This window comes from Copadichromis virginalis, linkage group LG5 (genome assembly GCF_057382275.1).
Source record: "Copadichromis virginalis isolate Kocher_CV1m ecotype Utaka linkage group LG5, C_Virginalis_male_GT1.1, whole genome shotgun sequence".
NCBI lineage: Eukaryota > Metazoa > Chordata > Actinopteri > Cichliformes > Cichlidae > Copadichromis > Copadichromis virginalis.
In genome coordinates, this window is record NC_140622.1 from 23,483,427 (window position 1) to 23,625,500 (window position 142,074).

At 40.1% G+C, this 142,074-nt stretch overlaps 11 protein-coding genes and 1 long non-coding RNA gene across 15 annotated transcripts; 6 read left to right on the forward strand and 6 right to left on the reverse strand.

Annotated features, from left to right (window-relative positions):
• Nucleotides 1-2,427: 2,427 nt before the first annotated feature.
• LOC146709747 (sodium- and chloride-dependent GABA transporter 2-like) lies at nt 2,428-15,791 on the reverse strand. Its single transcript, XM_085456858.1, has 14 exons — nt 15,544-15,791; nt 10,388-10,522; nt 10,164-10,304; nt 9,873-9,960; nt 7,894-8,026; nt 6,215-6,349; nt 6,017-6,120; nt 5,383-5,507; nt 5,054-5,166; nt 4,831-4,968; nt 4,514-4,616; nt 4,106-4,206; nt 3,842-4,012; nt 2,428-3,500 (listed from the first exon to the last, which is right to left on the reverse strand). The coding sequence occupies exons 1-14, from the start codon at nt 15,716-15,718 to the stop codon at nt 3,405-3,407; spliced, it is 1,758 nt and encodes a 585-aa protein (XP_085312984.1). The 5' UTR covers nt 15,719-15,791; the 3' UTR covers nt 2,428-3,404.
• A 9,946-nt stretch (nt 15,792-25,737) lies between these two features.
• Nucleotides 25,738-28,764, forward strand: ppil1 (peptidylprolyl isomerase (cyclophilin)-like 1). The gene is made up of 4 exons (XM_085456859.1): nt 25,738-25,965; nt 26,184-26,338; nt 28,094-28,162; nt 28,483-28,764. The coding sequence occupies exons 1-4, from the start codon at nt 25,910-25,912 to the stop codon at nt 28,701-28,703; spliced, it is 501 nt and encodes a 166-aa protein (XP_085312985.1). The 5' UTR covers nt 25,738-25,909; the 3' UTR covers nt 28,704-28,764.
• Nucleotides 28,765-29,613: 849 nt separating this feature from the next.
• Nucleotides 29,614-45,607, reverse strand: LOC146709749 (sodium- and chloride-dependent GABA transporter 2-like). The gene is made up of 14 exons (XM_085457954.1): nt 45,433-45,607; nt 40,549-40,683; nt 40,323-40,463; nt 40,014-40,101; nt 37,900-38,032; nt 36,786-36,920; nt 36,605-36,708; nt 35,804-35,928; nt 34,087-34,199; nt 33,838-33,975; nt 32,535-32,637; nt 31,381-31,481; nt 31,071-31,241; nt 29,614-30,985 (listed from the first exon to the last, which is right to left on the reverse strand). The coding sequence occupies exons 1-14, from the start codon at nt 45,605-45,607 to the stop codon at nt 30,893-30,895; spliced, it is 1,755 nt and encodes a 584-aa protein (XP_085314080.1). The 3' UTR covers nt 29,614-30,892.
• Nucleotides 45,608-46,314: 707 nt separating this feature from the next.
• LOC146709750 (uncharacterized) lies at nt 46,315-48,594 on the forward strand. The gene is made up of 2 exons (XR_014920480.1): nt 46,315-46,561; nt 47,687-48,594. It is a non-coding gene; the product is annotated as an uncharacterized LOC146709750 (long non-coding RNA).
• Nucleotides 48,243-71,778, reverse strand: LOC146709751 (sodium- and chloride-dependent GABA transporter 2-like). Its single transcript, XM_085456860.1, has 15 exons — nt 71,713-71,778; nt 71,141-71,334; nt 70,855-70,989; nt 61,848-61,988; nt 61,561-61,648; nt 59,613-59,745; nt 58,692-58,826; nt 58,434-58,537; nt 57,915-58,039; nt 57,271-57,383; nt 57,038-57,175; nt 56,755-56,857; nt 53,416-53,516; nt 52,373-52,543; nt 48,243-51,391 (listed from the first exon to the last, which is right to left on the reverse strand). The coding sequence occupies exons 1-15, from the start codon at nt 71,721-71,723 to the stop codon at nt 51,242-51,244; spliced, it is 1,842 nt and encodes a 613-aa protein (XP_085312986.1). The 5' UTR covers nt 71,724-71,778; the 3' UTR covers nt 48,243-51,241.
• Nucleotides 71,779-96,788: 25,010 nt separating this feature from the next.
• On the reverse strand, nt 96,789-103,764 carry frs3 (fibroblast growth factor receptor substrate 3). Its single transcript, XM_085456861.1, has 7 exons — nt 103,480-103,764; nt 102,089-102,214; nt 101,925-102,013; nt 101,591-101,777; nt 100,352-100,513; nt 98,837-98,958; nt 96,789-98,754 (listed from the first exon to the last, which is right to left on the reverse strand). The coding sequence occupies exons 3-7, from the start codon at nt 101,988-101,990 to the stop codon at nt 97,450-97,452; spliced, it is 1,842 nt and encodes a 613-aa protein (XP_085312987.1). The 5' UTR covers nt 101,991-102,013; nt 102,089-102,214; nt 103,480-103,764; the 3' UTR covers nt 96,789-97,449.
• Nucleotides 103,765-116,248: 12,484 nt separating this feature from the next.
• tspo (translocator protein) lies at nt 116,249-122,006 on the forward strand. Of its 3 annotated transcripts, XM_085456864.1 has the most exons (5): nt 116,348-116,362; nt 118,877-118,920; nt 120,490-120,665; nt 120,759-120,897; nt 121,034-122,006. In XM_085456864.1, exons 3-5 carry the CDS (start codon nt 120,493-120,495, stop codon nt 121,205-121,207), a joined length of 486 nt encoding a protein of 161 aa, XP_085312990.1. In that variant the 5' UTR covers nt 116,348-116,362; nt 118,877-118,920; nt 120,490-120,492; the 3' UTR covers nt 121,208-122,006. The 3 variants fall into 3 exon arrangements, with proteins under 3 accessions (XP_085312991.1, XP_085312990.1, XP_085312989.1); XM_085456865.1 differs by lacking the exons at nt 116,348-116,362; nt 118,877-118,920 and adding an exon at nt 116,249-116,313; XM_085456863.1 differs by lacking the exons at nt 116,348-116,362; nt 118,877-118,920 and adding an exon at nt 118,960-119,276.
• A 620-nt stretch (nt 122,007-122,626) lies between these two features.
• uqcc2 (ubiquinol-cytochrome c reductase complex assembly factor 2) lies at nt 122,627-125,444 on the reverse strand. The gene is made up of 4 exons (XM_085456866.1): nt 125,229-125,444; nt 123,546-123,620; nt 122,900-122,966; nt 122,627-122,792 (listed from the first exon to the last, which is right to left on the reverse strand). Exons 1-4 carry the CDS (start codon nt 125,364-125,366, stop codon nt 122,683-122,685), a joined length of 390 nt encoding a protein of 129 aa, XP_085312992.1. The 5' UTR covers nt 125,367-125,444; the 3' UTR covers nt 122,627-122,682.
• A 14-nt stretch (nt 125,445-125,458) lies between these two features.
• tomm6 (translocase of outer mitochondrial membrane 6 homolog (yeast)) lies at nt 125,459-126,875 on the forward strand. The gene is made up of 3 exons (XM_085456867.1): nt 125,459-125,628; nt 126,552-126,680; nt 126,820-126,875. Exons 1-2 carry the CDS (start codon nt 125,531-125,533, stop codon nt 126,646-126,648), a joined length of 195 nt encoding a protein of 64 aa, XP_085312993.1. The 5' UTR covers nt 125,459-125,530; the 3' UTR covers nt 126,649-126,680; nt 126,820-126,875.
• A 214-nt stretch (nt 126,876-127,089) lies between these two features.
• Nucleotides 127,090-127,973, forward strand: lg5h1orf74 (linkage group 5 C1orf74 homolog). The gene has a single exon (XM_085456862.1). The coding sequence runs from the start codon at nt 127,108-127,110 to the stop codon at nt 127,900-127,902; it is 795 nt and encodes a 264-aa protein (XP_085312988.1). The 5' UTR covers nt 127,090-127,107; the 3' UTR covers nt 127,903-127,973.
• Nucleotides 127,974-130,274: 2,301 nt separating this feature from the next.
• Nucleotides 130,275-133,297, reverse strand: sirt4 (sirtuin 4). Of its 2 annotated transcripts, none has more exons than XM_085456869.1 (4): nt 133,090-133,297; nt 132,336-132,823; nt 131,554-131,848; nt 130,275-131,461 (listed from the first exon to the last, which is right to left on the reverse strand). In XM_085456869.1, exons 2-4 carry the CDS (start codon nt 132,821-132,823, stop codon nt 131,309-131,311), a joined length of 936 nt encoding a protein of 311 aa, XP_085312995.1. In that variant the 5' UTR covers nt 133,090-133,297; the 3' UTR covers nt 130,275-131,308. The 2 variants fall into 2 exon arrangements, with proteins under 2 accessions (XP_085312995.1, XP_085312994.1); XM_085456868.1 differs by having other exon boundaries at nt 133,074-133,297.
• A 2,390-nt stretch (nt 133,298-135,687) lies between these two features.
• LOC146709758 (uncharacterized) lies at nt 135,688-140,839 on the forward strand. Its single transcript, XM_085457955.1, has 3 exons — nt 135,688-135,847; nt 139,557-139,772; nt 140,018-140,839. Exons 1-3 carry the CDS (start codon nt 135,688-135,690, stop codon nt 140,173-140,175), a joined length of 534 nt encoding a protein of 177 aa, XP_085314081.1. The 3' UTR covers nt 140,176-140,839.
• Nucleotides 140,840-142,074: the final 1,235 nt, after the last annotated feature.

Here is a 142,074-nt window from a genome sequence, read left to right on the forward strand (position 1 = left end):
GTAATGGATGCTAATTTGTGTTCTCTGCACTGTGAAGATCATATGTGATGCTGCCAACATTATCACAAATGTGGAAGCCAAGTGGCCAGGCTCTGTCCATGACTCACAAATATTCCGTGAATGTACACTGAGCACAAAATTTGGACATGGTGAGTTGAAAATACTTTAAAATATATAAAGACCAATTGCTTCAGGGACATTTGAACTGAAGTGTATCCTTCTGTCTTAGGAGAGTTCACTGGCTACTTGCTTGGTGATAGGGGGTATCCATGTTTACCCTATTTGCTTACCCCTTACCCTGACCCTGAACTGGGCCCACAGCAGCGATATAATCTGGCTAATTGCAGGACAAGAGCCAGAGTTGAAATGACTATCGGAATGCTTAAGGCCCGGTTCCAGTGCCTGCAAAGACTCAGGGTCACCCCAGAAAGGGCATGTGACATTATTGTGGCATGTGTGATTCTTCACAACATTGCCACAATTAGAGGAGAACACTGTCCTTCTGAACCAAACATCAGCAGTGATCCAAACCATGAACATCCTGACCCTCCCACGGACATACAAGATGGAAGAGCAGTCAGAGACACCATATGTCACAATCATTTCCTTTGACCCATCACCTCAACATGTTGAAAGAAGAATAAACAGATTTTTTGTTCAACTGGCTTTATTGGTCGCCTGTGTTTCCTGTACACAAAGTATTAAAAGATGTAAACCTCAAAGTGTCTCTGTTGCTTCCTCCTCTGTAACAGCTGTCAATGTTTCTTCATTATTTTCCTGTAGTAAAGGAATAAACAACATTGCTGTTCTACTGTAAACTCATATAATCTGTGGAGTATTACTCACAACTGCATGTTGGTCTGGCTCAACAGGAGGCTGCACCAGATGCAGTACACCACCACCATCAACTGTTAGAATATGAGGTTTATACAGGTCACTTATAACTTACAAGGGACCAAATGGCAATTAACAAACATACCAATCACCTTACACTTCATTGTCATTATGCTCTCAAAGACAACCAAGACTGAGGGAAGGCAAAATCAGTCGGAAAATAACTTCACTACAAAATAATCCATTATGGTAAAGAGTTTATCAAATGAATGAGTAGCACTGCAAAGGTGACGAAAGGATGTATGCACATCATGTATTATTTTGAATTTACCCCTTATGTAGGCACTTGTGTCTTGCGGGGTTATTGCCTCAGAGGATGTCCCCGCAGAGATGCCTTCGGCCACAGGGCGCCCACTGTTTTGGCTGAGGGCCAACTGCTCAGCCTCTGTGAGTGGTGGTGGTGGAGGACCCCCACCTGTTTTTCGGGCCTCCGCTTTTTTTCTGTTGGCTATAACGGGCCACATTTGAGCATACAGAGTAAGCAAATATGTACTTGTAATGTGCTCAGATAATTTCAATAAGTGCTTACAGAAAGAAAATTAATGTAGCCTCTAACTGCAATTGATTTACATGGGACAAACAGACCAAGCACTATGGCTCATAATACAATTACACCTTACCTGTTTGGACTATATTTTTATATTTCATTTTTACTTGCTGCCAGGCACGTTTGGGGCCTGTTGGGTTGCACCTGCGCTCACATCACATCACAAAATAAAATGTATAAAATAACAAATAAAATAACATATGATAAAATAACGTGTTAAATGGGTGGAAATCCCTCGATCAATGTTTAAATAAACACTCACGCATTGACTCTGTTGGCTATGTTTTGCTATGCATGCTCCCTGTCTTTTGCAGCTGTGGCTGTGTTACTTTTTTCCGCGGAATTTGCATGTTATCGGCATATGCTGCCATCAGAATTTCGGCCTCAAGCGCTGTGAAATACATTGACCGCGCCTTCTTTCCCTCCGTCTCCATGGTGACTCGCTTAATCTGTGCTCCGCTTATCAGGGCTTTATGTATCCTCGTCCGCGCGCTTCACTTGGGGTTAAAGCAACTCCGCGTTGACTGAACTAATTGTTATCAGCCTTTCTGAAACCGAATATTCCGAGTTGGACAGTTCGGGGTTACTCAACCGTGAGTGTCGTTTTTCACTCTGAGTTTTCCAAACCGGCTTCCTGAAACAGGGCCCAGTTCTCCATGTTTAAGGGTTTTTCATGTTTCATTTTAGTTCACCCAGTTCAGGTTATTATTTAGTTCACCCATGCCCTTCGTTTGTATTTATTTTGCCAGCGATAATAAACTGCTCGTTTTCTGTTAATCCACATCACATTTCACATTGTGTTTCGGTCTGCATTCAAGTCCTTTTTCACAACATATACAGTCTGCCTCAGCCAGACTGTGACAGATACAAAGTCACTGTACAGGCTATATACGCTGTGAATGGGTTTAACAAGAATGGCAGGTGGTCGTTTTTTGTAGTAATTTTTTTTCCATGCAAAATAAAAGCAAAGAAGCAAAATTACCCCCAAAATTATTTTATTATACAAATTTAAAGTCACATGTTGAATAAAAACCCTTAATCAGTACAAAAATACTTTAGAAAAAAGGAAAACTCTGAATTAAAGCGTTAAAAAAAATTGTGTTACAGATTCAAGCAAGTCCTAATACCTTTGTGGAGGATATACATATTTGGTGTATTATATTTAATAAAAATACATGAATTAGACCCTGAATAAATGTTAGCCACAGAAATTTACCTGTCATGCTGTCATGGTGCACATAGTCAGTGACCCAAACCCATTATGTTTATAGCTGTTCTAGAGTTCTTAATAGAAATGTAAATCCATGGGTAAATATAGAAGTAAAATAAAAAAGCTCTTAATACTACTTTAATCCAAGAAAATACTTACCCCTAAAAAATAACAAAGTAAAACTAGCTTATAAGATATTGTAGAATTATTGTATAAATTCAAGCAGGAAGCATCATTACACCTATGACAACTGTAAAAGAGGTACTGTATATTCATTTAAATTTATATGTAGTAAAAAAAATGCTATTTTTTCCTCCCAGTGAAAAACACAAATGAGAATTTGGAATGCTGATAATATGATGATAATCTTTATGGATAAAAGTACTGCACCACCTACATATTACACTTACAGAAAAGCCATGCCATGTAGCTCCTAGGACACAGCTTTTGTGCTGATGTTAATGCCAGAGGAACTTTGTCGTTCTGTACCACTTTGTCCTTTTAGCTTAGAGTTGAATATAGCAATGATGGCAGTGAATTTCAACACAATTTAATAAAAAAAAAAAAACAAGCTTATTTTAGATCTTTGATCTGTCAAGCTGGTCTTTTTGTGTTAAAACAATTTGCTGTACTAAAAATGACCCACCATATAAAACCATGCAGTAAACAAGCTACTCTACATATTTTTGAAATAAAAAAAATTAAAGTTGCTCTTAAAGTTTGGATTTTTTAAAAATATGGTCATTTGCTCCATTATCGTGGACATGCAGTGAAGCTCGCCCTTTCTTTTGCTGTCACCTCTGCCATCACTGGAAGATCATCTGCTGGGCGGGAGCTGGTCTTAAGACGCTGGAAAAAGGCATTAAGATTGTCAATGAATATCACCAGGGGCATAATTTCCAGGGGGGTTAAGGGGGTTATTACCCTCCAATAATCAGACCCGACCAATATAACCTCTCCAATACAATTATGAATGACCTTTCATAGATAGGCTGTTGATTTTCTTTACTCATTTCAGGTATTACCAGCAAAATAGTTGCATGTTTAATCATCTGGGAATTTACCCAGATTTATTTATTTATTTATTTAGAGAGAGATCTTGACCCCTCCAATGTTCAGAACAAAGTTACGCCGATGAACATCACAGTTAGTTATTCAAATACAAAGCTGCCACTAGTAACATCACTGACCTGCCAGAGACTCCCTCTACCTTTGGCCAGTTTGTAGATCATAGTGACTGGGATCATAGAAAGAGACGACATGGCGAGGAACCAGCCAATCCAGTAAGCCCACCAAGGATACACGTAGGTGTTGTTGAATTTCAGTGGTGTGTAACTTATCAGCAAAAACACAAGGGTTCCCTTTAAAGGAAATCATCGTCAATAATAATCAGTGAAAGATGGAAATTATACAATATCGATAAACTATTTAGTCAGACTGCTTCAGATGCTTACACTGCAAATAAGAGGAGTGGCATACAGCCAGCAGTACTTGATTAGTGACAGAGGTTTGTAACCAATCATGTCCTCAATGTTGTCACAGAAGCGTTGAGCACCTAGGACAGAAGTATTTATTTAATTATTGTAAACAAAAAAGAAGCTAGGGCTATTTTTACCTGGGTTAGCATGCTCACAGTTGCTGCTAATTTCCAATTTGCAGCAACTATAAGCGCAACAATGCGTACTCTTTCCTGCACAAGGAGCTTGCTGTTGCTGCCTCCTCCACTTACATGTCTTTCCATGTCTGCACATTGAAGGGTGTGAACCTCCGTTTCTCTTTGGTTTCCATATATATATATATATATATATATATATATATATATATATATATAAACAATTGTACCACTGACATTTATAACATACCATAGATCCATCCAATAATCACTGACTGGAAAATTGCCATCAGAACAAGAGTGGGCCCACTGCATACATAGTGATCAAAGATCTGCAGAATGTATGCGCCAGCCTAAAATGAAAGCAGCGAATACAGTGGATTTGATTTATTTAAAAAAAAGTATTACTGCAAACAACTCAAAATCCTGTTGATTTAATGGAAACAAAAACACATTTCAGGAGTGTACCTACTGTGTATTTTGTGTCATTTGACCATGCTGGAAAAAAATTTTACACAGTAAACTGATTACATTTGACCAACAATAAATGTGCTTCTGACAGCTCACCTCTGACACTAATAACAGACCAAACATATAGCAGAGCGCACAGATCAGCATCAGATAAAGCTCTCTGCGGTATCCTTTTCGTATCTGGGCTGGGTACACATCTGTTAACGAGGTCATGATGCTCTCGAGACCTGCAAACTGGAGAGTAACACAAAGACAGGTTAGTGTCAAGATAAGTTAAGCAAGAGATTTTTTACAAGACATAGGAAAGACTGAAGCTGACCTGGCCATCTATTCCCAGTAAGATGATCATGGTGAAAAAGCACACAGACCAGACCTGAGGCCATGGCAGCAGGGTCACAGCTTGTGGGTAAACTATGAAGACAAGTCCTGGACCTACAGAGTGAAACCAAGAACAAGTAAATCATGTCAGAGTGCCACAGTGTCTTCGGTTTACGGAGAAATGTTTAATGCATTTTAACATTTAGAAGGTTCCAGGCTTAATAATTGTCATGAGGAAAAAGATTATTTTTCAATTAACAATCCGTAACTTTAGAGAAAAAAAAAACACATGCCAGTCTGAAATCTAACCAAGCAGGTGTGCAGCCTCACCTGATTCAGCAACTGTAGCAATGTCCACACCCTGTTTTTGTGACATGTAGCCCAAAACTGAGAAGATCGCAAAGCCTGATACGAAGCTGGTCCCACTGTTCAACAAGCAAAGATAGAAGGAGTCTCTGCAAATCAGAAACAAAGCTTCCTGTCTTTATTTGTGAATCGGTAACGTACAACAAGGACTGACACTGTGATAACAAGAAATTACTAAAACCTCCAAAAATGTCTCTCTCTGTGTGTGTGTCTTCTGTTCTTTGCCTATCCTGATGCACACTTATGTTTGGGGTTTTTGTGTGTGTGTGTTTGGGGTGTGTGTCATATTTATGGAAGTTGTGCTGATGTGAATTTAATTCTTCTTCATGCTGTATCTCACATTTTGTGTTGTTCCTGCATTATCACAACAGTGTTGGTCAGTGCTATTAAATTCTTTTGTTTGGGTGCAGGTTAAAGTTACATTGACTCATAGTAAGGGTTCGACACTTGTAATGAAAAAATTTAATTAAGATTTTGAATCTTTTACACAAGTCTTATTAACTGATAATTCTTTAGCATTAGGAATTAGCAGCTATAGTAGGACATAATTACAAATTGTGATTTAAACCATCAAATTAGATCTTCATCAGGTAGTCACCTATAACAGTTATTGTTGTACTTGTTGTAGCTTCCAAGTGTAGTCAGGCATCCCAAACATATGGCATAAGAATAAAATATTTGTGTTCCAGCATCCATCCAGACCTGTAAACCAACAGAAGATTATTTTTCCAAAAATGCTGCTACTAAATGCTGTTATCGTGGCACAAAAATCAAAAGAAAATAGACTAAATAATACCTGTGGGTCAGCAAGCCGTGCCGGATTCGGATACAAGTAGTATTTGATCCCATGGAAAGCTCCGGGAAGGGTTATTCCTCTGACAAACAGCACAGCTAATGTGATGAGGGGGAATGTGGCTGTGAAATATGTAGCCTGTAAAAAAATAAAACGGGCAATACAAAAAGTACACCATAACTAACAATAGAGGGCATGGTAACATTTGCAAGGGGATATGTTGTGACAATGCTGTGATTTTGGCTGTGCAAACCTTTTTAAAAAATTTTCACCAATCCATCAATGTTACTTAATAAGACTATCTTTATTTATTGTTTTTACAATCTTGAATTTTCTAACTGTATCACTTCAGGAAAAAAGGCACCAGTGGATTAATTCAATTAACTCCAGTGATTTAGGAAGAAAATAAGTTACTACACGCTACAGTAGGTAATTATATGGCAGAGACAGCTGGGATCTATTGCACACGTCTCTCCCACAGAGAGATTTCCCAGTCAGCACTTCCAATTCACTTTCTCACAAATCACAAGCCTCACATGAGTCATGCCTATCCACTGAACGAGGCACACGAGAGTCTTCGCGTGTTTCATAACGTTTCGTCAAACTGTTGCTTTCTATATGAAATTAAACTCGCAACCGTATTTGACATTAGCTTGCTCGTGGCTGCTTTAAGTTTATATTTGAAAGATTCAAATTGTTCAGTTACTTTTTTTTATCAGTCTAGACAAAACAAACCTTTGGGTTATATAGACGGAATATGTTACATCACAACGTGTTTTTTTTCCCATGTATACGGGAGTTATTTTTTGTTTTTGTAGTTTATGTGAAAAAGGGGCCTGCTTTTTTCTTTACAAAGTAGTTTAACCAAACTTTTTTTTTTTAAGTATCTCAGATAAGAGATAATCCTTTATTAGTCCCATACGTGGGAAATTTGTTGATATCTTAACATCTAAATTTAACCAAACTAGAATTGTGCCTTGGGTGGCTTCAGTGCGGCTGCTTCCTATTTTAACTAATCACCAGTAATTTCTTTAATACTGAGTCCAACAATCTGATTGCATGTGGCTGCAGGTCTGACACAACCACAACTGCATGACAACACTGTTATGTGTTGGTCTGCTTTGAAAGCTAAGCACACGTAACACTGAACTATTGGCTTGGCAGCAGCCCCAAAAAAAAAAAAACTGTGGCTGTCTGGGAGTTCTGGTCTGTTATTTTCCATGCCACACCTTAGTCACTCAGCCATTCTCAGTGAGGAAAAGTTGTTGTGGGTGATTTTAGAACAGGAGGGAAAGTGTTTCAGATTATTTATGACCCCTTCATCATCAAGTAACCACTGATTATAACGTTTTGTGAACTAGACATCCTGTACCATGTCTGTCATTGAATTTAAGTGCCAAACATTATCTTCTTTGTTAAGCATGCGGTGTGTGCTAAGTGGAACAAAAGTCTCCTAAAAGGGTTTTTAGTACTCAGCTGTAAAAGGCTGATGGGGGTTTTTCATCACCCTGCCGTGTAGGCTGGTCGGTGGGGGTGGGCTAGTAGGCGGGTGGGCGGGCATTGTGGTCACCCAAGTTTCTGAATGCAATAACTCAATAATAAAGCTAAGTAGGAGCTTCAAATTGATAATAGTGGTGTATCTACTACAAATCTCGGACACACATTTGTCATTTTAGTGTTACCTTTCCTGTGGATTTAACTCCCTTCCAGACACAAAAGTAGCAGATGACCCAGGCTAGAAGAAGGCACAGAGAAAGTTCCCACTGAATGTTTCCCAAGGCCTCTATGCCAGTGGATATGTTCAACACCCGACGCCTGAAAGATGACGCAGTGTTAGTTAGATGAATGGCCTTTTAAAGCAGTATGTGTTGTTGTGTAAAACTTCATCTTTGGACTGTAGTTACTAGTTAAGATTTTAATTTTTTTTTACCATTACTGTCATTACCTACACATATGTGTGAGTTTGGAGAGGGCTACAAAAATGGGCAACATGTGAGCATTGCGTGAGTTTGCATGTTGAAAATCCAATACCCAGGAACATTTATATCAGAAAAAATATTATTAGTTACATATTTGATTGACAAGTCACTGGGGCCAACATGAAAGACCTGATGAAGTTGAAGCTCATTAAACTATTCAGAATGATATATGCTTGAATGTGCAATTAAAATCACTTCACACCTTTAGTACACAGGTGTTTTCAATTATTCTGGTTGATTGATCCCATCTCAGTGCTGAGGGGGAGCTATGCTGACAGATGCTACAGCATATGCTGTTACACGTGAACTGTCTTGCTCAGGAAATATGAGTCTCTCAGATAAGGCAGAAGATCTGAATAAAACTTCATAATAGTGCAGATTAGGTAATTTCTTTGTTTTCACGTTGTGTTTGAAGGTGTTTTCAGTTAGGAGCAATCAGACATCTGTGTGGCGCTAAGGGGACTCACCAAACTACTAGGGGTGCAACAATACACAAAATTCTCGGTTCGGTTCAGTTCGATACTTTGGTGTCACGGTTCTATATTTTTTCGATACAAAAAAAATGTTCATTCTTTTTTAATTTGTCATTTATTAAAATTATAAATATATATTTTAACTCAAAAGTACAGTTTTTAAATTTAATGTTGCTGAAACAACAAAGTAATAAAAAAAATAATCTATCTGATAGAGAAATCACTCATCTTTGGAAAAGAGAGTTTATTACAGAGAAATGGCTCTTTCCAAAATAAAAGCTATACTACACGCTTCTTCTGGGCTATATTCTCAGCAGCATATTAAACATATCAGGTCCCCATAAGGAGAATCATGTGCTAACGGCTGTCTAAATGACTCTGGTAAAGTTTGTAGCATGCATGCTTGTTGTTTTGTCTGCTTCCACTTGTCTTTGCACTAGAATGATGTCGGCGTAAATGTGCAGTCATATTCGTTGTGTTCCCACTAGTGCTGTCAGCGTTAATCTGAAATGACGTTAACGCCACAACACAGCAAATCTCCGTTAACGAGCTACCACGGATCGCCCCGTGCGTGGGGCTGGACGGTGTCAACACGTTAACGAGCTAACTGCGCTAACACACTAGTTCCCACCAATGTAATTGAGCACTGCGTGGCACATCAAACATACTGTTTTACTTTTGTCCATGACGCGCTTACCTTCAGGGTCATACTTCACATGAAGAACAAAACAGTTCCAAAAGCCAGATCTGAATGAGGGTGGGGGAGGTTCAATTTGCCATGTTGCAAGGAGCTTAGCTTCTGTCTTGCTAGCTTGTGCTGCGCTCAGTGGATCTGCGCTGGACAGTGCAGCCTAGGCGGAGTAGTCGAACGCAGATCCACTGAGCGCTCAACACAGACAGCATCGTCAGAAGAAAAGTTGATAAAATAAATTAAAAATGTTGTATTGTTCGATACATATGCATACCGAACCGAAAGCAATGTATTGAACGGTTCAATATCGATACGAGTATCGTTGCACCCTTACAAACTACATGATAAAACTGGCAAATTTATCATAGCACATGCAAAGAAACACACGAAAGCAGTGTGGAAAAACAAAGATCTGATGTGGCTGTGGCATCGACATGCAGAGCTTTTATCTTTAGTATAGTATACCTATAGCTGAGCTTTCAAATGAAGTTTTATTAAAAAAACTCATGATAACTCACTGCCAAAATTCTACAACAGAAGATGATGAATTTACAGGTAAAGTCCAGTTGAGGGTGGCATTGTAGTTGTTTATTACCACACAACGATCTGAAATAGATTAAAACACAGTTAAAGATGACAAATCTTCAAAGGCTTGAATTTTATTTATGTCAGTTAAATTGCTTAAGCGAGATGTCACATTTAGAAACACAATGAAGTGACATTAACATTATCCATACTATTTTTAAGGCCACTGATTTTTTGGTGTATGCAAAGGCAGATAAAAGTATAATAGCAACATATGTATTTACTTGTATTCCATGTGTTATTACAGGTGGCCCATGGCAACTCTCCAGAGAAGGAAGAAAATAAGTAGAGAAAAGCCCAGGCTAAAATCACAATATAGCTGATGCCTCCGTAGAAAATGATCATTTGGCTTGCATATCCCATGCCTGGAAACAACAACTGTTAGCATTGCATTCTCTTACTTCTTCTTCATTGATCTGCTTCACCACAATTCCAGTGGTTAGCTCACCTTCAAACAAGGGGCAGACCTTCCTCCAGCACATGATTCCTCCCTGACTAGTGTACTGGCCCAGTGCCGTCTCCAGCACAAATAGAGGTATGCCACAAGTGAGAAGGAATAGGACGTAAGGGATGAAGAATGCACCTGCAGGTGACAACAAACTACATTAGCACATGACTGGTATACTATATTGCAAAAATATTCATGTTCATCTTTCAAGACAATAAGTACTTACTTGGGCAATGCTAGGATATACTTTTGAATCATGAGAGAAAAATGCAGCTACAGAAACATGTCATATCTGTTATTTTCCATGCCACACCTTAGTCACTCAGCCATTCTCAGTGAGGAAAAGTTGTTGTGGGTGATTTTAGAACAGGAGGGAAAGTGTTTCAGATTATTTATGACCCCTTCATCATCAAGTAACCACTGATTATAACGTTTTGTGAACTAGACATCCTGTACCATGTCTGTCATTGAATTTAAGTGCCAAACATTATCTTCTTTGTTAAGCATGCGGTGTGTGCTAAGTGGAACAAAAGTCTCCTAAAAGGGTTTTTAGTACTCAGCTGTAAAAGGCTGATGGGGGTTTTTCATCACCCTGCCGTGTAGGCTGGTCGGTGGGGGTGGGCTAGTAGGCGGGTGGGCGGGCATTGTGGTCACCCAAGTTTCTGAATGCATGAGAGAAAAATGCAGCTACAGAAACATGTCATATCTGTAGTTAGTAGACTATAAAGGTATTATGAGTGAACTGAAAAGAACTGGGCCCATGAGGGAACCTTGGGGTACACCACAAATGGTTTGTTTTTTGTTAATGGAAGTAGACTTTTCTGATTGGCTAGAATGGATGTCTCACTTGTATCCGCAGTGACACACAGTTACACACAGTTAGTTCAGTTCAGTTCAGTTCAGTTCAGTTCATTTTTATTTCAAACATTTCAAACATGTGCCTTCACAATCATTACAAAATATCATTCCATTATTTGTTTGACTGGACCAGCTCTTTATCCTCTCAAGGATACTTGAGGGTGCATGGGAGTTTGCCCAACCAGTCTACATGTGTTTTGTGGACTTGGAGAAGGCATTCGACCGTGTCCCTCGGGGTGTCCTGTGGGAGGTGTTGCGGGAGTATGGGGTGTCTGGCCCATTGCTACGGGCCATTCGATCCCTATACAACAGTTGCAAGAGCTTGGTTCGCATTGCCGGCAATAAGTCGGACTCGTTCCCTGTGGGTGATGGGCTCTGCCAGGGCTGCCCTTTGTCTCCGGTGCTGTTCATAATTTTTATGGACAGGATTTCTAGGCGCAGCCAAGTGGCGGAGGGCTTTCGCTTTGGTGGCCTCAGAATCTCATCTCTGATTTTTGCAGATGATGTGGTTCTGTTGGCTTCATCGGGTGAGGGCCTCCAGCTCGCACTGGAACGGTTCGCAGCCGAGTGTGAAGCAGCGGGAATGAGGATCAGCACCTCCAAATCTGAGGCCATGGTTCTCAGCCGGAAAAGGGTGGAGTGCCCACTCCGGGTCGGGGATGAGTTCCTGCCCCAAGTGGAGGAGTTCAAGTATCTCGGGGTCTTGTTCGCGAGTGATGGGAGAAGGGAGCCGGAGATCGACAGACGGATTGGGGCTGCAGCTGCAGTAATGCGGACGCTGCACCGGTCCGTCGTGGTGAAGAGGGAGCTGAGTGTAAAAGCGAAGCTCTCAATTTACCGGTAGATCTACGTCCCTACCCTCACCTATGGCCACGAGCTGTGGGTAGTGACCGAAAGAACGAGATCGCGGATACAAGCGGCAGAAATGAGCTTCCTCCGAAGGGTGGCTGGCCTCTCCCTTAGAGATAGGGTGAGAAGTTCGGCCATCCGGGAGGGGCTCAGAGTAGAGCAGCTGCTGCTCCACATCGAAAGGAGCCAGCTGAGGTGGTTCGAGCATCTGACAAGGATGCCCCCTGGGCGCCTCCTGGGTGAGGTGTTCCAGGCATGTCCCACCGGGAGGAGGCCCCGGGGCAGACCCAGGACATGCTTGAGAGATTATATCTCTCGGCTGGCCTGGGAACGCCTTGGTATTCCCCCGGATAAGCTGGAGGAGGTGGCTGGGGAGAGGGAGGTCTGGGCCTCTTTGCTTAGGCTGCTGCCCCCGCGACCCGGCCTCGGATAAAGCGGATGAAGATGGATGGATGGATGGATTATTTGTTTGAAAAGGAGTAGGCTGAAGTATTTACTTATTTGTCCCTACCCCCTCAAGTTTTACCTCTCATTCATTTAAATTTTTTTTGTCTTAAATTAAACAAACAACATATGAAACATATGAAACATATGAAGTAAAGCAAAACAAAACATACATAAATCAACAAAAGAAATTAGCAAGCCCCACCACAGTATAGTTTCTTTCATATGAAAAATACAGAATGTGTATATTTGCAGATACACAAGTTATGGAAAAACAAACAAACCAAAACAAAAAAACAAAAAAAGAACCGCAACACCATTACCAGCAACATTACCGTCCTGGGTTAACCCCGTTTTCTTCATTCTTATACTTATTTAAAATTAGGTTTTTATATTTTACTTTAAACTGTTTTATGTTTTTACTGTCTTTTATTTCTTCTGTTAGACTGTTCCATAATTTAACTCCTGCAATTGAGATTGACATAGTTCTTAAAGTTGTTCTAGCACTTTGTATTTTTAAATTCCATTTCCCTCTTAAGTTATACCCACCTTCTCTTTCTATGAACAATTTACAGATTTCTTTGGGAAGCAATTTATTTCTTACTTTATACATTATTAGCGCTGTTTTAAGCTTCACCAAGTCTTGGAATTTAATAGCTTGCATTTTGACAAAGAGTGCATTTGTATGGTCCCTGTACCCTACATTATTTATTAATCTAATGGCCCTTTTCTGTATTATAGTTATTGTTTGTGTGTTACTTTTGTATGTGTTTCCCCAGACCTCTACACAGTAGCTCATATATGGCAGTAGTAAAGCACAGTATAAAATGTGCAGTGCTTTCTGATCCAACATATGCTTTGCTTTCCCCAGGACGGCAATGCCCCGTGCCAATTTCCCCCGAACATAAGTAATGTGTGGCTTCCAACAGAGCTTGTGGTCAATGATCACCCCAAGAAATTTTATTTCATTTACTCTTTCTAAATATACATTGTCAACACATATTTCTACTTCGATGTTTTTCTTTTGGTTTCCAAACAACATAAATTTGGTTTTATCTAGATTCAATGATAATTTATTTATATCAAACCACTTCTTTAATATCGTTAATTCCTGTGTGATCATCCCCAAAACCTGTGGCAATTCCACACCACACAGTTACACACAAGTGAATATTACTGTAACTATCTCTGACTGAATTTTCACACAGAGGACACAGTTGAAGGCAATTTGTCTGAATATAAATATATTTTATAGTCTATGTACTTTAGGAAAGGTTCAAAGCCTAAGGTGTAAAATACGGTGGTGCAGCAGCCCAGCTTTAAGCCGGACCTGCTGCCCTTTGCTTCATGTCTTCCCTTTCTCTCTCCTCATTTTGTTATCTATCTTAATTGTTTTATTTAGTAAAGTCCAAAAGGCCCCAAAAACAATCTTTTTAAAAAAAAGAAATTTGCATCTAGTTCATTAAAACACCTAGAGGACCTATCTTGAGATATCTTTTTGCAATGCACTTTTAATGAGATGACTATAAATTATAAGTTTTTTTCTGCACAATCTGACGTCATTTTGTGTTGATTTTATGCAAAGTATTTAAATTTCCAATCTTCTTACATTGAACAATGTTACAGTAAACAATATGACTAAATCAGTAGGGGTGCTTAACTTAACTATCAAAAGCTATACCCAGCCACTTACAGTGTCCTGTCCATGACACATCAAGATAAAGGAACTATTCATGTGGATTAGGAACACTGACAAACGACTGAAGCCAGCAGAATGTAAAAAATTATACACGGTTACAGAATCTGCTGCAGCATCAGTCTTTACATTATTATTTCTGAGATTCAGATTTTTTATAACTGCAGGGAGATGTTTATAAGTACAACAGTAGAAACCAGGTCAGGTTTCAGGATGATGCTGTTATAGTATGTAATAGTGTGTGGTCTAAAATAGGATGATTTAGAAAAAGACAGACACCTTTGAGATATCTCTGTTAGCTGATAGCTTAGATACACTCATATTTACATAATTCAATTGTTCAGCTATTTTTTATGAGGTAAGCTAATAAAGCCACAAGTATTTTTTATTGCTGTTGCCAAGCAGGATGCAGGATGATTCTTTCTGGTGCAGTTCACTTTCTTCCATTGTCAAATAAGTGTTACCTTGAACGACTATGTGTGATTCTTCTGTGACATAGGGCTTTTCTCAGTAAGAAAAAAAAAAGGATGGGAAATAAGAACCCTGAATTTATCACTTGTTATGGGGACACTTAATCAAATTGGAACAACGGCTGATAATGTCTATGAGCAGATTGTCAATTTCTCAAGGATAAAAGCTAGAACATTTAAATAATATCATCATTTTGCTATGGCTGAAAATAGTCGTTAGGCCTGAAGTTTATTTGTTTGAAATGCCTCTGACATATCTGTCCTCATTTAAGGTCAAAGAAGGGGCAAATCACCAACTTTCAAATGAACATTTCCATCCCTAAGAGGTAAGTCAATAATATTTCATCTGTCTTTTGTTCGTTTGATTTCATTCGTTCATTTTTGGAACGTTATCATCAAAATCTGCCACGTGAAATGTTTACGATGTCCAGTTTGTTTCCAGTTTAGCACCATCACAGCTAGATATTTTTCATTCAAGTGGAGCAATGCTGAACTTAAAGGGCTTCAGCAAAGAATCTGATTGTGATTTTTGGCATGGACACAGACTGTTATTTTTATAGCCTTTTGTAACCTGTCAAATCCTTAATCAACAGGCAGACAGAGACACAGATGGATAGCAGATACACTTCACATTGGACAGTTTTAATCATTTGCAGCTTTTAACAAAACTTTGAATGAACGTATTTGGCAGTGAAAATAAATATCTAATTAAAGCCCATAATTGTGCTTTGGTGAATAATAAAAACATATCTTCTTAATTCCTTAAGAAAAAAAACCCACTATGATCAACCATAATACTACACTTTTATTAATTAAGAATAATGAATAGAAATACTTACCTCCACCATTCTTGTAGCAAAGATATGGAAATCTCCACACATTGCCTAGTCCAATAATAGCACCGGCCACAGACAGGATGAACTCCTTTTTGCTGCCCCACTTGCCACGCTCTTCAACAGTTTTTGAAGTGCTCTTTGTGGGGAGATGAAACAGCCTGCACAGAGAGTCTGCCATACTGCTGAGCAAGTGGTCTAATGGTAGTACTGGCAAAGACTCTTGAGTGTCTGGATTGACTGGCTGGGGACTGTCTTATGTAGATTTGTATTGGGTTACCTAATGCTTATCTAATTGATGACCTGCACGGCCACAAGGGGGACCTCTAGATTTATACCCAAAAGTAATTTCCCAGCATATAGCCGACAAACAGGAGAGAGAAGCACGTGTGACTAATCTCCTTTTGAGCATGGTATTGAAGGCTTAGAAAGCAGGGTTCACTGTCTCAAACCACCTATAAATGACTAACAACTACAGTAATAGTGATAGTTTAACCAAGTTAAAAACAGAGATTAGCCTCCTCTCAGTCTTCTTGCATTCATGTATATTGTTATACATTATTACAGTTTTGTGTAATAAAACAAGTATCATGCAGGGAATTTCCAATACTTAATACTGAAGCCCCCAAGAGAGTCTTTGCCAGGAGGCCAAGAATTTCTAAAGCCTCATTAGATGCCGTTTTCTGTGTGCTGTGCTGTGTACATTTCGTTCCATCAGCTAAATGCCTAAGCACCATGTTGTCTTCTTAATAATGAAGACTTATAGATATTTTATTTTTAGAGGGAAATTTGGGACTCTTCTACTGTGAAGCTATACTGTAGTGTACACACTGCAGCATGCGGTTTAGCATTGTCTTAAAGAAATATGCAAGGCCTACTTCAAAAAAGATCGTTGAGGGGAGCATAAGTTGCTCTAAATAATGTATAGACCTTTCAGCTCTGTGCCTTTCCAGATGTGCAGTTTGTAATTAATTAGCATCTTATTTCCTGTGCAAGCAGTAAAGACACACTCACTTTTTCACAGGGCTACATAAAGTCTGGTGAAAACTTTATTTTCACGTGACCATATGTGACAAAAGCTTCCTTGCAAGTGGGTAGAAGCAACCTTAGTGGGATTCAGCTTCACACTGGTCAGTAAGCATGTCATGTAAAATATATATTTTTAAAGCAGGCCTCAGGTTTTGCCCACTAAATGACCCACAATGCCCTTTAAGATGACATTTCTATAGTCTTAGTGTAGTCTTTCTTATCTGAATCTGGAGAGAGTTGCTTTAGCCTCATCTGGATAGATGAGCTGACATAGAAACAGAAATATGTCCAGTAAGAAAATTAACTTCAAAACTAGGTAGCAGAGCATCTTTACACAGTCATTCAGAGTTGTTCTCAGGGTTCTCCTGGCTGCCTGAAACATTTCTGCTCATTCTTGATAAAGTGAACCTTGAGCTCACATTATTTATAAACACTCTAAACATCACTCTCACATCAGAATATGTGCCCATAATTATGTGCTAGAAAAGTTTCCAGTGCACAGTTGAATCCAAATGGTACACAGGCGTGTAGAAAGTTGTGAGGAACATAAGTTCTTGTTCTATGTAGAGAAATCAATCTTTAGTAAGGATTTGTAGAAGTAATATTTCACTTGGGGATAAATTTTCTTTCTACATGTGAGTGTCTGTATAAGCTCACTCACTCAGGTAGGTTGGTGAACTTTAATGGTGTAGCTGTTATTCCTCACAGTGTGTTTGTGCTCAGGATGCACAGCACTTTTTGCATTTGGCTCTATTTTGATGATGTCCTTTTGCAGTTTCTGCAACAGGTAGCAGACCTGGTGCAATAAACTTTAGTGATGTGGTATCTTTAACAGGACTGGTTTTCTCAATTTCAGATTAATTGATGGATATGTATTCTATTGTGATAATAAAGTTAAACTCAACCATTTGTCACCATATCTGCAGGAGTTGATTTTGATGAGGTTAATGTTAAAAGGTTCCTGTTCTTCTTACTGTGACACATGCTGAGCAAACACAACAAAAATAAAAAACTTTTTATTTACTTTTAACTTTTTGGATAAACTAAATTGTCTATGTTTAGGAAACGAAATATATGACTTTGATTTTTCAGCTGTTAATGTTTTCTATTTCATGTATCACTTTATATCTATGTTTTCTTCTACTTCCCTCCTAACTTGTCCTAGTATTATGTTGCCTCCAAGTATCTAGTAACTAAATTACTCGTATTCATTTCCATCATTTCTTCTCATCAAGGACTATTTATGAGCATCTCACTATTTCAAAGTCACAGCAGGGGGCACCTCAGGATCTTTGATACCTCTCTCTGAGTGGAGACTGATACTTTCCTCCTTCGCTGCCAGTGTTGGCTCTTCAGCTTTCCCACAAGTGCTTTGCTCCTTTTGGCAAATTCTCTTTGATTAAGCAGTGAAACAAGTATTCAGAAAATAAAATAAAGTTTTGATACCACAAAGTTAAAATATTCCTTTACAAATAAAAATCCTGCATGCATAATTTAAATTCAGTTCAATTGTATTTATATAGCGCTAAATGAAAACAACAGTCACCTCAAGGTGACTGTTGTATCGATTTTGTCACGGCTGGCGGAGGGAGCCGTGTGGTGTGGAGGAAAAGGAGGACCCAAGATGCAGCAAACTGATGATACGAGTGATGTTTTATTTACAAAGGTGGTGGTGACAAAAACAGGCAACGAGGTATGAGTACTTTACAAATGGAAACCTAAACTGGGAGAAACTAAATAGCAAACCTGAGACCGTACAAAGGGGGTGCGGGGCAGAGGGACGCAGAGACAGGACACCATGGAATGCAGAGATACGCAGAAATACACGGATGAGTGCAGACGAGCCGACAACAGGCAGGAGAACACACAGGGCTTAAATACACACCAGTAATCAGGGGATGAGGGACAGGAGGGCAACACAGCTGGGAGAAATCAGAACTGACGGGACAGGGGAAATGTAAACTGAACACACTCACATCAGACAGACCTTCACAATAAAACAGGAAACTCAGACACGGGGAACCAAACAAGACACAGATCTAAACAGACAGCTTCACAAACAGATGGGGTGACACCATAGACAGACAGATCCAGACGCAGACTCAGAGGCAGACCGAATATAACACAGAACTAAAACAATCATCATCATGAAAATGATAACAAACTAAAAGCGCTGGGTCACCGACCCAGGACCATGACAGTACCCCCCCCGCAAGGGCTGGCCCCAGACAGCCCAAAACAAAAACAGACGACCAACCCAGGGCGGGCGGCGGGGGACCAGGACGGAGGGACCAACACCAAACAAAAAAAACTCCAGTGACCCAAAAGAATTGACCAAAACACAACACACACTGGAGTCCCCGAACAGGGTCCCAAAATATAGTTCAGGAGGCCGGCCCGGAGGCTGACAACTCAGGAGCCTAGAATAGTTCATCTCCGGGGGCCGACCATGCGGAAGGCAGTGGCGGCGACGGGGAAACCGTTCAGGCGGCCGACCGTGCGGACAGCAACGGCGGCGACGGGGAAACCGTTCAGGCGGCCGACTGTGCGGACGGCAACGGCGGCGCAAATGCAGTTCAGGGGGCCGACCGTGCGGACGGCAACGGCGGCGTGTAGGAGGTCGTCCACGCAGCAGGCGGGGGTGGCAACAGAAGTCCGGAGGGCGGCCACGGTGGTGATGATGCCCAACAAGCGGCCTGGCAGATGACCGACGATGGTAGTAGGGGACCCGAAGGCTGCGTGGCCCCTGCAGCCCCAGGCGAAGCGGAGGTTGGACCAGACGAGGCTGAAGCCGATGCGGAGGCTGGTCCAGGCGAGGCTGAAGCCGATGCGGAGGCTGGTCCAGGCGACGGCGTAGGTGAAGCAGTAGCTGGACCAGGTGATGCTGATGAGGATGCTGATGCTGGACCAGGCGATGCTGATGCTGGACCAGGCGATGCTGATGCTGGACCAGGCGATGCTGATGCTGGACCAGGCGAGACTGAGGTTGAAGCGGAGGCCGGACCAGACGAGACTGAGGTGGAGGCTGGACCAGGCGAGGATGAAGACACGGAGGCCGGACCAGGCGTGGATGACGGCAGCGGGACGGCTGCAAAACCTGACGGCAGCGATGCTGCAGGAGGTGATGTGGAGATGTGCTGGCTGGGTCCTCCAGGACCGTCAGCAGGTGTGAGGATGTGCTGGCTGGGTCCTCCAGGACCGTCAGCTAACGAGGCGTGGTGCTGGGTGGGCTCCTCGGGCCCTCCAGCAGACGGCACTTGAGGCTGGCTGGGTTCTCCTAAACCCCCAGCAGAAGACACTTGAGGCTGGCTGGGTTCTCCAGAACCCCCAGCAGACGAAACTTGAGGCTGGACGGGCTCCTCGGGCCCCCCAGCTGACGAGGAAGCGGAAGGAGGCTGGACGGGCTCCTCGGGCCCCCCAGCTGACGAGGAAGCGGAAGGAGGCTGGACGGGCTCCTCGGGCCCCCCAGCTGACGAGGAAGCGGAAGGAGGCTGGACGGGCTCCTCGGGCCCTCCAGCTGACGAGGCGGGAGGCTGGACGGGCTCCTCGGGCCCTCCAGCGAGAACAGTCTCAGGACCAGTGGGCACAGGGGCCCCTGGAACACACGGGACAAAACCAGCAGGCGCACGGGCCTCTGGCAGGCACAGGACAGAACCAGCAGGCACACGGGCCTCTGGCAGGAACGCAACAGAACCAGCAGGCGCACGGGCCTCTGGCAGGAACAGGTCAGAACCAGCAGGCGCACGGGCCTCTGGCAGGAACAGGTCAGAACCAGCAGGTGCACGGGCCTCTGGCAGGAACAAGACAGAACCAGCAGGCACGGGGACCTCTGGCAGAGACAGAGCAGAACCAGCAGGCGCACGGGCCTCTGGCGAACACAAAGCGGACTGCGGCTGCACAGAGCAGTGACTCAGCTCAGGCAGCGACAGCCGGATGCAGTCCTCAGCTGGCTTCTTGACCTCCAGGGGTCCAGAGTCGGCTGGGGGCTGGAACCCAGCCTCTGGGGAGGCCCTGGAGTGCGTCACAGTCTCTGTACTGGCCAGCTGTTGGGGACTGATTACTGCGTTATGTGGCGTGTCTCTCTGCTGGACATGAACAGGTGAAAAACAGTGCTTTTTGGGTTGGATGGACTCTACCAACTGAGCTATTGACTGGGCTATGGACTGTAACATAGTGTCTAATGGGCAGCTAACTGAGCTACCGGCGGGGCAGCTGACTCAAAAAACACAGCCCCGGAACAAACAGTCACACAGTCCAAAACAGAAAAAGGGTCCTTCTCACTCACCACAGCCGGCAGTTCCGAAGTCCTAATCTCCGGCTGTGGGGTGACGCGCCGACGGCGCGATCGTCGCTTCCTCCCGGGCAAAACCTCCGGCGGGCCGGGCAAAACCTCCGGCGGGCCGGGCAAAACCTCCGGCGGGCCGGGCAAAACCTTCACCGCCGGGCTGGGTTGGGAAGCGGTAGCGGCTGGAGGGCGAAGGTGCAGCTCATGAAGGAGGAAGTCTTGTGCTAGCGGGTGAAGCGAGTCCAGCAGCCAGGAGTGGGCAGAGATTAGCTGCTGTATCCTGGCTTCTACCGCGCGGTGAAACCCTTCCCCCTCGTGCTCGAGCCACAAGTTGACCAACCTTGAAACAGTGTCAATTAATTCCTCCCGAAACTCCTGGGACGGTGCGGATGCTGCTGGGTCCATGTTGGTCGGCTCGTACTGTCACGGCTGGCGGAGGGAGCCGTGTGGTGTGGAGGAAAAGGAGGACCCAAGATGCAGCAAACTGATGATACGAGTGATGTTTTATTTACAAAGGTGGTGGTGACAAAAACAGGCAACGAGGTATGAGTACTTTACAAATGGAAACCTAAACTGGGAGAAACTAAATAGCAAACCTGAGACCGTACAAAGGGGGTGCGGGGCAGAGGGACGCAGAGACAGGACACCATGGAATGCAGAGATACGCAGAAATACACGGATGAGTGCAGACGAGCCGACAACAGGCAGGAGAACACACAGGGCTTAAATACACACCAGTAATCAGGGGATGAGGGACAGGAGGGCAACACAGCTGGGAGAAATCAGAACTGACGGGACAGGGGAAATGTAAACTGAACACACTCACATCAGACAGACCTTCACAATAAAACAGGAAACTCAGACACGGGGAACCAAACAAGACACAGATCTAAACAGACAGCTTCACAAACAGATGGGGTGACACCATAGACAGACAGATCCAGACGCAGACTCAGAGGCAGACCGAATATAACACAGAACTAAAACAATCATCATCATGAAAATGATAACAAACTAAAAGCGCTGGGTCACCGACCCAGGACCATGACAGATTTGATGCGTAGTTAATGCTTAGTTAACAAAAAGAACAATTAGAACTCTTAATATTAACAATATCAAATAGAAATCAAAAACATAGTATGTATCATATGAAAAACAAGTACAGTGTGGTGCAAAAGTCTTGAGCTGCTCGTCATCTCTTTATGTTTTGCTAGGGCATTGGTAATAGGTGTAGCAGTTAATTAAAACATGCGAACATGTGAGGCAAAAACAGGGTTTGAGCTTGAAAATCAATATTTTCAGCTTTATTCTTCAACACGGTCTGAATTCTCTTAGGCAGACCTTCTTATAATTTCTTTAAGTAGTCTTTAGGAATAGTTCTCCAGGCTTCTTGAAAGACATTCAAAGCTCTTCTTTGAATGTTGGCTGCCTTTTGTTCTGTTATCTGTCAACATGATCCCACGCTGCTTCAATATTGTTGAAGTCCAGGCTCTGGGGTGGTCAACTGCCAGATGGAGACGTGTGATTCGTCACTCCAGAGACCACATCTCCACTGCTCTAGAGTGCAGAGACATTCCCTCTTGTCCCACTTTGTTATAATACCACTAACAGCTGATTGTAGAATATTTAGTAATGAGGAAATTTCACGACTGGACTTGTTGAATTTTGCTTTCTACCAGAAAATCTTGAAAGAGAATGTCTATCAATTCATCCCCTGAAGCTCAAGTGCAGTTTGGCTATGCAAGCCCACATGTGAATGCCTTAAAAAAATGAATATTTTGGAGTGTCTTAGTCAAATTCTTTACTTAAATCAGGGTGAGATGCATCGTCTGGACCTTAAACGGGACTGTTCATGCTCAAAAGGAGAAGAGTGGGTCAATATTCCTTCGCAGTCATGTAAAAGCTTGATTGGAGTTCTTGCTGCCAAACCTTTAAAAAAAATCTTTTCTGTACATATTTGTGAACATATCTGTTCACAAATATGATATGTTCACAAATATGATATGTTCACATATCTGGGTCGATTCCAAAAGTTAATCTTTCTGATTAATTGAAACTCAGGTAAAATTTTTAATACAAATTGGTCCATAACTTTTTTCAGCAATCCTTTGTAACTAACAAACCAAGAAACAAGCAAGCAGACAAAGTGAACCAATCACATGACTACTTCAGTGGAGGTAATAAGTTTGAGAGCTAATAGATATTTGTGACCACTGACGAAAACTGGCATAACTTGAAGGAGCCAATAGCATTAACACTGAAGGATGTTGTGGGTCCAAAGACGTCCAGTTGTGAGAACTGTTTCTTTGGAGAGACTTTAAAGATGGGAAGGAGAAGACACACAGGGAACAATGGCCAGACATGAGAAGCAAACACAAGATGCACTGAGAGTATTTTTAAGTAAAGTGGGCCAGTTGACTGGAGGAAGTAAAGCAGTGGAGCTTACTCCTTTATAAGGGTTTCACTCACTCCAAGGTGATGTTTGACAGTGTGCACAGGCCTTGACTTGGTCAGTAAAGGCCTTTTACTACTGAAAAAAAGCTATGTGAAGGGTGTACTGAAGTGCCAGGATAACACCCTATAATATACTTGACATATTCATACCAGCAATAATTGTTTCTGAACTGGAGATAAATGTTTTCCTGTATTGGATATCGGTACATTGATAATAAGTTTACCTCTTTCCATCAGTCCCACATTAGATACCACTTTCCTTTGCCCCATTTTCTTTACTTCCCTCAAGTCAGTATATCCTACCTGTCACCATTTACTTCTGGAGAGGTTTTATAGCTCTGGCGACCTCTAAAGCAGGAGACACAGAGAATGTGCTGTGGATGTTTCACAGGTAAAGGGAATATCTTTGAATGACACTGTTGTAGAGCGGTTAGATATGTAAACCAGACTGGACATGTTCTCTGATTCACAAGAAGCACATCGAGATAAAGGGTAAGTCACATGGAAAGCAAAGCTAGCTACACTAGAGAGCCTGAACAATACTCCAATTGACAAAAGATCTGATGGAGAGCGAGTAAAAGAGTTCACCCTTAAATAGTCCAAGTGAGTGAACAGTGAGTTACAATCAGATGTGCCAGCCAGGGAACCAGGGGAAACCTGCAGGTAGTGACACCTCTAGGGAACACAGGAAATTAATGAGAGATAGAGGAGGCAGAGAGAGAGAGAGCCATGGAAGGGGGGAAACAGATGGAAAAGATGGGCAAGCAGATACCAGGACAACTTCTCTCACAGCCACATTCGAAGTATTTGAACTCTTGCTCTTTAGCACTGCTTTTATGGTGCCAGTAAATACCAGTCATCACAGAGAGACTTGGGTGGAAGAACTGGGCAGTCCAGTATCAAATGAACGGTGGGAAGAAGGCCAATGAAGCTTGTTTGAAACCCAACCACAATTCATGAATTATGGTGCTATGTTGACATTTCTCTGTGCAAGTAGTAACTTTTCTCCCTTTGTTTGTGTTCGTGACCTTCCTGGTGGAGCAGGCAGCCTAACTTTTATGATTATTTTGTATTTTCTCCTGTTGAGGAGCAGTTTTAGACAGGGTCAACAAGGGGTGCTAGAATCACCCAGTGACCATCATCAACAAGCCTGGGATGAATGGGAGAGTAAACTCAAAGCTGGTTAAGGAAGACCTTCAATTCAAATCCTGCTTTGACATCATGAACCAGAACATGTATTACAATGCTTTTAAGAATACTTCCAGAAATAAAAATGCACCGAAGGACATAAGATGTTGATTCAGAGGCAGAGATTTCTTCAGAAAAGAGGCAGGACAGACTGTCCACACGTCTGTCCATGTGTCTGTCCTCTCACCTCCATAAAGCTTAAAAAGCTTAAACGGGAGAGATGATGGGATCAAATCTGAGTTTAAAAGACAACATTTTATTAAAGTGAAACAAGTGATAACTACAAATGCAGAGTAATGTCAGTATAATTTTTGGACAATGATGTAATTTGGTAATTTTTATCTATCAAGACATTTAAGTTAAATTAATATGACATATACGACAAATAAAATCTTTTCAGCTTCAACCGAAGTCATTAAACAAAAATCTGGGATTCATATGTAAGCAGCTTGTGCTGTAGCTGAACAGTGTAGACTTGCTGTAGGCATGCTGTGCTAGACAGACGTGACGTCTGTCTAGCACCTGCAGCTCACTTCTCATGTTGCCAGTACATTTTCCAGCTGCTTATTTAGCATTAGGAGCTGTAAGCTGCAAACTAGGAGAGTGGGTCCAGCAGATTCCAGGCGCAACATCAGAGGTCTCTGTCCAGTTAAGATACTACGTAGCAATACACACACACACACACACACACACACACACACACACACATACCCTCTCCCCCAGTTTTTAAATGATGTCTTTGTTCTTTTCCCTTTTCAGGCTCGGTTGGCTCAGCACCCCTTGAGGCTGGCTCTGCGTCTCTTCTTACAATCTTACCAGGGATCCTTCAGTTGCATAAGATACATGTGTTACTGCACCTTGGAAGCACTTTATTAGTAATGACATAAACTACTGCTGCTATTATTACTACTACAGGGGATGATAATGATATGAATTTCTTTTGTTAAATGTATTTACTATATCATACATATTTAGAAATCTCTTTAACTACATTATCAAGACAAAATGTATTTCCAGATAACCAAACTTTAAGACAGGGTCCTTTTTCTTTCTTACAAAGTAAAGCGTAAATGACAGTGAAATGTGGTTTGTAATGTAGTTTTTCAGTTTATTCTTAGTAACAACACTGTTAAAAAGTCGTCTGTTAATCTGAACTTCTGAGAAGCTGATGCTGGTAAAGAATGCTAAACGTAAGCAACACAATAAAAAAAGGGGTGGTATCATTTAGTTCGTCCAGCAGATGGCAGCCTTTCTCTAACATTCAAAGGAAATGCTCGGCAAACCACAGAAGAAGAAACTCCTTTTGAAATGTGTTGAATGAATTCACTGGGCTAAGAAATTCCTGGCTACTTATTAGAACTTAAGTTTAACGAAACATTTTTTCACAACTGTTGTAGCTTACGGTTTGAGGTGATAATGTCGGGGATTCCTCCGGACACATGGCAGCCTCCCACAGTGGCTTTGGAGACGACGTAAGTCCCCAATGAAACACTGGATGCTAACTCAGCTAGCTTTGAGGAACCTGAAGTGTTGGTGTCTGTTGCGTTAATAAATTTTGCATATTTTATTTTTTCACAATCTTTTTAACAAACCGCATGAAGCATAGCACGTTTCCGCTAAAAACTAGTTTAAGAGACAGCCTTTGTTATTCAGAGCCGCTAAAGACATGCTAACTGGCCGTGCGTTGCAGGATGGGGACTGTTGTGGTGGAGCTGTACTGGAACCATGCACCAAAGACCTGCAAGAACTTCGCAGAGCTGTCCAGAAGAGGCTACTACAACAACACCAAGTTTCACCGGATCATCAAAGACTTCATGGTGCAGGGAGGAGATCCCACAGGAACAGGTGGGTTCGTCACAGATAAGTGTTTGAATACCACTGTCCACATGTTAGGGTAACAGGTTCATGATTTGAGTAGGCTAAATGCTACTTAAGGGTGTCTAGATTACTAAACATGTCAGTCACTTTAACATGAAGCTAAGTAAATGTAGATGTCTTTCGTATTGTTCCAATTTACAATGTGTTGTTTTTTTCCCCTCCCCTAATACACTGACATGACTGTTTTATGACTGTGCACAAAGCAAACTCCATAAATGAAGTTTTGGTGTTGATGCTGCCCAATATTACATTCCCGCTCATTTGGCTGTAAACCAGCCAGGTTCCAAAATTCTTATATGGAATCATGAGGGCTGTTGAAGCAGCATATTAATGCTCGTAGTTTTATAATCAGTCAGAACTCTTAATATAGATCCAGTGTTCAGGTGATTAACATGACTTTTAACCAGATGCTTTGTTTGTTAATACAGAACTTCATTAAACGGTGTGTTTGCATATGCAAATAATATTTACAGATGCTTATAATACTGTATATTTTACAGTTGTTCTTTTTCTTTGCCATCAAAAGCATGTCTGTATTTTTCCAAGAAAAATATGTAATTTTCTTAATATTGAATCCTCTTTTATACATACTAATCAGCCACTTTATTAGGCACACCTTGCTAATACTTGGTTGGAGCCCCTTTTGCCTAAAGAACTGCCTTAATTCTTCATGGCACACGTTGAACAAGATGTTGGAAACATTCAGCTTTGTCCGCTGGACATCTACTATTGAAGCTCAACTTTCATCAATGATGCTGTATTTCAGGGGTCTCAAACTTGAATGAGCTGTGGGCCACTGCAGGCACGGTCATCTCATGTGAGGGCCACTTTAGTGTTGAAGTAGTACAAAAAAACAAACAAACAAGAAAAACCCACAAGTATTTCTGAAACTATAGTGTGTGTGTGTGTGGGGGGGGGGGGTTTGTTTTGTTAATTTCAAATATTGTATAACAAGGTGCTGTATTTGAGCACAGTGATCTCGTTGTAATGTAAATCAAGCCAATTTCAGGCTATCTGAGTTTTGTGATAAGGTGCATTATCCTACTGGAAGCAGCCATCAGAATATGGGTAACACTGTGGCTATAAAGCGATGGGCATGGTCAGCAATAATAGTCAGGCAGGCTTTGACTGTTGAAAGATGTTCACCTGGTACTAAGGGGCCCAACGTGTGCCAACAAAATATCTCCCACACCATTAACACCAGCTGTGTGAATTGTAGCCTCAGTTTCATGTTTTTAACTAACAGGAGTGGCACGCAGTGTGATCTGCTGTATCCCGTCTGCTTCACGCTTCAATACGCTGTGTTCTGCATACCTTGGTTGTTGTTATTTGAATTACTGTTGGCTTCATATCACTTAAAGAGGTCTGTCCGTTCTTATCTGACCTCTGGCATCAACGAGGCATTTTTGCCCAGAGAATTTTCTCTTTTACAGACTGTAAACCCTGGAGATGGTTGCGTGATCAGCAATTTTGAAGTACTCCTGCTAAGTTCAAAGTCACTTAAATCACCTTTCTTCTGCATTCTGATGCTCAGTTTAAACTTTATTGTCGTCTTGAACACGTCTACAGTTACTGCTATGTGATTAGGTTTTTAGATTAATGAGTAGTTATATGTATACCTAATAAAGTGGCCCTGTCACTACTGTCTGATTAATTTCACATGTTCATGGTCTTCAGAAAACTCATCCAATGCGCCACTTGTAATGTTTGTTTTCCAAACAGGTCGAGGTGGTGCCTCCATTTTTGGCAAACAGTTTGAGGATGAACTACGCCCAGAACTAAAATTCACAGGTAATGCACGTAGAAGAAGCTTTTATAGGCTTATAAAGACAGGCTCTGGAGCAAATCCTTCAAATCATTTGTGTGTGTCAGTACTGATGTCTTAATCTGGTATTTGTATGCACATGTTCACATATGGACGCTTTATTTTTAGATTCAAATCTTCAGTAGAGTTCATGTATACCAATAACTTGTAAAGGTTTCTGGTGTTTTTGAAACATTTCTTTAGTTCACAGCTGAATAAACTGAGTCCAGTGATCCCAATAAATACCTGTGTGATAACTGATAGTGAGGACATTTATAATTTCTCATTTTGTCTCTGTGCCTGTTAGGTGCTGGTATTCTAGCGATGGCCAACGCGGGGCCGGACACCAATGGCAGTCAGTTCTTCCTCACCCTCGCACCCACTCAGTGGTTAGATGGAAAGCACAGTATTTTTGGAAGAGTGTGTCAGGGAATGGGAGTGCTGAACCGGATTGGGATGGTGGAGACGAACAGCCAAGATCGTCCAGCTGATGATATCAAAATTCTCAGAGCAAATGTATCCAGTTAAATGAAACTTTTGTTTGTTTGGTTGCTTTTTTTAAATAAATATCTTTTTAATGTAAGTAAAATGTGTTTTCTTCAGCTGTGCAAATAACCTGTAGACAATATTAATCCACCAAACTATTAGACATTCCTACTTAGTTATCACTATCAAAACAAATTCCGTTTTAAAGCCAAATTGATTATTACAATGTGTATTGGTTATAAGTTTTAACTCCGCAAGGAACAAGAATAAAACCACGAGAGCAATTAAATGACGAGCAGCATCAATCAAATATTGATTACTGCATATCTGTAAAATGAAAGCTCCGGAGAGACACAACGAGTGTCTACAAACATCTGTAAAGCATGTTGGAGGAGCTGAATTTCAGCCAGTTGTTTGGGATTTTTTCAAATTAATGTAATTATGAACACAGAAAGGTGCCATCAGATTGTCATCCACCATGCAATGCCATCTAGAAAGCATGTGATTGGCAACAGTTTTATTTTCTAGCATGACAACAAGCCCAAACGATCTGTCAATGCTCCAAAGACACAATGGAAACTGATCAGTCATGGATTGGCCTGCACCATAGAGTCTGTATCTGTCACACTCTCTCAACACATTCACTTAAATTACAGAAAAGCTTTCACAGTGAAAGCTAAATTATTCCCCAAAGTATTTTATTATACAAATTCAAGGTCAAATATCAAGACACATTTAAAAAGTCTTGTAACCAATACAATAATCCAAGAAAATACAATGCACCTTAAAGTAAAAGTAGGAGTTCAGTTATAAATGTAAGGAGCAAACATTAACCACTTTTTGACAGACTTGAAGAGCAATATTTATTTGGTTTATTATACATGTTGATAAAAAAAAGAATATCATGAAATATACTCTGAATGCTTAAAATACATACGGATCGTTAGGCCTAGTGTTTCCTGATATGTGTGTGTAGCACAAGCAACATGAAACACATACCAGAAAACGTCAAGGAGAAATCTTTCCAAAGGACACAATTTCATAGTTACTCCTCAGTTCCAGGTAATTAAAAAAGGAGGGGGCACTAAAGGAGTCTGAAGTAAAAAACAAAAACAAAACTGACCTCTGTTGCTTACATTCAGTGTATTTCAGCCAAAAAACTATAGGAATATAAACATAAAAAAGGTTCAGAACACTGAAAACTTGATGTGCGATCCTTGGCATTACTTAGCATGTCAGCATGTAGCAATGTTGACCTTTGTTCTATGAAATGTAAGTTTTTATTTTTCATGCGTATGTTATAAAGCATTTTGTAGCTTGTATGTTGTAGCTGTAACCAAAATAAAGCTACAAGCTTAGTGAAGCTAATCTTTTTCATTTTAAATGTTATGAAGGTGTTTCTACGCAGGTCCCCATGTTATTTAAGTATTTAGAACTTAATGCCAGAATGATGATAGATATAGTTTTTAAAACAGGTTCTGACTGAGAGAGGAACAGAAAAACAGCCTTTTACTTTTCAATTTGTATGAATATATAAAAACGTTGTGTTAAAATAACCCAGATTTCCATGAAACATCACAAAAACACAACAGAAGTAGCAGTTGATGTAGGAAATCATTAAAAAAGTGATCATCATAAAAACGTGTTAAACTGTGAATATGTGTTTTCAGCTCAATACTTTTAAACACTAAAAGACCTTGCTTTTATGTTTCTAAAAAAGAAAAAAAAACTTGTCACGGTGCGAGGGGCTGCACGGCGCGTTGTCACCATGGCGATCCGCGTTAACGGAAATTTGCTGCGTTAATGCGGTTATGGTGTTAACGTCATTCTAACAAGATTTAACGCCGACAGCACTAGTTTTAAAATCTCTATTCACTGTGTTGGTCTATAAATAATAATTGTAAGTTTCTTTTCAATCTCAACGTCTGTGTGTTCGTAGTGAGTTTAAAGTAAAAAGTCAAGTAAAAATGTTATTGTTAGGGTTTGAGGTATTTGAAATGCAAATTAAAGTCATATCAGAGGCTCCATATCAGTGTAGTATTTTATACATTCAGCCTCTAACAGATATTCAGACATTTCGTGCTTCAGATAGACCCTTTCACCTTATAAAAAATATTAATACCAGCCACCATATATGTGCATAATAGAGGACCCACACCTTAAGTATTATTTAAAACGCAAATTAAAAGGTACATTTAAAGATTTGCATTTCAGTGAATAAGGCTGAACAGTTATTTTGGGGCACGTAGTGAATCATGGACATTTATCATTTCCTTTTCCATTCCTCGAAGATCACTTGCAGGCTGGGAGCTGGTCTTCAGACGCTTGGTAAAGGAATTAATATTGTCAGTTATTATCAGGTATTATCAGTTATTATCACTAACAGCCGACACTAACAACATCACTGACCTGCCAGAGACTCCCTCTTCCTTTGGCCAGTTTGTAGATCATAGTGACTGGGACCATAGAAAGTGACGACAGCGCGAGGAACCAGCCAATGCAGTAAGCCCACCAAGGATACATGTATGTGTTGTTGAACTTCAGAGGGGTGTACCTCAGGAGCAAAAATATAAGTGTTCCCTTCAAAAGAAAACATATAAATAATAAACATTATGGGATGAATTTCCCATATGTGGGACTAATAAAGCTTATCTCATCTTATCTTATGAGAATAGAGCATACTGATAAACTGTTTACAGAAGCTGCTTTAGAAACTTACACTGCAAATGAGAGGGGTGGCATAGAGCCAGCAGTACTTGATCAGTGACAGAGGTCTGTATCCAATCATGTCCTCAATGTTGGTGTAGAAGCGATCGGCACCTAGAACAGAGACAGTTTACTAGAAAGAAACTTGTGTTTAACTTTTAATATTTCCCCACAACAAAATTATATTTTTAAGGTTTTTACAATGACCGCTTTTTCAAATGAGTTATACAGTGAATATGGGCTGTAAACTCTCAGCTTCCTTTAAGGAGGAGGTCTTTGTCAATTGTTCAGGTTCCTCAAATTATTTTAAGGACACACTGCATACCATGCTAATATATGCCAGGTTTTCAGCTAATAGGTCTTTGAGAATCACCTTGTTGGTACAAAAATACTACTTTATGCTATTTTGTCATAAAATCAACCAAAGAAAAGGGAATAAATTATGTTTTTGCCTGAAGATACAATATAAAATCAGTTATTTGCTTGTATTTTATTTGTAGACACAACACTAGTTCATCCCTTGAGTTATGTGTTTAACAAACAAAATAAAACATTCCTCTGAAAATGGGCCGGTACAAGAACTGGACTGACAATAAGTGAAAACAGCCAACGTCCAAAGAAAAACCTTGAAATACCTTCAGAAAGCCTGGAGTATTATTCAAGACAACTTAAAAAATATAATAAGATAATCTGACTCCTTGAAAGATAAATATAAGAAAAAAAGATACAGGGCTGGGTGTGGGGGGCTTGGGGACTCACACCATTCAGCTATCCACTCGTGCTGATTATGCAAATAATAACATGTCGCAAATATCTTCCAAAAAACACTGCATCAGGTATGAAAACAGACCTGCTTTTGTCTGCATTAAATTCAGTACATTTCAAGATTTCTGCAGATACGATAAGATGCAATAAGTTCAATAGCAAAAAAACCTGCATCCCCATCTTTCAGTTGATACTGTGCCTCTTTAGCAGGTCCTGACAGTTGCTTTTAAATTACCAAAAATGCTTTGTGCTGTAAATCCAGCCCTACATGTGTATGTATATACAGCATGTATAGAGATTTACAAGATATATTTTGGTAATAATAGTGGACAGCTATTAGGACGTCACTATAAAAAGACATACAAACCAAAGACTTTTATAACAATAATAATTTTGTCTTACCATAAATCCATCCAATCGTAACTGACTGGAAAATTGCCATCAGCAGCAGAGTAGGACCGCTGCAAACATAGTGATCGAAGATCTGCAGAATGTATGCACCAGCCTAAAATTAAAACATTCATCATGTTAATCTTGAAGCTATTCACACTTATTATCTAGTATATCAACAACTTTGATATCCTACAAACTTAGAAAGCAAAGTGAACTCTATATTATACTAAAAGAAGCATTAGGACAAAATCTCATCAACAAATTTCATAAATCTCCAGACAGGGGCATGTTTACCAATAAATTAGGTTAATTAGGTTAATATGCTCTTTGTGAACTGAAGAAACCATTTGCTGCAGTTTTGAAAGACAGCCGCTTCTCCACTCAGGTCTGGGTTGATGAGATTCCCACACCCCCATCACTCTGTTGTGTCCTGCCTGGGCCATCCTTCCTAACCCTTCTAAAAACACCTTGCCTACAAATTGACCAAACTGCTCTGTAACTGTAAGCCTAAGTCCCAGATGCCCTTCAACGTACATCCATTTTTGCTAATTATTTCCAATCTTGTCCTTTTGACCACAACCCATAGCTCGTGGTTATAAGTGAGGCTATGAACATCCCTGTCACTGTTCCTACCACTCTCCCCACTCAAGACCCTGAGGTACTTGAACTTTTCTACATGTGGCAGCAATGCCAACCAACTTGGAACAGGCATTCCAATCCAATCAGACTTCAAGGTGGTAATTCTCATCATTGCTGCTCCCCATTTGCCAGCAAACTGCCACTTGATGAAGCCTGAAGGATCACATCATACACAAAAAGCAAGGTTGTGATCATGAGTCCATTATGTCTCACACAAATGTATTAATAAGAATTTTGAACAGAATCAGAAACAAAGGGAATTCAACACCCACCAAACCTGACATTGCTATTAATTCAAAGCGTGGTTTCACTATTGTTGTGAAGGAACTAAAAGTCCACAGCAACGGGCCCAGTACCACATACACCTGAAGTGTCCTCGCAGGACACCCAGACTCCCCTGAGCACATGCAGACATGTGATTTTTGTGCTTCCCTTGTTTTGATTTCCATTTTGTTATACCCGTGATACCAAGCCCACCAAGCCTGGGGCATTTACAAAAACACTGAACAAGATCCATATAAAAGCAGATGCCATTAAATATTCAGATTTACACAACCATCATTTTTTTGTAGCACTACATTTTTCCAGTCTTGCATTGCCACTGTTCCAACTTTTATGAAATGAATTTCAGGCATGAAAGTTATAATAATTATGCTGTTTTTAAACATCTCACCTGTGACATCAATAACAGGCCAAACAGATAGCAAAGCGCACAGATCAGCATCAGATAAAGCTCTCTGTGATATCCTTTCCTTAAATGGGAGGGGAAGACATCTGTCAAAGAGGTCATGATGCTTTCAAGACCTGCAAACTTGAGAATTACACAAAGACAGGTTAGTGTCGAGGTAAGTTAACCAGAAGAAAAAAAAAAACAATACTGCATTACATTTTCTTAGGAGATATAAAAAAAACTGCAACTCACCTGACCATCTATTCCTAACAAGATGATCATGGCAAAGAAGCACACAGACCAGACCTGAGGCCAAGGCAGCAGGGTCACAGCTTGTGGGTAGACTATGAAAACAAGGCCTGGACCTACAAAGTGAAACAGATGCCAAAGTGTCTCTAAATGACAACTTTATGATCATTACGGAGTTGTACAATTGTTAAGGAAATGCAGATTGGATCAAATAAATCTGAAACATGTTAAATGGTAGGAATAGAAAATGAATTACCAGTAAGGTGCTGATTTCTTATATACATTTAAATAGGCCTAAATTCAAGCTGAAATTAAGAAGTCAGAAATGCTGTGTGGCTACCTTAAGAGAGCTGCGAATAAATGAATGTCCGTAAACCTCAGTGAAGAGAAGCTATGTTTTAAGAAGCAGGGAGCGCTACGATTCCTCCAGAATGATGCGAGAAACCGATAAAGTAATGCAGAAAACAACTGCTTCAGTTATTCCTGCTAAAGATGGTTCCACAAGCTAATAAAACATTCAGTCCACTTAGTTTTTCATACACTGCTTCTGCCTTTTTTAAATTTACTGAAATGTAAAACCTTGAAAGACGGTGTACTTTATGTAGATAGAAAAGGCATGCATAGTCCCTTGAGGGATGCAATATGCCTCCAGAAAGCAGGTTGTAGTTAATGGAAAACAACATTTTCCATAATAGTAGTGTTTTTTTGTACATAGTAGTTCAAAACAACAGCCGGGAAAGATAGATGCATTAGGTTTATGTTTCCAACAGTGTCCTTAAGGCACTTAATATTTTAAAGTAAAGACTCAACAATAATACAGAGAAAAAAGGAAAAAAACTACAACGATCATTTGACCCTCTATGAGCAAGCGCTTTGGCAACAGTGGGAAGGAAAAACGTCCTTTTTATGATAAGAAACTTTCGGCAGAAGCAGACTCAGGGGAGGGGCGGCTATCTGCTGTGACCAGTTGGGTGTGAGGGAAGAAATATTAACAATAACTAATTATTGCTACTGCTAAATAGAACAGCCTGATGGCCAAAAATACAAATATTGCTCTATGATATTGACTGACAGACCATCTGATAATAAAATGTGTGCTGCATTCATGTGTTGGGGTTGTTATTGACTACAGAAACCCTGGGTGGCATTCTTACTCAATTTTGGTTGGCAGTAGTTGAGCACACACTACACAGCATGGAGTACAGACATTTCAGCATTACAAGCACAAGCTGCTCCAAGTCTTGGGAAATAAGGGACAATCATTCCATGCTTGTGAAAATTCCCCAGCATCATGCCTTATATTGTCAAAGTCAGTAGTGCCAGAGCTGATCCTGTATGCTTGTGGATAATTTTAAAATTTAAGTCTAAAAATCCTAACTATAAAAATGAAAAATAAGAGCTCATACACCTCGACCAAGGCTGAAAACTGCTTCCATGAACTGAGCTGCTGGATCCAGCTGAGTTCATGATATTATCTTGAGAACATTTAGATGACATTTTCCTCTTTTTTCAATTTGATGCATGTGTTGTGTGAAAGAACTAATCTGCTTGCAGTGTTAAAGAAGCTCTTTTAAAAATTATTGTGTCCAGAGTTGTACTTGGATCAACTTTGAAACTAAATCACAAGCTTTCATGTTAATCTGTCTTTATTTTTTGCATAATGGATGAGGTAAAAAAAAAAAAAGCCAGACTCAAATACTTTTCAGACTGACATCCGTACCTGACTCAGCGACTGTAGCAATGTCGACACCCTGCTTTTGCGACATGTAACCCAGAACTGAGAAAATGGCAAAGCCTGACAGGAAGCTGGTCGCGCTGTTCAACAAACAAAGATAAAAGGAGTCTCTGCAAATCAGAAAGAAAGCATAATGTCACTATTTTCTTTAAGACAACAAAAAGATAATGGGCTGTGGGAAACACTTTCATTGTTACCCACTGGTTAATATTCTGTTTGCGGTAGTGCTTGAGGTGCTAATTCAGTTAACAAGGTGCTTCTCAGCACAGATTGCTTTTCTTTGCAGCCTTAGTGAGTTCAGTGCAGATGTTTATAAACCAGTTCTACAGCTGCTACAGATTCTCAGGGATCTCCTTGAGAGCAAAAAACAAGGACTGCGGTTGCCAGTAATCCAGTATGGTTTTACTGGAGTCTGCCCATAGAATACATAAATAATAAAGTGCATGGAATAAAGCACTACATGAATGTGTGATTAAAATGTGATCTGTAGTCTAAAGTGCTTTAAGAGGTTAGTAAGATAGAAAAGTGCTTTGTACGGTGACTGAATGTCTACCTGTGCTTAAAGGTTAATAAAAATAGAAGGGGTAATGGATGCACATATTACAAGGGCTGTAATCAAAATCATTTTCAAGTATGTGTTTTCTTGATGTGTTATTTACTTAGACCAGTGCTAAAGCCTTTCAGAAAGTAAGAAAGCTGCTGTAAACACATTTAGTGGCAAAGTATTTGGAGACAGCCACTGACATACAAACTAAAATGTTTGTCACATCTTCGTGAGGAGCTCACCTGTAACAGTTATTGTTGTACTTGTTGTAGCTCCCAAGTGTAGTTAGGCATCCCAAACATATGGCATAAGAATAAAATATTTGTGTTCCAGCATCCATCCAGACCTGTAAACCAAGTTATTAGTTCATAAACACCGCTGCAGAAATGTCTGACACGATTAAGAAATGAGGCTGAATCATACCAGTGGGTCAGCGAGCCGTTCAGGATTGGGATACAAGTAGTACTTGATACCATGGAAGGCTCCAGGAAGGGTCATTCCTCTGACAAACAGCATGATTAACAGGACAAAGGGGAACGTGGCTGTGAAATATGTTGCCTGTATATATATAAAAAATAAATTAGGTTTTAAATTAAGGATTACTTGTTTATGACCACACGCTATGATGAGGCCATGCTGTTAATGTCAGCATCAAGATATTATTCAACAAGTCACACAACTGTGAACAATATTCACAGTTGTGTGAATATTTGCATTTGGTCTTTGGAGGTAACACCAAATGCATAATACCATTCTTATTTAACTGCGACTTCCATGACCAGAATTTAAATCATGTGCGACACATTGGACCAAGAAATAACATAAAGAAGTACAAGAATATAATATTGCTATATTTTCCTTTGTTTATTAAAAGGAGGCTGTATTGTCCATAACAGTTGCAAAACTTGCTTTCATAACCCTCTTTTGTGCCAACTTCGGCTGTTATGTGTTGTGGTGTGGTTCGAATATACTGTATGATAGCCAGGCATGTGCAAATGTGAGACTGAACGACTGCCATGGCGGCAGCCTGAAGGGGGGAAAAAAGCAGTGGACGTCTGGGAGTTCTGATCATTTCATTTTTCTTCACACCACACCTTAATCACTCTGAGAACAAGTAGTAGCAAGTAAGTAATTTGAGCTCAGTACCGAAACAATTTGGGATTTTTATAACAGCAGCCACTGATCATCTCACCTCACTACACAACAACTTAACTGCATTTTATGTCAGTAGGTGATGTAATTTCATGCTTACACAACTAACGGATATACAAAGGTCGTGAAGGGAAATTGAGGAAACAGGTGTGCCTAAAAGTTTACAAATCCAGATTAGAAAGTATGCAAAACATCTGTCTATCTCTAGAAAACTCCAAATAAATGAAAATTAGATTTTCACAATAAAATTGGCAACAGCTACAAAGACACTGTGCAACATGAAATGAATCTGAATGATTCCCTGAAGAACCTGAAAGCCAGTGACAACTGCTGAAAACTGCTGAGGGTATAAAATGCGACTCAACATTTTTCCTTTTAGTGTTACCTTTCCCGTGGATCTTACTCCCTTCCAAACACAAAAGTAGCAGATGACCCAGGCTAGAAGATGGCACAGAGAAAGGTCCCACTGTATGGTTCCCAAGTTCTCTATGCCGCTGGATATATTCAACACCCGACGCCTGAAAGAAGACGTACTATCAGTGTATGGAAAGGTCTTTTAAACCAATGTATGTAGTCGGGTAAAACCTACTCTTTTGTAAAAATTTGAATCTAGTTAATTCACAAAGACTTTAAAAATGAAGATTCAGTGAGTGTGGCTAGAAAACTGATGTCAGCATACTTACACAGTGGACTACTTAAGTACTTACATATAGATTGACAAGTCACTGGGTTCGGCATGAAAGGTCTGTTGAAGTTAAAGCTCATGAAACTATTTAGAATGACACAAGCTTCAACATGCAATTAAAAGCCCTTCACACCTTCAGTACATGGGTGTTTTCAGTTATTATGGCCAAATTAAGTGTTTAATGCCAGGGGCAACTACGTTCCACCCTAACAGAGCAACATCAAAAAAGTGACTGAGACATCAGTTTAACAGTTTGTAGATCTCTACACACTGACAGCAAAATGTCAAAAGAAGTAACAGACCCTACTACTTGTATCTAAAGCATCTTCACACTAAACATTTATCAAAATGTGGGATATTTCTGTAAGATTTTTAATTTAGTTTTGGTGTTCTACACATTCTAAATGTGTCATAACAGTTTAACCCTGCTTAACAGACACATGACATTTCATACTACTCCTAACCTATAATTTCCTCTAGATTTGTACTTCTCATTTTAAAAAGTCAAGTAAAATTCTTTAAAAACTATACTGGTGTTATAAAGTATATGTCAGTATACACAGAATACTATAATGAGTATCAAATGATACTTATTATAGTACTCATCAAATAGTAGCAAATAAGTGTTTTGCAAAAAAGATCTGTTATCATAGTCCCTTATCATAGCAATTAAAGCCAGAGAAAAACAATAATTAATGACACTTACTCTCATTGGCCACTTTATTAGGTACAACTGTATTAATGTAAATATCTAATCAGCCAGCAGGATAGCAGCAAGTCGGTGCATTCATGCACTTAGATGTGGTCAAAACAACCTGCTGAACTTTAAAGTGATCATCAACAAGAGAAAGAAGTGCGAATTACATGACTCTGAACATGATTACAGATAAGCCAGTTGTAGCTCGAGTATTTTAGAAACCGCTAATCTACTGGGATTATGCCACCATCCACAGTTTATAGCTAATGGTCAAAGAAAACCATTAGCTTGCTGATGCCAGAGGTCATCAACAAGGCCAATACCCCAATACCGCTAATTGGTAACCCTAATTACTAGTTGTTATAACCAAGGCGTGCAGAAGACCATATCTGAATACAAAATGCATCAAACATGAAAGCAGATGGAGAGCAGCAGAAGACCATACTGGGTGCCACTCCAAACACCTACAAACAGGAAACTGAGGCTATAGTTCCAGTAAGTTCACCAGAGTCGGTCAACTGAAGACTAGAAAAGTTTTGCCTGATTTGATGAGCTTTGATTTTTGCTCACACATTCAGATGGTAAACAACATGAACTGACGTAAACAACATGAATTGAGCGATGTTCAAATACTGCAGCCTGTCTGACTTTTGTTGCTAATCATGTCCATCCCTTTATGATCGCAATGTGCCCGTTTTCTGATGGCTGCTTCCAGCAGGATAATGCACCATGTCACAAAGCTCTAATTACCTCAAAATAGTTTCTTGAATATGACATTGAGTACCCCTCTGGCCTCCACAGTACCCAGATCTCAATTCAATACAGCACCTTTGGGATGTGGTGCAAATTTCTGAGAAATGTTTCCAGCACCTTGTTCAATCTATGGTATAAAGAATTAAGGGAGTTCTGAAGGCAAAAAAAAATGGATCTACCCTTGTACTAACTAGGTCTACTTAATATAGTGAATGTGAAGCCCTCCAAACTACATGATAAATTACCATTAATTACCATTAATGCTAACAGCCATGTAATGCATGTAATATACGTATCTGAATTTACATACATTTTGAAACAATATTGAGGATTGTTAACAAATTATCTCTGATTTGTGACTTACTGCCAAAACTCTAAAACAGAAGATGATGCATTCACAGGTGATGTCCAGTTGGCAGTAGTATTGTAGTTGTTAATTTCTACACAACGATCTGAAATGTATCAAAATCTTGTTAAACACGCTCTGCTGACACATCAACAAGTGAATACTGCATTAAATATTGTGAACATTAGCTTTAGTATTTCATAAATGTATAGTTGTGTGAATATTTGCATATTAACATTTCAATCCAATCTTTACATACTTCCAATTCATTTACCAATTAAGTCAGTAATTTGTTGATGTATATGTGGGACAGAAAATTGAATTTACTCGTGTTCCAGGTGTTATTACAGGTGGCCCATGGCAACTCTCCAGAGAAGGAAGAGAACAAGTAGAGAAAAGCCCAGGCTAAAATCACAATATAGCTGATACTTCCATAGAAAATGATCATTTGGCTGGTGTATCCCATGCCTGGAAACAACATAACTGTTAACATTGCATTCCCTCAGTTTTTCTTCATTGATCTGCTTCACCACAATCCCAGTGGTTAGCTCACCTTCAAACAAGGGGCAGACCTTCCTCCAGCACATGATCCCCCCCTGACTGGTGTACTGGCCCAGTGCCGTCTCCAGCACAAATAGAGGTATGCCACAGGTCACAAGGAACAGGACATAAGGAATTAAGAAAGCACCTAGAGGTAGGAAAAAATAAACAGCAAACAACATATGGATTGGCTCTGCTTTGAGGGCAGCAAATGTTAACAGTTAAAATAACAGGGACGAAATACAGTAACGACATTATATCCTCCTGATAACCAAGCAAAATAGTATCTTTCAGTTTAACTGTTTAATGACTCACACAAGGGGATCAATGCTCTTTATCTGATTCAGCTGTTAGCTCAATTCCATTTGCTGTCCAGAGAGACGGATTTATAAAGTCTATCAGCAGAGACACGCCAAGACTCACACCTACATGCATGTGCAAGCACACACACATACATGCATACCTACAGATACTGTCACGGCCAGGCGGATCAGCTGCACGCTGATCAGCCCTCTCTGTTTCTCTCTCTCTCTCTTCCTCTTCTCTCTCGCCGGGGCAGAACTCACTGTGGGTTCACGCCCTCAGCCCACGCCCTCGGGAGATGAGACACCTGGAGCAGCATTTAAGCCAGGAGGTGACTGCTGTTCGTCGCTGGATCGTTGTCTACCACGCGTTAGTGAAGTCAAGCTACAAGTTTAGTTAAGAGTGTTTTCCTCTGTGCGTCGTTCTTAACCCTGTCTCCCTGTCTACAGAGCTTCCTGGATTTTTCCCCGTGTGATTCCTGTGTGGCAGTGTCGGAGTGTGAGCCTGTGATCGTGTGAGTGGATATTCTGAAGAACGCGTGCTTTCCCTTGGACTTCCCTGGAGACCCCTTCTCCCCCCACTCAGCTGTATATAACACCCCCCCGCACATTCTTGTATATACACCTGGTGACTTGTAAATAAATCCTTCTTGTGAGCATCAGAACCGGAGTCCTGTGCTTGAGTCCTCCTCCAAACCGTAACAGATACACATGCTGACAAATGGAAAATTATGCAAAATGTATCAAAGTGTTAATCAGACATACAGAATTATACAACAATTAAAATACTGGCTGTGGCACAGCCTGCTAATAGATGCACCTGTGGTATCACTACTTGACCTCTAACCTCTAACCTTTAGTTCAAGGTCACTGAGATTCGAACTCGTTGGAGATTTTTAGTAAATGCACTTGTGGTATCGATTTCAAAATGTTAGGTAACTTCCTTCTTGAGTTATCATATCCACAAGATTTTTAGAAAACTTGACTTCTGACCCCTGACCTTGAGGCTGAGATTTTTTAGCAGATACACCTGTGGGATCTATTTGAAACACCACTTGTGTTAGGCTTGATTTCTTAATGTAAGGGTGAAACCTAAGGTAACCTCTAAAAATTTAAACTCTTCAACATTTTTTAGGTATAACAAGTAAACAAAGGTGATACAGCAAGTCAAGCTTGCGGGTAGATTTAGAAACCCAGTCGCTCTTGAGATCCTGTTCTAAAGTGTCCAGTTTAACAAATTTGTACTCTGCCAACCTGGCTTTATTTAACATTTTTAAAAAAGGCAAAGTCAAGACTCCTGGGCTGCAGCTCCTGTTCCTGAGACGGGACAGGCTGGGTTTGATTTAGCTTACATGTTGAAATCTGAAAGTATCATGTATTTCTGGAGGGAAGGCAGCAGAAAGAGCTGTAAGTAATTTACTGAAGTGTCAAAGAACACATTTTTCACACCTTTCTGGCAGCTGAAGTAAACTTAAATGTGGCCTTTAACCCTCTTTGAGATTAATATTTGCAGCTGTCGAGGCACAGAACCTGTTTTTGGTGCCAAATCGCTCCTCTTCTTGTTATAAATCTCATTAAAATTGACATACATACATACATAACAGCGGTCCCCAACCCCCAGGCCTCGGACCGGTACCGGTCCGTGAGTCGTTTGGTACCGGGCCGCAAGAGTTGAGGCTCAGGTGTGAAATGTATAGTTTTCAGGGGTTTTATCAGTTTTCAGCGTTATTTTGTTATCGTTTTCATCGTTTACTTGGTTTTCCTGGGTCTTTTCACGTGTGTTATGAATAATTTTTCTTTTTTTCGGTACCGGTACTAGTTTTATTTTGTTGTATTTATCCGCGACACCTCAAAGGCCGGTCCATGAAAATATTGTTGGGCATAAACCGGTCCGTGGCGCAAAAAAGGTTGGGGACCGCTGGTTTAGAAAATACTGCCAAAGCTCTTCATCTTTCATCCTCTGATGACAAATTTTGTTTCATTTACCCACATAAATCTGTTGTACACACACACACACATGTGAAGAGAGAGAGAGTATGCATAGTATGCAAATAGCCACCAAACAGCCATCATAATTCGTCATACAATGAGAACAGGACAAATCAACAATTGACAAGGACTAATTAATATTAAAATCTGTAACATAATGTATTGTTTGGAGTTTAGTCTGTTACTGTTGCTATTTTTACCATTTCTTCTTGCAGCAACTGTAACCCACATAATTTCCTTAGGGATTAATAAAGTATTCTGATTCCGATTGTTTCAGGATGACCTGCCATTATCTGCATACCTGCATCTTTTGCTTGTTTCTCCTCCTCTTCTTTTCTCTTTTTTCTAAACTGAGCACCTGATGGCTTTGAACTTTTCTTGTCCATCTTCCATTGGTTTTAATTTTGCACTCCAGTATGAACACCCATCCCTCAACTCGAGGATCACCACAACATAACCTAATAGACCAACACCTTAGTTCACAGATTCACTTTGTCTAGAGTTTATTTCTGGGATTTCACACAACCCAGGATTCATATCATGAATAGATAATGGGCTTGGATTTACAACATTATAAATGAAATGTGCTCTATTTGGAAGCAGCCGGCCCCCTCCCCTTTCGACGGGTTGTGTGTGAGACTTTAAATCATCAAACTGTAAATTTTAAATTTTAAATTGTTATTGATCCCTTTACCCCGAGTCCTAAAGTGTATATTTATTTTCTTACTCTTCTTATATATATTGTTTGTTTACTTGCACTGCTGTAACTGGAGCCTCGTCGTCTCGTCTCTCTATATACTGGACTGTATGTAGCGGAGATGAGAATAAAGTTTACTTTGGCTTCAGCAGCGAGCAGGCGCACCGAGGGCTCTCGCGCTCACTTTTCGTGTACAGAATTTCGAAAAAACATCGGTACCAAGTACCACTGAAAGCATGAACCTCATAAATCTTACAACACAAAGTTATTATTATTAAATTAGTAAAATTAGTATCTGCAATAAAGATTTGTTGTCATTGTATACATTCTACCACAGGCAAAGTTGCCTCCATTTTTATAGTTTTTATTAATATTTTGTAATAATTTATTTGTAATAATTTATTCTGTTTTGGGAGTGTTTTTTTAATGTATCTGTATTATATTATACATACACAATAAAAGTGAATCTCTGTCCATAAAATGCACTCAGTTTACTTTTTACTCACTATGAGCATCACTCATTATTCTCCCCGAGTAATTAAGGTTAGGATATGTATTTTTTTCTATTCCAATCCATTCTTCTTTTGCAGCATTTAAATAACCTTTATCAGATTTGATGGTTTTGTTACAGGCAAAGTGTTTTGCTTTTCTTTCACAACTGTGGGGATTAAATTGTGTTAAAATGTACAAAACAGTGATGTCATGTTTTGTGACGAGGACACAGGCACAGAGAGACTTGATGAATTTAAGAATCGTATGATTTAATAAAGAAATTTGCAGACTTGCACAGAGATGGTAAAATTATGATGACTGATAACGGAGACGAAGACAACAGACAATGAGGACAGGGAGGAACAGGGGTTTAAATGCACCAAAGTGACAGTCAGAGAGAACTCGGGAGTCGGGACAACATTTAAGGATGCAGGGACTGACAGAGACAGGTTTATCTTGCCTGGCTGGGCAACTCCTGGGTGCTCAGCACCCCCAAAGCTCTGATCCTGGAATCGCCCCTGGTATAACTAACGACACTATAACGAGCAGCTCCACGGTCTGTGCATCCGTGTGGACAGACTGTTTTCTGGTGAGGAGCAGTCCTGGGATGTGCGCCAGTAGTGGTGATAATAAGCTCCGTATGCGAAAAGTATGCACTGTGGGACTTTCTGCGCACCGCAGCGGTTTGGTACTGCGTTACGTAACAGGTGTGTAGTCTCCGCTGAGACTGGCTCGTGAAAACCACGCTGACTCCGGCTCCACGCCCTGCGCTTTGACTGAAAGGCGGTTCTTGAGCTTGTTTTCTAGTCCAGCTTCATATACCAGTGGCATTTGTTACGATGGTTTAACCGACTGCTTCTCGTGTAAACATTTACTAATATAACGACTTTCGGGATGTTTTACTTACTTTACTCCTTATTACACTGAGATCATCACATGGCGTTTACTTTGTAACTTGTTCTGATTGGTAAACTTGCTGCCCTGTTCCAAAACACTGTTGCATTGATCCAGCGCACTTTTTGTTGTTTGCTTCTGTCATGCGCCTAAAACTCTGCAGATTAATCAGTAAAATTCAAATTAGGCTAGAAAAAAAGGCGAAAGCAACTTTCTTTGTAATAAAAAAACAGAATAAATCTGGCAATGTATTTTTTTTTTCAATAACCTGTGGGACAGAAGGAAACGGGGATGAAAACTAAGCTGCTTATCAACCATTTAATATGTTTTTCATCCTCTAATTAGACCCTTCCCCAACCAAGAAAAAGTCATCTGCGATTAATAAAACAATAGTCTACTGGTCATTCTGTTTCTTCTCTCTCTCTCTCTCTCTGTTTTTTATTATGGGAACAAAGAGTTTCGGAGGTTCAGACATCGCACTGCACTTTGGTTAAGTAAGGGGGAGAATAACAGAAATACTCACCCCCGCCATTCTTGTAGCAAAGATATGGAAATCTCCACACGTTGCCAAGTCCAATAATAGCACCGGCCACAGACAGGATGGACTCCTTTTTGCTGCCCCACTTGCCACGCTCTTCTACAGTTTTTGAAGTGGTCTTTGTGGAGGAATGGAAGAGTCTGCACAGAGAGTCTGCCATGCTGCTGTGCAGAGAGCTTACCTAATGGTAAAACTGACACAAGTCCCCGAGTTTCTGGAGTGACGGGCTGGGGACCGTGTCATGCAGATGTGCACGAGCTTACCTAAATGTTACCCAATTGTTTCCTAACTGTCCGACTGTGAGGCCACAAACCGAGCTTTGCAAGACTGTCGGGCCAGCAGCCGACTAGTCAGTGAAGTCCAGCTCCCTCCTTAATTGTTTTTTGTTTTGTTTTGTTTTTTGTTCTGATAGAATTCTTCCAACATGTAGCAATTCGCGGTGCGTGCAGATGTTATAACATGACCAACAGCCTATAGGGACAGTGCGAGCATGACGGTGAAGAAACGTGCTTACCTGTCAAAATCCGTTACGCCCACAGGTGTTCCGTGGGTGTGGGCATGCTCGGTATCTGTCCTGCGGGAAAAGAAAGAAACACACACACACACACACACACACACACACACACACATCGTTTTCTTTCTTAAATGATCATCCATACATACACACATAGTATATATATATATATATATATATATATATATATATATATATATATATATATATATATATATACAGGGACGTGCAGAGGGGGGGGGGGCTAGAGGGGCTTGAGCACCCGCCCCTTTCCTGATGAGTGCCCAAAGTGCCCTTTTGTTGAGGCAACTTTTAAATTTTTTTTATTTATTTATTATTTTTTTATGTGTGTGTGCGTGCGGAGTCCTGTCTGTGCCCCTCAACAATAATATTTAACTATTAATCATAGTTTTGCTAAATAAAAGGATCTGGCTTGCATCAGTCACATGATCACATTTAACCAATGATCGCCCTCGACGGCAGAACGCGCTGGTTACGAGCCGGGAACGAGCTCACAAAGAGCACGCGCATTTTTTGCGGTCCGGAGCTGTAGGAGAAACACAAATTAACTCAGAGACACAGACTGATGCGACAAACCCAGTAAGTAGGTGTACAGCGTGCACTGTAGTGTGTAGCACACAGGAGTATTAGCTTATTACGTACACGTTGGTAAGCTGTCTTGTTGCAACTGACGAACTGAAACAAACGAGCGTGCTGTGTGTGCAACAGCGCGACAAACATTACCTGTCCTTTTATTAACTCCACAAGTAGTGCTGGTCATAGCTGCTGGCTACCTGTGTAAGGCTGTCATGGGTCTGTAGCTCTGTCCACCGTTTTAGGGAACATATTTAGTTTTAAAGTAAGTTTCCGGGCTTTTCCTGCCTTTCTGGAGGGATTATATTTCACTAAAAAACGATCTAATATGCATGTCCACTGTTAATGCCCCGATAGGGCATTAACAGGGAAAAGGGGGCACAAAGACATACTTTTCTTTCTTATTCTCATTTAAAATGTCTAGCTTTTAATAAATAATTTTCTGAATCTTACACCCAAAGTTTTAATCTGATGTAAAATGTATAGAAGTCCATTACTGTATATAGTAACTGTTAAGTCTAATATACCCTAGTAAGCTATAATACTTTTTCCTTTGGGAAGATACCATCTGTGCAGTCTGCAATTCTGTTGAAGAAAGATGTTGAATCTATTTAATTATTCTTGAAAAATAATTTAATTCTGTGCATTTTTTTTCCACACTGCATCAAATTAAAGTTGATTACATCGATTAAGCATCATGAGGTGGAGGGTGGGTGGTGGTTCCCTGTTTTCTTTTGCTGGGAGTTTGCAACCCTATTAGTTAGGTTGCTTAATATTTCGGCTAAGTACTCTTTAAAATACCAGAATAGGAAGGATGGAGTAGGTTTAACTTTATTAGATTGATCAGTGTTGCTGAACTATGAAATATTTTGGGTGCAGTGTATTTTTTTTACATACAGGTATAACAGAATAGCTTTAGTGTTGTTGTTTATTTAAACTTGAGTATGAACTTATACAAAATGCAGCAAGATATTAAAAAAAAGTTATATTGATTAAAAAACACACTATATCAGATTCATATCGGTATCAGCAGATATCCAAATTTATGATATCGGTATCGGTATCAGACATAAAAAAGTGGTATCGTGCCATCTCTAGTTTTAACCAGCTTTTATCTTCTTTTTATGTCAGAACAATAAGAAGAAACTACTTTTGGCTACTCCATTGTGACAAGGGTTCACCACAGCAGGATCCTCAGCATGTTTGATGTGGGAAAGTTTCACACCAGACAAACCCTGAAGGGATTTGTGTCTCTGGCTGGATTCAAACCAGGAACCTTTCAATCATCAAGTGAATGTGTAAACCACTGCACTTTGCAGCCACTTATCTTTACGATAGACTTGGACAATCACATGCCCAGCTCCTGGAAAGTCTTCTTCAGCCACAGAAACCATCCTCTTCCATGGATGTGTAGGTCTATCTTGCAGACCTCACCACTGTTTTCTCTCTTTTCTCTGAATTTGACCTTCTAATGTTCTCACTGTCTCTTTAATGACTTTCTAATGTTTTAACAATGTAAAAATCACTCATTCATTTTCACTGGTAGCATCTTTGACTGCATGTTGTAAATTTTCAGCAGCAGCTTAAAATGCAAATGCCACCTTCTGAACACCCCTCAAACATTTACCTGCTTGATGTATGAAGAATTAATATACTTAAAAGAAAGAAAAGACAAAGCACACACATATCAATGAAATGGCTTTAGTGCAATTATAATTGAGCCCCTCAAGATGACGGACAACATATAATTATTGCAAGAATTTGTAAATGATTAAAGCAATATTTTTGTCCAACCACGTCTACATCAAATTCATAACTGTACGTAACATAAAATCTTCCTACCCACACAGCTAAAATAACAGAAACCATGTCAGTGTATAAAATATATGTTGAGCTCACTGTATCCACACACACATCAGCTGCAACTTGATTTTTTTGTTTGTGTTTTTTTCAGATTGTGTAATAATCTGAGGTCACAGTGGACGGTGATAATTTGCATCTTCTGATCCTTGAACAAGGTGACAGGCTGTAATCCTTTATCCTTTACTGAAAAAAAGTGTTGGCAAACTTCACAAACCTTGTTATCTCAAAAGTGTGTTATTGCTCTATGCCTCACAGTGACACATTATTGCTTATTGTGCATGTTGCAGAGACCTGAGGGCTGTACTACGAAGTGGTTTAACTAATTTTCCCTGTGGTCATTTAAAAAAACTAAACAAACCCAAACTCATCTTGAGTGGTGTTTGTGGTATATGACACTACGAAGGCAACTGAGATGTTGGCGAGTCAACTCAGTGTTGAGTTGCCTTCATATCGAAAGGGAACTTTTGGCACAAGAATATTACATTAATATATTTCTTTCAAAGGGAGCAAGTAACACTTTCAACAACAACAACAACAATAAAAAAGGCCATTAAAAATTTTACACTGCCAAGTCAAAAAAACAAGAACAACTCAAATGTTTTATTAGAATTGCTTCAAATTTTGATGACAACGCAAATTCCCATGGTATCGTTTCATAATCTTAGGCAAGAATTGCACAAATTTTTCACTAAGATCTTGTATTGTGTCAGCTGATTCATGTGTGAAAATGTTGTCTCGTGTTCCACAAACAACTCTGTGCAATATTTGCAATATTTTTTCTTATATTTGACTGTGCAATAATCACTGTGCAATATACTCACTCAAATGTGCAATCCACTGGTATTCCTATTCATCCATATTATATATTCTGTATGTATATATGTGTATATGTGCATATTTGGTATATTTATGTGTCACACAGTGGAAATTTGTATTTATCTTGTATATTGTTTTTATTCTGATTTTTAGTGTTTATTTATGAGTGTCGTTTTATTTGCATGGTTTTATTCTGTTTCTATTGCATGGTTTTTAGTGTTTTATGTGACATGGTTTTTATCCACTGTGGACTGGCTGCACATGGGACAAATTAGCTGATAGGGACCACCTGCTGAGGCAGGGGTGTGTCCAGAGGTGGCCTATCAGCTGTGTAAAGACCTTTTAAAAACAGGCTAGCTGAGCACTGAAGGAGAGAGGCCCCAGACTGGAAGTTTAATGCGAGATGGCCAGCGTGACGCGGCAACCCAGTCCTGACCTCATGGAACGGCAACAGTAAGAGACAACGCGCGTGATTGGCAGCAGGGCAGAGGTTTACCTCTGCCTGCATTTGTGAGTAGGGTCTCTACTGTTGTTTACTGGGTGCCGCTGGATTGGGAGAGGGTTGCCATGGCCATGAGCCAGGGCCGCTTCTGGGACCATTGTTCTGGCCCCTATTTGTTATTTTACAGGACACCGATGCAAGGGGAGCTGTGGCGGTGGTCGCATGATGGATTCGGGTGCAGAACTCAAGCCGGGCTGGGAAGTGATGGGCCAGCGGAAGGACAAGAAGATGGGAGGCTCTTTCTTGTCTGCCGAAGACGAGGCTGGCGTGGACTCTGCTCTAAAGAAGAAATTCCTGGCCTGCTGATGGACCCATAATGAACATGTGGCATAATTATACCGGGGGGGGGTTTGGTGAATGTAGAAAATGGTAGTTTTACGGGTTTTAGAATTGTTTTATTTAGTTTTAGTAGATTGACAACATTTTATTATGTGCATTTTAAGGGTGTTTTTATTTGTGCTCCCTGGCCTAGTAATAAACTGTTTCTGATCAGACCTGCTTCCTCTCTGTGCCCGTGGTATCTGACTCTCTTGCTCCCCCTTGTATTTTAAAGAATCTTTCTTTTTAGTGCGACCGCTTTAGTGTCGCCACGTGTTACATATGCTCACATCCATACTCTCAATCCCCTTTATTGTAACATGCAACTTCTGTCGGTGCTGCACTACTGGAAACTGAATTTCCCAGAGGAACCCACCCGAGGGATTAATAAAGTTTCATCTAATCTAATCTTTCAGAGTTGCTGAATCCTCGATTTGTCTTCTCAGAATCATGAGAAAAAAAACCACATTGATGGCAATTCAGTACATCAGCGGTAGTCAGCTGACCACTGATAAGTAGTTTTCCTAAAGCCACACAACTTGTACTGTCTTAACAATGTGGAAATGCTGTTAGCTTCATAAAACTTTTTTCCCAAGATGAAAAAATTTCATCCTTTTTCCCCAAGATGATGGTTCACCATCATTCTCTTACCAGCTTGCTTATTTAAATACGGGTGGTTGCTTTTCTTTCTTTCTTTTTTTGACCAGGCAGTGTAAGACAGATTCAGCATAGATGCAGGAGAAAATTTAGAAAAACTTTTTCCAGCTGCCTACATTAATAGGCTTATCAATATTATTGCCACATTATTAAAAGTACATTTCACCACAGTTACAGTTATGAATTCTATCAATCAGCAGAAATTGTGGCAGTGTTTGTGGCAATCTAATGTGAAAGTCAACTACAAGGCTCAAGTGCTTTTGTTTGAGGATTGTGGTGCTAAATAAGAGCCAACCAAACACTGGAATGATTTGAAACTGATTGCTGCTAGCAAGACAAAAAATGTAGCGGGGAATAAAGTTACCTCGCTAGTCACTAGTCTACACGGTCTCTCAAAACTCGACCTGCCTCTGAACTCTGCTAGAAGTCTTCGGAATTAATGATCTTATCAGTATTTCCTTTACAAAACCTTGAGTTTAAAATAAAATAAAAACATCACATCTGAAAAATTTATAAAAATGTTATGGTTTTCAGACTTGCATCTCCATCTCAGCTCCACCTCTTCCCTTGTATTCGTTGGCAACAGGAGTAAGAGTAATGTCTGGGTTTAAAGGGCACTGCTCGGGCTGCTTTGCTTTTCTGTGCGTCAAGCTCTGCGGGACGCACAGCTGCCTGAGGTTCTGTGGAAAGACGATCAGTTCAGTCCATTTGCAATAAATCATAACTTTTCAAAATGTGCAGAAATGACCAAACACCTATTACAGCTTCCCCAGTGTCCCTCACTATTGATTAGATTACTGCTAATTTGTTTGTTCTACGAATTTTGAAAATGAACAAGTTTACAGTTTAACAGACAGGATGATGGCCGGGAGTCTTCTACTTGATCTGCTGACTGTTCCTCTAACACCAGAATGAACTCAGGACTTCTAATGGAAATGTTTTAATAACTATTAGATGGATTGTGATGGGATTTAGTACAGATATTAATGCCCCCACACAGGATGTAGGGGATAACTTTACTGAGCCCCTGATTTTTCATTATTCTTACATGTTTCCAGATGGATATCTTATCTGAACGACACTGGAGCATTTTTTTTTTAACTCAGTGACCTTTCAGCCAGTCCAATCTAATGACGGCCTTTTGGCTTTTCTGGCAGCAAAAGCATATTAAAGTTTAAGGTAATCCATCAGGAAGTATTTTGTTGTCTGGTGCCCAGCTTTGCTAATGTTTTTGGCCTAAGATGAGTTGCTGAACTGTCTGTGTTAATAACTTGTGTCAGAGAGGCTGCAACTTTAAGGACACTGATGTGAAAAGCTTTTACTTTAAACTACAGAATTGTAAGGTTTAATGCTCTTGAATGTGTTGGGCTGTTAGTTAAAGAAAAGAACATTCTGATGTGTTGGCAGATTAAAAAGCTCATATAGTTTTAGATTTTTAAAATATTTTGTTCGGCACCAGTAACAAGAGGAGACATGCACACAGCACTGCTGAATCCAAGCATGGACACTGTTTTGATCCATCCGCCACACTACCTTAGCCTGACTGCACTTGTCATGGTGGAAAAACATTTAACACTAAACTGAACTGAATTAGTAACAAGATCACCTGGGAGCTTAATGGTGTTTCGGTGGTGCTCCTGTTTTCTTTACTGAGTGCATACCTGCCAAATTGTCCCTTTCATTGTAGTAACTTTAAAGATGATCCACAGAGGAACTAGAAGAACACAGAACAGTCCAAGAAACCAGCCCAAAGCGTACGCCCAGGTCGGATAGACGTAGGTTTTGTTGAACTTGAGAGGCTTATATTTCACAATTGAAAAGACAAAAGTACCCTGAAAGAAACACAAACAACACAACAATGAAGTTTTGAAATTTTAAAAGAAATTCAGTTTTAGAAAAATCTTTATCATCACCAGGGAAAGTACAATGAGTATAGGTTGCTAAGTATAGGTTATCTACAGTTACTCTAAATGTATATGGATACTTTTGATTTGTGTTCTCTTCATCTGGGAATATTTTCTGTGGATTCATTGTTCCTTCATTGTCAGCAAATCTAAAATAAGTTATTAAAGAATTTGATTTTTGGTCAAGAAACATCTTGCTTGCAGATGCTGGTGTCACTTTCCCTCCAAACCCCTGTTTTCCCTGCTGACATATTTATCTGGCACGATGCTCATTGACATTTGTCTACAAGTCCTTTAGTTTCTGCTTTGCCTTGCTGGCTGTTCATAGTGTGATAATGTAGGGTCCTTGCATTATGCAATAAAATACATCTTGAGATGACTGTTTTTGTGAACTGTCTCTAAAAAATAATCCTGAAATAAATGAAAACAAACACACACAATAATTAATAATGAAATAAACTATAGTAGATTTTCTCTTTTTTCCCCCCACTTTTCCTATCTCTCGCCACCATATTCGTATAACTGTCTCATACTAGTTTTAGTGTATCACCAGCAGGGTGCACCCTGCACAGTTTATCACAGAGTCATATGCCACAATGACACTGGAAGGTTATGGACACTTTTTTCTCTTCTTTATTCACTTGCATCTCTTGTTCATTCCTCACCTCAAACTATTTCCTGAACTAGAAGAGGAAGTTTTAGCTTTCAATTGTTGTTTGGTGCTTTATCACAAAAAGAGTCCACAAGTTTTCATGAATAAATTAGACTACTTGTGTTCTTAGGAACTCTGTTTCACTCACTAGACACACAGCAGGGGTAACGTAAAGCCAACAATGCTTCATTAGAGGCCAGGGACGATAACCTATCATGTCTTCAATGTTGTCATAAAGACGATCAGCACCTGAGCAAAACATGAGAAGTTAATAACAAGGTTAGAATTATCACTATAAATTTTACCAGGACTGATAAAATAATAATAAAATCATAAGAGTTATTAATGAATAGAATCATAAAATGCTTTCTACAAAGTCAACCAAAACAGTGAAAGTCATTCCTAAACAGTGTTGGACAAGTTACTTTAAAAGAGTAATTAATTATAGTTACTAGCTACTTCTTCAAAAAAACTAACTGAGTTAGTAACTGAGTTACAATATTCTAAAAGTAATTAATTACTTGAAAGTAACTATTGTGTTACTTTAAAAAAATGTTTAACCCTCTGGGGTCCAGGGTATAATTGGCCATTTTTAACTACTTTTGATTTTCCCTCCACATTTTACCTTTAAAAACGATTTACTTTGCCTTGTTTGGTCTCATTCTTTTCAGCACAACCTCACCTGTCTGAATTTACAGTCATCTTTTCATTTTGACATACTGTATTAACACAATTGATCTAAAATCAGACAAACAACATAAAATCAGAGTAGAAAAGTTATATTTGTACTGTAACAACCACAAACATGTTTAATGAATCATATTTCAGAACTTTAAATGCAAATATAAATTGTCAATTTTAAAATCCTATGCACAAGTTTTGCAAACAAAGTTATTTGCATCCATTTACCTTTTACCTTGATTTTTTAAATAACCATTTCAAACTATTTACAGAACAATCAGCTGTTCTGCATTCAATAAGATGCCACACAAATTATTTGTGCCACTCCAAAACAATAATTTCTGTCCACTATAAAGGAGAACATCACAGCCTGATACCTGCAGGCCTGACAGCAGCAGGTGTTTCACTCCTTTTTCTACCTGGAGACAGCAGTCGCCTCATTGTTCTGACACACAACACAAAACTATCCACAACACTACACACTAACTACACAAGAAAACACATTAACTACACACTCCAAACACGCTAAATTCACAAATCTCTCACGTCTCAAAACTCGCTCTCTCTCTTTTTCTGCTGTCTCTCTCTCTCTCTCGCTCTCTCTCTCTCTCTCTCTCTCTCTCTCACCATCACTCCTAAAACTTCCCCTGTTTGTTTGTTTGTTTGTGTGTTTGTTTGTTTGTTTTGCTCATAAGCAGAGAGTGCTTGCTAGCGCTGTCCTTAGACAGTAAACGTGACAAAACTATTGAGGAAAAAACGCCGCGTATATATTGTTTATCATGACTCTGGTTTTACGTGGCCTATCAACACAATTTAAAAACTGGTATATATCACCTTGTTGCTTTGTCATGTTGAAGTGGTCATGTGATTGGCTTACCACGACTACTTTATTCTTCCTCAGTCAAACAGCAGCACTCATGCGATTGTTTTGCCTCCTTAGCTCCAGGTGTTGTGCAAGACAGTGACCGTGATTACCGTTAGTTAGATTACTCGTTACTGAAAAAAGTAATGCCGTTAGAAACGCCGTTACTTGTAACGCCGTTATTCTCATCACTGTTCCTAAATAAGATAGCTGTACGATGTCAGTAGATGACAATTGATTTTTAACAGTCGTGCAATCAGTATTTGCCAATTTATCTGACACATTATGATTATTGACACCGTGGTGCCAGTGGTTCGGTCCTAGTTGAGCATCACCATCTCACAAAGAGTTTAATAACAATATTTACACTTAGATATGAATGAAGATATCAGCTGACATCACCGCTTCACACACCAAATGTTTTTCTCATCCTAACCAGGAAACACTGTGAGGCGGTCCATAAAGCTTTGTTCATGCATTGCAGATGTGTTGTTATAGTTGAATGTTTAGTGTTCTTTAGATCTTTTGCGTTCATTCACATTCAAAGAATCACTACTTTCAGCTGATTTGGTGCCACAAAGTACACACATAAGGAACACTAAATGCATTTGAAAATGACACATTTAGTTAAAGCACAAAGAAAAACAGTAAAATGAAGGTCTGCATATTAATTTTTTTGAACATACAAAATATGACCACATCTTCTCCAGTCTAAATAACCTCAGCACTATCCCGCACATTATCTTTAAGCATCAGTTTCTTCCATCACATGAATAGAAATGTTTCAGGCCATTGCTTCTAGTAAATAACGGGCACACTGTACACATCTTGTACAATTTTAGAGCTAACCAAACCATGCAAAGGTTTAGGCAAGCTTAGCTTGATCTCTCAGATGATTACCAAGGTTACAAGTTCCACATCAGCCAATCAATCAGCAGCCACTGGCTCATCTAAGTAGCTCCTTAGTATTTTTAATATTAAGACAAATGATGCAAGGAAAGTAGGAAAAAGCTATAGGACGGATTTCCAGGTATCTTTAGTTTGCAACACTATTAACAAATGGTAGTTAAAAGGAAGTTGATGTGTGAAAGAAAACCTAACCTCTAGCAACACCTGCCAAACCACAAGACTTTTATGCATAATCGACACTAAATTCAGCATCAGAGGTTTGCAAGTTTGTATATCTAAATTAGGCTAAACGGAGAAAGTCCTATGGGTACATGAAGTTAAAGCAGAACTTTCTAGCCACAACACATGTCAGCTGTTAAGCAGTAGGATGGATCCATTATGCCTTCAGGTTATGTTTCAGCCAGTGGCAGTAAATACAAGCAGTTTTTTTCACAAGGCAAATGTCCAAACATTTGCTAAAAAAGCTAAAAATGAAAAGAGCAAAGCATCAACAACAACATTTCAACATGAGTACATAAACAAAAGGTGAGAACCCCACCTGTCACTCTGTTTCACAATTTGAGAACCACTGATTTAACGAATTCCTTAGTTAGCAAGAGGGAGATATAGGAAATATTAGATGAGCCTCTGGAAGAATGCAGTAGTTAGTGGTCATAATTTTAACCTCTAACTAATTTGAGAGCTTTTTTTTTTAACACTAACTTCACATAATTGTGCTGTTGGACTGGGCCTGAAGGGAAAACTCCACCTCAATAGAAAGTGTTTAAAAAGTGAAGCTGCTGGTAAAGTGGTGCTGAGCCAGTACCCACAAGACACGGCTTATTCTTGTGACCCCAGCTGAGCAAGATTCAGAATAGCTGGAATGAACGCCTATACAGTAAGCCTAAATTTTGGCCTTTTAGTAATAAGCGACTCAATAAAAGCAGTCTTAAGTGTATTTTCAATTAATGTGGGATTAGCAGGATTTGAATCAGCTTTCTTAGCCAGATCTGTGCAAACATGCAAGGATTTGACTCTCGGATTTTAATGACTCACCATATATCCATCCAATCGCTATCGACTGACACACAGAAAGAAGGAGAAGATTGTTTCCGCTACACACATAATGATCAAAGAGTTGAAGGAAATACAAGCCGCCCTGCAGGAAGACAGAGAGGTTAATTGGTATAGCTAATCAAAGATAAAGACAACAAATGCATGCATACAAATTCAGTTTTGCCTAGAAAGAAGTAAGTTAAGAGTAATGAGCACTGGTCCATTTTTACACCCTACTGAGGGTAGTGTAAAGACTTGTGGGAAAGTTAATCAGAGCTCTCACCTCGGTGACGAGGAGGAGGCCGAGAAAAAAGCAAACAGAGCAGAGGCAGAGCAGCAGCAATTCTCGACGATAAGCTCTTCGAAACACATTGGGGAACATATCCGTCACTGAGGTCATCAAACACTCCAAACTCACAAACTGCAAGAGACGCAGACAAATCAAACACATTTACTAAGAACCAAACATGTACAGTGGTGAAAAATAAACAGGATTTCTATTGGCTTAAAGCAAACCTGTGTATCTGCCCCCAACAAGATGACCATGATGAAGAAACATATAGCCCATAATTGAGGTAAAGGCATCATGGCTACCGCGCGCGGATAGGCAATAAATGCCAAGCCAGGTCCTGTTCAGAAATATTTTCAGTCATTGATGGCAACTTAAATATTTTTGGATAAAACTGCTTACTGCAGCCTTCTCCCAATTTATATTTTAGTTACAGCACTCTAAATGTTTTAAATCTGGACTCACAAATTCTTGCAACATCCTACTGTTAGGCATAATGACCTGATAGCATTCATTTATTTCATTGGAAGGAGTTTAAGGTCAGGAGGATTGTTCAGGATTAAAGGCGGGGAATTACTGTATTAGCCGTGCTTAGCTAAGAGAAGCTAATACAGGAATTTTGTCTCCAAAATTAAATTAAAGCCATTTCCATGCCAAGTAAAAACACAGGCCCAGCTTTTCCATTTAGCATTGCTTTGTTTTGCCTTGATTTTGGTTGGGGTTTTTTTTGTTTGGTTGATTGGTTGTTTTTTTTTTTGTTTTTTTTTTTTTGGGGGGGGGGGGGGGGGTATTTTAAAGTGGATTAATAAAACCCACTGACAGTGTAATGACTTCATTAAATATAACAGAAGTTGTGTAATGACTGCCCTACCAGAAGCTGCCACTTCTGATATTGGCAGTCCTTGTTCGTAGGACATAAATCCCAGAACAGAAAAGATTGCAAACCCTGCAACAAAACTGGATCCTCCGTTAACCAAACACAGAACAAATGTGTCTCTGTGGAGACAGAAGAAAACACACAGCATTCAACAAAGAGCAAAACAAGAAACACACTTAAAGCAAAAGCAGCTGTTTAAAATGTTGAAATATGAAAAAAAAAGTACCTTGCTGCCCAAGATATTAAGTAAGAAGAAAAAAGTTGTACAGGATTTGAGCATTATGTAAACTTTTTTTATTTACAGTCTGCATGTTATTAAGAAAGCCTGTGCAGTTTTATGAAAGTATCACTTTGGTGCTCCCTGCTGGCTATTTTAAAACTAAGTGGCCAGGGATTAAATAACGTTGAAAACATCTGTTTAGTGCAGTTTTATCTTGTCATAACAATAAGATTACTAGAATTTTTGAGCATATTTTTTTTAATTTAAGAACATGGGCGGGGGAGCGTACTCACTTGTAACAATCATTGTTATACTTATTGTAACTGCCCAGAGCCGTCAAACTCCCCTGACAAATCCCAAAGGAGAAAAGGACTTGTGCACCCGCGTCCATCCAAACCTGATGCCAACACACAGATATTAGTTTACTCATCACTAAATGATGATATTCATTGTGTAAAATGTAGGTATTTTAGTATTTAGGCTTCCGTGGGTAGCGTGCAAGCTTGCAGCTTTTCTTGGTATTGACACATTGTTTTGATCTTATTACTTACTTGAGGGTCCACCAACCTTGTGGGGTCAGGATACAGGTAAAAAGCTAAGCCGTTTATGGCTCCTGGTAAAGTGAGTCCACGAGCTAACAGAACCACCAACATCACGTAGGGAAAAGTGGCCGTAAAGTAAACTACCTGTCAACAAGAAGGAAATGCATGGTTCAAAGCAGACATCACAGGGACAGTGTAAAGTTTGATGTTCTTTGGTGTAAGAAAACATTTTTTTTTCCATCTAAACATATTTCAGACAATACATTCCTCATTTGTGCCATAGTATTGTCTCTCTTTTTTTGCTTGCAAAATGAGACATGACTGCTGTCTGCATTTAGGTGTAACTCCTCTTCCTCCAAATACATCCCTGTGCCTCCTCCCAAAGAGTTCAGATTTAGTTTGAGCTGTTCACAGAACATTAAGCAATACTGGAACCATGTGATCTTTGAAACTTAAGAGGGGGTTGCTGTTACCTTAGGTTCTTACTCATCTCTTTTAGAATTGCACATGTGCAATTCTAAAAGAGATGTGCAGTAGTGTAATCTACACAGGAAGCCACTCCCAGGGAGAGTACCAACAGTCCTGAACTTTTGCCTTGTTACATCCTGATAAACTCCAGCTTGTATGTATTTCTGTATTGTCCTTCTAAGGTCCTATGAAGGTTCTTTTGATTGAAGTATATGTTCCCACCAACAAATTTATATGAGACGATTAAACTTTCAGCAACCAGACCTTGGATGTGACTCTGATAATTTTCTTTTCAGTGACCAATTAAAACAATCCTGGTATTTTCCAAGGGTTCACAAATGTATTCTTGCAATATTACTTCAAAAGGTACCGCAGATGTGATAGTAGATGTATAAACTGTGTTTACAGAACTTATTTTCTAAATGTAGACTAATAAATCATATTTTAAAGATGTTTCTCTACCTTTCCAGTGGACTTCACTCCTTTCCAAACACAGAAGTAACAAATGATCCATGCCAGTAAGAGACACAAGGCCAAATCCCACCTCAGGCTACCAATCTCCTCAATCCCTTGAGATATACCCAGTACTCTTCTCCTGAAAAGAAACCCATATTATTTGTTAAAACAAAAGCCATTTGGGCGCAAAAGAACTTTTTTCACAACTACTATAAGTGATAACAGAGTTGACACAATGCAAATGTTACAATATTTATTTACAATAAACCAGAAAGTCAGTTATGTAGTTGCCCATCAGCCAGACACTAACCTCCCTTATTTATCTATATAGATATAAAATGCACATAATTTCAACAAATTCAGTGGATTCAAATCTCATTACCTAAAATATGTTCAAGGTATTTATTTAGAATGCAATTCTACAGATAGTCTTTTAGTTCTGATACGTCTTCTTTTATCCACTTGTCTAATTCCAACAAAAGTGTATTTTTGTGACAGGCTGCTAGTCACAAAGTGCCTAAAGATATCATTTCAGAGTTAGGTGCTTTTTCTACACCTAAATGATTGATGACAGTGTTTAGTAGTTAGTAACACAGCAACAAAGAAGCAACAAAGAAACACTTCGAAAGACTTTCAGACTTTCACTTTCAAAACTATTGAGCACTTAAAAAATAAAAAAAATAAAATAAAATAAACTACAATAAAATCTGGCAACTTGGAAAAATATAAACAATGAGGGGTGGCTCAAGACATTTGCACAATACTGTAAAATCCCAAATACTGGAACCTTGATTTAATCAATTAATGTATCAAATGATACAGTGCAATACTTATTCAGTAAACACCACAGATGAAAAGGAATCAGAAATGATTATACTTTTATTATATTCAGTAAATGACATGTTACTGTCATGGAGTTAAAATGATAAGGTGTTATAATCACTGTAAATGACTCATTTTGCATTGTGTTGTTTGGTGGTTACTAGGCAACATGATGAATCATAATATGTAAAATAGATAAGAACTTTTAGCAGCCAAGTTTGGTTGCATAACTTATGACCATGTAAGAGGAGTTTGTGAACAAACTGATACATAGAGATTTGCTGCATTTTAATGTGTGAAGTCACTAGTTGGCTGTAACCAGTCATATCAGGGGCAACTTAAACTCATTCAGCGCCAAGTGCTTAAGTTCAGGACTGTTGTGAGTATATGATTAGTAGTAATCTTGGCCACAAAAGTATCAGCATGCCACTGATCACATTACTGATGTCAGTACATTTATGACATACATGGTGATAAGAAGGCACCAATCATACCTTCTTAATATTGACTATATCAATAGGACCACTCCTTCCATAATCGTGACCAACAGTATCATGATTAAAATCATCCAATAGCACAAAGGTGGTATGCTGTATGTGGTACAAAGTGATATTTCAAGCAGTTACATAATTTGATATTTGGCGAGTTCATAATTTTTATCAACACTGAGAATCGAGACTGGGCCAGATGAGCGTACAGCTGTGTACAGCCGCGTGTTATGACTAAACACGATGTGACCTAATCAGTATCTGAATAATCCAACACAAAAATGACTTGATGGTATTATCGCCAATTATCAGCATCCATCCCAAAAAGGATCTTACATCTGTACCAGATTACAAGAACACATCTAAAGACAATGAGAGCTAAAAAGATGGATGTTCCAGATTAACAATCAGGAAATTGTATTTGGACTGATTATGTAGTGTGGTTACCATGTGTATACAGATTGCTTACTCTGATAACTATTGAGAAATAATGAGCAGCTATTGGTTAACCAGTATGGAAATGCTGCTTTCCAATAACTCAAATATATGTTGTTGAAATTTAGGGACTGATGGCTTCAGTGTTCGGCAAAAGCTCCAGAGGTAAATCCATCTACCGAGGTCAGACACATGTCATTTACACTTACTCCCAGAATTCTGTTGCTGGTGTTGTTGCGTTTGCAGCTGCTGTCCAGTTGGATGACGCATTTGCTTTATCAAATTCAAAACAAGACTCTGACAAAGAAAAAAGCAGAGCCATGTCAACAAAGTTTAATCTATGTTTGATAAAAGAGATATTAGAGACTACACATTTGTCAAGCACAAAATGACCTCACTGTCATGTGAGATTCCCCAAATCATCTAGATCACCATGTCAATAACTCTGAAATAAAGAATGACCACAGTGAAATCTTCCTTCGCTTTGAATAGCTACCTGTATTCCAGGAATTCCTGCAGCTAGCCCATGGAATCTCAGCACTGAAGGATGAAAAGAGGTAGAAGAAAGCCCATGCCTGGATCACAATGTATGAAACAGCAGCATATGCAATCACTACCTGGGTTGCATATCCAATACCTGAGAAGATAAAGTGGAGTCAGTATATATTATAAAAAGGCAATTAAATTATACTGCAGCATATGGAGTAAATTTCAATGGCATCCAAAACATTTAATGTACTTTTGTTTGTTTTTTTAAACCTGCCCTGCAAGAGAGTTTCACAGAACTATCTGGAAAGTAGCTGTTGGAAATTATTTTGAAAATAATGGTGCTAACATCAGTCCAAAGTAAGAGGGACAGAGAGGTGGTGACAGTCTGGGAAAGCTAATTCATTACACAATGCATTGTTGTTTAAAAAATGTGTTAGAACCAACCAAGAGAAGGTCTGACTGAATGCCCACTGCATGTAAAAAAAAAAAAAAAAAGAGCCCTTCAGAAAACTAGGACATCTTACTATTATCACGGATTGAAGGAAATAGAAACCACCTTATGTTTCTCTTCAGCGCTGTAGCCAGGCTGACAAAAAGTCAGAGCACTGTTAAGCCAACCATTCCTTTAACGTTCACTAGTAATGACTTCATGAACTTCTTCACAAATTAAATTTTAACCGTTAGGAAAAAAACGACTCATAATCATCTCACATATGTAACGTTATCTACAGCTACCTTCAGTACCATTGATGGAGTCTTTTTCTTCAATTGATCTTTCCGAGTTAACTTCAGTAATTACTTCCTCCAAACCATCGACGTGTCTTTTAGACCCCATTCCTCCTGCCATTAATGTGTGTCAATGTTTCAATCTTAAATATGATGAGCCTAAATCTATTTACCAGCTATGTACCACATGCCTTCAAGCTGGCAGTAGTCATCCTAGGTAAGGCCTATTTCCAACTTTCTTTTTATCTCAAAAATCCTTGAAAGAGTAGTTGTCAAACAGCTAACAGATCATCTGCAGAGGAATGGTTTATCTGAAGAGTTTCAGTCAGGTTTCAGAGCCCATCACAGCACAGAAACAGCCTTAGTGAAGGTTTCAAATGATCTTCTTATTGCCTCTGACAGTGGACTCATCTCAGTGCTTGTCATTGACCTCAGTGCAGCATTTGATACTGTTAACCATAACATTTTATTACTGTGATTAGAGAATGCTGTGGGTATTAAAGGCACTGTGCTGCAGTGGTTTGAATCATATCTGTCTAATAGACTCCAATTTGTTCATATAAATTGAGGCTCCATTTTGGAAAAAATATCCTATGCAGTGTTTTCTAATTAGTATGAGCTGTATGATACTGAAGGATAAACTCAGTGCGCTTAGTGATTGGAAGTATGCCCAGTTTTTTTTAAAAAAAGTTATCTGCTCATTACAGTACACACACTCATAACTGTCCTCGTGAGAAGCCTGTAAAAGGAAAAATGTTATTGTGTGACAGTCTTAAGGCAAAGGAGGGTCGGATTAACAAAGTTTAATAAAAAGCTCACTGGGGACTTCCCCCTTCGACCCCTTGCATGAAACCTTGTGCGATGCAAAAGCGATGCTTTTGGTCCCTTGCAAGAACAAACGCTCCAGTTCTTGACTTTTCCTTATTTTTGTTTAGTTTTATTCTGACAGTTTGGTCCTTCGAGTCAGATCCATCTACCCCACTCGCCTCGGGAACGCGACCGAGACCAAGCACAGGGGTGTCTGGGATTCCTTACAATCAAAGATCCCCCCCCCCCCCCCCAGTGTTGTTAAAAACACCGTTTGAGGACATAGAGGCCGGGAGCAGAGGCAACTAGAAGTGTGACAAGATCCATGAACCAGAGGAGCAACTTGAATTGGGAGCAAGCGGTCTGGGCCACTAACACGGAACCTCGAGTGGAGAATAAAGTAGGCCTATTACTAGGAGTCAGGCACTTGAGGGCTTGTGCATGTTAATAATAATAATAATAAATAACCATAAAATAAAAATAAATTGGAAAAAAGACTAGCTATTTAAAATGGTTTGTGTGTGACTGACCAGTGTCTCCAGTTGAGACAAAGGGGAAAATCTCACAGTGACAACAAAATCCACCGGACCACGGACCAGTTGCTCAGGTGAACTCCGTATTACCTGGGTTAATGGGACCAAGGTGGACAGGATGAACAAAAATGGTACAGATACATTTGTACATTTCTCACCAAAAACACCCAGGTACTGGTATAGTTTGGACATAGTACCAAGTGGCCCCAGCAGTGTGACACCACAGTTGCATGACATGACCCGACGCAGAGCAGGACCTTACACAGACATCCAAAACACAATAGGCATACACTGCACCATGTCTTACAAAGACGACCCGGGCTCAGATGCAGCTTATGAGCAGAAACTTCTTCAAACCCAAAGTGCCCCTTTATTCCTCACAGCTTTATATTGGAAGGGAGCATAGTGGTGGCCTGTAAATTAGGCCCTGAAGAAAAAGGCCAGTACAGAGGATTTGAAGCTCCTAACGTGTCATTAGCGAAAAGGAAAACTGAGAGGTGGCAGGATTTAGAAGCCTTTGTAACAAGATTTGAGGAAACAAGGGATTGGGCTGAAGAAAAGAGACACCCAGGCGTACAGTACTCTCCCTCTTTGAAAGCATATGTTACCAGGTTAAACTGGAAATACACCTGTTTCCTGTAAAGAAAGCATCCCTATCACAAAGATGGAGGTTAGTGCAGGACCTCCAAGCAGTAAGGCTACAATGGCCACATGATGATCAGACAAAAATGTATGGCTAGACTGAATGTTTTGGACAGCCCCACAGTCTAAAGTCTCCAATTGCTTAGGAGGGTGCCTTTTAAACTGGACAGTAATAATAGTCCATCAGTTCTGAGATGTTTTACTGCCGTTCCAAAACTCTTCAATCACTTATGATACTAATTGTCACACTCACCACTATCTGTTTCCTGCAGGTCCCTCGTGATGTAGAACCATATCCCGGAAACTACACCTGCTTCACAAGGGCTAATGGAAGCTGGAACTTGGGTTACTGACACTGATGCATGTGAAGTGCACTGGTTTTTAAACCATACTGTTGGTAAAGCAGATGTTTGGTGGCTGTTCGGGGATAAGAAGCTAATATATTGAAATATATTAATGAAATAATGAAATATTCTCCTCTAACAAATTCACATGAATCCTCGTGGAACATGCCAGTTGTTAAAGCAATAAACTATACTTCACGGCACTCTACTGGGGACATCTCTATGAACTTCAGATTAAAGGAATGCTTCTTGCAGTCTCTTATTAGCAATTAGCAATAGTTCATTATCCCCTAGCTTCCATCACGGGTTCACTGCTTATAAGATTAAGTGACTTAAATATAAATTATATTAGAATATGTCAGTTGAAAGCAAGTGTAAGTGCAGAGAAGCTCAGCTGAAAGATCAGGTGTCATTTGTTTCCACAAACATATTCCATATACCAGAGATACAAAGAAAAATGTCCCAGGGCTTTGACTTGAATCACATGACACACTTCCAAATTGGCAACTGCAAACTTTGCTGGCGGAAAATAGCAAGCCAAATACTTATTTTGGACTATATATTATTTTGTCATATAAAACAAATTTCACTGTTTTGACTAAAAATGTATATGTTTTCTTAAAATACAGCAGCAGACATTTTTGCTTTGACATTTTGGCATCCAATGCAATTAACTTAATGCGCTTTCACACTTTTACATAACAAGAAGTTACTCTAATATGCCTTGCCTTTAGCCCTACTTATGGAAGTATTTAAATGATAGTGTAGAAATATATTTGTGTCTGCATGCATACTTATAACCCTGTGTAGATTACAGAAAATTCTGAATAAATTCAAACTTGTTTACCCAATTCTTGTTTTTTAAGGCCATTACAGATGTACAGTGGGTACGGAGAGTATTCAGGCCCACTTAAGTTCTTCACTCTTTGTTTTATTGCAGCCATGTGCTAAAATAATTTAAGTTAATTTTTTCCTCAATAATGTACACACAGAACCCCATACTGACAGAAAAACACAGAGTTGTTGACATTTTTGCAGGTTTAGTAAAAAAGAAAAACTGAAATATCACATGGTCCAAAGTATTCAGACCCTTTGCTGTGATACTTATTCATTTAACTCAGGTGTTTCCATTTTGTCTGATCGTCCTTGAGATGGTTCTACACCTTCATTTGATTGATTATACTGATTGAACTTAGGAAAGCCACACACCTGTCTATATAAGACCTTAAAGCTCATAATGCATATTAGAGCAAATGAGAATCATGAGGTCAAAGGAACTGCCTGAAGAGCTTAGAGACAGAATTGTGGCACAGAGCTACCTAAGGTTACAAAAAAAATTCTGCTGCATTTAAGGTTCCTAAGACTATAGGGGCCTCCATAATCTTTAAACAGAAGATGTCTGTGAAGGTTCTCAGTCATCCAGGTCATCGTAGTCAAAGGAGCTTGCAAAGAAAAGCGTCTGGACTTCTTTAAGTTGCATGAAGACGTTTCACCTCTCATCCGAGAAGCTTCATCAGTTCTAAACAGAAGATGTTTGGAATGACCAGAACCCTTCATAGAACTGGCCGTCCGGCCAAACTGAGCTATCGGGGGACAAGAGCCTTGGTGAGAGAGGTAAAAAGAACCCAAAGATCACTGTGGCTGAGTTCCAGAGATGCAGTTGGGAGATGGGAGAAAGTTGTAAAAAGTCAACCATCACTGCAGCCCTCCACCAGTCGGGGCTGTATAGCAGAGTGGCCCGCTGGAAGCCTCTCCTCAGTGCAAGACACATGAAAGCCACCATGGAGTTTGCTAAAAAAAAAAAAAAAAAAGCTGCAGGGACAGGACGACTGGTTGCAATCGAGGGAAAGATGAATGCTGCCAAGTACAGGAATATCCTGGACAAAAACCTTCTCCCGAGTGCTCAGGACCTCAGACTGGGCCCAAGGTTTACCTTGTAACCAGTCAATGACTCTAAGCACACAGCTAAAATAACGAAGGAGTGGCTTCACAACAACTCTGTGACTATTCTTGAATGGCCCAGCCAGAGCCCTGACTTGAATCCAATTGAGCATCTCTGGAGACCTAAAAATGGCTGTTCACCAACATTTACCATCCAACCTGACAGAACTGGAGAGGATCTGCAAGGAGGAATGGCAGAGGATCCCCAAATCCAGGCGTGAGAGACTTTCTCACGTCTGTGAGAATTTTACGCTAGGGTTAAACTTGCCCTTCAGGGAATATTGACACCTCTGCGTGGTAGAACTGACTTCCTTTTTTTAAAAAAAAAAGTGTTTCAACATCTCTGCCATATTTATGAATGGAAGGGGTGTGAGTCAGCTTCATAAATCAAGTCAACTTGATTTGTATGGCACTAGTCAGACACAAGGTAATTCAGAGTGCTTTACAGCGGGATAAAAGAGGAAAACAAAAAGATATTTTAAATATATAAAGCATACTGTATATGGATACATGTCATGATGTAAAGCATGCACAAACAATCATGACAGTAATATAACAACAAGCAAAAATCAAACACTTTCCCATGTTCACATATCTTGTTATATATATTTATGTCCTAATGTGTACTATTGACCATCTACTGTAGATGCTATCGTCACAATGAATCTAGGTGGTTTTCCACTACAACCTCAGTAAGGGCAATGTCAAAACAGTGCTAAAACTATGGGAAGAGCCAATCCTCCACGAACATGCCTTGTAATGACTAATCTTTAAACCGTATCCAACCAGCAGGAGTTACAGCAAATAAAAGGTTAAGAAATCTATAAGAGTGGTTAAAAAGACGGAAGCAATGCCTGGCTCCGCCCCAAAGTCTGCACCTCTCCTCTGAGTTGCAAAATGTGTCATGTGGATCACGTGGACTTGTACACAACATCCATCAGGTTTTCAGGAGTCACAGGCAGTTTTCTTTTCTGCTTTGGCAAATGGGTGCAAGCCTTTTACCACAAACTTAGTCACTGCTCGGTGACATTCGTCTATCCTGGCCTGAAAGGAAACGCTACCGGTAGACTGCAGCGAGAACTGCCAGCATCTGAGCCAGACTCTGTCTGTCTCTCTCATCATGGTCACCTAAATGCACAGTAATGGCAGGTTTTGTAATAAGGCAGATCGCGCTAACATAATATGCACTGTTGTTGATTATTTACCTGCCGCATTAACGGGAGAGGACGTGCTGCTGGGTTGAGATTCACGAGTCCGGAGTGGAATTAAAAACACGACATTCATTTAAGCTTATCGCGTGTTTTTTGCATATTCGTAGTGTTTCCTCCCTTAAATGAAATATCTACTTTGCAAGTATTGCAAGTTGCCCCGTTGTCATCCGTTCTTGTAAAGTATAACCAAACTTTTGAGTGTTTGAGCCTCTTAGGTACCATGTTTCGATACCCATCCCTACTCATGTCTGTCCCCAGCACATACAGTGCAAAAGTATTCGGCCCCCTTGAACTTTCCCACATTTTGTCACATTACAGCCACAAACATGAATCAGTTTTATTGGAAGTCCACGTGAAAGACAAATACAAAGTGGTGTACACGTGAGAAGTGGAACGAAAATCATGCTTGATTCCAAACATTTTTTTCAAATAAATAACTGAAAAGTGGGGTGTGCGTAATTATTCAGCTCCTTGAGTCAATACTTTGTAGAACCACCTTTTGCTGCAATTACAGCTGCCAGTCTTTTAGGGTGTGTCTCTACCAGCTTTGCACATCTAGAGACTGAAATCTTTGCCCATTCTTCTTTGCAAAACAGCTCCAGCTCAGTCAGATTAGATGGACAGCGTTTGTGAACAGCAGTTTTCAGATCTTGCCACAGATTCTCGATTGGATTTAGATCTGGACTTTGACTGGGCCAGTCTAACACATGGATATGTTTTGTTTTAAATCCTTCCATTGTTGCCCTGGCTTTATGTTTAGTGTCGTCGTCCTGCTGGAAGGTGAACCTCCGCCCCAGTCTCAAGTCTTTTGCAGACTCCAAGGGGTTTTCTTCCTAGGTGGACAGCCTTGTCTCGGTAGGTTTACAGTTGTGCCATACTCCTCCCATTTCTGAATGATCGCTTGAACAGTGCTCCGTGGGATGTTCAAGGCTTGGGAAATCTTTTTGTAGCCTAAGCCTGCTTTAAATTTCTCAATAACTTTATCCCTGACCTGTCTGGTGTGTTCTTTGGACTTCATGGTGTCGTTGCTCCCAATATTCTCTTAGACAACCTCTGAGGCCGTCACAGAGCAGCTGTATTTGTACTGACATTAGATTACACACAGGTGCACTCTATTTAGTCATTAGCACTCATCAGGCAATGTCTATAGGCAACTGACTGCACTCAGACCAAAGGGGGCTGAATAATTACACACACCCCACTTTGCAGTTATTTATTTGTAAAAAATGTTTGGAATCATGTATGATTTTCATTCCACTTCTCACGTGTACACCACTTTGTATTGGTCTTTCACGTGGAATTGCAATAAAATTGATTCATGTTTGTGGCTGTAATGTGACAAAATGTGGGAAAGTTCAAGGGGGCCGAATACTTTTGCACTGTATGTGCTGGGGACAGACATGAGTAGGGATGGGTATCGAAACATGGTACCTAAGAGGCTCAAACACTCAAAAGTTTGGTTATACTTTACAAGAACGGATGACAACGGGGCAACTTGCAATACTTGCAAAGTAGATATTTCATTTAAGGGAGGAAACACTACGAATATGCAAAAAACACGCGATAAGCTTAAATGAATGTCGTGTTTTTAATTCCACTCCGGACTCGTGAATCTCAACCCAGCAGCACGTCCTCTCCCGTTAATGCGGCAGGTAAATAATCAACAACAGTGCATATTATGTTAGCGCGATCTGCCTTATTACAAAACCTGCCATTACTGTGCATTTAGGTGACCATGATGAGAGAGACAGACAGAGTCTGGCTCAGATGCTGGCAGTTCTCGCTGCAGTCTACCGGTAGCGTTTCCTTTCAGGCCAGGATAGACGAATGTCACCGAGCAGTGACTAAGTTTGTGGTAAAAGGCTTGCACCCATTTGCCAAAGCAGATGCCCTCGATTTTTGGTAAGTGAATGTGTTTAATTGTAGGCAGGGACATTACTGGATATTCTTGTGTAATTGCTGCAGAATAATTTATGTTATACTTTGTTATTGCTACAGAAGAATATTTATTTTATTATTTTACATTTACAATTTTTTTTCCTGGGGACCCTGTGACACCCCATTGAAGAGCCATAGGCTGTGGATCTCTTAAGATCTCACTGTTGGGTTTGTAAGGCCATGTTACTCCTAAATTTCTATCTTGTTCAAAGAGAAGATATAAAACAAAGTTCTAAGCTAATCGACCTTAGTGTTCTCCTTTTTTTTAAAAAAGAATCGATAAGAGAATCGATAAAGAATCGAATCGTCAAACAGAATCGAAAATGGAATCGGAATCATGAAAATCTTATCAATACCCTTCCCTAGACATGAGAAGCTTTTCTTTTTGGCAGTGAACATAACTGATTTCTTTTTTCTTAAGTCAACAAGTTATTTTGCAATTCTCTGAAGAACGTATAATCTCGACCTTGATGTTTTTTTTCTCAGGGAAATGTTCTGTGTCAGTCAGATATGTCAGATCTGTCAAAGAACACACAAACCAGTGCAGTAGATGAGACAGCACGACAGTCTCGACACTGTAAGATACAACACATTACTCACACTTGTGCTCTGAACAAAGTTAAGTAAAGCTAAAAAACTTTTTTGCGCTTACTTCATGGTTTCATACATAACCATACATCACTCCAAAAAATAAAACCTATTATTTGAGTTATTGTTTTTCACGGAAATTTATTTAACATGCAATTCCCAAAAAGTAATGTGCATTTTTTTTTATGTGAAACTAAAGGACAATTCAACTGTTGGTAAAGAGGGCATGTTTTCACACAGTATCAACTCTCACTTACATATTTCAGCTTTTTTTATACACTGACCTTCAAACAAGGGGCAGAAGTGCCTCCAGCAGGTAATACATCCCTGAGATGTGAACTGTCCCATAGCTGTTTCCAGGAGGAACATTGGGATGCCACAAGCAAGCAGAAACAGGACGTAGGGAATAAGAAATGCACCTGAGAGTAGAAACACGAGGATCATTACACAAATATGCCACAAGATTTCGCTTGGGGCAAATCTCTTCAAGCATTACCCTTCATGTTCACATATCAACAATTTTGAGAGAATGACAGAAAAGCAGAGGGGATATATGTTTGATCTGCATACCTCCCCCATTTTTGTAGCACAAGTAGGGAAACCTCCAAAGGTTTCCCAGGCCAACCAATGTTCCTGCTACAGCCAGTAAAAACTCCAACTTGCTCGCCCACTGGCCGCGGTCGAGCAACTGAGTCTTCTTCATGAGACCTTTTTCTTGTCCGGGTACGTCCAGGCTGCTTCCTTTAAGAAATTCCCTCGGCATGCTGAGAAAATCAGTAGCAAATTAAGTTGTATTGGTTTTGTTCGTTTGTTTGTTTTTCTTGTTTTTTTTTTTTTTTTTTTTTTTAAAAAAACAATAAGAAAACCCTCACCCCAATGTCCTTCCACTTCCTCCACACTTATAGGACAACTGCTGTCAAACCTTTAAAGCTCTCATTCACACTGACAGAGAGCTCTGGGGGTTTTATTGCACACATTCAGAACTTCTCAGCTGATTATTTGGCATTGCTTATAAGCTTAATTTATTCATTCGTTGAACTTAAGCTCGTAGGATAATCGGGAATTGAACTGGCGACAGAGTGCTGCCGCATTTTTTGGCGTTAAAGCGTAAAGCGCAAAAGAAAAACGCGGTGAACACCTACCTCTCCATCATCAAACTCCCGCCCCCAAGAGCCCCTTTCCAGCCCCAGAAAACTGATCAGTATTCCTCTCAGCCGCTTACACTGCGAGAGCTCTACACAGCAAACATGTCATGAACAGAGCCAAAGTGAGAAACAAAGTAACCGTGGTTTGCTTTAACTCCTCTGACCCAATTATTGCTCTGCACGTTACGCATTAGAAAAAAAAAGAGCTTTGGCTGTGACAAAGATCCTATTTAATGCCACTTCCCTGCTGTATTTTTCCACTCAGACAGGAAGACCTCGAGTGTATAAGATTAGCACTTTGGCTAATAACTAAAGCAAAGCAGCTAAGCCGTCTCTGTTAATGTCATGTGCTGTAAAGAGACCTCACTGAGCTGCCAGCTGGAGGATTTGTAGCAGTGGTTCATACATCACATGAAAGCAATATAAACATTTCTGCATGCAAAGTATGGAACGCCAGGACTGCCATAATGAATTAATTAAATACACCATTAAATAATTAATTAAATGTGGCAATAATTAATTAAAATTGGAATTAATTAATTAAATAAATAGTTATGACACATGTAATTAATTAATTATTGACACATTTAATTAATTATTTATGTATTTCACATTTTAATTAATTATTGACACATTTAATTAATTAATTATTGACACATTTAATTAATTATTTATGTATTTCACATTTTAATTAATTATTGACACATTTCATTAATTATTGACACATTTAATTAATTATTTAATGATATATTTATTTATTTCATTTTGGCAGTCCTGACGCCTGGCTCTCATCATGAAATAATTTTATCTGTCAGCCTCACCCATCAAACTCAGGGGGCGGGGTTAACGCTGATCGAGTCAAAACCATTGCTTTGGCCTGGTGGCCATTGTTTCTAGCACACAACAACCGGCATGTGGAAGCTAACAGAACTGAGCTTTGAAAAACCCTGTTTGTGTGTTACCAAATACCGTTTTAATATTTTTTTTAGCCGAGAATGTAGTGGTTTAATCTTCATGTGTCTGGTCGGTTTGTCAAGATACAGCCTCTTTGCAAAAGTGTTTCGATGATTTCGGAGATGTCTGCCCAGTCTCACGGCAAAGCGTGGGATAGACCCGCTCGCCTCGCAAGCAATCCCACCGACAAAGCGCAGGCCCCGGTACACAGCTGTAGTAACCCCCGCTGACTTCTTTTACTGAGGTTATATTTATCGATGTTTTATTTCCTGATGTTCTTATGTGTCCTACGTGTTTCAGTCGCCAATTCTGAATTATAACTAACATTAAAAACATGTTTAAGGAGGAGAGAGAGCAAATAAATCTGTTTAACATCTGATCTTTGGGTTTTTGTTCAGTAATCAGCGTGACCTGTGTATAAACACATAAAAGAGATAACGTTGGTGTTTCCGTCATGTAGTAACTGCTGGCTTTAACTGTACAAAGGTTGTTCGACACTATGAAACACATACAGACTTCATGATGTTCGGCTAATATTTTTATTGTGAATATTAATCATGCTGACCTCGCTCTGTACACCACGCAGCGAGGTCAGCATATCCACGATATCCTCAGCTCCATGAGTTAACACAAAGTTTCCCAGCTGACTATCTAACTGCCAACTATTCCAGAGACGTGAAAATATACAGCATAAAGAAAAGTGTAAGAGACTCAGCAGCAGATTAGAATAACAGTTATACATTTAATAAATCACCAAATGAATCCAAGAACCGAGCAAACCTGTTCCGACAATTTGAGTTTGTATTCCCTCAGCTGCAGACTCGCTGCTGTTTAAATGTTTGAAAAGGAAGATTAGATAAGAACAAACGTCAAACATAGACTCAGTCTGCCTTCACATTTGATATGAGGCCAGCACGTATAGTGGCCTCAGCAGGCTATTACTGAAATACACGTGCTATATCATAAACTATGATATAAACAGGGAGGTCCTATTAACATGTTTAGTTTTAAAGGACACCTTCCTGCCTTTAGTCTCATTCATGAGCAGTATTAGTTTTCTTCTAACATCCAGAAGTCTGCACAATGTGTTTCATAGTTTGTAACAAGCCTTTGACAGGTAAACATAACATGACCGAAAAAGAAAAAAAAAAAGAAAAAAAAAAGAGAGAGAGTGTTGACATAAGAAGAGAAAATTCTCTCAATTATGGAGACAGGCAAATGGTTCATTTATGTTTGATGTGTGTTTATTCCTCCCTAAATATCGTCGGTGAAGTTCGCCATGCACGTCAGATTTTCCTGCGCATTTTTATACCTCTGCCAACAGAGAGAGAGAAAAAAAATCACATTCTAACAGACAGCTGGTGCTTAGAATACAGTTGAATAACTATTAAAAAACAGATGATATAATATTTCTGTCCAGGTTGCAGACTTCATGATGAACATGCTGTTGCAAACTCTGCTTCTCTCGGTGGAAATGCGCCTTCTCTTTCCTCTTTGTATAAAAACACTTTAAAAGTCAGTTTCATCTCAAAATTCACTGTTAAATCCAAAACACACCAGATAAAGAAAAGCGAATAGTTCAGTCTAACACATGTGCCAGTGAACCATTAAACGTCTGTGAAACTATGCAGTTATGAAACGTAACTTTAACCTCAGCCAAACCGATTTGCTCAGTTGTAAATAAAACAGCGAAGTAAACGTGACCCGACAGACAGAACCTGAGTGAATGAAGTCCAGCGTTTAACCACTGAGAGCTAAAACTCAGCTGAGGTTTGAAAGCTGTGTGCCGGTGATTGGACATCAGCCGCTGATAAAGCTGTTCGCCTATAAAGTGCTGTGGCATGAATAAGGCACGGCGGGACCACGGAGCGACGTTCAGAGCCAACTTTATTTGATTCACGTCACACCACACCACCACCAACCCCTGAGTCCCCGTGTTTTAACACGGCGGGCGTGATTGCGGATGCCGTGCAGGTGCGTCCGCACGGCCCCGCAGACCACGCCCCACCACATACCCCCATCGCCCGATTGAGGCCGGGGAGCAATCTGGCCGAACCTACTCCCCCCCCCCCCCCCCCCCCCCCCCCCCCGCGAACTGGGGCGAGACTCGGCCCCTACACATCGGCGCCCCAGCCCCTGACCAAGCGACGGGGACGCGTCCGTTCTGGTGGCCGCCCGCGCATCCAGCGGCAACGGCGAAGCTGGTCCGGAGGTCGGCCGCGTAGCAAGCGGACACGGCCCCACAGGCATGGCCGTGCGCTCCTGCACACAGGCGGCTGGGCAGACGTCAGGCGCGCAGAATCGACTGGTGGCAGCGAGGCTGGACTAGCCAGCCCGCCGATCCCCGGCCTAGCGGGGCTGTCCCGCTCCTCTGCCTCCAACTCCGGCTGCACAGGCTGCCCTGGAGCAGGGACCTCCGTCTCCCCGCACTGCGCCTCCGCCCCCAGCAGGCACAGCCCCTCGCCCACCTCTGGGTGGAGCGACTCCTCTGCCTCCGGCAGGTGTAGACCCTCGCCCGCCTCGTCCTCGGCCTCCGATTGGAGCGGCTCCTCCACCGCTCCCGGCAGGAGCAGCCCTTCACCCGGCTGCTCCTCCTCCTCCGGCAGGCTCGGACCCCCGCGTGGCTCGTCCACCACCTCCGGCTGCCGAGGTGACCCACACGGCTCCTCCACCGCTTCACTGTCCTCGGGACACACTTGTGGGGGTGGCGCCCAGGCCCAGAGCAGCGCTGCCAGCTCTGCCATCTTCCCCAGGTGGCGTTCGCTCTCCTTCCGCAGCTCTTCCTGTTGGCGACGCACCTCCGCCGCCTGCTTCCGCTGGGTGGCCGCTATTTCGGCCACCCTCTCGGCCAGCTCTTTCCTTTCCTGGCTCTGGTAGGTACCCGCCATGCCGCCTCCTGGGTTTCGGCACCAATGTGGCATGAATAAGGCACGGCGGGACCACGGAGCGACGTTCAGAGCCAACTTTATTTGATTCACGTCACACCACACCACCACCAACCCCTGAGTCCCCGTGTTTTAACACGGCGGGCGTGATTGCGGATGCCGTGCAGGTGCGTCCGCACGGCCCCGCAGACCACGCCCCACCACAAGTGCTCTGTAAGGAAACGAGCTCCAGCAGCTCTGCGCTCGGGGAAAACACTATATTTACTTATCTTGTGCAGAAAAATGCGCTGACATTGCGTTATATCGAGCACCGGCTGCCCAGTTAAACTGTGACTATCACCAGGTAACTAGGCGTGTTTCTTGAATTAGCAGCAGGTGTTAAACAGCTGACAGATGAGGAGGAGGATGCATGCAGGTAAACTGAGGGTCTGTTGAGCTGATCGCTGGTTTCGTGAGAAAAATGTCAGCTCGTTCTTTATGTTACAGAAGCACAGAGACACAAGACCAGGCGGAAAGAGACGATCGTTCGGTGAAAATGAGAATCTGCGAATGCAACATGTGGAACACGGAGAGTGGAATATGTAAACAAACCGGTTAACGTAACCCCCTGGGTGCACTCTGCATGCTAACTGTTAGCAGAGCTAGTGAAATCTCTGAAAACATCTGAGCACTTTTGCAAACATGTTCTATGTTGACAACCTGACCAGACATATGTCGCGACATTCGCGGCTAAAACACTGTTAAAAGTGTAGCTGGTGACAGAAAAACGGGGTATTTTAAAACTACACCACCACCATTGCTGCCTGTGATTTGATCTGCATTCTGGGATAACTGGCTGCCCCAAGTCTACACAAGCAATCGATTTTCTAGGATCGACCTGTTTTGACTTACTTTGCACGGCAACCAATCAAATGTTAGAGAAGCTGCATGGGCAGCGTTAACCCCGCCCCCTGAGTTTGATGGGTGAGGCTGACAGATAAAATTATTTCATGACGAGAGCCAGGCGTCAGGACTGCCAAAATGAAATAAATAAATATATCATTAAATAATTAATGAAATGTGTCAATAATTAATGAAATGTGTCAATAATTAATTAAAATGTGAAATACATAAATAATTAATTAAATGTGTCAATAATTAATTAATTAAATGTGTCAATAATTAATTAAAATGTGAAATACATAAATAATTAATTAAATGTGTCAATAATTAATTAATTACATGTGTCATAACTATTTATTTAATTAATTAATTCCAATTTTAATTAATTATTGCCACATTTAATTAATTATTTAATGGTGTATTTAATTAATTCATTATGGCAGTCCTGGCGTTCCATAGAAAACAGCCATGCGGTGGGAATGACTGAACGTATAGCGTGCACCTCGTGTTATTGCTTGGTGTCTATAATTAGATGCAAGTTCTGCTTCACATCTGTACACGTGCAGCTGCTTAAATTTCCTTTCTGAATGTATTTCTCTGAGCTCTGATCGCTGAATATGTTTTCTGTGAATAATTTACTACATTGATATTGATAATAATAATGGATTGCATTTATATAGCGCTTTTCGAAACCCTCAAAGCGCTTTTACAATTCCACTATTCATTCACTCTCACATTCACACACTGGTGGAGGCAAGCTACAGTTGTAGCCACAGCTGCCCTGGGGCAGACTGACATTGCTGATATTGCTACTGATAAATATTTGTTTTTTACACTATTTGCTTCCGTCTTCTAGTTGCTCTAATCATCAACTTTGGTATCGTATCTGTAACCGGAAGGTCGCCGGTTCGATCCCCGGGCTCTCTGTCCTGGTCGTTGTGTCCTTGGGCAAGACACTTTACCCTACCACCTACTGGTGTTGGCCAGAGGGGCCGATGGCGCGATATGGCAGCCTCGCTTCTGTCAGTCTGCCCCAGGGCAGCTGTGGCTACAACTGTAGCTGCCTCCACCAGTGTGTGAATGTGAGAGTGAATGAATAATGGCATTGTAAAGCGCTTTGGGTGCCTTGAAAAGCGCTATATAAATCCAATCCATTATCATTATAAGTGCTGCATTTCATTTATATTAAAAATATGTTAGTAAATGTAATAAAAATACTCTTATTCAGACTTCTGTACATATTAATAACTGTGTTGTTATTTCATCTTTAAATGGCAATATTGTAAATCAAGTTGTAACAAAGGTTGCTTTAAATGATGTGCACATTACTGAACAGTCAGTCTCACACAAGGGCGTAGATTTGGCATGGACGGAAGGGACATGTCCCCACCAATATCCAGCGAATATTGAATTGTCCCCACCAATAATTTGATTTCTTCGAGTAAAGAAAAACAAACCCGATAAAAAGAAAAAAACAAACAAACATCTGTCGACGTCTCATTCACCCAGCGGTGCAGAAAGAGTTCAATTACGTTCTCTACTGGAGTCCTACGTCATGTGATAGATATGGCCAATGTGATTGGCTGTGCCTTTCAGGGAGCTCTGTTTAGTTTTAGCAGCTGCAAGCCTGCGCTGCCAGGACCTGCAAGGAGGAGAGGAGGACGGCAGCACAAAGGAAGAACCTGGATATAAAAAAGTATTTCGGAAACTAACTGCACAACAGGCAGCACTATTAGTTCTCTCAGTCTCCCAGAGTAGCATTTCTAATTTTGATTGAAACTGTCAGAGAAAACGGCAGCCTCGAGCAAGCCCGAATATTAGTTTACAGAGGCTGTTAAAATTATATGTTTAACATTAAAATGTTGGTGACACAATAATTTCATCCTAATGGCACTGACATATTCATAGGGTTAATTTTTGAGACAAAATATCATGAGGTAGTCATGATTGTGCAAATATTCCACCTTGGAGTGCAGTTTGCACAAATTGTTTTAAAAATGCACTCACCCTACAAACATTACTGATGTATGTCCTATTTGTCAGGTGATAGAGAGTAATGGTGATACAAGATCACAGGTGAAATTGGATGATGACTTGATGGTTCATTACTGTATTTGAAGCACATGTGTGACTGCATGTATGTGGAATGTCTCACTGTTATTCATCAGCTGACAGAGGCAGCTCTGCCATGTTGTAGCTCAGACAGAGGTGAAGAGGCGAGGTCACAGGTGACTGACTGATGATTTGGTGCTATAGATTAACTAGTATTTATTATCATGACAACTGTTAGGCTGCTGATGTAAATTGATTCATTAGTGTATATTTGACAAAGAATCTGAATTGACATGTCTCACTTTTTATATGGCACAAATCAATGTGTTATTTTATCAGGTAGCAATATGTCCTAGTGCAGTCAGAGGGGAAGAGCCAGGGCCAAAGGTGAGGCACATCAAGCATAGAATAATAATTGTAATCTGAGGATAAAACGCATGTACTGAGGCTGAAAGAAGCTTCAGTGCTCTCAGAAGACTAAAAAGATGGGTAAGGTCAACAATGACTCAAATGAGATTAAACAATGCTGCTGTATGCCATGTCCACCAGGAGACATTGGACAGTATAGATGTAAAACAAATATGCCAGCAGTTTATCTCAGTTAACGAGAGGAGAAGGCATGTGTTTGGCTCCTTCACATAGAGGACGTTGAGTTGTTGTGTGGGACATGGCCTGGTAAATGGTAAATGGCCTTTATTTATATAGCGCTTTTCTAGTCCCTAAGGACCCCAAAGCGCTTGACATATCCAGTCATCCACCCATTCACACACACATTCACACACTGGGTGATGGCAAGCTACGTTGTAGCCACAGCCACCCTGGGGCGCACTGACAGAGGCGAGGCTGCCGGACACTGGCACCACCGGGCCCTCTGACCACCACCAGTAGGCAATGGGTGAAGTGTCTTGTCCAAGGACACACGACCGAGACTGTCCAAGCCGGGGTTCGAACCGGCAACCTTCCGATTACAAGGCAAACTCCCAACTCTTGAGCCATGATCGCCCCATGGACATGTAGTCCATGTCTGTTGCTGTAACAGTAGTTCATGTTTAGAATTAAAAATCCCAGCTCACTGATTTGATCGGGGCAATAGTGACTAAAATGTTGCATAATTTTGCTGAGAGATATTTTGTGGTAATCTTAGATGAGTAGTTTTATGGACAAAAACCACCAGGTCATTCAGTGTTCCCTTAGTGCTAATATGTTAGAGATGTTGGTGTACTATAACTGAACTAATGTTGTTAATTTTTTGGGAAAAAAATATTTCTCCCTATTTTGGGGGAGCTTTAGGGTCCCTAATAATATATCAATCATAAAATTTGACACCCTGCCCCCCCCAAACAGATATTGGTTTGTTGCTTCAAGGCAACACTGTGCGACAAGGGTAGTAAAATGCCAAGTTATGCTATAATAAGTTGTATTAGTACAACAAGGATGAACAAATAAATAAACAACAAATAAACAATGCAAACATTTCACAGAACAATAAAACACCAAAAAAAAAAAGAACAATAAAACACCAAAATACATCCAACATTTGACCCTAACCCCATGCACGCGCATACACACACACACACACACACACACACACACACACACACACACACACACACACACACATTGTGCACGCAAAGAATGACGGCCCTTTGGTGGCCCAGACCTAGTTTGCCAGAGGTGGCCTACACATGGGCCAGCACAAGGCCAGTTTCAGACACACTGGTGGTCCTGTGCTGGCCCATGTGTGGATTACCTCTGGCAAACCTGATCTGGGCCACCAAAGGGCCGTCATTCATTGCAGTATGTGGGCCATCTGTAGGTGATGCGCAGTCACGGGCCAGTTGTAGACACACTGCTGGCCCTGTGCTGGCCCAGAACGGTTTCAGCTCTGGCCCCAGATGTCAGCCTAATGTGTACCTTAATCAAGCCATGCAATAACAACATGTGGCAGAACATGCAAAACAGTGCAAAAGTAACATGCCGAAACTCTGTTCAGACAGTGAATGGACTGATTTTTATATAGCGCTTTTCTACTCTCCCAGATTGCTCAAACTGCTCTATACAACATGCCACATTCACCCACTTTTGCTTAACAGAGTGCTTCCTAACTACATTCATACACATTCACACTCTTGACATGCAGACTGGAGGAGCCAGGATCGAACCACTAACCTTCCTATCAGTTTGTAACCTGCTCTGCCACCTGAGATATAGCATGCCATATCTCGGACATGCTCAGCATGCTCGGACTTATATCCAACAATGATGAGACAAACTATAGGACAGAGGTGCAACAACTAGAGTCATGGTGCCACGACAATAACTTGGTCTTAAACACCAAAAAGACCAAGGAGATCATTGTAGATTTCCGGAAGAGGGGTCATAACAACCATCTGCCTCTCTTCATTGGCAGTGAGGCGGTGGAGAGGGTGAGCAGTTTTAAATTCTTGGGAGTAACTGTGACTGAGGACCTGTCCTGGGGCAACCATATCACCTCAGTTGCACGGAAGGCCCAACAGCGCCTCTACTACCTGAGGAGACTGCGGAGCGCACACATTCCCAGATCTCTGATGTTGAACTTCTACAACTGTGCCATCAGCAGCGTTCTGACGTATGGATTTCTAGTGTGGTTCCCCAGCTGCACCAAGGCCGATCAGCAAGCACTCCAGCGGGTGGTGAAAGAAGCTGGCAGAATTATTGGAACAAGTCTGCCAGAGATCAGTAATATCTTCCCCACTCGCTGTCTGAGGAGGGTGCACAGTATCCTGCGGGACCAACATCACCCTGCGCGCCACCTTTTCCATCTGCTGCCCTCAGGGAGAAGGTACAGGTCTATACAGGCCAGAACATCCAGACTGGCCAACAGCCTGTATCCACAGGCTGTGAGGCTCCTGAACTCTCTGCCCCCCTCTCACGGACAATAACCATATCCAACTTCTTAATAGCAATGAACTGGTCTGCATTGGTGCATCATATCTTTATTCTCTTCCCCCTCCTGCCCCCCCCCCTCTTTCTTAAATAGATAACTATCATATCTGATATCATATCTCACAGTACAATAATATTGAATGGGTTGCATTGTTGTATTTTGTCATGTTTCTCAGGTCTTTGTCTGAATTTCTACGAACATTATTGCTAAGGATTGTCTTATTGCATTGGAGTCACACTGGGTTAAATATGTACACTTGGGTTTTAAGGGGTATTTATTATTTTCTTCTTTTTTGGGGTTGTATGGAAGCCCCAAACGCAATTTCATTGTTCTTGACAATGACAATAAATAAATACTACTACTACTATGCCATCGCATAAACAGTGGCGTCATTGCCAGACCTGGCACACATCTGGTTGGCATACACTCTGCCAAAACACCAGTCAGTCAGAAGTGCCAGCTTGATGCCAGACCTCTTTTCTGTAGGCCTGGGCCACATAAACCAAGCCACAATCAAGCCAGATATGGCATGCCATCACATAGACAGTGCCATCTATGCCAGGCCTGATGACATACGTCTTATCATGCCAGAAGTCGGCCAGCAGTGCCGACTTGATACCAGATCCTGGCCAGACCTGCTTGCTATGTGGGCACTAACACACACACAGACACAGTTACTTTACCAACTGACCCCTGAGCTCCTAAGTATCCCCCCAAACCTCATTCAGGGATCCACTCCTCTACTTCAATGTCACTCCCTGAAAGCTCACTGTCCTCATTTCTGAGGACAGAAAGTGCACATTCCCTTGGTTTCCTTCCATAAAAGGTATTTACATCCATGTCCTGTAATTATGAGTAGATTGTAAAGTATAAAACATTGACTATGATCATATAAATGCACACAAACACATCTCTACACTCATATGCAAATGCATTATACAGGGAGTGCAGAATTATTAGGCAAATGAGTATTTTGTCCACATCATCCTCTTCATGCATGTTGTCTTACTCCAAGCTGTATAGGCTCGAAAGCCTACTACCAATTAAGCATATTAGGCGATGTGCATCTCTGTAATGAGAAGGGGTGTGGTCTAATGACATCAACACCCTATATCAGGTGTGCATAATTATTAGGCAACTTCCTTTCCTTTGGCAAAATGGGTCAAAAGAAGGACTTGACAGGCTCAGAAAAGTCAAAAATAGTGAGATATCTTGCAGAGGGATGCAGCAGTCTCAAAATTGCAAAGCTTCTGAAGCGTGATCATCGAACAATCAAGCGTTTCATTCAAAATAGTCAACAGCATCGCAAGAAGCGTGTGGAAAAACCAAGGCGCCAAATAACTGCCCATGAACTGAGAAAAGTCAAGCGTGCAGCTGCCAAGATGCCACTTGCCACCAGTTTGGCCATATTTCAGAGCTGCAACCTCACTGGAGTGCCCAAGAGCACAAGGTGTGCAATACTCAGAGACATGGCCAAGGTAAGAAAGGCTGAAAGACGACCACCACTGAACAAGACACACAAGCTGAAACGTCAAGACTGGGCCAAGAAATATCTCAAGACTGATTTTTCTAAGGTTTTATGGACTGATGAAATGAGAGTGAGTCTTGATGGGCCAGATGGATGGGCCCGTGGCTGGATTGGTAAAGGGCAGAGAGCTCCAGTCCGACTCAGACGCCAGCAAGGTGGAGGTGGAGTACTGGTTTGGGCTGGTATCATCAAAGATGAGCTTGTGGGGCCTTTTCGGGTTGAGGATGGAGTCAAGCTCAACTCCCAGTCCTACTGCCAGTTTCTGGAAGACACCTTCTTCAAGCAGTGGTACAGGAAGAAGTCTGCATCCTTCAAGAAAAACATGATTTTCATGCAGGACAATGCTCCATCACATGCGTCCAAGTACTCCACAGCGTGGCTGGCAAGAAAGGGTATAAAAGAAGAAAAACTAATGACATGGCCACCTTGTTCACCTGATCTGAACCCCATTGAGAACCTGTGGTCCATCATCAAATGTGAGGTTTACAAGGAGGGAAAACAGTACACCTCTCTGAACAGTGTCTGGGAGGCTGTGGTTGCTGCTGCACGCAATGTTGATGGTGAACAGATCAAAACACTGACAGAATCCATGGATGGCAGGCTTTTGAGTGTCCTTGCAAAGAAAGGTGGCTATATTGGTCGCTGATTTGTTTTTGTTTTGTTTTTGAATGTCAGAAATGTATATTTGTGAATGTGGAGATGTTATATTGGTTTCACTGGTAAAAATAAATAATTGAAATGGGTATATATTTGTTTTTTGTTAAGTTGCCTAATAATTATGCACAGTAATAGTCACCTGCACACACAGATATCCCCCTAAAATAGCTAAAACTAAAAACTAACTAAAAACTACTTCCAAAAACATTCAGCTTTGATATTAATGAGTGTTTTGGGTTCATTGAGAACATGGTTGTTGTTCAATAATAAAATTATTCCTCAAAAATACAACTTGCCTAATAATTCTGCACTCCCGGTAATGCCTGAAAATTTTTGGGCTAACTGCGCAGTGTTGCCTTGAGGCAACGAATGAAAATTAACAGTTTTACTGTCTAAATAAATTTACAAAAGTAGAACAAACAATCAAATATGCTTCTTAACATATTCATGCACATACAAGTATTTTTTAATATACATTTATTTCACTATAAACATGTAAAGTAGTGATATTTTTCTTGCCTCCTAATGGAGATGTCCCTCATGTAGTGCAGCTTGCAGAAAGGGGTCCTCCCCCACCAAAATGAAAGTCACACCACCTTCAACTCATCATTTTATTGGAAAGAGATGTGTCTGGTAGCATTATTTGAAAAAAAAAGTTTTGTTTTTTTTTGAAGGGCCATGTAAGGCATGAAAATGTGGTTTGTTGCCTCAGGGCAACGCTATGCTGTAGAGGGTTAAAGTCATATTCTTTTATTGTCATGAATGTATTTGAAGCTATTTTTATGTTTGTATGATACCTGATTTATATGGAATATGGCTGAAGTAAACTAAAGCCTAAAATACTTAGTCATTTGTTTAATAATAATTTAACATTATATAATTCAAATGTAAAACTATGAATTGTGATTTTAAATGGTTTAAAAGCATGTAGAACTGCATATGAGGGCAAGTATATTTCTCCTTTTTTTTTTTTTTATCAAGAAACAAAGACAAAAGGAAAAAAAAGAAACAGGGCAGGGTTCAAAGGTTGAATCATCCGTCCCCACCAATGCCAAAACCAAATCTACACTCTTGGTCTCACATTTTTGTCTTACAGCCTTTCAGTCAGAATCGTTCCACTGTCGGAAAATATATGGAGGCCATCGTGAGATAAACTGTAAGCTTGTGTTACCCTCTGGTTACCCAATATGATAACAAATCGATGTGGACTGTTGGATTGACCAGTGGCTAAATTGAAGGTTAGACTGGCACTAGCTCATATTATGCCTAATTTGCAAAACTCTCATTTGGAAAGAAAATGTGAATGTCTGAGTCCCACCTTAAAGAGAGTTCCCAGAATGGCAGAGTACAGACAGAGCTGAATGCATGTTACCTGTTTTAAAATGAAAACATATTAGAGTGCATGAAGCGAAGGGCAGAAAAAGTGTTTCTAGGAACTCTGACCTGTCAACTAGCAGCACAAACCTAGCTAGCAACAGTACACACAGGTTATGTTACTAGTAAGCATCTGCCACTAGATGATCAGCTCAACTTACTGCCATGGAAATCTACAGCCATAAATACAGGTTCACATGTAATGCATCCATACATTCAATTCAATTCAATTCAATTCAATTCAATTCAATTTTATTTCTATAGCGCCAAATCACAACAAAAGTCGCCTCAAGGCGCTTTATATTGTACAGTAGATCGCACAATAATAGGTACAGAGAAAACCCCAACAATCATATGACCCCCTATGAGCAAGCACTTTGGCGACAGTGGGAAGGAAAAACTCCCTTTTAACAGGAAGAAACCTCCGGCAGAAACCAGGCTCAGGGAGGGGCGGCCATCCGCTGCGACCGGTTGGGGTGAGAGAAGGAAGACAGGATGAAAGACATGCTGTGGAAGAGAGACAGAGGTTAATAACGGATATGATTCAATGCAGAGAGGTCTGTTAACACATAGTGAGTGAGAAAGGTGACTGGAAAGGAAAAACTCAATGCATCATGGGAATCCCCCGGCAGCCTATGCCTATTGCAGCATAACTAAGGGAGGATTCAGGGTCACCTGGTCCAGCCCTAACTATATGCTTTAGCAGAAAGGAAAAGTTTTAAGCCTAATCTTAAGAGTAGAGATAGTGTCTGTCTCCCGAATCCAAACTGGAAGCTGGTTCCACAGAAGAGGGGCCTGAAAACTGAAGACTCTCCCTCCCATTCTACTTTTAAATACTCTAGGAACAACAAGTAGGCCAGCAGGCCTGCAGTGCGAGAGTGAATGGGGTGATATGGTAGTATAAGGCCATTAAGATAAGATGGGGCCTGATTATTTAAGACCTTGTATGTGAGGAGCAGGATTTTGAATTCAATTCTGGACTTAACAGGGAGCCAATGAAGGGAAGCCAAAACAGGGGAAATCTGCTCTCTCTTTCTAGTCCCTGTCAGCTGCAGAATTTTGGATTAGCTGAAGACTTTTCAGTGAGTTTTTTGGACATCCTGATAATAATGAATTACAGTAGTCCAGCCTGTAAGTAATGAATGCATGAACTAGTTTTTCAGCGTCACTCTGAGACAGGATATTTCTAATTTTAGAGATGTTGCGCAAATGGAAGAAAGCAGTCTTACATATTTGTTTAATATGTGCGTTGAAGAACATATCCTGGTCAAAAATGACTCCAAGGTTCCTCACAGCGTTACTGGAGGCCAAGGTAATGCCATCCAGAGTAAGAATCTGCTTAGATACCATATTTCTAAGCTTTTCAGGGCCGAGTACAATAACCTCAGTTTTATCTGAATTAAGAATCAGAAAGTTAGCGTCCATCCAGGTCTTTATGTCTTTAAGACATTCCTGCAGTTTAACTAATTGGTGTGTGTTATCTGGTTTTATGGATAGATAGAGCTGTGTGTCATCTGCATAGCAGTGAAAATGTATGCTATGTCTTCTAATGATGCTGCCTAAGGGAAGCATGTATAATGTAAACAGAATTGGTCCTAGCACTGAACCCTGTGGAACTCCATAATTGACCTTAGTGTGTGAAGAGGACTCTCCATTTACATGTACAAATTGGAGTCTATTAGATAGATATGATACAAACCACTGCAGCGCAGTACCTGTAATACCTGCAGCAAGTTCTAATCGCTCTAATAGGATATTATGGTCAACAGTATCGAACGCAGCACTAAGGTCATTCCACTTAGTTCTCACTTTTGAAGTTGTCCATGCTTTTAGTTAGTTACTTTTGAGTGTTCCTAATTTTATTTAGTTATTTAATTGTACAGCAGAGGTTTGGTAATGATTCCACGTCGTTTCTTATCTCGGTTCACAACAACACATCAAACGCAGAAAAGAGAAAACATCCTTGGCTTTATTTTTCTTTAAGCCAAAAAGAAATTGTGAGCAGATCAGCCTTAATCATTCACGCTGACAGAGAGCGAAAGAGCAAATTACACACATGAAAAAGACCGACTACTTAACTTTAACATGACTCCTCAGGTACAGGTGTAAAGGCGAACAAGGATAATGTGTGCAGCATCACTCTTCATTAACCTCAAAATGCATACACGCAATGAAAAGGGTGTCACTAGACTTTACACAGTTATGTGAACAAGAAAGTTTTCACAAGACTATGTAGTCCTGTGAAAAACTAAGTGCATCCTTAATGCTTCCATAGGAATTACAAGTGTAATAAGCAGCCAGGTGCTGCTAATCAAATCCAGTTGATTAACTGATCATCATCAAGAGTGAGCGCCTTTATAAAAGCAGAAGCTCTGGCAGTTTGTTGGCCTGGAGGATTCAGGTGTGTGTTAACACAATCCCAAGGAGGAAAGACATCAACAATAATCTTAGAGAAACAATTGCTGCTGCCCACCAATCTGGTTAGACGTATAAGGCCATTTCCAAAAATGTGAAGTCCATCATTCTACAGTGAAAACAACAGGGAAACATGTGAGAGAGCTGCCAGTCTTCCCTGGGACAGATGTTCCAAGCAAATTTTACTAAGGGGTCAGACCATGCAAACATCACAGAAGTAGCTGAAACAAGAACTACAACTTAGTACAGTCCATCACATTAGAAAAAGACATAACAATTATAGCCATAATGCACAGCACCGTGTTAAGTGAAAACCAAACATATTAGCACAGACAAACCAGCAGTCAAGCACGGTGGTGGAGGGATGTGCTGCTGTAGTCCAGATATCAGTAGGCCTTTACGTGAGCTGTGAATAAATGCATGGCCTCCAGTCTCAATGAACTGCAGCTATGCTCTAAAAACAACTAGCCAAAATTCCTCCCCAATGATATGAAAGACTGATGAAGTCATACAGAAAATTACTTCAAGTTATTGCTGCTAACAGTGGTTCTTCAAGCAACTGAATGAAAGGACTGAATGAAATGTTTTTGATGACTGTATTATTTCTATAGGAAATGGTAACCCTTTTTAAGCCCTAAGGCTTTAAACAAGAAGGAAGCAGCTCTTATCTCATAAACACAGGTTAGTTATTTTACATCAAAAGAGTCATCTACACTTCTTATATATGTTTAACTTTCTTCATAGTAAATCATTTACTCCAGATATGGGGAAGTTGGGGATTATAAATGTTAAATGAGGAATGCAGCTGTATTTACAGCACAAATGTGTCACATTTTTAATATACTGGATACAGGTTTATGTTCACATTATTGCTTTTACTGAGAATGCAATGTCCATTTATGGTCTACATAACCATAAGTTTCTTGCAACTGATATACCAGTAACAGTGCTGTAATTGGTGCAGTTTTCAGCTACTTATAGTTAGTCTGTCAACAGATCATTTACAATTTGCCCTTTACATTGCTGTAGTTGATGACATGCTTAAAGACAGTCTATAAAATTAAGTTCAGTTTAAGCACATTTTGCTTATCTTTCTGTGTCATTCAACAGTCAGTTAATTTGTTCCATTTTTTTCTGGCACAACTGACAGGAACAGAAGGAGCAAGTCATAGCAAAAGCTACCACAGGAGTGATGGATACCTATGAATCTACTGCAACAGTGGGCTAACTAGTTGCATGCTGAGATGCACGTGAAGATGAAGGCTGAAAGTGTTTTTGGTTTGTTTGTTTTTTGCCTGTCCAAACAGGACAGTTTAGCCATCAGAATTGTTGTCTGAAGGCCAAGAAAGATGCCAAGCGGATTTACTTTACCAACTGGATTATCATGGCCTTGCCATATTGGTCCATTTGATTGACCTTTATTATAATTATGTATTTATTTGATTTGATTTTCGGTTGTTACAGACGGGACAGACATGACTGGGGGATAGGACAGGGAGAAAGAATGAAAGAAAGAGGAAGAGAAAAAAATAGAGGGGCGAAGAGATGGTGAGAAAGAGGGGAAGAAAAAAAAGAAAAACAAACAAAAAAAGAGCAACATAATAAATACAACACCATCACAATAAACTAGCTAACAGGAGAGATAAAAGTAGATACTAAATATTACATGTTACTGTGCAGCACGCAAGATCGACAGGGCACAATGTGCTTTGAGGCAGCAGCCAAGAAAGCTGTAGTTTGTGTCTGTGAACACCTGTGTGGATCAGCACACTTGTATTCAAAAGGTTTCTCCATGTAATGATCTGCTAGTGAGTGTGGGGAGCCATAGCCCCGTCCCCTAGGACATGAAGCAGGTATGGAGGAGATCCAGGTCCCAGACATCCAGAGGGCCCAGAGTACGAGGACCCAAGGAGGACCACCAGGGGGGCAAAAAGTGTTGTTTTAATCCAACTAGTGCAGGGCTCATTTACTATGACAAATAATAAATAGTCACCAGAGCACTGCATTTAGGATTTGAGTGGGGGATTGTGACTGCTATTTTCATACAATGGAAGACAGGTGCACACTGTGAGGTGTGAAATTCCCCTGCTGCTAAAAATGAGTGTGTGTATGGCTGGTATGCAGTAACTCCTGTATAAATCCACCAAACTTTGTGTCTTCGACCTTTAAATGCACAGTTGCTGCTTGCAGGTTTGAATGCATGTGAAACAATCCCTCTGGCTGTTGTTCAATGATGAGCTCAAGTGTTTCTAGTGAAATCACAGACAGCCAATTACATTTCTGGTATTTCAGGTTCTATGCTCACATAGAAATCAGACACCCAAGCAACAAGCAGCAGCATGAGTTTCAAGACACAGTGAAAGGCCATTGTACATCTACTGATGTTCTCTTATTAATCACTTTAGCTAAAGCCACCGAGCCTCCCAGTAAAGTGGTGCTTTGTTACTTTCTGATAGAATAACCAGACAATTATATGAACACAAGGCTTTAAAGAATATATTTACATTTTGGTGTAAATCGAATGCTCACATGAACCACGTTCTCTGTACATATAATTACCAGCACAGAGAGAGAAGTGCTTAAAAGATGTTAATATTGAGCTGCAAAAATAAATCTGGAATAAAAATCACTATTTCATTGTTGGTTAATCCACAATTTGAAGAGTAAATAAATCCTCTTGTGCAGGACATTGAGCTACTCGTTCTGCTTGAGATGGCCTTCATACATTTAACATCACTCATCTCCGTTGACTAAAGGCATTCCTGTCAGCTCACCTCTTAGCTTCCGTGCCTGAGGATGAATGATCTTCAATGCAGCGCTTTGGGTATTGTATTACAGGCATTTCATAAGGACAGTTTCACATGCTTGTGGAACAAAGCTTTTCTCTTCTTAAAGTTATCAGGTTTCTTATGACGTTAATCACATCTTCCCCACTTTTCTTTAATTCTTAAACTCTGATTGTAAAAAAAAAAAAAATTCAGTAAATGCCATAATGTAAGAACAACGAGGCACATGATCCTGGAGGGGAAAAAGCTTTGCTACTGATATGTCGACATGAAGAAAAAACAGACACCATTTAGTGCACAGCGGAGTTTTTTTTGTTTGTTTGTTTTTTTCCATAGCTTCATTTTATTATTAGAATTACATTTACTTTTACATTTTGGACAAATCCACACTCTATATTTGATAAAATTCAGGGTAAAATTCACCAGATGTCAGGCTCACCTTATTTTTGGGATGAAGAGGAGTTTAGATAACATACAACGCGTCTCTGTGTGGAATGATTTAAGAATGAAAATGACCCAAAATGACTTTTTTGACATCTCAACAAATGAAGCTTTTTATAATCACCTCTAATGGCAGCATGATAAGACCATCACTGCATACTCATTAATAAGCCATGATTGGACACAGAAACGTACAACAAATATCTGAAGAAAGTTTTTCAAACTGAGACCAAAACATAAAGAAGTCCCCCCCCCCTCATTTTCATAAAAAATATTAAGCATGATTAAACCTTCAGCTGTGCATTCAAAACTCAAGGAGAGTCTACAACAGCAGTGAGTCACTCAGGCATCACTCTGATGAGTCAGAGTGCCTGCAGCTCCTTGCAGGTCCCAGATTTTGTCATGCTCAAGCATATTTGGCACTCATTCAATTCATAAATTCATATAATAGTCACAAAGTTAGCCCAAACTGTATGTAAATACACAAATCAGTCACAAAAAAAATGTACAGCTCAGACCCGTACATGTACATCACCCCCGGTGGCAATTACACCCGGACGAAAACAAACCAGATTTAAAATAAAAATACACAATAATAATAATAACAATAATGATATTACAGTTTTCTGATGCTTTTCTATATTTTTGACAAAGATCTTGTAGCATGAACGAGAAGTTGAGGTGTTACAATATGCCATTTTTATGAATATTCGTGGAAAGCACTGATGAAGACGATGTGATGTATAACTGCTGGCCTTTCTGTTCCCACTGTATTCTTTAAACCCAACACATGATTCATATACAACCCCCCCCCCCCCCAAAAAAAAAATTAAAAAACAAACAAACAACAAAAATTATGTTTTATTTCCTCATTCAGCTATACCTACAGAAGCTGCAGCTGATGGGAAATCAGTCACCTGACGGTTAGATGACAAAGACAATAATCTTTACTTATAATCGACGATGCATGCTGCACAACACACTAGTCATGATTCACACCTTTCCAGTCATACTGAGTTTGGCTTTTTCACTGCTCAGACTTTTACAAATCACTGTGCGTCTCAAGTTGGCTCAAATAAAAACTCTGAAATATTCAGATTCAATTTCAACAACTTAAAAGAATGGTCCCACATTTTTAGGAAAAATGCTTTATCTGCCTTCAAGAGTTGGATGAGAACACCACCAATCTCATGTCTTTACAGTAAATATAAAGCTGCCACTTGCAGACTGCTAGTTCAGCGTGAAGATTGTCAGCTACTTGAAGCAGCTGCCCTGTTTAAGTCCAAAGGTAGTGGAATCTGCCAAGCAACACCTCTGAGCCTCGGCAATTTCTATTTTAACTACAGTGCTTAACAAATAAAATAATCAAATTAAAATAAAATAAAAAAATTTAACAATGCTGTTAATAATGTGAATTCACATTTTAATACCCAAACTTGAGCTGGCAAACTGGATTTCTCCGAGAAGTCTCAGAAATTAATCAAGCGTATGTCTCTTTTCTTCAACTATAATGACACCTTCAGAAAAGATTAAAAATAGACATTTTATCCACGTGTTTCAAACTTAAACATTTTGTCAGACAGAAACGATTCATAATACTACCACAGTATGCTTCTTATGTACAGTAGTCATTCTAGATAGCTTAACTTCACTGACAGTACTCCTCTTTGCTCCTGAACGTCCATTTTTATATTCATTTGGCTTTAAAAACACAAAATCAGCTGAGCAGGACTTTGACAAGCAGAGCGCCTGCAAATAAAGATAGGATGCTTTTCAGTCTCTAAGTCAAGTTGAGCTAAGCTAGGCATGATAAACCTTATCATTTTAACACATATAAAGCTGCTGAACTGGCAAGTCATTCAGGATAAATAAGCATTTTTAAACCGTGTAAACTAAAATAAAATAAAAATGAATCAATTTATCACTTCATAACAACTCTAAAGTGGTGAGTTATGAATATTTTTATAACAGCATTTTAAAAGGTAGTTAGCCTACCAACACAAGTGGCTGCTAGCATTAGCTGTCTACTAGCCTTCCCCTATGCTTTTTCAAATAATTAAACAGTAAAATAGTATTTAAAAAAAACAAAAACAAAATGAAATTCTATTTTTTTTTAATTTTCTTTTAGTATTTTAGTGTTATGTTACTTAACACCAATGTGCTCTCCAAGTTACCCAAGATTGCCAGCGTTAGCTGATAAATTAGCATGTCACCCTCTGTTCAAAATGTGCCAAATAAAAAAACCCATCATGGCAGCAGATGACATGCTAAAATTGAGGCTTCAAACCAGGGCTTCACAAACCTATGTCTACATCTTTCACATCACATAAGTGTCTGTGGCATCAATCTAACTCTTAGTAAGAAAGCAAATATTCGTTTTTCCGAAAATGCCAAACTTCTCTTTTAACAAACTTCATTTAAGAAAAATAAAGAGGGAAAAAAAAAAATACAGTGATTGACCATCAGGATTGACTACAAAGTACAACACAAAAGACTAAAAGGCTATTTTGCTTTCTGTCTCCAAACCTTCAAGAGGTGCTGACTTTCTTTTCTCCATCAGGATGCTACAATCAATGGCAGTAAAGATATTTCTTCAGCTTGAAAATGCAAGGCACAACAAGATTTTATTTTTTTATTTTTTAATGGATAAGGTATGCAATTACGCTTTCACAGTAAACACAAAGAATATATATTATTTTTATTTTGACTTTTATTTTAAAACAACCCCTTCAAATAAATGCTGTTTTGGGGAACCTAATGGGAGGACTCGTTGCCACTTGCCCTGCAGATTGCACAAGCAGAAACAACCACACCACACTGACAACCTCATAGACACCTGTGTGAATCATGCCTTAGGCATAAATACTAAAGTTTATGAAAAGTAAATGCTTGAGATAGCATCGGCACCAGGCCAATCACAGTGAGTAATGAGGTGGGTGCCGTTATCTTATGGCCCCCGAGTTCGTTTGACCTCAGCAGCGAGTATTTTGAAGCTGAATGATTTGAAAAACAATTACTTAAACGTCATTGATTGTTAATCAATAAACAGTGGCAATCACGGTAATGGTGCAGAATTTTATAACACCTATAAAACCACACGTAACATTATTCTGAGAAAATGAATGATTGACTTACGGAGTCGTTTATGATACATCACCACAGCTTTGAAAAATGTAATGCAATAAACTCTGAAGTATTGGCAATGGTAACATAATATATGGCACTGTTCATGTTGAGCTAACTGACAGTCAAGAAAACATTTTTCTTTTTAAAGTTAAATTCACTCTACTGAGGCTGACAAATGAACATTGTATCTCAAATAATAAGATTCATAGACAAACATGATTAAATACATTAAGACCACACTTCTTTAGACTATACATTTCAATAATCTTCAAATATTGGTCCAATTTGGATTGGCAAAACAATGAATTACATATTATTGCAAAAAATGTAAACATCCCTCTGATGTATCACAACAATGTCCTCACAAATCTAGCAAAAACGGCAGCTACAAGTTGGTCTTTTTTTTTTTTTTTCCCTTTATAAATAGGAGAGTTAACGTGTTTTTTTGTCAAAGAACAAAATCAAAAACAACAAGCAACTTTTATGTAAAGTTAGGAAGCTAAGTTACACTTATTTTACTACAATGAAAGCTGATTAACTGCTTTGTCAATCATTTGAGAGTTTCACAGTTTCAGGTTTAATGTTTGTAGTTTTAAATGGATTGTTAAAAAAATGATAGATAACATTTGTTGTTGTAAAATCCTTTTGATCACTTAAAATAAAACATTAGTAGCAGATTTTTTTTTATATTGGTAGCCATCTTTTAACTAATTATCTGAAGATTTTAAATAAGTAATTAGGGCAAAAATATTTTTATAAAAAAAAAAAAAAAAAAAAAACTTGCTGGTTACATATTATCAAATTTTAGAAAATCTGAACATTTACTACTTTATCTTGAAAGTAACAGTAGTACAACAATATTTGAGCAATAATTCAAAATTTTACATCTATAATGGTTCACACAAGTTTTTATTTCTGTTTTGTTTTTCTATTTGAGGAAAATATCTGAAGTGGGAATTGAAATATGATAATATATAGTTTCAGGGAACAGAAGAATTTAGGTTTTAGGTTTCAGCTTCACGTAAGCACATAAGAGTCCTTACAAATTTTTAAGATACTAATATCCAATACTGCAATATAAACATTTATTTTGTTTTCTCTCTTTCAGGCACATTAAACAAAAAGAATTACCCAGCATTTTTTTTTCTTGTTATTTATTTATGACTTTACACTCTGGCCAACTCTGTTTGGATCAGCTGGTTGTTTTGTTGCTGTTGAGTGCCCTCTGTTGGACAAACCATGCAACATCAACAGCATGGTTGAAGGGTGTTTTTTTTGTCTCTTCTCTACCTTTTTAATTTTTATTTATTGAAAATTATAAACCCTAACACTAATATATCAGCAAACAGCTAATATCGTCCGATAACATCTGCACACCAATAAATTGGTTGGGCTCTGTTTATTCTTAACACATTTTAAAAGGTTGTTTCCACTCAGCTTGAATACTTCAATTCATGCACAGATGTTAAAAAATACATTTGTCTCATTTAATGGAAATGCTTAGAAAAATGCATGAAAAAAAAAAAAAAAAAAAAAAAAAAAGACCAACTTCAGCTTAATGCCACAATACATCTGCATCTGAAGGCCCGCACATGTGTAAACATAGAACATCTGGCCTTCCTTTATAGGCTGAAAACATCACCCTGATGTGAACGCTCATTTAAAAAAAAAAAAAAAAAAAAAAAAAAAAAAAAAAAGCAGAACAAAGAAAGAGATCTGTGTGCTTCCATTAACTCTCCCCATACCAGACAGTTAGTTAATCAGAAAACAATCTCGATTACATGAAATATTGGTCAAATAAAACATTCAATTAAATGGTACGTGACATTTCTACAGCTCTGAGAAAACAAAACAAAACAAAAAATCTCAGGAGAACACAACAATGCTACTTCTATCAACGATATGATAAGGATCTGACATCACATTTTTTTTCATGTAGCTTACATGGGCTACTGTCAGTATGTACAAGTAGCAGCATAAAAACCACCCTAACAGTGATTATCAGACCACAAGATTACCATTCTTATATGCCCCTTCGAAATGGCTGTCGATGTGGATGAGGTGGAATGTGCAGATTTTATTATTTTAGCTTGTGTTATCCTTAAAAAGCAGGATTTTCTTTTTTCCTTTTTGTCTTCTGACTGTTCTCCTCTTATGCCTTTCTGTCCTATAGATTTCTACCAACCCAAATGGCACATTTGATTTTATTCATCGTACAGTTTGGAATTAAGTTTTGGCACTTAAAATATAAATACAGTCTTTCTTTTGTTTAAAATATAATTAAGCACAGTTATAACAGTAATACATCAGTGTCCAGTGGTAATCTGAGGTGAAACTTTGGTCTCCATATTACCAACTGGACTACAAAACGCTGGTCGTCACGTGGAAAACAAAACAAAACAAAAAAAGAGAGAGAGAGAATAAATTAAAGTGAAATAAATAAATAAATAAATAAATATCTGTTAATTGGTTGACAATTTCTCTCACAAAAATCTTCAGTGGATGATTTTGCGACAACCCTTTTCAAACAGAACATCCGTACCTGATAACTGACAACATTTTGTGTGAGGTTATAGCTTAATGCCACGATTTGAGGTTATCAGCATCTCTTTCAAGAACATTTAAATAAACTATCTACATTATTATCTCCGGGAAATATTTGAACCCCTGTTTTTGGTAAAAGGACACAACCTGTGGCTCCAGTGGCGCGGGAGTGGTGACAAAGAGCGTTTCAGCGGCCCAGGGTCAAAAGTGCAACGTGACAAGCGTGAACCTCCTGCAGGTTTGAGATGATAAGCAGGAGGTGTGATCAAAGTTGATATGCTACTTTTTCAATTGCTGCATGTTGACAGGAGGGAGCTAAAGCTCATTTAATGCATGTGTGCTACTTTCACCATCATTTAGTTTAGTATATTTCTTCAAATATCACATTCTCTTCGATTTGTTTAAGCCATCATTTTTTTTAAGCTAGGACTGAACTAAATAACTCCTTAAAAAAAAAAAAAAAAAAAAAAAAAAAAAAGATGAAATACAATTCCATAGGATTGTGTGCAAAATGCTCTATAGGCATACAGTAACAAATAATGGTCTCTTCTACTAGCCACAACATTAGATTTAAGTGCTTTTGATGAGGTATGAACATTGACCAGTATCTGGGAGGAACCATTACCATCCTTCATGCTAACAACATAATTTCGGAGATGAGGTTCATAACTCTGACACTCAAAGTGTTTGGCAAACTATATGATAGGAGCAACAACATTTATGAGTGTGGATGGTTTTAAAAGATTTGCACTAAAACATTATGGCAACGACTGCTTCTACGTATAACTCTCTGCTAAACTCTCGGCCAAACTAAGCCAAAAGTCAAATATACATATATTTTACATACACATATGTGACTTTATGGTTAGATATAATAATATTCAAATATCCAGCAATTATCTGCAACAAAAAAAAATGCAGATTTCTCCAGAGAGCTTTACACCAAATATCTGACAACACAAAATAAAATGGCAAATTCTCCTCAGAGATTTCTCTTTTGCTTGTATATGCACAGTTAGGTTTCAGTAAGTTTCTAATTAGGTACCTGTACTGTACTGATCAGCCCGACAGTTGAATGGATGGATGACAGTGAAGGGTCCAGTGTGCTAAGATGAGGATAAGCCTTCATCTGTCTTCATTGCTCCTTCTCAGTTCGAACACCATTTACAGAGGCAGGTCTGTGCTGTTGTGGCGAGTCTTTCTGGAAGTCCCATCATCCCTGGGCAGAGCTTTCTGCAGGTTGGACATGGCAGCGGTCTTCTTTAGGTCAATGACTGCGTAGCATTCGCTGCGCCGGGGTGCCTGCGGACCACATTTTTTGGGTGGTAGGCGCTGGTGCTGTGGCTGGGTCTGGGCACCCCCGCTGCTGAGGGCTTGGCAGGGAGGCTCTCCTTCCAGGTCCACCTGGATGTAATTCAGCTGCCGCGAAGGAGGCATGTGGCTGTGCTCACAACCTCCAACCCCTGACCTCGATCGTCTGCGGAAATCAAAGCTAAATATTCGCCCCCCTCTGTCTGGGTGACACGGCCGTGGATGCGGGGGGCAGGCGTGTCGAAGCCGGGGAGGCTGAACCTGCTCTGTGTTGACATAGTTCTGCAGGGCGTCTCTGTGTATGCCCCGGCTGTCTTGATGGTAACCATTGGGTGTCCCGGGGCCTTCTGAGAATTCGTACTCATCAAAATCTTCCTCTTCTTCTTCATATTCCTCATCATCCTGGTCATCGTCTTCCTCTTCCTGCTCATCATCCCGCTGGAGAGCGCTGTACTCCCACACCGGCGGCAGAGAGGGTAAGTTCTCGTAGTTAAGCAGAGCTGTCCGACGATGAGCTCCACCCATGCCCCTCTCACAGGAGTACCCCTGCGGGGGTAGCGATGTCGGCCCGTGACCGTGTAAGAGGGAGTGAGAATGACTGTCCCCGGTGCTGCTACTGCTGCTTGAACCTACGGATTGCGACACGCTGCTGGGACTCAGACGCTGCTTACGGCCACTTCGCAGGCCGTTGATATTCTCGTACGTGAGCTCGCCACTCTGGCAGCCCTCCTGGTGCTCATGGCCCAGGTGCCGGTGCATGTGATGATGGAAATGGTGGTAGGAGTGAGAGTTGCACAGGTGCATAGAGGGCTCGTCTCCTTCCGTCTCTGAGCTTGCTGCGCCCTCTACTGGCTGAAGGTTGTGAGGATTGTGCCCGTGCCTCTCCCTCTCTCTCTCCAGCAGATGCCGTTGCGCTGGAGTGGGACCCAGCATGAATTTGACCTCCTGCGAGGACGTCTGTAGGAACACCTGAGGATCTTTATGCTCCTCGAGGGGACAGCACCGCAGGTTGGACTGCGGATTTCCTTGGCCCCCTACAGGCATGGCTCCCCGTGTTGTTTCAGGAAAAGTGCTAGGCCGTACCTCAGGTAGAGAGTGCACACAATGACGCATGGAAAGATCCCCCTCCATGCTCACAGTATTTACATAGGTGTGGGTCTGTAAGAGAAAATAAAGACTTTGTTACATTGGCGAAACAGCACAGCTAAAGTCCAGTTAAAAGCGCACTCAGAGGTCTCACCTGGTCTTCCAAACCCATGAGGCTATGTCCATGATCATCAGCAATCGATGGTTGAGAGGAATCTCCTCTGATTGGATAACCAGGGTATCCATTGGGAAAAGCCTGGATAGGAAATGCTGGAGCTGGTACAGGTAAAGAAAAATAAATAAATAAATCAAGTGAGGCTGTCACGTAAAGTATTAAATGTTAAAGTGTTATTTAAAATCCTTTTTGCAGTAAATCAGTGGATACATAAAAAAAACAAACAAACAAAAAACAAAAAAAACCCCACAACATTAAAAAGGGATTATATCAACAAGAATAACAAATCACCAAAGAAGAAGGAACTTCACCAAAGCAAACCTTTTAAGACCAGCAGCACTTTCACAATCAAAAATAAAATATGACAATGTTTTGATTTTTCATGTTTTGTTTTTTTTTGTTTTATCCTCCAGCCAAAGAGGATAACAGTGATATCCATTTTTAGGACCATTTGAAGTGCTTGAAGGAATGCTTGAAGTGCATTTACAGAGGTTCAGTTAGCTGACATGGTAGTGTCTTTTCCTAATACAGTAATGTAAATGTAATAATGAAAGCAAGTCTTTCTGGCTGTGTTACGCTTCAAAGTGTGAAATGAGATGAGATGTCACTACGCATTTGTTGGTTAAACCTGAAGCAATTGATGTTGTCGCCACTTGGGGGCAGTAGAAACTATTTTACCTTCAAATAGTGAACCTGTTGCCAAACTGTTGTCTTCTTTAACACATGCAACCGTTAATGAGCAACATGACTGCTCAACACTGACTCTCTTCTGGCTCTGTTTTGGTGTTCACTGATTTTGAATGGAAATCTTGGGCTCTTTAACCTAAAGGCTCCTCAGTAAGCGTTCCACTTTGCTATTAGGCCCTGGACAGGCTACCTGCCTCTCACTAAAGTAGCAGAGACTGTAAACAAATATGACAAAACTGGGGCAAACTTCATAACCTGAAAGGCGTCTCATAAAACTCCTAATGGGGAAAAGAGGCTCATTTGTTTTTCCTCCAGAAACTGACAACTTTTCTTCAATTATGAGTTCAAGATTAAGCATTTCAAGAATGAAAAGGTCTAATATGTCATTTAGAAGAATGTGACATGGAAACCTCCATTTCTCACACACTGATTAGGCATTTAACTTATCAGGCAGCCGTTTCATCTCATTTTGATGCCAGGAACTGTTTAAACAGTGGCAACCAAAGACTCAAAGAAACCGTTTAATAGGTTAACTGGCAACAGCTCGGTAGCATGACTTGGTATAAAAAGAGTTTCCTAAAGAGGCTGAGTCATTCAGAAGTAAAGATGGTGATAGACTCATCACTCTGAGAAAGTGTGTGGGAAAATAGTTCATCAGCTTAAGAAAAACACTCCAAAATAAAGTTGCAAAGCCTTTTTTGTAGAAGTTCTGCTAAATTTAGCGACGGATTACTGCATCTAACATCTGCAATTAGTCTCAAAGTGCATCCTTTTGTTTGTGTGCGCGTTTGGTGTTGTGTGACTCACTGTTGGGTGTCTGTGGTGTGCGAGACATGTCCATCTCTGGTGTGTGACCGCTCCGACTCATCATCATCGACTCTTCCACCACGTTGATGCTGTTGCACTGCATCAGCTCCTGGAGCAGATTAAAGATCTCTTCTGCCCGAGAACACTTGAATGCAAAGATTCCTATTTTTAAAAAAAAAAACAAAAAAAAAAAAAACCCAGAGCACAATGACAACACGTTTAGGACGTACAAAGGTCTCTTCTTACTTGAAAGAGACATCGGCCATATTACAGAGGTGGTCGGTTCCTTTTTTCTCGATCACTGAGAGAGAAGTCTGGTTTGTTTTGGGACTTGAACAACTGCATTAAAGTCAGGTTCAGTGCCTCAGGTGGAAATGGCCACAGAGAGGTTCTGTATATGGATTTGTTTAACTTCCTCACTGAGAATGTTTGTTCACATATGAAGGTAGATCCAAAGAGAGCCAACATCTTCTGAGCATGTTTCATCATGTGGGTAAACTTCTCCTCTTTGAGAGGAGAATAAAAAAAATTCAGCAGGGACTTGAAGTGCTCGACCAGCAGTGAAGCCAAAGTCCGACCAAGTTAATTATTTTAGTTACATCAACTACAGTTAATATTTAGCACCGACTTACATGACACCACATGATTTGTGGTGCAATGCAAAAATACCAGTTTCACTTCTGGATTAATTTCGGTCACTTCATCTATCACTTGCTTCAAAAGACTGACATTTTTTTCCTGTCGGGTGGACATCGACGGATAGCCGTCGGTTAACAGTTTATGTCCCATTTGAGTTCCTGTGTCGCAGATCATCACAGCTCTTGTCCAGAGCTGAGGAGAAAAAGTCAAAACTCCCTGCTTTGTTTTTCACCTGAAGCTCCAGATTTTCTTCAAACTAATTCTTGAACACAGTAAACTGCTCTCCACAAATGTAAGCACGCAAGCTCACCTCTGACTGCCTTTAAAATAAGAGTTGTATTTAATTTCACAAACACCCCCCCCCCCCCCCACACACACACACACACACACCAAGTCATCCTTTGATGAGTGTTCAATGAATTGGAGCAGATTGCATGACTTACATTTGAATCCTTTCAAATTACCCAAAGTGGCCCACACCTAAAGATACTACAAGGACAACCTAGGTTAGTACAAAAAGACGTACAAAACAACAACAACTCCCACAGCGACTCTACAGGCGTGTAACCAAAGCAGAAAATCAGAGAAAATGTTACTCACCCTGCCCGGTCTGACAGCGGCGGCCGCTCTCAAAAGAAAACAGGTTGGAGTCATAGCCGTAGCGACGCAGGCAGAGATATGGCCACCGGATGGCGTCCCTCTTACGTGTGTGAAGAATGAGCTCAGTTTGGGTGAGCTCCATGATCCCAGAGCCCAGCTCGTTGCCCTCATCGTCTACATTTGTGACCTAGCAGAGGCGGAAACAGCATGACGTGAAGTGAAGGGGAAGGCACGTCAGTTTACTACAGTTTAAATGGACACAAATGGACAGTTGTTATGTAAGGAGGGAAAAAAAAAAAAAAAAACATATACAAGATTTTGGGGGATTCCTGACCTTAAATTTGGTGAGATGGTTGTCTCGGATGGGGTCTCTGTATAGACAGCTCCAACAGCTCCCCATAGCTTCAGCAGGCCAGCTGAAACCTGTCACGGATGAAGCAAACACTATCACACACAGCGCTCATATAAAAATAAATAAACAAACACTGAATGACTTACTCAGTCCAGGCCATCAGTGTAAAGGGATCCGCGTCTCAGTCCCAGGATCTTCTGCTGGGCATTGGCATCACAAGCCAGTTAGTCTGCTGGATTGACATCTTCCAAAGAGGATTAATGTTCTTCCCCCTGAAACCATGAGGGACGGAGGAGTAGAAGAGTTGGAAATCATTGCAGGAACCTTGTCTTCAACCATATGGAAAGCATGAGTTTGGTCATTGTGAACATCCCAGAGTTTTAAAACTCTGAACCTGTTGCATGTCATCTCCTCCTCCGCACATTTCCCATCACCTTTCAATTACATGCTGACAAATTTAATTACAAAAAGCAATAAATTCAGAACTTCATGTAGCTATTTTATAATCTTTGAGGACCAAAAACTGTAATAAGACTATTTATTCTTAAGGTTATTTAAAAATAATAATAATAACATGACTGTTTAGAGATGACGGTGTAATGGCTGGATGTCAGTAGTGTTTCTAGATATATAATGGAGTAAATACCCTAATTAGTCAAATTATAGCCTAAGAATGCAACACAGTATCTTGCAGTTATATTTCTACTCATCATGCCAGCTTTCTAGAACCAAAGCATCCAATCAAATGCGGGAAATAGAGGAATTGAGGAAATAGACAGCTCCGGTAATGCCAATGTGGAAGTTTGGGATTTAAAGAAAAAAGGGGGGCGTTTAAAGGAAGTAAGTACACCAATGAATCGTTGCAATAATCCAAACAAACCCCGCAGAACACTTAAGAATACTACAGTCAGTCAAAAAAAAGTACAGGGAGTTCCTTGCACTGAAGTACATCCCAGATCACAAGCGAATAACGAGACCTCCTGCATGATCCCCTGCGTCCCCGTGCACGCATCTGCATCAGCTTTGTAGTTCCAGCTCAGTTTGTGCTCCTCAGAGGGGCCAAAAACACATTTCACATCAACACCGCCGCATTATGTGCGCTCTAACCTGGGCCTCCGCATCTGACTGGAAACACCAGGCTGGTTTTGTCTCCACACCAAATCCACGGCTACCTTGGAAGGGGGGGGGGGGGGGATGAGTGCAAGCGGGCTAAAGAGCTAATAGCTACATCACACACACTTATCACACGGCCACTGAATGAATGGGTCTCCCTCCCACTGAGCTATTTACAGCCGAAAAATCACAGCCTCGTTGCTCAATTAGCCAAGCCGACGCAGAGCCCAAAACAAGCCGCCAGCGAGGCTGCCGCCTGCCCCGCAAACGCGATCGTGCAGCCACGAAAACAGCACAGTGACACCAAAAGCACAACGACACAGTTCAATGACCATCTGTTCTCGTTGGTGTGAGGATACAATAGCGAGAGCGCACAGCAATCACCGGGTAAGTGGAGAGCGACAAGCGATGGTTTGCTACTCACATGTCTGGCACGGATTTTTTCTTTTCTTTTCTTTTTTTTTTTAAATATCAGTCCTAATGCGAGGTGAGCATTGAGACTGCGGTTAGTTATCGGCGGCTGCTGCTGCTGTTGGTGGTGTTGGTAGCGGGGATGTGGCACTTGCACCTCAGAGACGCGAATAAAAAAAGATGCAGTGAGAGCAGTGAAAATGTTATTTTTTCCTCCTATTACGCCCCCCTACTGCAGCACGGGCCTCTGCCTGTATGACATTTCCCAAGCAGCTGGGGTGAGAGTTCACAGCCAGACAACGAGGCTCAAAGCAGCGACAAGAAGGTAAGAAACGCTGGAGGACCACGGAGGGAAAGGTGTGCCTGCTTTGGCCGAAGGAGAGGAGGGGCAAGGGAAAAAAGAGGGGGGGGGGACCTTTTAAATGAGGGCCACGTAAGAAAAAAAACATAATTTAGTGTATCAAAGTTTTATTGTCATATGCAGAGTAAAGATATTTGTTTCCCTGTGCAATGACATTCTTCCTTTGCTGTGAAAAAATCCACTTTAAATGCATAAATAGGATAAATGATTATTTAAAAGCAATAGAAACAACTATAAAGAACTACAATGGGTACAATAGAAGAAATACAATAGAGATATAAGATGTTCAAAATATCTACAGATGAAATAGAAAGAATGTAAGCAGCAGAAGGCTGTGTATGTATACAGTTTACAAATATATGTGTACTTAAAATTGTTGAAAAGGAGAGTCACACCTGTTTCTTCAAGTTGTTTTATTTAAGCATTTACAATCACAAAGGATGAAGTGCTGAAGTCTGCTTTAATTAAAAAAAAAAAGACAGGACGTCTAAGCGAGATGACAAAAAGGTAAAGAAACTACAAAGCACCACAGAGCAGAAGAATTTAGCAGCCTGGATGAATGTGAGAAGAAAGCATGTTTTCAAGGCATGACTGTTTCAGCTGCATGTGGGGAAAACTTTAATTTCTTTATAATCATCCATCAGACTTTTAAGACAATATATGAGGGAAAGTTGAAATATAAAACAATTAGACTGTAGCCATCAAAAATCATCAATGTGCAACTGATTTTGAGAATAAAGTCATAATTACGAGATTTAACTCTAAATTATTTTGACAATAAAGTTGAAACATGGAGATTGAAGTTGTCAGTTCAAGTCAGCTCCCATGGCTGCGATACAAAATGTCTTGTGTAGATGAGTTAGTGAAACAACTCGATCAGCTGGCTTATTGTATCTTGTAATACAACATCCTCTTTACTGCACAAGGTTGTAACCATCGAAACCTTGAATCTGTCCATTGGCAGCTATACTATATGGCAGGGGTCTCAAACTCCAGTCCTCGAGGGCCGCTGTCCTGCAACTTTTCCATGTGTCCCTGTTGCAACACACCTAGTAGGTCATTAGCAAGACTATAGAACAGGGGTCCCCAATCCCAGTCCACGAGGGCCGCTGTCCCTGCAGGTTTTAGATCTCACCCTGGGTCAACACACCTGAATCACATGATTAGTTCATTACCAGGCCTCTGGAGAACTTCAAGACATGTTGAGAAGGTAATTTATCCATTTAAATCAGCTGTGATGGATCAAGGACACATCTAAAACCTGCAGGGACACCGGCCCACATGGACTGGGATTGGGGACCCCTGCTTTAAGTGGACAGAAACCAGATTTGGATATCTGTGGGTTTTTATTTCTTCTTCTATACCTAAAATGATGAGGGAGAATTTTCTATCCCTATTAGAAAACGTTGGGAAAGACTGTGACCATTGGACTTCACTACCATTGTCAGAGTTAATCTGATAAAGATGAATGTCCTCCCCAAATTCTTGTATCTTTTTCAACATGTCCCTTCTTCTTACTAAAGCATTCTTCAATAAGTTAGAAAAGATTCTGTCACATTTCATGTGGGGTGGGAAACAAGCTAGAGTTTGTAAATCTATTCAATGACGGTGGTCTTTGCCTGCCCAATTTTAGACACTACTATTGGGCAGCTAACATACAAAAACTCTTACATTGGGTTCACAATGACCTCCCCGTACCGGCCCGGGTACAAATGGAAACAGCATCTAGCTGTTACTTACTATCATCAATACTCAGCTCCAGTGTTGGGCAAGTTACTTTGAAAAAGTAATTAATTATAGTTACTAGTTACTTCTTCAAAAAAGTAACTGAGTTAGTAACTGAGTTACAATATTCTAAAAGTAATTAATTACTCGAAAACTAACTAATCTGTTATTTAAAAAAAAAAAAAATTTAACCCTCCAGGGTATAATTGGCCATTTTTAACTACTTTTGATTTTCCCTCCACATTTTACCTTTAAAAACGATTTACTTTGCCTTGTTTGGTATCATTCTTTTCAACACAACCTCACGTGTCTGAATTTACAGTTACATTTTCATTTTGACATACTGTATTAACCCAATTGATCTAAAATCACACAAACAACATAAAATCAGAGTAGAAAAAGTTTTATTTTTTACTGTAACAACCACAAACATGTTTAATGAATCATATTTCAGAACTTTAAATGCAAATATAACTTGTCAATTTTAAAATCCTATGCACAAGTTTTGCAAACAACAAAGTTATTTGCATCCATTTACCTTTTACCTTGATTTTTTTAAATAACCATTTCAAACTATTTACAGAACAATCAGCTGTTCTGCATTCAATAAGATGCCACACAAATTATTTGTGCCACTCCAAAACAATAATTTCTGTCCACTATAAAGGAGAACATCACAGCCTGATACCTGCAGGCCTGACAGCAGCAGGTGTATCAATCCTTTTTCTACCTGGAGACAGCAGTCGCCTCATTGTTCTGATACACGACACAAAACTATCCACAACACTACACACTACAGTAACTACACAAAACAACACATTAATTACACAGCCCAAACACGCTAAACGTCACAAATCTCTCACATCTCAAAACTCGCTCTCTCTCTTTTTCTGCTTTCTCGCTCTCTCTCTCTGTCACTCCTAAAACTTCCCAGTTTTCTTTTTTTTTTGTTTGTTTTGCTCATAAGCAGAGAGTGCTTGCTAGCGCTGTCCTTAGACAGTAAACGTGACAAAACTATTGATGAAAAAATGCTGCGTATATATTGTTTATCATGACTCTGGTTTTACGTGGCCTATAAACACAATTTAAAAACTGGTATATATCACCTTGTTGCTTTGTCTTTAAGTGGTCATGTGATTGGCTTACCACGACTACTTTATTCTTCCTGAGTGAAACAGCAGCACTCATGCCATTGTTTTGCCCCCTTAGCTCCAGGTGTTGTGCTAGACTAGCTTTCCCAAACTTTTTTTGCTGGGCCCTCCTTTGTTTTACAAGAAAAATGTTCGCGTCCCCCCATCCCCTCCCGCGCGTGCGCGCGCGCACCACACGCACGCACACATACTCCAACCACACACACCCTTATTTTGCTCCATTGCGGTTTATTTCACACCTCAAACATTTAGTAAACAATTAAGCAAATACAAGTAATCTGCAATAAATTACAGGTAGTAAGAAAATAAACTACTAATACGCAGCTGTTTCGTCCACACGTAAATGGTGTTTCGAATCACCGAAAACTGAGATTTTTTAAAACTCCTTTTTTGCGTTTTCCTGTGGACAAGGAATACAGAGTTCGTCACACAACGTCAAAGGTGAGTGCCTTTTTTCACGTCACGCTGTGCGCCACGTAATTCTTTCCATGAGATGAATTGCAGAATAGCAGATAGAGACGAAATGCTGTTAATCTGACTTTCTGCAGGTATTACACGCTTACATATACACATGGAGTTACTGTCCCTCCATTTACAAAGGCAAAGGCGTCACGGTGTGATTATTTTACCTGTATGCTTTGTGTTTCTGTGGCCGCCCTGTGCTAGCGTTTTGTTCCCCCCCCCCTGCAATGGCTCTGCGCCCCCCCTAGGCGGGCCCCACACTTTGGGAAGGTATGTGCTAGACGGTGATTGTGATTACCGTCCGCGGGAGTGCGCGTAGCTGCTTAAAGCTGTCCGGTTGTTCAGTGATGACGCGACGAATCCTACTTCCGGGTCTAAAGTAGTCTGCGTTTAATATGGCTTTTGTGTTGTTAACATGTTTAATGTTATGTATTTTCTTCTATTTAATCTCAAAAAGCTCCTAAAACAGTCAGTAATCCCTGTTGACCTCCCTCGGCTTTTATTACCGCTAATCATTTATTTAAGCTTCGTTTTTAAAACCTTAGGATGTAACTACAGCCCAGCCATGCAGCAGTATATGAATGACTAACCTCATATTGTGGATGGATTATCTCAGTTGTTCTCCTGGCTGAAGTTTGGTCCTTTTACAGCATCCTGCCATGCGATTACATTTGTTCCTGACCACCGAGAACACTCACGTTAACTTTTATCGAGTGGAAAAAAAGTTAGCTTGTTTATATTATGCTAACATAGCTGTGTCGCTAGCGGTCACGTAGCACATCATTATATACCAGCTAGCCCAACTTCAGTAACCCTACAAGCGTCACTGCTGTTTAGTTTTCTGTCTTCATTTATGCTGGAAGTGATAACAGAGCTGTACGTTTTAATTTGTTTCCAAAACCCCGCAGTCAGGACATGCTATATTGTATTTAGATAGAAGCTAGCGAGCTAACTCCCTGCTAACTTCTAACTCCGTTAAATGTCATAAATTCCGTTTTCATGGATGCCTGGATGTTAAACTCAATTGTTACACCTGGTAGAGCAGAACGCTGATCATTTTATTAAAGATGAAAGACTTTAGACAGTTTTTCAACTCTCAGTAATGCCATAGTGATCGTTTGATATATGGACCTGCAGCGGAGTTTAGGCCCAGACATGGCTAGTGACGTCAGACTGAACAACCGGGTAGTGTCCAGATTACTTACGTAGTCAGCTACTTCCGTGCAACTGATATAAGATGTGGTAAGCTGAACACAACTTCAACCGTCTGTTTGTTGAACGGACCACGTTTTCTTGTTAGTAACTGTAACGGCGTTGTAACGATAGGAATAGTAATTAGTTAGATTACTCGTTACTGAAAAAAGTAACGCTGTTATTCCCATCACTGCTCAGCTCACCACTCCCCATCTCTCCAACCCTTGTTTGGGAGAATCAAATAGCTAAGGAACGGCAACTATTGGCAACAGTTCAGAAAATACTTTGGGCTACTTGGGCCGTCTTTGCTAACACCTTTACTAAAGAATTGCAATCTTGTACCTTCAAACACTGACGCGGCCTTTAGAATTTGGAAAGATAAAGGACTTAGGACTGTTAAGGACTTGTACAGTCATGACACCTTTCTATCCTTTTCTGACCTATCATCTAAATACGACCTGCCTAATTCCAATTTTTTCGTTATCTTCAGGCTAGAGATTTTGTAAAAGAACAGTTCCCTGATTTTCCCAATCGGCCTCCAGAAAAAAATCTGGATATCATCCTGCAGACGAACCCTCATGAAAACAGACTTATATCAGCCTTGTATAAAATACTAGATACATTTGTTTCCAAATCTATTTCTCCTACTAAGCTGAGATGGGAGGAAGAGTTACAGACAACCCTGCCAGAACAGCAGTGGGATTCTGCTTTAAAATTGATTCACTCGTCCTTAATTTGTGCCCATCATGCTTTGATTCAGTGCAAGGTGGTCTATAAAGTACATTATACAAACGCAAAATTATCTAAAATCTATGGAACCATTAGTGATGCCTGTAACAGATGTGGACTATCACCTGCAAACCATGTCCACATGTTTTGGTCTTGTTCTAAACTAAGTGCATTTTGGAGGGATATTTTCGACACACTTAGTCAAGCATATGGCCAGACTGTCCCTCCTAACCAACTCTCTGCAATTTTTGGCATTCCCCCCCAATTTAAACGTATTTAGCCCCATCAAACAGGCCTTAGCCTTTACCACTCTACTAGCTCGGAGGCTTATTCTGTTGAAGTGGAAGCTTCCCCACCCCCCAACTGATGACCATTGGGTGAAGGAAGTACTCTTTAACTAACTTAAAGTTAGAAAAACTTAGATTCTCACTAAAAGGTTCTATTAGGAAATTTAACAAAACCTGGAAATCATTTCTCGTATTGGTTGACACCACTACTTTACTTCCTGAGAGTGAAGTGAACTGAGAGAGGCAACATTATAAAGTTGTTTTTTTGTTTTTGTTATGCTTGTTACTCATTTTCTTTTGTGTGTGCGGTATGTGTGTACGGGTGTGTGACTGGATGATGTGGCTTAGATATTTTTATGTGCGGCGACTGGATCTTCGCGGTGTCTTGTCTAGTGTGGACCTGGAAGAGGGAGAATTCGGGATGGGGGGGTTGGAGGGTGTGATGGACATACAATTGTTCTGAAATCAAAATTGACTTTGCTGTTGCTAACTTTGTATGTCATGGTTGAAATCAACAAAACAAAGTTGGAAAAAAAAATAAAGAAAGTGAGATAGATCTATTCTTTTTGAAAGACTGGATCGCTCCCAGGAGCTCAGTGAATTCCAGCATGATACTGTGATAAGATGCCACCTCTGCAACAAGTCCAGTCATGGAATTTCCTCACAACTGAATATTCCACACTGTTAGTAGTATTATAACAAAGTAGAAGTGATTGGGAACATCAAGCATGAAGTGGTAGGCCATCTAAAATTACAGAGTGGGGTCAGGGAATGCTGAGACACATAGTGCACAGAGGTCGCCAACTTTCCACAATCAGTCATCCAAACTTCATGTGGCCTTCCGATTAACTCAAGAACAGTGCGTAGAGAGCTTCATGGAATGGGTTTCCACAGATGAAAATCATCAAGTGCATTGCAAACTGCAGGATGTAGTGGTGTATCCCCAACAGTGTCACCAGCAAAGCACCCTTACACCATCACACCTCCTCTTCCATGCTTCACGCTGGCAACCATACGTGTAGAGACCATCCGTTCAAGCACAAAGACACGGTGGGTGGAAGCAAAGATCTCAAATTTGGACTCATCAGACCAAAGCACAGGTCTCCAAGAAGGCAAGAAATTCCACAAATAAACTCTGACAAGGCACACCTGTGAAGTGAAAACCATTTCAGGTGACAATAACATGAAGCTCATTGAGAGATGGCCAAGGGTTTGTAGCACGTTATTTATCAAATTTGTCTTTGCTACACATTTCCATATATCTTGCTTCATATATTTGATGTCTTCTGTATGTGTGTAGAAAGTTGGAAAAATAAAGAAAAACCATCAAATGAGAAGGTGTCCAAACTTTTGACTGTTAGTATGTACGTGTGTGTTTGTGTTTGGTTTTTTTTTCTTTCTCTCCTCCTCCATAAGAAAAAAAATTCTTAACCTATGCTGACGACTAAGCGGCTGTTTTAGTCTCTAAATTTGCTGTTATTTTAAGGAATAATTCAACAACAACAAAAATGTTTTAAAAAATCTATTAGAATAGTTAAAACTTTCATGCAGCAGGTTGTAGTTGCTTATAAAACTGGTTGACCACTGCTCTCTGTTCAAAGATGACAAAATCAACTTATCAGCATCTCTGAAGTAGTTTTCTGAAGGTCTTCAAAGTTTTTGGGGGGTTTTGTCTGCTTTTTCACTCATATGCAGTCCAGTCCTTTTACCTCACCACTTTAATAATAATGGTAACAATAATAATCATAACTTTGGTTTGTATAGCACTTTTTAAAAACACACAGTAACAAAGTGATTGACAGTTTGAATAAAACCACACATTAACAATAAATATAGACGTTACGTTTATGTATAGAATACAGAAAGTCAAACATTTATTCATGCATTAGGTCGAACTCAGGCCACAAGTAATTAGACAATGTTGCTTCTTTGTCTTATCTGTGCCAAATTACACAAGAACTTGGCTCTGTGACCTCAGTAAATTCTTTTCTGATGACTGTATTGGCTCAGTCACCAGTTTCAACTCATTTTGCATGAATGGGGAGTGCGAGTCAGAATTTCGGAGTATCCAGGACAGTCACAGACTAATGACTTTTCAGTCAAGCCATCTATATCATAAGCCATGGAAAAACAGATTTTCAGAAATAATTACTTTACATGTTTACACATCTACAACTTACAGCACACAATCTCATGTCTGCTTTGCTCACAGGAAACTACATGCCAATTTTTGAAATGTATTAATAATCAAACTCACTCAAATGCCAAAATAAAAATACCCAGGGGTGTACAACTCATGATTTCTGCTCATTAAGTTCCCTTTTCATAAAAATCAGATTTATGTGTATCTTCTTACCCAAAGAATGCGGTCTGAGTCATTTTAACAGTACAACTTTTTAAAGACAGTGTGCTAAACTGGGCTATAAATACCAGAGAATGAAGCTTTGAGCCACGAGCCAAACATGAAATAAATAATCATGCAGATGCATTTGTACACACTGTAAGTTTTAAGTTACTATTGCACACACTTTGTCTGTGAAAACACTGTTTATGCATGCAGTTAGTGTATGCACAGTTAACTTGTTGGGTTGTGTCTTGAAGATGGTGTGTGCAGTGATGCAGTACTCTTCTACTGTTTCTATAGTTGAAGCCCTGTTTAAGTCATTATTGGTATGATTATGATGTGTGCGGTTTTCATGTAAAGAAATTCAGGCATTCTTTTTAAATACAACCTCAATTTCAGAGAAGCTGGGATATCTGTATTTATAAATGACACACTAAGGAGTAATTATAATACGCTAATGATATGATAATTAGCTAATACCTTACCTTACTAATGCTTAATAGTGTGACATTATTATGAAGTGCTACCTAGTCCAATAAGGCCTTTAGAGGAGGTATTTAAGTTTAAAAAAAAATGAGTGGGCCAAGAATGGACCCCTGAAGGACTCCACCTGAGAGTGCAGTATGTCAGGATGATGTGTCTCCCAGCTTAATTGTAAAGTGTCTATTGATTAAATAAGATTTAAATGGATATGAGCTACAACATCAAAGCAGTACTGATGTCTAAAAGGACTAAAACTGAAAAAAGTCCGTAAAAGGTTTATTTGATTGGATGATTTAAGTCTTAAGAAACAAGACATGTTGGCAATTTAACAATTTATTTATTTAACAATCAGGGTAGCATGTGGAACAACCATACACAGACACAGACAGCCAGACCCCTTTCCTCATGCTGGTCAACAGCTCGGTCACACACTGCTGTGGGATGATATCCCATTCTTCCACCAGTATTTATTGCAAGTCAGCTTCTATTCTCTCCACTCCCAAATTCTGGCGATAGTCTCTCAGATTGTGGTAATATGGGTTTACCACTGGTTGCAGAATCTTATCTTGATATCTCTGTATCAAGATTGCCTCCAATAATTTTCCAGTAGAGGAGATCAAAAGCTGCTACCTTATCGGGGGAGCAACCAGCATAGTGTTTTTTGCATCTTCCTCACACTTTGACCATACAATCCAGCTGCCGTAGGCAGAATCTGGACTCATCACTGAACGTAATGTTCCTCTACTTGTTTAGGTTCTACTGCACATGTTGCAAGACCAATGCAAACAGGCCTGAGGATGAAGAGCAGTCATGACAGGCCTCCTGGCAGCCCTTTGAGAATGGCGATTGGCTGTGTGCAGTTCAGTCCAAATAATGCAGCAACTTGGTTTCTTCAACTTCAAGTTGCCCCATGGCACAGGCCCTATCCAGATCAGTCAAACGTGGCATGCTTGAAGCTACTTTACTTTATTGATTTATATAGCACTCTTCACAGGATAAAAACCACAAAGTGCTTCACAATAATATAAAACAGATAAACATAAAACAGTACAATTAAACACGCAGCACACATCTAATTAAAAGCTAGTCTAAATAAATTAGTCTTAAGATGATGTTTAAAAGAATAAATACAACCCAAGCAACGTAAGCAGATGCCAACTGAGTGATGTAGCACATATTCAGATCTGCTGCTCAACCCACAAATATAGTTATTTACAAATAAATAAACTCCTTACATCTGGAACCATTTAAGGGGAAATAAACAGGCTTTCCAAAAATATGGAATTTATTGCCAAGAACCATTGTTACAACTAAGAAATAATCAACTAAACAAATGTACTTTTTTTTTTAAATTTGATGGCAGCAACGTGTCCCAAAAAAGTTGACAAAGGGGCAATAAGGGCCTGAAAAGTAAGTGGTTCTTTTTATTTTGGTTTATTTTACAAATAATTAGGTTAGTTGACAACAGTTTAGTAATATAAAACAGGCATCTTAGAGATTCAGAGCTTCTTAGTCAATTGCAAAAGGTTTAAATAGCTCATCACCACACAACATAATTTCCTCACAAGATTCAGAGAATCTGGAGAATTCTCTTTGTGCAAAATCAATATTGGATGGCTGTGATCTTCAGACAGCACTGCATTTAAACAAATCATGATTGTGTCATGGAAATCACTGCATTGGCTCAAGAACACTTTAAGAAATCACTGACTGAACACAGTTCACCGTGCTTCAACGTGCCATCCACAAACTGTATTTTAAAGCCATATGATGCAATGAAAAAGCCATGTGTGAGCATAATCCAGAAATGCTTCTGTCTTCTGTGAGGCAACATTTTATGTTTGTTTGTTTGTTTGTTTGTTTTAATAACTGAAGCATTAAAGTGGAGAACTGTTCTGTTGGGAGACAAATTGAAATGTGAAATGTTTTGACAAAAATGGGCAAAAATTGCCTCTGGACCATCCAGCCTGTTATCAACACTCAGTTCAAAAGCCTGCATCTCTTTTGGTTCCTATAGAATTAGCAGCTTGCACATCTGGAAAGGCAGCTTAAATGCTGAAGGGTATATAGAGTTTTGAGAGCAATATATGCTCCCATGCAGAGGACATTTTTTTAGCAAGGCTTCACAGTAGAAGAATCTGGGTGCTGTACTGGTCTGACTGCAGTCCAGACCTTTCACCAACTTTGGCACATCATGAAAGTAAAAGCTACAACAAAGAAGACCCAGGACTGCTGAGCAGCTAAAATCCTCTATCAGAAAAGAACAAGACAACATTCCTCTCCCAAAAGTCCAGCAGCTGGTTTCCTCTGTTCCCAGATGTTTACAGACTGTTGTCACCGCAGTGTAAACATGGCCCAGTCCCAAGTTTTTTCAGATGTGTTGCTACCATCAGATGCAAAATGACCATTTTGTCTTAGAATTGTACATGTTCTCAGTTTAAAAATGTTTTGTGTTTTCTATGTTCTATTGTGAATAAGATATGGATTTATGAAGTTTTCAAATCATTGCATTCTGTTTACATTTTACACAGCCTTCCAGCTTGTCTGAAACTGGGGTAGTTAAAGAGAATGACTGAGTTTCTTTAAATGAAATAGCAAACATCACAATCATACTAATGATCACATAAATAGGACTTTCAATATAGGGACAGTTTTACACCTTCCACTATAAAGTAGAAGAGTACTCAATCACTGCACACTCCACCCTCAAGACTATTTGACACAAACCAACAAGTTAACTGTGCATATGTTGCAACTGTGTTTAACAGTGTTTTTGACTGACAAAGTATGTGCAGACGCAAGTGTGTCCGGGAAAAGTGAGGTAACAAGTGAAAATGTTTGAATGAGTCTCACAGGCCTGAATATGCACTTGAAGCCATTTATAATCCTAAACTTTTTTGATCTGCTGCTCACCACAAACAAGCATAAGTAGAAATGTTGGACTTTTAACTGTATCTACACAAGTTTCACAGCTTTTCATTATGTTTTCTACAGTCATTGCTTCAAACATAAAGAGGAAGTTCTCTGCACTCTCTCAGAAATCTGCTCATGCAACTGGATCTCAACACTGGCATCTGTTTCCTTACCTGACACACGCGGTTTGAAGACAGACAAGTAGTGTTGCAAGAACTGCACAGATAAAGAAATAACTGTATTTGGCTACTGAACAGTATTGTGATGTGAATAAGGGCGCTGGTAGAGGTATTCCCTCAACCCCACTCTTGTTATTTCTCATGCATACTCCACCAGTAAGTATTAGAAATATAAAGTCTGCTCTGTATTGCTGTGTGACAGGTGGACAAATTCAAGCTTAAATAGATAAAAAAATAAAAATAAATAGACTGACTGTAGTGTGCATGGTAACTTGAATCTATGAGTTAGGCCTGGCTCTAACCTGTGACAGCTGGAACAGGCTATGACTATCCTCCAAGCCTAAACTGTACAAAAAAAAAAAGGTAAGAAAATTAATAGAAATAAGTTTGTATAGTTCATAAAGCAGGGATGTAAAACTCATTTTACACTGTGCCACATCCAGCTCACTTTGATCTTATATGGGCAGGATTGGTGAAATTCCTATTTCTGTCAGTGTAAAATAGTTTAACTACATAATTAATCTCTGCAACATTTTAACATAAAACAAAGAAGCACCATTTTAACGGTATTTTTCGTTTTTTCTACATTACAAAGAAATTAAATGAAACAAGTCTGTCATGTCAGCACGAATGGGCTTAAATTGTAAATAAAGTAAATGTGTAAAATTACAGAAATCTATAATTGATTACTTCAGTGCAATGTGAATTGCCATCGGGCAGAACACGAGGGAAAACAGTAAAATGTTTCAAATGTTTCCAAAGCCATTCAGTGGGCTGGATTGGATCCTGGCTGATTCTAGCCCCCGGGCCGTATGTTTGACACCCCTGCAAATAGATGACATTTTAAGTTGTCTAAACATTTTCACTTAATAACTAGAAATGTGAACTTATTTTCCCATTATGACTTACCCATAAGTCATAATTTTGGGGAAGTTTTTTCGGTGGCGGAAACAATTGTTAGCTTAAACTGTTGGAACAGGAAAGGAAAGCACTGTAACGCCTGCCAGACGACACGGAGGGTAACTATCTTGACGTTTTTGTAATCTTTGCTGTCACATAACAAGCTTCGTGCGCTTCAGTGGCGTGTCTAGAAAATTTTTGTTGGGGGGGCCAGGTAGGGGCACAGATTTGGAGAAGGGTGGCAGATTTAATTGGCAGATAATGTTTTAAAAAAAAATTCTACCAACCCTTAACCATAATTCAATAATCCTATAAACCTAATAACCAAATGCACTTTTAACTCTTATTAGAATGAGATTTTAACCACTACGGTGCAAAGTTTTTAGATACTGCGTTGATAAAGTACAAGAGATACAATCAGTGCTTTGTCAGTGTTTACTCAGCAGTCAAGGACAACAATATTTGCATAGTATTTTTACTGACATATAGTGCACATATGTTTTGGGCAAAAACATTTTTGAAAATTAAAATACGAACATTTGTAACAAACAATTGACAAATTAGCCAATGCCAATGCAAAACTTTATCTGCCTGTTAAAAAAAGAAGATAATCTTCTCACAAACTGGTGTTTGATTTTGAAACAGGAAAAAAGTGGGGAAACAACTGAAAAGACTAACATTTGAATGAAACCTGAAAGCAAGTAAATACTTTCTATGCTGCCTTATCGTAAATTTTGGTAATATTGATAAAGAACAACACTGGCTGATGATAAAATACAGTCAGCTGGCATGGTGACACTGCCAGTATTAACCTGCAGGGCTGGACTGGGACAAAAAAATTGGGCATTTTTACTACAGACCGACCCACCAGGTAGTAAAGCCATAAAGACTTTGACTGAAAACAAACCCTGTTGTGACAGTGATGTACAGTCTTGTTGGTATATGTATGATTTCTATACATTTTACGTCAGATAAAAACTTTGGTTGTAAGATTTAGATAATTATTTAATAAAAACTAGGTATTTTAAATGAGAATAAGAAAGAAAAGTATTTCTTTGTGCCCACCTTTCCCTGTTAATGCCCTACCTGGCCCCCTGGCAAAACTTTGCTAGACCCGCCCCTGCACAGTTACCAGCTGTCTGCTACATAAAAAAGGATCCTGGTGTTATTTGTCTCTCAGAAACAGTTCATAACTTCCCTTCAACTCATTCATGTCACCTAAAAGGTAAACCTGTTTCTCCATCACCTGTTCAGCTCTGATGGTTCAGTAAGGACATCTCCTGGTTTCATCTTCATGTTTCCCTCTCACCACATATCTAAAGAGACATCATGACCAGCAGCTTTACAGCTGTGGCTCCAGCAAACATCAGCTGATACTAGAAATTAATATTAAATACATTCTAACAACAGCCGATCAAGCTTAAACGTGCTGCTGTTGTTTAGCGCAACATCTGCTGGTTTCCTCTTTCTGGCGCAAAGTGGGCGATAAACAAGAGAGAAAAGCCGATCAGCTGATCATTGATCAGTTTCATGATTGAAGTAGCAACAGGAGAGGGAGGGGGAGAGAATGAGAGAAGAGGCAGCTGTGCAGCGTAAAGACAGAATAAATCCAGCTTTGTGTCTTTTTCCATTCTAGCTAAAGTCCGGGACAAACTGCGTCTCTTCTCAGCTCAATACGAAACGTGTAATATTTTCTCTGAATGAGGGACCATTCCATTTTTTTAAGGAGCCGTTGGCAACTCTACTAACCTTATGAATAAAATAAAGTTCACTATCAGTAACATCATAGCACCCACCCAGCTGTATAAAAACTCCGTCAAACTGGCTAGAACGCAGTATGAGTTATTGCAACTGACAGTAAAAAGTCAGCAACATGAAAATAAACTCCACCTAAACTTGGTTTATATCTGACCCAGATAGACTGCAGGTCATAACTTCTGAAGTTCAGTTCACCTGACACTCGGACTGGTGGCTGCTTCGGGTCTCTCCTCCTGCCTCCCCTTCCCTCATCCACCTGTTGCCTCTGTGGAAGCCCCGTCATAGCCACCACCAAACAACGGAGTTATTTCTACACATCGACCTGCATCTGGCCAATCCACCACCTCTCATTGTTCATGCCATTACAAAAAAAAATAAAAAATAAGTCACTGGGGATATGCCCGGTATGCCCGATGGCCAGTCCAGCTATGTTAACCTGCAACCAAATCTGCAGCTCCATACAGCAATGTTACGACTTAGATTATATCTTATAACTCATAACTCTTATGTTAGCTGCCCTCAGTAGCATACTGTCTGAAATATTCCACAGCTGCAATAATTCTTTAAGTGTTATTTTTTTCCTTGGTATTCTAATTTCACCGAAGTTTACTAAACTCAACAAACTTGATATTACTTACCGGGACATTTATTCTGTCCTCATTTTCTTTCACCGAAAAATTGTTTCCTGCAGTGCCGTCTTTCGCGCTTGGCTCTCCTACCTTTGCTAACGTGATGCGCATAGCGCAGAAGCGATGCTGCATTCACTTACACTCGGATATCTGAGCGTCACCGTGAAAACATAATCGGACATTTGATATTTGATTGAATTTTATTGTTTTGCCTTTGGGGTGGCACCTGGGGTGGCCAGTCTGGTTTGGGGGGTGGCCTGTGCCCCCCCAGGCCACCCCGCTGGACACGCCATTGGTGCGCTTCCTCTGCAAAAAGGACACGAGACAACAAACAAAGCAGTGAGCGAATACGTTTTTCGCGTTTTTTTTAACATTTGTGTCACCGAGGTCTTGTGCAACACATTTATTTAGCTAACAACCGGTTTTTTCGACCGTTAAGTAACTCCTGATGTTATCCTCGTGACCAATCGTTGGTAACCACGCTCCGACGTGACATTGTTTGGCTCAGTAGCGCAAGTAGCACTCGTTATCCAGGGAGTGTCAGGGGAGTGTTTCTGACTGCTCCGATAAGGTGGCCCTGCCCACTCAACAAACAATATCACAGCACAACAGTGTGCTTAAAGATTTGGCTGTAAGTTTGTAGGTTCAGTCCTCGATACGACATTCATACTGTACGCTGCTGTTAACTGAGTGAGGTAAGAAGTTAAGCTATGTCTGCTAGTGACCTGACATCAATATTAGCTTTAATGCAACTTTGCGCCGCCAAACCTTGACCTAGAGTCACTGAAGTGCGGCGTGACTTCAGAAAGTCAGCGCACGTAATGTTTGGGAGCATGAACACGTAAAAGAAAAATTAATTAGCGTTAACTTAGCATGTTTCACTGCTGAGCTAGAACAACAGCAAACGTGCTCAAATTTATTGTAAAAGTATAGTTTTTGTAACGTTGCTGTAAAAAAGAAAATGAAAGCGACATTAGACTCATGCGGGTATTGTTCTTTTCCTGCTTATTAAAATAAAAAGGGTTTGGGATTATGTTAAGGGAAAGGAATACGTTTACTTGTATATTTAAGCTTGAGTACATACATTTTTAATTCTTAAATGATGGTTAAAAATAGCAGTAAAGGTAACACAGACTATTAACCTTAACTGTATCAAGGTAAATCTTGTTTACATATATCCCCTGTTATTTCTGGCCAGCAAGTACTCTGTAACAGTGCACAAACTGTTTGAGCCATTTCCATGCATTGATAACTGATTAAAAACTGGAATGCTACTTAAAAAAACAAACAAACCCACAGCTTGTATTTCTGAGGCTAATGAGTGCAAAGAGGCCAATCAGTGTGAATATGGAGTATGTTTGGTTAACTCTCTGGGGTGTAATTAAGCTGAAATGGTTCAACCTTGTAATGTTAGCTGATAGTTGCTTTGGCTAAGGATTTAAAGTGGTCTTTACAGGAGTGATATTTTGATTTAACGTCGGTTGTGTAATGATGTATTGAGCATGCCTTTAATGTGTTTTAGCCATTCTGGTTGGTTATGAAGTATAAGCTTTTATTTATGTGGTGTGAGTTTTTATTATTGTGCTGAACTGTAACAGGGCTGGCCATTTGGTCTGCACAAATTGAATGATGCCATGCTTCTGTTAGTTGTTAAATGTAATTTTTAACAGAGAAATTGACATATGCCCGATGCCTGCCTTGAAATGTAAAAAAAATGGTTTAAAAAGAAGTCTAAAACTAAACTGATTGGGGATGTCCGCATAGCAAAATCCTCACGTTTTCTGTTACTGCGAATTCTGTTTAGTCAGTCATGGGACAGCAGACGCATTAGGCAGAAAAATTTGCTACTTATACCTATGAATATCCACCCTTAGTGGAAGTTAAACGGCTGTCTTTTTCTTATCTCAGAAAATGTGGCTGCAAATAGCTGGGTTCACTGCCCTGCCACACCTGGGAGGGCTCTACGGTGGTTACCTCACACGCAAAGAGGTAGATACCTGGTACCCAACCCTGAAGAAACCATCATGGCGCCCACCAAACAAAGCATTCCCCGTAGTGTGGACGTGTCTGTACACAGGCATGGGGTAAGCACATTGTGACTGATTTCTGCATTATCTGTGAAGCAGCCTCCTTATCTTAATGATCTCGTGTGAATTGTTTTTGTCGTTCACTTCCAGCTATGGTTCATACCTGGTGTGGAAGGAGCTTGGAGGTTTCACTGACGATGCACTAGTTCCACTCGGGCTTTATGGGACACAGCTAGCTCTGAATTGGGCCTGGACTCCCATTTTCTTTGGTGCACACAAGCTGAAATGGGTAAATTTAACTTAAAACTGTACTTTTTTTTTTTTTTTTTTTTTTTTTGGACACCAATAATTAGGGGTGTGGTAAGTGTGGCAGCATAGTTGTATACATCGCTGTCACTGACATGCCCTCTTTCTGTTCTTTTTAGTCCCTCGTTGAGATTGTGCTTCTCACGGGGACTGTCGGAGCCACCATGATGTCCTGGTATCCCATCAGCCGCACCGCCACGATGCTCTTGGCACCCTATCTGGGCTGGCTGTGCCTTGCAACCAGCCTCAACTACTGCATATGGAGAGACAACCCAGAGGAAAAAGAAGAGTAGGGATCATGACTGTGTGTTTTGAGGAACATACTTACATTCTGAATCACGTACACAATGTTATTAAAAAAAAAATAATACTAATAAAAAAACCGGTCAGTCTCACTTTTGACTTTACCAGCTGCTTTATGATCTTGTTGGCTGGTCACAGACTTACTAATACTTGCGTATATGTTGCCCAAAATAAAAAGAAGAAAAATAAATAAAGACGACATTTCTAAATAGTGGTATCCTCTTTAACATCTGCAGTACTTTAGATCTGAGCAGGCATTATTTTATCTGCTTAGATACTGTATAACAGCCTGCTTCTAATACATTTACTTTGTTCCTTTAAAAAAAAAAAAATCCCTTAAGAATTTTAGAAATGTCATTACTAATAGGAAAAACTGTAATATGAACAGAATATGTGATTACATTGAAATTAGTTAAGTCACCCCATCACGTGGAGTTTTGGTTGTTCAGTTTAAAACTGAAAGTTTTTGCCTTTTTTTTTTTTTCTTAAATAAGAAAACTGTGTAAACTAGTCCATGAAACATTTTTGCTTTGCAAGTAAATAATTTGAATTAATGGTCAGGTGCATTTCTCAAACAGACACAAGCTTAACTGATTAAATCCTGCCTGGTAAGCCAACTCACGGCCGTGATGTAGACCAAAATGTTTTTCAACATTGTTTCTATAGACTTGTTTAAATGTAAAATTTCTTATATGTAAAAAATTCAAGTCTGACCAAATAGAAAAACTCCAGGAAATTGAGTTCTGTAATCTGTTAAGACTGTAAAATAACACTGGTGTTACAAACTGATGACTGTGGGTTATTTCCACCACACAGCCAGTGAAGGCTTATAAAAATATTTAGTTCGATTCAACAACATCCAACCAGCGAATATTCACAAAACTTGCAGCAGCTGACCTACAACAGCAGAAGACCACATTGCTTGCTGCTTCTGTCAACTAAGAACAGCAAACTGAGGCTACAGTTCACTAAAACTGAACAAGACTGGAAAAATGTTGCCTCTCTGATAGGCCTCAATTTCTGCTGCAATATTCAGATGATGGTCAGACTTTGGTGTGAATGGCATGAAAGCATGTCTCCATCCTGCCTTGTATCAACAGTTCAGGCTGGTCTCAGGAGGATGATGTATCTCATCGCAAATGAAAATCATCTCAAACTGGATTCTTGGATATGGAAGTGAGTTCACTGAACTCAAATGGCCTCCATAGTCACCAGATCTCAGTCTAATATGGCATCTTTGGGATGTGATGGAACAGGAGACTCAAAGATGTGCAGTCAACAAATTTGTGATGCTTTCATGTCAATATGGACCAAAATATATCCAAAAATATTTCTAAAGCTAAAATTTATATATATATATATATATATATATATATATATATATATATATATGAAAAATGAGTCCAAAATGGTAACAATAAGATTTATTTCTATACATATAGGAAAAGAAGATTGGGAGAAAAAGTTATTTTTCTGCAGGTTTCTCTGGGACGTCTTCTGGTGATTTCGAAGAGAATCTCTGCATTAGCGACTTCCACAGACCCTTTTTTTCCTCGTCCGTATTTTGCATAGTTCCTGTAAAATTTAAAAGTCGGGTCTAAGTTACAGCAAGTTCCCGGGGCCTCATAACAACATTATGTTTATTAAATAACCGAGAATTGACAGCACATGCGAGTCCATACCTGACAAAAGCAATCTACACTCTTCCACTGTGACTCCAGTGAAGCTCGTGTCTCTCACACGAGGAAACTGAAGAGAGAAAGAAAAAATTCTTGTAGCCTTCGACAAGTTTTCACACAGAAATTTCTTTCCAAATGAAAAAAGTCAAATATTATATACAAGTTCATTTATGTACTCAAATAATTTGGAGTGTGCACAGTATTTGAAGAAGTCAGCTTCCATTTTCTGCATTTCACATGCACAAGGAAAATATCCCCTTACAGCAATGTGACAAATTAATAGTCTTCCTACTAAAATCTTTTTTTATATTAAGTAAAACTTCCCTATTTACAGTTGAGTAATTCAGAGGAGCAAAACAGACATCTGCTGATCTCTGGATCTTTATGGTTCAAATTTAAAGCTTAACAATTTTTAACCATTAACCTCGTGTGTTTGTTTAGACCTTTGTACTAACTGTAAACACACTTTATCTCCACACAGGTAAAAAAAAAAAAAAAAGTAACTACACCTTTGCAATCTTAAAGAATGGAGAAGTCATTCGCTAGGTGACAGACCTCAGGTTAACGACAGCAGTGGAGGGCAATGTGTTTTTTGTATGATGATATAATGAAGTTGAAATGCACCTCACATATGCGCATGTGTACTTACCCGCTGTCTGTATATGTTGCCGTTAATCTGTGCCAGACTTTCGTACATCTGATCACATTTCTCAGGATCTGAGATCTAATGGGGAAACATTGAAGTGGTTAAGATTTGATTTTACTCACTTAACATGTTTTAACCCTTGTGTGGTGTTCGTATTTTTGTTACTCAGCCAGTGTTCATGGGTCTGGTGGACCCGCTAGAGTTTTGGCTTTCCAAATTAACACTATCAAACAATTTTATGTTAAATTACTCAACAGATGTTTACTTCATCCCAATTACAAGACATATGAACAGCAAACATGGTTAATTTTTTCCCTTTACCTTTGTTAGATCATATTTATGAATTAATGTGCTTCTCGTTTTTCTTTTATATAAAATGTTATAAATAAATCAGTTATAATCAAGTGGAGTGAGTGGAAAGACAACACATTTACACGTGAAAAAAATAATTAATTGTTTAATTTTTCTTTTGAAAAAAACTGAACACGGGTCTCACAGACCCGAACACCATACAAGGGTTAAATGGAAAAAAATAATCTTCTCATTATTTTAATTGTTAACTTTAAAATTCCAAACAGGTCATTTTGGTTTCCGTGAAAAAGACACGAGGATGTGCGATGCACTGCCATGCTATGTGCACTTGTGCTCTACTATGCCATCATAAAAATAAATAATCACTATGCCACCGTATCTCTGGTGTCTGTGGGTTACATTTTTTAAATCTGATTCTTACTGGTCAGATAACACACAGTACAGAATCAATAGGCAAAATAATGCTTGTACTGTGTTTAAGAGATGGCAGGTGAAATTCAACTAGAGCCAGGGTAAAACGTCAGTGTAATGCCAATTTGTACCACAAGATGGGGCAGCGAGTCAGTGTAACCTTTATTTATAAACTAGTGTTTTATTGGCACCTCAGATTCTGCTGGCATCAAACACCTATGATTATCAAAAACCATCTTTTTCCATTCCTTTTCGTTACTACTTATCCAGTTCAGAGTTGGTAGTGGGCTGGAGCCTATCCCAGCTGTTTTGGCAAGATATTTTTTACATGTTATGGTTTACAGTGCTCAAATGGTTGGCTTCTCAGAAACTTCATGTTTTAGAAACAGATTAAAGGCTGTTTACTTGGTTGCAAACGCTGATAGTTATTTTATTTTCAAGATTTATTAAAAAAGCGCATCAAAGCTGGGTCGTTCCATCTCAAATCATTGTGGATCTTCTGTTCGACCATCACTCATTTACCCCAAATATTTTTACGGCTTGAAGTCTCGGCCATTTATGACTGCTGTGAAATTTTAGCTTTATACATCAAATACCTTTCAAGATATATTTGTGAAAGGTGTTCCACTGACCCCATTCCAGCAAGTTTATATATCTGTTGATATATGAAGCTAAAATTTCACAGCAATGATTATAAATGTCCAAATTGTAAATCAGAGGCGGATGAGTAGAAAAATTTCTAAACATTGGATGATTTCAGATGGACCCAGCTGCAAAAACCAGCGGTGGACTGATGGACATTAGTGCCTCAAACATCTCAATACTAGTCTTGAAGTTCGCAGAAATCTGCTTTGGATTAGGTTGTCAGCTGCTTGCTCTTCTAACTAAGCTGTCCTCTTAGCTTCTTTCGGTTGTTTACAGCAGACAGGAGTCCGTGTGTTGCTACCAGCTAAAATTCATTACCTGAGTATTTTCACCCTCTCGGAAGGCAGAGGCGACTCTCTGCCGCAGAAAGGTCCCCAAGTCGCGGCCTTTCTTGGTCTCGTCTCTGGGCCATTCCTCACACAGCTTCAGAAACCGACGGTACCTGGTCGCCGACATCTTTGGTCATGTAACAGCACGTCCTGAGTGGAGCGAGGAGGACGTATGTTTGGGTTTGAGCTTTATCGCACGCCGTAGTTGTGTAACATCTAAAAACCTTCCCCCTTGACTCTTCGCCCTCGTTGCCGTTGTCTTTTTCTACCCCCAGCACACACGTTAGCAACATGAGTGGGGCAAACGCTAAAAAGGGCTCTTCCTCCGGTGTGGTGGAGTGGATCAGCTCGGCCTGTCGGTTTGCAACAGATAGAAACGACTTCAGAAGGTAAGACAGAGCAGACAGCAGTGATAGTAAGAGGGTTTTTGGGGCGGTTAGCTGTGTTGCTAGCGTTAGCACTGGTGTGCCAGTGAAGGAATCTGTCCTTGTCCTCTCACTCACTAGGCTACACTATAAGTACAGAAACAGACAATAAAATTACAATTATGATCATCAGTTTAATGGAGTTGTATGATAATATTACCAGCGTAATAGTTGTTTTTAGTTTGTTTATCAATGAACAGAAGAAATGGGCTAATCTCATCGATTAACCACTTTGTCAAACTTTAGGGAGAGTCTAGTCTCTACTCTAAAGGCCCTCAGGAAGCTTAATGTATACAGTATGACGGGTAGCTAGTTAATCAATGTTTAATGGCCAATATGTTCAGACAGTTGGATCCCAGCAGCACATTGTAAGCTATGTAGGATTACCTGGACACCAGAATTCTCAACAACTGTGTACCAAATATGCCAAAATACTGGCTCCCCAAGGATTAAGGTAAATGTCACGCACCGGATATACTAGGTATGATGTTAAGCCTATAAGATATATTTATATATTCATATATTTATTTAAAAAAAATAGCCAGCCTCTGTAGCTGTGGGGTAGACCCAAGACATGCTGGAGAGGTTATATTGCTCAGCTGACCTGGGAAAGCCTTGGCATCTCACCCGGAGCAGGTGGCTGGGAAGGGAGCTCTGAGGGAAGGCTGAGCTTCTCTGCTTAGGCTGTTCTCTCCAGGACCTAGCTCTGGATAAAGAGAAGAATATAAATTAATAGATGGGTGAGGTTATAGATACCTGTTGTCTTATAAATTTATGTTTGATCAGTTTCCCCGCACAGCACAACCTGTAGCCACAGGTTGAACAGGGTATTGTTGCTGTTGATGGCATCACTGATTGTTTAAACCTTTTTTCTTTTCTTTTTTAAGGAATCTTCTGGTGAATTTGGGCTTGTTTGCAGCTGGTGTTTGGGTTGCAAGAAATCTCTCCGATTTTGACCTGATGTCTCCTCAGCCAGTGACATAGCGTGACCCAAATACATCACAACCAGGATGATGGTGAGGTCATCTTCTTTACTAGAGCTGGAGAGAGGTGTGATCTGTTTGCACACCTCTAATGAACAAAAGCAGAATTTATCACGGAATAACTGCTGTTTTTCTACAGATTATTCTGACTGACACGTTTCTTCTCCTTTAGGCATCTTGGACCAACAAAGAAGAAACAGTGGACACAAATAAACTCATGAAACAGTTTTTATGACGTGTTTTAGTTTGAAAACTTTTGTCTTGTTTACTTGTGTTAGATCCATTGACCTTTTGACCATTTGTTAGTTTTTTTAAACCTTTCTTGTAAGTGTAGATTACCTTTAAAAAAAACATTTAATTTTTGTGCTTGATTCCCAGCTAAGCAGTTACTTTAAATAGAAATATCTCTAGTCCTGCTGCTTGACTCCTCAGTCTCGTGTGACGTGATTTTTATGCAGTCATGTCTGTTTCAGAGCTCTTTGTTGCTGCTGCTCGTAAATATCTGTCTGCTGGTAGAAAGTCCCTCTCTGCTCCTCAGAGTCTGGACCTGGCTTCACAGGTGTCAGCTGTAGATTTGGGGTTGAAGCCTGCTGTTCTGTACGATATTAATGGTGCCTGTGCAGAGCAAGTGAAGCACTATCTGAGCTCTTTACAGTCTCTCCAGCTTGTGTCTAAATCGCTTCTCACGCTGGATTTAAATGGAAATGGTCTCATTGTTAATCCGGTCACAGTCAAGTCAAATCTAGAGCAGGTTCTTCATGACGGGAGCAGCGTCGCTGTGATTGATGTCTGCCACTCACAGGAAACTCCCACCGTCGCTGACCCACTGAGGGGAGACCTGAAGCGCATGATACAAGATTTACTACTTCTACTGGGAGGGGTGCAGCAGCTTGAAGGGGTTGAGAGGCTTCTCAGTGGCGGAGAGAAATGTGAGGAGTGGAACCTGTGCACTGTGTTTGGGCTCTTACTGGGTTACCCCGTCACTTACTGGTTTGATCACACTAAGAGTTTCGACAACTGTCTGTCCATGACTCCCCTCACGGTGCTTACGGCTTCAGCAACATGGCAGCCGGATACTGCAGCTCACAGATGTTGTCTGTATTCCTTCAGTGTCCCGGCTGCTCTCCAAGAGGAGATAAAGTCTGACCTGGAAACCTGGAAGCTCCGTCTGCAGCAGAGATTTGAGCAGCAAAACCTCCTAAAAGATCTCACGATTAATCAATCTATAGTCACACTGCCCTCAGTTTGTCTGTGAACATGATGTAAGTTTGTCTTTAAAGCAAATGCTGTGGATTATTTATGACCGTAATAAACACTGTCAAAACAGCTGTTGGGTCATTGATGTGGGCGACAGGTTCCACAAGATGGATCAGAGTTAACACCTGGTTTTCAGAACACGTGCATTAATGTCGTTCTTCAGCGTGTGTGTTTGTGTCCTTGTATAGATAATGCTGTTTCAAGTGTTTAAATTCATGAGGAAAAATGTTCTCATCAGAACGTTTTAACTGATAAACTATATTGTCATTGACCTCACTCATGAAAATAGCGACTATAATGCAACATGACCTGACAATATATAACTCAGGTTAAGACTAGTGTGAGAGAAAGCTGTTTTGTTAGAGTGGGATGTCAAACTACAGTGGGGCAAAAAAGTATTTAGTCAGCCACCGATTGTGCAAGTTCCCCCACTTAAAATGATGACAGAGGTCAGTAATTTGCACCAGAGGTACACTTCAACTGTGAGAGACAGAATGTGAAAAAAAAATCCATGAATCCACATGGTAGGATTTGTAAAGAATTTATTCATAAATCAGGGTGGAAAATAAGTATTTGGTCACCTCAAACAAGGAAAATCTCTGGCTCTCACAGACCTGTAACGTCTTCTGTAAGAAGCTTTTCTGTCCCCCACTCGTTACCTGTATGAATGGCACCTGTTTGAACTCATCATCTGTATAAAAGACACCTGTCCACAGCCTCAAACAGTCAGACTCCAAACTCCGCCATGGCCAAGACCAAAGAGCTTTCGAAGGACACCAGGAAAAGTATTGTAGACCTGCACCAGACTGGGAAGAGTGAATCTACAATAGGCAAGCAGCTTGGTGTGAAAAAAAATCAACTGTGGGAGCAATCATCAGAAAATGGAAGACATACAAGACCACTGATAATCTCCCTCGATCTGGGGCTCCACGCAAGATCTCAACCCGTGGGGTCAAAATGATCATGAGAACGGTGAGCAAAGATCCCAGAACCACACGGGGGGACCTGGTGAATGACCTGCAGAGAGCTGGGACCAAAGTAACAAAGGTCACCATCAGTAACACACTACAACGGCAGGGAATCAAATCCCGCAGTGCCAGACGTGTTCCGCTGCTGAAGCCAGTGCATGTCCAGGCCCGTCTGAAGTTTGCCAGAGAGCACATGGATGATACAGCAGAGGATTGGGAGAATGTCATGTGGTCAGATGAAACCAAAGTAGAACTTTTTGGTATAAACTCAACTCGTCGTGTTTGGAGGAAGAAGAATACTGAGTTGCATCCCAAGAACACCATACCTACTGTGAAGCATGGGGGTGGAAACATCATGCTATGGGGCTGTTTTTCTGCCAAGGGGACAGGACGACTGATCCGTGTTAAGGACAGAATGAATGGGGCCATGTATCGTGAGATTTTGAGCCAAAACCTCCTTCCATCAGTGAGAACTTTGAAGATGAAACGAGGCTGGGTCTTCCAACATGACAATGATCCAAAACACACCGCCCGGGCAACAAAGGAGTGGCTCCGTAAGAAGCATTTGAAAGTCCTGGAGTGGCCTAGCCAGTCTCCAGACCTCAACCCCATAGAAAATCTGTGGCGGGAGTTGGAAGTCCGTGTTGCTCGGCGACAGCCCCAAAACATCACTGCTCTCGAGAAGATCTGCATGGAGGAATGGGCCAAAATACCAGCTACTGTGTGTGCAAACCTGGTAGAGACCTATAGTAAACGTTTGACCTCTGTTATTGCCAACAAAGGTTATGTTACAAAGTATTGAGTTGTATTTTTGTTATTGACCAAATACTTATTTTCCACCCTGATTTACGAATAAATTCTTTACAAATCCTACCATGTGGATTCATGGATTTTTTTTTTCACATTCTGTCTCTCACAGTTGAAGTGTACCTCTGGTGCAAATTACTGACCTCTGTCATCATTTTAAGTGAGTTAACTTGCACAATCGGTGGCTGACTAAATACTTTTTTGCCCCACTGTACATGCATCACCCTCTGAGCTTCAGCAGACCGCAACAGTGAAACTCCGCTTTCTGTCAAGTGTAAAGTTTAACTACACATTTAATCTCTGAGACATGTTAATATCAGAAAAAGCAGTGCGAGTTCTACAGCATATCTCGGTTTTTCCACAGATACAGAAATGCTGCTGTAGTTAATGGAAGAATCTGTCAGCACATCTCTTCAGGCTTAATTTGAGAGAGAAATGTTACAGAAAAAGCTCTAGTAGCCCATTACTCAGACTACCTTGTAATTAGAAAAGAGTGTTTTTTAAATTCAGATGTTTTTTTTCTTACTATGCACACATAAAATAGACATTTCTGTAATTTCATTGTTATCTACGACTTAATTACTTTGGTGTAGTATGAATAGCCATGAGGGAGCTCTTTATTAGCATGAAAACTTATGAAAATACATTCAGTCCAAAATTTTACACCCTTTGTGTTTTCAAAAGTCATGCAGTGGGCCGGATCGGAATCTTTGTTATCTGATTCTGGCCCTCATGTTTGATACACCAAGGTTCGAAACTTCTTTAATGATGAATATTTCCGGCTTGCATGTGTGATAATAAATTCCAAAACCTCTTATTTTCTGAATATTTTATTACAGAAAGTTTCCACTGCATAACTTTAAAACGACAGCATAATGCCACTTTAAAATCCAGCCTGAAAAAGTTTAATTCAACCTACTTTAAGCGGTTTAATTCACAAAAAATGGAAATGCTGCCAAATTGAATACGGCAGCATTTAAAATCAATCAAAATACTAACCATCTGAGTATTGCGTAATAAAAAAAAGGAAGAAGAACAAATTGCACCTTTTAAAACAGATCTGGTGGCAGAACATGAAAATAAACATTTATATTGCATCTTCCCATCTACATCAGAGCAGCCACCCTGTGTCTTTTTGTCTTATCAGAATAAGAGCGTTTGAATCCAAAGGTGTCGTCAGTATATAGTGATGGTGCTTTGTGTGTTTGATAAGACTTGAAAAGACATTGTACATGAATGCAGTCCATCTATAAAGTGAAAAGAGCTTGAGGAAGGAAACGGGGTACCTCTGTTTTCCTTCAAGCCTGCAAATTATTATTTCACTTCACACATTTGACCTGCACACCATTATTGTGCCAACCTAAAACCAGCAATCACACAACAAAGCACAGCCTTTCTGTTTTCCTGGTAGGTTGACATTTGATTGCAGAGACAGGATTTCAGCTCCCTGACACCAACCTGCTGTATGAAGATCAGCTGGATTCAAGTCTTACACATTTATAGCTCACAATTATTAACATTCATTCACCTGCATACAGCGTGTAACAACAAAGAGCAACTGTTTCCATAAATCTGAGGTAGTTTTAACCTAACCAGCAGAGCACTTCAAGCTATTTAGGCTGCGGTCAGTCAGAGCGGCTGAATGACTGACAGCACTTCCCCGCAGCGGCCGCTGACTTTCAGCTCTGCCAGGTGGTCTGCTCGGGTGGGCCCTATGTTCAGGATGGCGACCGGCATCTCCCTGTCCCTTGCTGCCAGTAAAAACCTGTATCCTGAGTACACCTGAGAAACATCAACGAGGAACAACGTATTCAGTTAAGGAACAGTGTTGCTGAAAGCTAACAAACTGGTTTACTAGTTAATCCAAGACCTACCTGTAAAGATGACCCCATGACGAGCACCGCGTCCGACTCTGCCAGCCTTTCGTGCACAAACTGCACAGTTGCTTTGTTCACGGAGTCTCCAAAAAACGTGACCTCAGGCTTCAGTATCCCACCACAGTCATCACAGGAGGGAACTCTGAAATGGAGGACCTGCTCATCCTCCAAGAAGACGTCTCCGTCTGGGGCCACAGTGCCTGCCTGAGCTTGCCACTCTGGGTTTAAAGATATAAATCGCCTCTGGAGCTCCTCCCGTGCTGAGATGGCACCACAGCCAAGGCACGTGACCCTGAGGACGCCCAGATTTCATCCTCAAAATGTCTTCTAGTCAGTTAACATGCAAACAGACAGAATTTCCTAATAACTCCTGGTGATGCAGAGGGTGTGTGTTTTAATTACTGTCACCAAACCAATGTCTTTACAGACTGATGGATGTCAGTGACTGTTTCTCAGCTGTTCGTGAGTTTCTTTGGATCGTGGCATGATATATTGACTCGATTAGTGGCAGTGAAGTCCATTTTTCAGGAAGGGGGTAAATGCTTTCACAGAACTGTAGAATATAGTGGTGATTGCACATGAAAACATCACTAAAGTAATCAACATTTTGCCAATGAAACCTGGAAACTTTTACCTACGTGGCATTCTCAGTGCATGGCTTTTACTCATAAATAAGTAGTGTTTATACAGTACATTGTATTGTATTGTTGTAAGACTGCCATAACTTCTTAATTGACGCTTATTGTCTATGATGCATATGTGAGTTTATGCGTTCTCACCTGTGGGCACAGCCGTGGAGCTCTGTGAGTCTCTTCTGACCTGCCTTTGAGTGAAGAGCATCTACATTCTGCGTAACCAGCCAGTGCAGCTTGCCCCTCTCCTCCCACCGCTGCAGGGCCTTGTGTGCAGAGTTCGGCCAGTGGGAGGAAAACTGCGGCCATCCGACGAAGTTTCTGGCCCAGTAGCGCTGACGGGACTTTGCGCTGCGGACAAACTCTGCGTACTGCATGGGTCGTCTGTCAGTGCGGGCGTACAGCCCGACGCCCTCCGATCGGTAATCGGGGATGCCCGACTCCGTGGACAGACCCGCTCCGGTGATGACAAACAGGCGTCTGGCTCGGGTCACAAAGTCCTGCAGCAGCTCCAGTGAGTGGGCGTCGGTGGTGCTGCAGGCGGGGACAAAGTTCATCAGCCCTGCAGGGACTGAGGAGGCTCTCCTTACAGGTGCTGTGTGTGGAGCCAGGACCCGCCATGGCAGCCTCATCATCTGCAAGCAGACGTTAAATAAACACACTTTTTGACACGATGGTTTTTTGTTTGTTTGTTTGTTTTTCCACGACAAATAAAAGATAGCGAGAAAACTACCCGCTTACTATCTTATAATACACGTTTATTGTTATACTTTTATTATACAGTTTTTAAGTTTTAATTTCGAAAGAAACCTCGAATATGTAAGAAGCATTAACAACACTTTCTTTTTACACACGTTTAAACATTTAGCTTGACAGTTAGTTTACCTTATTAGGGACTTACAGCGGTAGTTACAGTCAGTGAAGTCAGCAGCAGCAGAAAGTGACAGCAGCTAAAACGAGTTGTTGAATAACACAGCAAATCACTTATGAGATAACATTGGCAGTAACAGGAAATACCTATTTGATGGTAGCACCAAACACAGCCGCCTTGTAGTCTGGGAGTTGTAGTCTTAGTTGTATCTTAAGCTCAAGACATTTTTATTTGATGACACAGTCTCATTGAATCATTTTTAGTTTTTGTGACAATCTCAAATAAGTAAATAATAATAACAATAATCATTATTTTCCCTCCACTGTCCTGGACTGTTTCATTTATCTTGTGGTTTGGCCTAATTTACACTTTTGCCTAGTGGAGCACTGACTGTTGCTGATTCTAGGATGTTTTCGCTTTCATTTGCAGTATCATTTGTTTATCTGTTTGTTAGGTGAATTTTGCATAACTGTCATTCTGTCCTTTTTGTTTCTAGTCCTGCAGCGAGTGCATGGCTGGCCTCTGGCCACAGGTTTGGTGGATATACTGGGAGTTCTCTCAATATTTGCATTAACATAATTTGTTAGTATGTTCATTTAGTGCGGTATTTGTGGTAGCTTTCATAGTTTGTTTGCTAACAGAATACTCCTAGTGTCCCAGGAGAGGTTGGTTTGCTGCCAGCAGCTGAAGTTATGACTTCTTCCTTTTTTTCATAGTTTCAGTAAATCTTAATCAAGTTGTGGAGCCTGACCTACACTGACTCTTGTGGTCTCTTAACTGAAGCCTCTATATCCTTTTACTTAAACAGTAACATAAAGTCAGCTATGATGTCTACAAAACGGGAACAAAAGAGAGAAGTCTGTTAAACACACATCCTCACAAACTGACTAAAATCCATCCATTTATCCATTCTCTTCTTTGTGACTAATTCAGGGTAGCCGGGGGAGGCTGGAGCCTGTCCCAGATGACTAAAATCCCATTTAATATGCTGCTGCACCAACAAACTACTTGCAAGGCAACAAGATTTATTGCAAAGAAGCATTGTTACAACAAAGAAATAATCAAACAAACCCAAGCTATGTGTAGTAAAAAATGTACGGGACCTTAGGACCTGCTGCTCAACGTCAGCGAGACACATTGGACTGTCCGGCCTGGGTATTTTAGGTGTGCAAATTTTGTGAGTTCTTTCAAATTTCTTCTTCTCTACATATTTGAATTGTTTGCCTTTTTATCACTGCTAATGCCTTTTTCAGTTTGAGTGGTTTTTAATTTTCAATGTACTTATTTTGACCTACATCAGTTTTAGTTAAAATAATATATCTAAACAGAATAATATCAGTTTTATGTTTTTAAAAAACGTTTTACATTTGCTTTAAAAAAGTGCTTCAGAAATAAAGCAGATAAAGCAAAGTCAGTCCTGTTGGACTGTCACACACACTGTCCCAGGAGTCCAGATAATCTAAAATGTATTATTTTTATTATATGACTGAGCATCCCCAAATCACACAAAAGTGTGTGGGAGGAATAATCATGGAAACAAGAAGATTTCGCGCTCTCTCTCTGACTGTGATGATGAACAGCAAGCAAAGGAATACGTCTTCAGACAAGAAAAGGATTAATGTAGGTATCTGCCTTACAATATAAAGCCTAAAGGCGACTGCTGTTGTGATTTTGCGCAAAATAAATTGAATTGATTTCCTGGTTTCTAGGTAGTTTCGTAAAAGCAAGTCACCATCACTGCTTACTTTGAAACACCGGAGACTTTTTTTTTAATAAGCTGCTTTGTTTTGTTGAAACTCACTTGATCCTGTTCTTTGCATCCGTAAAAGTTAATTAACACAAAACAAAACACTAGCACCAAATTTATTAACGGTCGCCAGCGCAAAATCCTTTCTTCGCGTCAAAAAGCTACCTGGATTTATTAAAAAGGGTCAGAGTCGGTTATACAACTAAAAGACTTGAATACATGTATTGTAACAGCTGGACATTTAAATGAATCATACAAACGCGACTGCCTCCTGAAATTTATGAGAAAACGCAAAAACAAAAAATAAAAAACAAAAATCAAATAAAAAAGCTTCTGAATTTGTTTGTGGGATTTGTGATAGTTGGGAATTTCTTGGGAATGAGATTATGCTTTTTCTTTTCAGAGTGAGTGCGTAACTGTGAGTGAATGGCTCAAAATTGTGAGCACAGTGCTGAAAGTTTGGCTCTGTCCTGTATCTTCCCTGAGTCATCATCCTGCATGTGTTATGTGTCAAATGACTTACTTACTTACTCTGTATTATTATAATAATAAATTTGGCGTTAAATATTATCATGACAGGCATGTCCACTCAGCTCGTCTTATTTGGTTTTCTTGCATGGCAAATTCTAAAAGTGCTGATGAACTGAAACCGATTAACTTACTGTTAATATTTTAGTTCCTCACTTGAAAACGAAAATGCATGCCGTGGTCCCATAAGGTCTTTTCAAAGTAAAAGTCATCTAGAGCGTCACACATGCATCCGAGTCTTGTTTTTAATCACATAAATAAATAAAATACCTGGTTGACCTCGTAGCTGTGATACAAAGCTCGTATAATGACGTACTTATACAGTTATGATCACAAACAGTGAATGGAAAGGGATGAAAAATTCTGGCAGTGGGCTGCAACATGAACTGAGTGAGGTGTCGTTGTGTATAGACGATCTTCGCAGCAGTAGTTTCGCGTTTAGGGGTTCAGGTCAGACCCCTTCCTCTAAAACGCGTTGGCTCTATGAACAGATCCTGTCCATTTGTGTATCCGGTAAGTTTGATTATTTAAACATATAAACTGCCGTTGTTCTTGTCAGCATCAGCTATCTGACCGTCTGCGATGTTGGCTTCAAACCGAAAATAAAACAGACCCCTGAGTGCGATGTCAGTGAGGTTATTTTTTAAGCTACGGTTTTGTGTTTTTAGCCTTTAAGTGACACTGTAACATTAGTTTGTTTTAGCGTCCTTTTTCTCTACTAATAAAGTTCACGAGTACCCAGAGCCACAGCCGCTGAACAATGATTTTTTTTTAAACTAATAATATTTTATCAGAAACATTTTCCTGTAACTAGAAGTAACGTCTTACCAATATAATGGCTGAAGTGTAATCCAATATTTCAAAGTATCCTGTAGTACAGGGGTGGGCAATTCCAGGCCCCGAGGGCCGGTGTCCTGCAGGTTTTAGATCTCACCTTGGGTCAACGCACCTGAATCACATGATTAGTTTGTTACCAGACCTCTGGAGAACTTCAGGACATGTTGAGGTGCTAATTTAGCCATTTAAATCAGCTGTGTTGGTTCAAGGACACATCTAAAACCTGCAGGGACACCGGCCCTCGGGGCCTGGAGTTGCCCACCCCTGCTGTAGTAGTTGAGAGAAACCTATGCCAAAAACAGCCAGACATGCAGGTGAAGAATCAAAACAAAAGTAAAGAAGTGCAGCAAAAGACAACATTCTGGACATTAATCAGATACATCATTGGAATGAAGACACACAGCACATAATTCTATAACCCATAATTGTGATTCTAATCAGATATTACAAGGTCCTGAATTTAATTCAACAATAAAGCGAACATTTTTTGTTTAATGTTTTTTTTTTTAAATAATTACTTCTTTGTTTCTTTCCCAGGTTGAAAGCTGTTTACATACATTTTAAGCTGCCATGGCTGTCACGAATGACATAAAAATCCCCCTATATGTAATCGGATTTATCTTGTCAGTCCTTTTCTGTATATGTAAATACATGTGCAAAAGCCCTGACAATGAAAATTGTAAGTACTCCACAGCTGCTACTTTCATTTGTTTGTGTGTGTGTGTGTGTGTGTGTGTGTGTGTGTGTGTGTGTGTGTGTGTGTATGGGTGGAGTGGGTGGGTCGATGGGTGTGGGAGGAGTGGGAGGAGGGTGTGGCAGGGAGGGATCAGTTAAGACTTGATGATATACTTTGGTGCTCACTATTGTGGACATTTACACATCAATTTTTATATTTTCTAATTAGTTTTTTATTTTGTTTTGACTTTTTGTTTTTAATTCAGTTAAGCGTCTGCTATTCTGAGTGTATTTTCTTTTTTCAAAAAGCATGTTGATTAATGTCTCATAGTGTGCCTGTAGGTGTAACTAGACGGCAGAGTGCGAATGTACTGTTTATAAGATTGGGGAAACCTGCAGTCAGCTGAGACTGAAGAAGTCACTTGGATGAGTGATAAAACGTTTCTCCCAATGAAAACACTACGTCCAGATGAACAGAATCAACCTTTGGAGATTACACAACATTGAAAACTGTGAACACTAGACTACTAACAAACAGACAGGCAGACAGAACTGATTACATACTCTCTCTCTTTGGGGGAACAAAATTAAAACCTTGGATTACATAATTATAATGCCAGTTACAATGAAATGTAACATTGCTGAGATGCTGTTTCAATTAGAAAAACACAATTTTCTGTGCATCTTCTCCTAGAGGTCAAAAAGACTACTAAGACAATGACATGATAATCATCAGTCACTGATACCAAGTTTGATATGTATGAATGTGTAAAAACAAGCATACATGTTAAAAAAAATTATACCCCCTAAAACATTTGCATCTGAGTTTTTACATTTTGTTTTTTGTATCTTTGTTCCAGATGAATACTAACTTAACAACATATCCATATCTCCTGCACGTGGTAGTATTGTGATTTGATCACTACTTTGCACACCTGCTACTTAATGATCAACTGAATGTTAGATGAGTTTAGGTCAACCAGGTAGTTCATCTGGACAGGGAATATCTGGCAGATCAGGGATATCTTTGAGTTCTAACAACAGCATTCCAGTTGAGGTTCTCCTGACAAGTGCAGGCAGGTTAAGGGGAGTGCAGTTCTGGCAGCAGCTGAAGCAAAAACCCAGGTCATGCTCCACGGTCTTTGACCCAGTTTTTGAGTTTATTATGGTCTTGTGAATCATTCGTTTGGATAAGAGATTTTCTAGTTCTGTATTGGTTTAGTAGTAGTAGTTTTATATCAGTTAGTCTTGAGTTTTGTTTCTCTAGTGCATCTGAGTTTTTTATTTCTAGTTCATGGTTCTTTGTTTTGTTATGTTAGTTCCCATTAGTGTCTAGTCTGTTCCTGGTCTCATATCTATATTGTCATCAGTGACTCCTGTTCTAGTCTGTTTAGTCTCCATGTTTCGTTATCCTTTGTTTTCCCGATCATGTTCCCATGTCTATCTGGTCTCTCTGTCCTTCCATATTAATTCATCTGTGGTCCAGTCCAGTGTCAAGTTCACGTGTCTCAGTCTAGAGCTGAGTGTGTGCTGTTTGCTTTATTTTGATAGTCTCCTGCCTCGTGTGTATTGTTTTTTACTTCCCTTGTCTCCTTAGCGAGTGATTAGCGTCAGCTGCGTACCCACCTGGGGCCTGTCCCGTCATGATCCTCTGTGTGTATATTGTCTGAGTCTTCCTCTGTTCCCTATCATGTTCCCCCTCATTGTGTCCAAGTTTGTGATACATACTTCAGTAACATTTAAGAATCTTCTAAGAACTGATGGAATTAAACTTGTTTAAATACCTGTTGAAGTAACTTTTTTTTTGTTGCCCTCACTACTCGTTTTACATTCCTAGAAAAGGGACCAACCTCACAGGTGTAAACATACTGTGGGGTGTGTTTGCTCATCGTTTCTGCTGTTTCCTTTCTGAATTTTCCTGTAAATGACTTGTGAGTACAAAGAAAGTGCAGATCTGCCTCTGAGCAGCAGACATTTAGGATTGTGTTCTTGTTTCCTGACTGTGACCGGCTGCACTGTTAAGCTGTTGCTTTGCATTTTTCAAGACAACATGTGAGAATCAATTTCAGTCTACATTTATGTGTAAATGTTCTCCATCAGTGGACACGTCTATTCAAAAATCTTCTAAAATAAACCTCAGATAGTAGAGTGTGCAATAAATCTCAGATCCAGAGCTTAACTACATGTAATCAGTTTGTCTTTGTATTGTGTGAAATGTTAGGTTCATAAGTAACTAATAGGCCTCACACGTTACTGTTGTTGGTACCTTGAACCTGTTTGTTAACTAGACAATGCCACATAAATGTTCTTCACGGGAAGTGGTTTTGTTGAATACCACTCTGTTCACACCTTGTCTTCCCACAGTTCTTTTTCTTCCGTTCCATTTTCAACTGTACTCACACAGTGAAGTCTAAGTACAGTGGAAAAACAACGTAAACCTCTATATTTAACAGAGGAAATTACATCATATTTATTAAATTGAGAGAATGACAGTGTGTGAAAATCAGTTTAGAACTAAATAAAAAAGTAGTTTAACATTCATGACATGGTAAACAGTCTTCTATTATCACTGTTTGTACACGTGTTGGATATAAGTGAAACTAATTAAACACTTTTTCCCACACTTGAATAACTCAGCTGCTTCATGTAAAACAACCAAAGCTATAGATACCTCATGAATACAACATTTTTGTTGCTTCTTTGCTTACAGCTGTGATGGCTACCGCTGGCCACACCATAAATGTCAACAGCACTTCTCAGCAGTACACTCAGCAACCGACTGCAGCACCTGGGCCCTCTCAGTCCCACCAGAGAGCATCCTACCAGCCAGCACCAGCTCAGCCTGATGACCCAGCTGAGCTCATGACCACATCACCCAGCCATGAACAGCCATTCCTAAGACCACCACCATCATACGAGGAAACAAGTTAGTTTGGATTTTGATCAACCCTGTATTTTACAAAAACTATGAAAACAATATATTTTTTAGACTAAACAGGTCAAAACAGGCCTTGAAAACCAAAACCGTGGCTCTCTGGAAATCCTCTGCTGTTAAGGTTCCAATTGCTGCTGTATAATATTTATTTTTACACTACAGAACTGCATTTGTTGGTAATATTAAGTTTTTTGGTATGATCGTGGTCTCATGCTAAGTTGTCTTTCTGTTTCCAGCTGGTCCTGCCTACCCTCTACAACTGATGCCTTCCAGTGAGACAGTGTTCATCCCACTGTACCTATCAGAGGGTACTGTGCATGAGCACAACGGTCTACAGGACAGCACAGACTTCCTAACCAGCACTGCATGCGACCCTGAATTTGTTATACGCTAGGCTTAATAGTCATAGCGCCCCAAGCAGACACAAACATGATGCAAAATATTTGGCTCAAATGGAAGTATGTACTTTGAATGAAGATGAGACACAGCAGTGTAACTTGATGTATTTTCAATTTTATTCTTTAAACCAGTTTTTAGTGGCTCAAGTTATTTAGAAAAATTGAAACATAAGGTCACTGTTTCTCACTAATTGTCTTTGGCCTTATTCCTCAAGATCTCTCCCTCTTGTCTTTACTCTCTATCGGGGAAAGTACTTGACAGTCAGATTCAGTTGTCAGCAGTTAGAAGGTGTTTCAGTGTTCATTAGAAATGCATCGATGGATGCACATGCAAGATAAATATGAACACGTTAAAGAAGCTGACGTTAAAGTCAGGCGGTTGTACAGAAAATCATTGTGAAGTTAATAACTTTTGTTATTATTTTATTATAGTCTCTTATTATATTTTTTTACATTGGATACGGTTTGAGTTATAGATTTTAGAAAAACAATCAGTTGTTAAACAGTGCGTCTCTAGTATCTGTGGATATCGTCTCATCGCTATCTATGAATTTACTGCAGACCTGCAAAGTGCTGTTAACCCTTTTTCTCTGTGTATTTGTGTGCATTGCCTTGTAAGTCATGCCCCATGTGAATGAATTCAAAGAGTGCAAACATTTATTACTGAGGGTTTTTTCTCCATTCATGTCAGGTCAGCTGATCACTCACACTTCCTGAACACATACAGTTCCACTTTTTTAATGCATGTTGTTTTCAGTGTGTAAAAGATGCGTTTACACTGTATTATTTTTGTTAGGACATCACACGCTCCCCCATTGAGTGAGCTGAATTCTGGATCTGTAATTTATGCTCTAGGTAATTATTGAAATGAACTGACTGCTCCTTTGTATATACATTTTCTCACGGATAGATCGATGTGCAGCGGCCCTTCGGTCTCCCTTTACAGGGAGTGCAGAATTATTAGGCAAATGAGTATTTTGTCCACATCATCCTCTTCATGCATGTTGTCTTACTCCAAGCTGTATAGGCTCGAAAGCCTACTACCAATTAAGCATATTAGGTGATGTGCATCTCTGTAATGAGAAGGGGTGTGGTCTAATGACATCAACACCCTATATCAGGTGTGCATAATTATTAGGCAACGTCCTTTCCTTTGGCAAAATGGGTCAAAAGAAGGACTTGACAGGCACAGAAAAGTCAAAAATAGTGAGATATCTTGCAGAGGGATGCAGCAGTCTCAAAATTGCAAAGCTTCTGAAGCGTGATCATCGAACAATCAAGAGTTTCATTCAAAATAGTCAACAGGGTCGCAAGAAGCGTGTGGAAAAACCAAGACGCCAAATAACTGCCCATGAACTGAGAAAAGTCAAGCGTGCAGCTGCCAAGATGCCACTTGCCACCAGTTTGGCCATATTTCAGAGCTGCAACATCACTGGAGTGCCCAAAAGCACAAGGTGTGCAATACTCAGAGACATGGCCAAGGTAAGAAAGGCTGAAAGACGACCACCACTGAACAAGACACACAAGCTGAAACGTCAAGACTGGGCCAAGAAATATCTCAAGACTGGTTTTTCTAAGGTTTTATGGACTGATGAAATGAGAGTGAGTCTTGATGGGCCAGATGGATGGGCCCGTGGCTGGATTGGTAAAGGGCAGAGAGCTCCAGTCCGACTCAGACGCCAGCAAGGTGGAGGTGGAGTACTGGTTTGGGCTGGTATCATCAAAGATGAGCTTGTGGGGCCTTTTCGGGTTGAGGATGGAGTCAAGCTCAACTCCCAGTCCTACTGCCAGTTTCTGGAAGACACCTTCTTCAAGCAGTGGTACAGGAAGAAGTCTGCATCCTTCAAGAAAAACATGATTTTCATGCAGGACAATGCTCCATCACACGCGTCCAA

Excerpts from the sequence above, each read along its gene's own strand:
- LOC146709747 (XM_085456858.1), bottom strand. The coding sequence starts at position 15,718 with ATGGCAGACTCTCTGTGCAGGCTGTTTCATCTCCCCACAAAGAGCACT. Across the intron at positions 6,121-6,214 it reads CACGGCTTGCTGACCCACAG|GTCTGGATGGATGCTGGAAC; the intron begins GTATTATTTAGT and ends GTTGGTTTACAG. Across the intron at positions 4,207-4,513 it reads GATTATTGGATGGATCTATG|GTGCTCAACGCTTCTGTGAC; the intron begins GTATGTTATAAA and ends CTTCTGTCCTAG.
- ppil1 (XM_085456859.1), top strand. The coding sequence starts at position 25,910 with ATGTCGGGGATTCCTCCGGACACATGGCAGCCTCCCACAGTGGCTTTG. Across the intron at positions 25,966-26,183 it reads ACAGTGGCTTTGGAGACGAC|GATGGGGACTGTTGTGGTGG; the intron begins GTAAGTCCCCAA and ends CGTGCGTTGCAG. Across the intron at positions 26,339-28,093 it reads AGGAGATCCCACAGGAACAG|GTCGAGGTGGTGCCTCCATT; the intron begins GTGGGTTCGTCA and ends TTTTCCAAACAG.
- LOC146709749 (XM_085457954.1), bottom strand. The coding sequence starts at position 45,607 with ATGGCAGACTCTCTGTGCAGACTCTTCCATTCCTCCACAAAGACCACT. Across the intron at positions 34,200-35,803 it reads TGCTACAGTCGCTGAGTCAG|GTCCAGGCCTTGTTTTCATA; the intron begins GTACGGATGTCA and ends TTCACTTTGTAG. Across the intron at positions 32,638-33,837 it reads GCCTGTTATTGATGTCACAG|GCTGGTGCATACATTCTGCA; the intron begins GTGAGATGTTTA and ends TTTTAATTTTAG.
- LOC146709751 (XM_085456860.1), bottom strand. Across the intron at positions 58,040-58,433 it reads TATAACAATGATTGTTACAA|AGACACATTTGTTCTGTGTT; the intron begins GTGAGTACGCTC and ends CTGTCTCCACAG. Across the intron at positions 51,392-52,372 it reads TGAAAGGGACAATTTGGCAG|AACCTCAGGCAGCTGTGCGT; the intron begins GTATGCACTCAG and ends GTCTTTCCACAG.
- frs3 (XM_085456861.1), bottom strand. The coding sequence starts at position 101,990 with ATGGGGAGCTGTTGGAGCTGTCTATACAGAGACCCCATCCGAGACAAC. Across the intron at positions 98,959-100,351 it reads CACACCACAGACACCCAACA|CTCCAGCATTTCCTATCCAG; the intron begins GTGAGTCACACA and ends TACCTGTACCAG. Across the intron at positions 98,755-98,836 it reads TCATGGGTTTGGAAGACCAG|ACCCACACCTATGTAAATAC; the intron begins GTGAGACCTCTG and ends TTTCTCTTACAG.
- tspo (XM_085456865.1), top strand. The coding sequence starts at position 120,493 with ATGTGGCTGCAAATAGCTGGGTTCACTGCCCTGCCACACCTGGGAGGG. Across the intron at positions 120,666-120,758 it reads TGTCTGTACACAGGCATGGG|CTATGGTTCATACCTGGTGT; the intron begins GTAAGCACATTG and ends GTTCACTTCCAG. Across the intron at positions 120,898-121,033 it reads GTGCACACAAGCTGAAATGG|TCCCTCGTTGAGATTGTGCT; the intron begins GTAAATTTAACT and ends TGTTCTTTTTAG.
- uqcc2 (XM_085456866.1), bottom strand. The coding sequence starts at position 125,366 with ATGTCGGCGACCAGGTACCGTCGGTTTCTGAAGCTGTGTGAGGAATGG. Across the intron at positions 122,967-123,545 it reads GCAACATATACAGACAGCGG|TTTCCTCGTGTGAGAGACAC; the intron begins GTAAGTACACAT and ends TTCTCTCTTCAG. Across the intron at positions 122,793-122,899 it reads GTGTAGATTGCTTTTGTCAG|GAACTATGCAAAATACGGAC; the intron begins GTATGGACTCGC and ends TAAATTTTACAG.
- tomm6 (XM_085456867.1), top strand. The coding sequence starts at position 125,531 with ATGAGTGGGGCAAACGCTAAAAAGGGCTCTTCCTCCGGTGTGGTGGAG. Across the intron at positions 125,629-126,551 it reads GATAGAAACGACTTCAGAAG|GAATCTTCTGGTGAATTTGG; the intron begins GTAAGACAGAGC and ends TTCTTTTTTAAG.
- lg5h1orf74 (XM_085456862.1), top strand. The coding sequence starts at position 127,108 with ATGTCTGTTTCAGAGCTCTTTGTTGCTGCTGCTCGTAAATATCTGTCT.
- sirt4 (XM_085456869.1), bottom strand. The coding sequence starts at position 132,823 with ATGATGAGGCTGCCATGGCGGGTCCTGGCTCCACACACAGCACCTGTA. Across the intron at positions 131,849-132,335 it reads CTCCACGGCTGTGCCCACAG|GGTCACGTGCCTTGGCTGTG; the intron begins GTGAGAACGCAT and ends GGGCGTCCTCAG. Across the intron at positions 131,462-131,553 it reads TCATGGGGTCATCTTTACAG|GTGTACTCAGGATACAGGTT; the intron begins GTAGGTCTTGGA and ends GATGTTTCTCAG.
- LOC146709758 (XM_085457955.1), top strand. The coding sequence starts at position 135,688 with ATGAAAAATTCTGGCAGTGGGCTGCAACATGAACTGAGTGAGGTGTCG. Across the intron at positions 135,848-139,556 it reads CCTGTCCATTTGTGTATCCG|CTGTGATGGCTACCGCTGGC; the intron begins GTAAGTTTGATT and ends CTTTGCTTACAG. Across the intron at positions 139,773-140,017 it reads ACCATCATACGAGGAAACAA|CTGGTCCTGCCTACCCTCTA; the intron begins GTTAGTTTGGAT and ends TTCTGTTTCCAG.